The following is a 144,179-nucleotide window of genomic DNA, read 5'->3' as shown; positions in this document are numbered from 1 at the left end:
TGAGAGAACAGCAGCCATGAAATAACTGAAATGGTATGCTATAAAGTTATAATGTTCAATTTTGGCCCCAAAGAGGCAATGTGAAATGAGATGAGTTCTTTGCAGAACTGGGAAACAATGAGTATAAAATACCATGGATATTATCAAATTAATCAGTTTTCCTAAACTATTTCCACCCTTTCACCCTTTATTATTATTTTTTTTAGTGTAAGGGACAGGATTTCTGGGAAGAGGAGGGCAGAGGTATACAAGATATGTATTCAGAAATGTACATGATATGAGAACTAATGATAGTTCAAAAATTATTTTAAGAACCACCTTTGAGCCTGGAGAGACTTACATGAACTGATGCTGAGTGAAATGAGCAGGACCAGGAGGTCACTATATACTTCAACAACAATACTATATGATGATCAATTCTGATGGACCTGGCTCTATTTAACAATGAGATGAACCAAATCAGTTCCAATAGAGCAGTAATGAATTGAACCAGCTACACCCAGCGAAAGAACTCTGGGAGATGATTATGAATCACTACATAGAATTTCCAATCCCTCTATTTTGTCTGCCTGCATTTTTTATTGTCTTCACAGGCTAATTGTACACTATTTCAAAGTCCAATTCTTTTTGTACAGCAAAATAATTGTATGGACATGTATACATATATTGTATTTAACTTATACTTTAACATATTTAACATGTATTGGTCAACCTGCCATCTGAGGGAGGGGGTAAGAGGAAGGGGGGAAAAACTGGAACAAAAGGTTTTGCAATTGTCAATGCTGAAAAATTATCCATGCATATATCTTGTAAATAAAAATTTATAAAAAAAAACCCCACCTTTGAGTTTTTGATTATATATTCTGGTAAATGGTCAAAAATTCATCAATGTCTATATCAGTTAACAGAAAATTCTTACTACTATTGAACTGTTTCAGAAATAAATGCAAAAGTTATTTTCACATAACCAAGTTCAATAAGGTATCAATGACATTTTAAAGCATTAAAATTCTAAGATTATTATGATGATGCTAATTTAGTAACAACAGTAAGGCAATCTTGTATTTTATTCTTTTGAACATAAATATTACTTAGAAAGTTAATGTTAACTAGAATTTAAACTTTAGTTCCAGCATATTATAATATAAATCTGACTTGACAGTAACTGAAATTACATAACTGGGGTCTTTCTAGAAAGACAATGTCCTTTTAGAGATAAGATCATTTGGGGACTATGATTTTTCTGTTGTAAAATAAAATGAAACATTTAAATTGGCCACTTTGATCAGATGACCCTCTTTAGAGATGAATAGCCTGTGTCAGTTTCATAAAAATATAGTCAATTTAGAGATATTGCTAGATTTACAGGTTTCTTGCTTAACAAGTCTTCAAAGAAGGCATTCTGATAAAAAAAAAAAGGGTGGGGGGAGGGTTCAGGATGAAGAGAGATGAGAGACCATAAAGATGCTCAAAAGAGGCAAACGGATTTGACTTCCCCAGATTCTGGTTTGAATGGCACTTTTTTTCTAGTGTCATCTTAGGGCATCTAGATAACACCTCAGTGAGTCAAATTAGGTGTGATAGCAATGTTCTGTGAGCCCATCAGTCTACTGCTGCTATTACTTTTCAGAAATAGTGTTCTGTGATGCTGGGTGAATAGGGCAGTCACACATTCATTTCAACTGGGAAGATCTTTTCATGAGAGTGCAATATTTGGCGGAAATACAAAAGTACAGTGTCAAAATCAATTATTTCCCAACCTGTCTAAACCCACTTTTATCTGAAGAATTCCATAGACCAATTACAAAGCCAAAAGTATAAACTCTTTGACTATGACTACAGGTTATGTCTGGCCTGGATTCCTGACCCTTTGTCCTTTCTGCTGGGGCCACTTAACCCCTACTTTCATTCTAGCCAAAGTAAACGGTTGGTTCTCCTTTTCATGCCCTGCTTCTGTGCCCCCAAATTCACAGTCTTCCACTTGTAGAATGCCATTGCCCTCCCCATTTCTAAATGAAGAATCCCTTGTTTCCCTGAAAGCACAGCTCAAATGACAGCTTTTATAGGGGGTCTTTCCTAATATTCCAAGTTGTTAATTCTCTCTTACCTTTAAAATTACTTTTTAGTATTTTGGACATACATTTTAACTTATTTATCTGCGTTCATATTGCATCTTCACACTAAGCTTTAAGTTCTTTTGTATTTTAAAAATTCCTCTGTTCCCCCAGCTCCTAGTATGTACATAACACCTTGCATATAATTGGCAAAAGCTTGCCAATTAAACTGAAAATTCCCAGCTCTCTGTCTATCTAGGCCTTCTCCTTGTCATCAGTATTAAATTAAGATATTTTAACTTTTAGAGTTGATGTGGGGTTGAGAAATCTTCTAGTCCAATCATCTCATTTTACAAATGATTTCTCTAGAACCACAGGATGTTCTCTCTCTCACGCTCCGGTCCTACATGCCTTTTGGATATATCCATTTAGATGTTTTCATTTCTTTTTACTTGTGAAAGTCTTGCTGATTTACTAGTTGCCCAAGTTGGTAATATTGGGGGTCATCTTTGACTTCTTATATTCACTCCATATATGCAATACATTCCAAAGACTTGTTGTTTCAACCTTCACAACATCTCCTATATATGTTCCTTTTGTCTCTAGTCACTCAGCTACCACACTAATGTAGGAACTTATTAGATCATTAGAAGTAGCAATATGGCACAGTGGATAGAGAACTGGATCTATATATAGTCAGGTAACCTGAGTTCAAATCAAGCTTCCTAATTTTCTGTACAATTCAACTCAAAGTTTACCTATTACAGGTTCTAGTCTCTCCATTCTCTTCCCTACTGTAAATATCTTATCTCTAAGATTATCTTATATGTACATGGTTATTTGAAACTTATTATTCCCATTAGAATGTGAGCATCTTGAGGGAGAGTCTATATTTGTGTCATTTTTTTTTTATATTTCTAGTATTTTAAAACAATGTTTGGCATATAGAAAGCACTTAACTGGGGCAAAAAAGGAAAAGTAACTTGCCTAGCATCATGCAGCTAGTATATGTGTGATGCAGTACTTGCACTCAGGTCTTCTTGACTACAGGCCCAGGACTCTGAGCACTGTGTGAGTTATCAAACTAGATTAAATACATCTTTACATGTTTCTTCTTAATATATTCCAATACTTCTCTGGATAATCTGCTCTGCTATCTGGATCTAAAATTAATAGGTAAAAGTTGCAGAGACAGACAGGTCTGATGAGAAGAAAATCCCCTTCGAATTAGAAGTGGTACAAGCTGCCTCAGCAGGCACTGGTCCCTCCTCCCACAGGCTGATGAGTACTTGTTGATGACTTGTAAAGGGAATTCTTGATCAGATAACAGTTTGGATGAGAAGGCCTTGGAACTTCTCATTTAGCCTCATGCCGGGTCATTGGCAGAAGACTTCACACTCTCTGAAGATCTGCCTCACACTTCTTTGGTCTGACTCATCCAGCTACCTACATAGCCATATACTTTATAATAGCCAAATGCATTTTTTTAAAAGAGGGAAATGGTTGAAACAGTGAATTGGTTGAGACTTAAAATTTTCTGCTTTGCCTCTAACATAGTCTATCAGCTGCCTATGTCTTTTACCTAAACTGGTTTGTCAGTTCTCTGACTTAGGCCCCATGCTTTGCCACTTGATTGACAGCTAGGGCAATACAAACAAATGCAAATGCTTTATAAACCTCACTAGGGGAACTCTCTGTAAATGGGATGGATGTTTATATAACCCAGATGTTTCAATTCCAGGGCAAATGTTAAAGAACTTTTTTAGCTTTTCTAGAACATTATGCAATCTGCAAAGGTAGGGATATGGTAGTTGAAAGTGCTGGGTTAAGCAGATGCAGACTTATAGTTCATTATGGGTAAATGATGGAGCCAGGTATAACTGAATATATATATATATATATATATATATATATATATATATATATATCCAAATTGACAAAGACAAAAACTGTAGAACAACCTTGAAGTCTGCAGCATCTGTATTTAAGTACTGATTCTGATGCATACTGGCCAGCCTAAGTGACCTCAGGAAAGTTATTTAACTACTCAATACCCCAGAAAATAATCTTAGATTTAAGGTTCTAGTGCAATTATAGATTTGCATTAGCAAAAGGAGTGTCCTTGCAGGGAGTTTCCAAGACCATTGAAATCACAGATTGGGTCTCATATATATTAACATTTGAGTATCTACATTTAAATCTTCATTTATCTATAGGTATATATTTCTATTTCTATCTCTATAATCTTATTAGAATGAACACATATCCTTTAAAAAACTCAAAATTCCTTTCAGAGTATTCTGTGGCACCATCCATATTCAAATATGAAATTAGTTCAATCATAGTGCATATCTTTTTAAACTTTTTATTTGTTATGAATGAAAATACTTCTTTTTCTTTTTTTTTTATTCTACTGAATGAAAAACAAGGGAAAAAAAGAATAGAAAAAGAAAGACAGAAAAGGAAAATAAACAAAATACTGTCAAGCACACAGCATAACATCAGGAAAGATTCAAAAATATATAGCAATAAATTTTCATTTCAAGAGAATACATATAATAACAAAATAATAAAGATTATATTCATGAATGCCCATCCTTTTTTTTTTTTTTTTGCTTCCTTGTAGGTTATTCCTTTATTGTCTGCCATGCACTTTCCATTTTATTTTTTTTCCCTTTCATCCCCACCACTTCCCCCAAGCAGGCTACAGTTAATTACAGAATATACACACATATGTACATACATACATACATATATATAGATATATGTAAATCCCTACCATACATGTAGATACATATACTGATACATACCTATATATATTCAGATACACATATATAAATCACACTTTATTTCTTCTTCTTAACTTGCCTTGTTATTGCTTAACCTTCCAAATTCCCTCTCTTATCTTCTCTCCCCACTCTTTCCTTCCCTCTTGATCCCATTCCCATTAAGCTACAAAACCTTATCCCATTGACAGAAATCTACACATCCTTCTTTGCCCCACCTTATTTTATTACTTCCCCACTTATTTCTTTATAGATTTTCGAGGATACTATATCCTTTATGGTAAATGTATAGTGTCACCTTTTAAAATTCATTCCTGATGTGAGTAGGTTTTTAGATTTATGAGCCCTCCTCCCCCAACTAATGCTTTTGTGTCTATTTTTTTCTCTGAACGTCATTTGTATAATATGATTACTGTTTTTACCTTTTTTAAAATGTGGTTTTGCTTTTTTAGAGTCAGATCACACTCAATTCTATCTCAGTATTTCTTTTGAGCTACCCAATTATTGATGTCAATCATAAACATATGGTATACATTTCCATATAAAACATAAACAATTTGTCCATGTTAATCTTTGATATTGGCTCTTATATGTTAAATTTTTTATTTAGTTCATGTTAGTGGAGACAAAGTCCTGAAAATCTACAAGTTCATTGAATGTCCATTTTTAAAATTCAATTTATATAGATAATTTTATTAGATATGATTTTTTGGCCACAGACAGTTTTTTTGATTACTGATTTATGTGATTCCAGAACCTGCTATCTTTCCTTGTAGCTACATATGAGTCCTGTATAATTCTAATTGTAGCTCCAGCAGATTTGAATTTTTTTTTTCGTTTCTTGCAAAATTTCTCTTTCATTTGGAGTTTTTGGAATTTGGCAATGATATTCCCTATGTGTTTGCCATAAAGAATCTCTTTGAGATAGTGATAGGTGGATTTTTTTTTTCTATTTCTATTTTCCCCTTGTGTTTTATCACTCCAGGAAAATTTTATTGGATTATTTCTTGTATTATTGTGTCAAGATTCTTTTTTTTTGGTCACAGCTTTCTGGTAGTACAATTATTCTTGCATTTTCTCTTCTTGATCTGTTTTCCAGATCTTTTCTTTTTCTTATAAGCTGTTTCACAATCTGTTTTTTTTTCATTCTTTATATTTTATTTTGTTATTTCTTAGTCTCTTATAGTTTCACTGGCTTCCCCTTGAATAATTTTAATTTTTCAAAAATTTACTTTTTTTCCTTATTACTCTCTATATATTAGTTCTTCAATATCTCTCATTTGATTTTTAAATTCTTTTTTGAGTTCTTCTATAAATTCTCTCTAGGCAGGGAACCATTTAATGTTACTCTTTGGGTAAATGTAGTGTTTTTCTTCTTTAAAAATAATATAATGCTTCTCTCTGGGAGCGAGTTTCTTGGGGAGGTTTTCTGGAGGCAGCCTTAGTTTCAGTTAAGAGTAATAATCACCCAAAATGCAGCCAGCTGGTAAAACATTTATTTTCTCCTTCCAAAATAGCCCGGTTAGTTGAGGCCTATCTCTCTACTTAGTTCTAAGAGCTCTTGTAGCTTTTTCCTTTGCTTCTGCCTCTGCCTTCTCCAGCCTCCAGCCAGCCAAGTGGAAAATGGAATGAATCTCTCTTGTTTTTGAGAGAGGGCTTCTGGCTCTCAATTTCCCGGAGTGCTCTGTGTCTATCCCAGCATGCTCCTCTCCAATCTAATTCAGCTGAACTCTCTTGTGTGGTGATCTTCTTCTTTTAAAATAAGTAGAATAGTTCTCTCTGGGGGAGGGAGCAGGTTTCTCCGGGGAGGTTTTCTTGGAGGCAGTCTTAGTTGCAGTTAAAAGTAATAATCACCCAAAACACAGCCAGGTGATAAAAGTTCAGATCTTTTATTGTCTTTAATATAACCTGGTTAGCTTAGAGCCCTCCGAACGTCTCCAAATCCAAAGGTTTTGTCCTTCAGTCTCTGCCTCTGCTTTCTTCAGCCTCCAGCCAGCACAAAGATGGAATGAATCTCTTGTCTCCTTCACTTGGGGCTCAGCTAGCTTTCTGGTGAGTCTTTCAGACCAGCTTGGTCTCAGTGGGGGAAGTGCAGGAGCCCAGCCACCAACCACAGTGGTGTGAGATGAAGATAAATCTGGTTGTGCCTCTGAGAGAGCCTTCTCAATCTTCCGCTGAACTCTTGATTCGTAGCTTCTTCCTCTGAAAACTCTTTTTCTGTCACCAGCCAGCCAAGTGGAAAATATTCTGGACTGAATCACTCCAGTGAAGCCAATTTCACTGGCTTATATATAACTCTTCTGAGAGAATGGGATTATGGGTTTTCTCCCATAGTGCTCTCTGGCCCTAAGAGCTTCAAGGGAGGTGTGAATTCAGATATCTCATACTAAACCCTGAAATTTCCCAAATGTGTGAACTCCAATGAGTAAAGGTGCAAACACAAGCATTATATCAATTAGTTCTACTTAGTACCTTGTTTCAGGTTCTGGCTCAAAACATCTTCTTGTAAGATCAGATCAATAATCTATCAACTCTAATGAGTTAGCAGTTTGTAAAGATTCCAACATCTTGACTGGGCTCACTGAAGCTCTATTTATGCTCCTTCTTTGAGAGAGGGATTGTGGGATGCAACAGAGTGAGATTATGGGTTTTCTCCCAGAGTGCTCTCTGGCCTAAGAGCTTCAAGGGAGGTGTGAATTCACAAAGTTACAAAGTTTACTTTGTGAATCTCCCATACTTGTGAACTCCAATGAGTACTTAAATACTTCTTTCTTATATGAGCTCTCTAAAGCTCTGGCTTTCACAGTGTCCTGTCCAACTTTTAATGTAGTTGTGGGATTGAAGACATTTCTATAATTTCTCACTGGATAACTTGATCCTTATTCAATCTAGTGCAAATGTGAGGTTTTTGCTAGAGGGTTCCTTCAGCCATCTTGGCAAGACATCTTTAATTACGCTAAAAGAACTTCAGTAAGATTCATTACAAATAAACCTAGGGGAAGATGGCTATAAGAGTAAGAAAGAAAATATGACATTCTTATGGAGTCATGATTTTGGTTAGAAAATGGTTTGGCAATATCCAAAATAAATATGGAGAATGGAGGTATGAGCACAAGCATTGTATCAATCAGTTCTACTTAGCACCTTGTTTCAAGTTCTGGCCCAAAACATCTCCTTGTAAGATCAAATCAGTGATACTGAACCATGCTAAATTAGATAATCATGGTCTCTATCAACTCTAATGACTTAACAATTTGTAAAGATTCCAACAGGTAAAAGAGTTGTTGTTGTTGTTGTTGTTGTTGTTGTTTTTTTAACTTCACTGTCCTTTTCTATTCCCATCATACATTTCTATTTTGGGATTTTTTTCGTCTTTGCTGATTCATTTTTTAAAAATAAGAAGTACTAGTATAAGCACCTCTAATCAAGGAATGGGGGATTGCACTTTTAGTTTCTCTTCAGCTTTCCCCTCTGATTTAGAACTTCAAACCAAAAACTCTACCCTCTTGCAAATGTCCTGCAGCCCAAAATGTCCCTGCCTCACTGCTTCTGCACTCACCAGGTGTGCTGGTTTCTTTTCACCCAGGTCTGTGTCTCTGCAGCACAGATGAGCCTGACATTCCTAATCAGCTGAATTTCATTCAGTTTTCCTGGACTCAGACCCCCAACTTCTTACCTTGTCAGGGAGGTGAAGGTTTCTGTGATTCCTGCTGAGGCTCCAAGCAAACCCAGCTAGCCTCAGGGTTCCCTACAGGCTGTTTCTGTAGCTAACCTGGAGGTATTTGTACTTCATACTGGTTAATCTCCATCCTTGGTCTTTCTTTGGGTCTTCTCTGGTTGTCTCAGGAGGACTTCTGTTCTGCTGCAATCTTCTTTGTTTTTTACCAGTCTATGTTCACCCTGAGGTGCAATTTTTTTTCTGTTTAGGGGGGGAAATCATTTCCCACTAAAATAATTTTTTGAATGAAAAAAGATCTATTTATAATGTTGTTGGACTATGGTACTAACAAAACAAACCCATATTCCAGGTTTTATGATATAAGGAGGAAGAAAATGATAATGAAGAGAAAAAGGGAGAACATAATTTCTTCTTCCTTTACAAAGATGAGGCCAGGTCTAAAAAAAATCTGAAACTATATAGTCTGTCATTGGTATTACCAATTATGTCTATTTTTAAAACATCTCCTACATGGGTTTTATACCTTCCTCAGCCTGAAGAGGTCATATATTATTTGCCTAACAGAAAGGCATAGACCCAAATTATGCTTCAAAATTATTAATTCTTCAACCTCAAAAAATATCAAAATCACTCTGAATAGCTATTTTCATTTTGACATTCAGAATAATGTAGGGAGGATAAACTAATTCACACTAAATTATGAATGGCAGATAGCTAAATAACTGTACTAAATGCATTAACATATAAACAAGCAACAAGTAATTATTAAGTACCTACTCTATGCCAAGTACTGTTCCAGGCTCTTGAGACACAAGTGCAAAGAATGAAATCACCCTACTTAATGTACATTGAATAAAGGGAGATAATGAGTACATATAAAAATATATAATATGATTACAAAGTGAATAATTACATATGTAAATAATGTGTATTAAATAATATATATAATATATAACATATCTAATTATTCAAAATGAGCTCAAGAAGGAAATGACAACACCTCTAGTATCTTTGCCAAAAAAACCCAAATAGAATCACAAAGAATTGGACACAACTGACATGAGGGAATAACAAATAACTACAGCAACAAAAATAAGTATATATGCACAAAGTGCTTAAATGCAAGATAGTTTGGGAGAAAGGACATTAATGCTTGCAAGCGTCAGGGAAAATTTCAAGTAGAAGATGATGTCTGATTTCTGTCTAAAAGAAGTTAAGGTCTCACAAATAGGGGAAGAGCAAGTTGCCAGTATAGACTGATTTCAGAATGCATAGGGGAGTAATGTTGAATGAGGCTGAAAAGATAGGTTGGATAAAGGTCATGAAGAGTTTTAAAAACTATTTCCTGGGACCCATGGGGAATCAAAGTAGGCTAAATAAAGGAATCAATCACATGATCCTATGTGCATTTAAGGGAAAAAAATCTTTGTTAGCAGCATGTTATTGTTGTATGTACTTTCTTTTTGAAGAGGATCATGACATCAGGGAGGTGATGTCATGACATGCAAGTGAATTGGATTTGAGTGAGGGATGGCTGGGCAAGGTTATTAGCTTTATTTTTTCTTCTAGAGCCATTTAGCTCTAATGCCAGATACAGATCAGGACAAGTAGGGATGACCTTGGATGCAAGGGAAGACCCTGACCTTTTCAAGCTAAGGTCTTTAACAGGTTTCAGTTTGACTGGAGCAATTACTCATTCAGTGAAAGAAATGAGGCAAAGAATACCTTTTTTGACATAGTCAAAAAAGGGAAAATTTGGGAGGGGAAGATCTTCCCAACCAAAAAGAACCAGAGTGATTTGGGTTTAAGTAACAGTTCTTAAGAAAGAAATCAAGCCCATGAAATCTCTCTTCCTTTCTTTTTTTCTCTTCCTTTTCTCCCTCCTTCTCTTCCTTCTTTTCTTCCTCCTTCCCTTTATTCTTCCCTTTCTCCCTTCCTTCCTTCCTCTCTCACTTCCTTTCTCTCTCCCTCTCTTCCTTCCTTTTCTCCCTCACTCCTACTCCCTCTCAATCCCTCCCTTTCTTCCTCCTCTCCTCTCCTCTCCTCTCCTCTCCTCTCTTTTCCTTCCTTCCTTCCTTCCTTCCTTCCTTCCTTCCTTTCCTTCCTTCCTTCTTCCTTCCTTCTTCCTTCCTTCCTCCTTCCTTCCTTCCTTCCTTCCTTCCTTCCTTCCTTCCTTCCTTCCTTCCTTCCTTCCTTCCTTCCTTCCTTCCTTCCTTCCTTCCTTCCTTCCTTCCTTCCTTCCTTCCTTCCTTCTTCCTTCCTTTCCTTCCTTCCTTCCTTCCTTTCCTTCCTTCCTTCCTTCCTTCCTTCCTTCCTTCTTCCTTCCTTCCTTCCTTCCTCCTTCCTTCCTTCCTTCCTTCCTTCCTTCCTTCCTTCCTTCCTTCCTTCCTTCCTTCCTTCCTTCCTTCCTTCCTTCCTTCCTTCCTTCCTTTCCTTCCTTCCTTCCTTCCTTCCTTCCTTCCTTCCTTCCTTCCTTCCTTCCTTCCTTCCTTCCTTCCTTCCTTCCTTCCTTTCCTTCCTTCTTCCTTCCTTCCTTCTTCCTTCCTTCCTTCCTTCCTTCCTTCCTTCCTTCCTTCCTTCCTTCCTTCCTTCCTTCCTTCCTTCCTTCTTCCTTCCTTCCTTCCTTCCTTCCTTCCTTCCTTCCTTCCTTCCTTCCTTCCTTCCTTCCTTCCTTCCTTCCTTCCTTCCTTCCTTCCTTCCTTCCTTCCTTCCTTCCTTCCTTCCTTCTTCCTTCCTTCCTTCCTTCCTTCCTTCCTTCCTTCCTTCTTTCCCTCTCTTTTCAACATGTAAGATTGCATGTAAGATTTAGGCAGTAAGACCAATTAGGACGCCTTTACAATAATATAGATAAGAGGTGATTCAAAACTGGCCATAACTATATGACTGAATAAAAGGGATCTAATGTGAGAGATGTTATGAAAGTTAAAATGACAAAAATGAATTAGACTTAAGGGGTTGGAGAGAGTAGGATGGTGCTAGGATAGATGATTTTTGATAAGGATGGTTACACAAAAATTCTTCAGTTTCTAGAATTCTAAGTTATCTTGTTAAAAATTGAAGTTAATAATTTAATATAGTATATGAGAGAACTTTTGGAGATGTCAAGGTGACAATTGTGATCACACCATAAGCAAGCCAACCTAGCCAAGGAATCAGTCCCCCAGACTCAGCTGAGCTCAATTCTCTGCTCTTTGACTTTACATAGTTTCATCTACTATGAATGTTACAAAAGCCCCATTCTTCTTTTTTTTAATCTCCATACATCGTGAAAAAGATAATGGTATTATTTCCCCCAATTTACAAATGAGGAAAGTGAAGGTTATTGAGCTAGAATGACTGTCCAGTAATCGCATATCCTCTTCCTTTCCACATTGCCTTCTCAGTAGCTTATTATCTACTTACAACCATTGATTTAGGATATAACACATACTTGCTAACCAGCATATGCTAATACCACGTTTTACTCACTTTCAAGAGCCAATTCTTAAATGTTCAGAATGACTATTTATACATCAGAAATAAGCAACTGATATAAATCAGTTCTTGACTTACTGTTCTGTTATCTAGATGTAAGAAAGTGGTCGAGAAAATGTTAATAATGCAGATTAACTTAAAAATATGTCATAGATACATTTTCTATCCCAGAGAGCTGATTGTTAAACATACACTGATATACTCTATCATACCTATTCCTATATGGCTTCATTTCCTATTGCTTGGAAAAGAATAGACTTAGAAGAACAGCAAGAGTGTTTTCAATTATTTGAAGCATTTAAAGAAAGAATAGACTTATTTTCTTGACTCTAGAAAACAGAACTAGCATCAACAGGGAAAAATTACAAGGAGATAGATTTTCTAAAATGTTAGAAAAATAGAAAGGAGATTAGCATTTATTAGGCTTCCTCCTATATACCAGACATTGTTCTAAGAATTTTATGAATATTTTCTGATTCACCCTCACAATAATCTTGAATTGTAGATACAATTATTATTTACATTTTACTGTTAAGGAAACTGAGGCAGACACAGGTGAAATGACTTGTCCAAAATAGCATAGCTCAATGTCTCAGACTGCATTCTAATTCAGGTTTCCTGACTGTAGATCTAATATTTCTTCAAATATGCTATCTAGATGCCTCTAATAATTCAAAGGTGGAATAAATTATCTTGAGCATTAGTAGGAAATCTTAAAACATGAGCCTGGATGATCACTTTCCAAGGATTTTACATTTCAGATTTATGGTTTAGATGGAATTTGAAAGCAATGACCATTATTATTCAACCTTCCACTAGATATTTCTATTACAGCACTCACAAGTTTCCACAGTAGAGAACAAGTTAAAACAGAAACTCAACATTTTTTTTTCATAGACCGCTTTGGAAGTTCTTTAAGGCCATGTGCCCTTTGTCAAAGTAATGCTTTGAATGAATAAATGAGATATATAAGTTTACAAAAGAAATCTATTACATTAAAATATTTTAAAAACATATTCATGGACTCTGACTTAAGAACTCCTGAGTTAAAATGAAAAACAAAACTCCGGGTCAATTATATCTTGCCATTAACTTACCTGTTCTCTAAATAGAACTATTCCTTACATCATCTAGCTTTGTCCTCCTTTATGATTTTTGGCCTCTTCTATATAAACTGAGACTTATGGACAATTTTAAATTCAAGTTATAATTACCAACATAGTACTTCCTTTACTATTGAACATTAAATGTTCCTGAACCAAACCATTTTTGTTGCTGCCTAAAATTACAAGATTTTGATTTCTTCACCCTCCACAAAGTTCTTCTGAACTTCCTTTTTAAAAGACCCACAGAATTTGATTTGCCTGACCTAATAAAAAGGTATTGGGGCATTTGTTTGAGAAATTTTACTTATTTATTTTTTACATTTGTTCAATGGGGGCAAAGGAGAATTGAAAGTGATACATTAAGTTTAAAAGTACTTGTATTGAAAAATGAGAATGGGATGAGTGGAGGGAAAAGGACCCACACCATCATCATTAAGGATAGCATCTACCCTAAAGTTTTCCTAATTTGCCCCCAGGAGATATAGTAAACTTCATTTTAACAACTTCAGAAGCCAGGGATATAATAGAAATCTATTATAGTCACAGAAATGTCCATTGGCATCTCTCCTCTATCCCCTACAAAAAAGAAAGGTTCCTTTCATACAGACTCCAAAAGATGCTTCTTACCAAAGTCTATTAGTAAATCCAGCATGCAGCCTTAGATTGTAAACTCTTATAGTATATAGAGATTGAAACAATGTAACTTATTTGGTGCAGGGCCTAACAAATAGATGCTTAGCATATAACTTTGATGATAATTAACTTGGAGGCATCATCACAGCTTTAATGAGTATGTAAGATCTAGTTTTTCCTTTTCCTCTGTGTGTGCATTGTGACTGCATCCCATTCATCTTTAGCTTGAGCACCAGCTTTTAGATGCTGAGTACAGAACAAAGTTTCTGTGAAAGTTATAAGTAATTGAAAATAGGGCACTTCCCCCCTCACCACTCCTGGCCCATTTTATTTAATTTATTCCAGGGTACATATTTCCCCAAAGCAGACAGTTACTTTTTTGGAAATAGAATGAAAATTAATCTGCCATTCATACTTGTAGTTTGTTTTGTTTTTTTTTCTCCTTTCTTATCCTACTCAATGCTGATTTCAAATTTTCCCTTCAGGTTTACATTAGCATTATACATCAATAAGAGTAAAACTTGCCTTCAACTACACACTTTTATGCTAAATACTGGTCACAATAATTCCTAAAAGTATGTAAATGACTACACTATTTGCATCACCATATGATTCACAGTTTACTCCAGTTGATTAAACTTTCTGCACATATTTTCAGGATCTATATGGTTAGATATAGGTTAAGAAAAATCAATTTGTTGTAAGAAAAATCGATAATTATTTATTATACATTTTTCCAAGTGATTTTCTGAATTTCATATTTTCCAGTGAGGTAAATAAGGTAGAATGTTGGGAAAAATCACTTAACCTTTCTGAGTCATGAAAACCCATAATTAACTGGAAAGAATAATACCTGATGTCCTTAAACTAAATATTAGAAAAAATGGCCTTTTATGATCATGTAAAAACATTATCATTCTTTATCATAAAAATAAATTCATGATTTGATATTTAAATAATTATGTTTTATTGAGTGTCATGGTTGTTTTTTGTTTGTTTTGTAATAATAGTAACTTGAATTTTCAAATGAATTGTACTATTGCTCTTACAAAGCATATGCTATTTAAATTCAGGAAAATTAAAGGCATTCCATACTTTTTATTTTTTTGGAGAGGCAATTGGGTTTAAGTGACAGCTAGGAAATGTTAAATGTCTAAGGCTGGTTTTGACATTCCATAATTTTAAAATGGTCCTGGGATTTTTGCTTGCATATGGAAAACCCAGAAGAGACAATAAACTTCCCAGTCTATCTCAGTCACTTGAATTATATAAAACTCATAAAGGAATCAGATGGGGTAACTGGATAGTCACTGTAAGTTAGGTTTAAGTCCTTTATTAAGAAAAAGAAAATGAAACATGCAGCCATTATTTAAAGGTATTTGAAGCTGTTTGGGGGAGAGATTGACTGAATTCCTGTTTTTACTATGCCATCTTGGCTCGGCTTCTCCATATTTAACATATAAAAGTAGTATTCCTTTGTCACTCCCTGCCTGAATGTTACAAAATTCAATCTAGGTTAGATCACAGAGTGGATTTAGTAGCAGGCTTGGTGTCAGGAAGAATCATCTTCCTCAGTTCAAATCTGACCTCAGACTTTTATTAGCTGTGTGAATGTGGGTAAGTTATTTAACTCTGTTTGCCTTAGGTTCTTATCTATAAAATGAACTAAAAAAGACTAAGAGAAACCATTTCAATATCTTAGCAAAAATAAAACAAAAACAAGCAAACAACAATAACAACAAAATCCCCAAATGGGGTTAGATAAAGAGTCAAACATGACTGAAATGATTGAACAACAAAAACAGCAACCACAACTGGACTTGAAGGAACAGAACCAAAGAAGATTATTTCTAGGAAAACAAAGTCTTTCTGTACTCTCTCAGTGAACACAATTATACTCCATTTGCAAAGAAAACTGGAATATCCCAGCTTCAAAAACACAGTAATACCAAGCTGAACCTAAGTTTGGAGGTGGTGGAGATTTAGGTTTCCCATTTAAGAGGAAGCTCAGGAAGTCATTGGTTTGACCCATCCAGTAAAAATATAGGACCTAATACAGTATTTGAATGATTAGCCCATCCCAGGCAGCTATTGTGCTTCTCTGTGAAGAACAAGCTCAGCTCATCAGGAAAGAAACTAATCCATCACCAACAGCCCATAGTGAACTATTTGAAAACCCTTTGCTTTTTCAAAGTTATATATTGTACTGGCAATGTGTTTCCTTCACATGTACCTCACTGCCCTTATATTTTGTGATTACTCTCTCACTCTTGGACTCTTTGTGTATAGTTGGGGAAATATCCCCATTGGGGGATAGGTTAGATAGGAATGTTTTTCAATTATGGTTCTTGCTGTTTGAGTAACTGTCTTTAATAAGAGGTATTAGAGTCTTCTATTTGTTAATGGGAAGCACAAAGGTAAGAATTTGTGAGTTAAAGTTAGTAATAGCTAAAGACAAGTTCCCTAGAACCCAAAGTGTCATTCATCTCTCAGCTGAATGCATATTGAAATAATGGCTCTTGAGAGGGTGCTATATAATCTGTTTAAATTATGAGTGAGATTCTAGATTAAGATATGACTCCTTATTTAATAGATTTTTATTGACATTTTTTTATTTATCTTAATTGCTCCAAATCTTGAAACCCTAATTCTTAAGCAAGCTAGGTGTTCATATAAGCTACCAAAGACCCCAAATATGTCAGAACAGTTGGTTCAAAACTCTAATATAATAACCAGTCTTTCCATATTCCTACTTTCTTCATTACTGTCTTTCTCTTTTCTTTAGTTTATCTCATTGCAAAGAAACACTATCTAGTGTAATCTTAGAGTTATTCATACATCAGATGACTACCCAATGTGATCCCACCTAGCAGCTTACTCATCTCTCTTGATGTCTCCACTATACTTAATACTATTGACCACTATTTCTTCTTGAATATTCTCTCCTCTTTTGGGTTTCATTAAATTATTCTTTCTCTTGGTTTTCTTCCTATTTTTCTTGACTATATTTTATTAGTCTCATCATAATCCATGACTTGTATCCACGAGTTGCTGGTAAATGTTTAACAACTGCAAAAAAGTACCAATGGCATACGTTTAAGTTTGTTCTTCCTTTTAAATGTTTTCTCCATCACTTTCTTAAGTCTATATCAGGGTCAGTAATTCTTAATTTATAATCTTTTACTAATAATCAATAGGTTGGATTTGGTTGATTAATCTGGTTTCAACATATCTTTGTATACTAATTTGGGATATACTCTAAGTCTTTTGGCTAGATATTGTAAGGGTCCCTGGATCAGTCTATACTGAGAGCATACAAGTATACAAGCATATAAGCATACAAGTAAGGATTCAAGGCTCCTCAAAGATCCCAGAAGAAAAGGTACATCATACCTAAGGATAAAATCTTGAGGATTTTAGGAAAAATACTTTCGGGAGTTGTATAACTACTTTGTTGCCATGAGCTTTCTAAACTTGAGCCCATTGTATTATTATCGACTTGAGGGAAGAACATGTTTTATAGTTATGATTATTCTCTATACGATAACTATGTTTGCTTGGCCAAACAACAACAAACCCATAAGGATGTCATGAAGCATATCAGTTCAGGTTTCTGAACTATATCACCAGAAAAGACATCCCAATCCCTCAGGACTATTTCTACATTCGGTTCTTTGGGGGTCCAACTTATGAGTGTGAGTAGGGGTTAGGATAGTAGCATCAGAGAATGAGTTTCACTTTTATACATTTCACATTTATTTACTTTATAATGGAGACTTAATTTATTTAAATGAAAATTTACTGACTCTATAACTTATTTACTCTCAATTGGAAAAATTTTGAATGCTGTGGATAAGTTCACTTACCTTGAAAGTATATTATCAAGGGCTGTATACATAGATGATGAAGTTGGCAAATACATTGCCAAAGCTAACTCATTGTTTGGGAGGCTCTGAAGGAAAATGTGGGAGAAAGGAGATACTAGACTACCTACCAAATTGAAGATCCACAGAATTGTTGTTTTGACCTCATTGTTATATACTCATGAAATCTGGACAGTGTACTAGTGCCATGTCAGGAAACTGAGAAGCTTCCATTTGAATTGTCCTAGGAAAATTCTGAAGATCATATGCCAAGCTAAGATGCTGATGTGCTTTCTTGAACTGAACTGCTCTATTGCAAAGAATACAACACCAATGGACTGCAACACTGTTCAACTGTCAAATTTATATTTGCCTAAAAGGAAATTCTCTAGAGAACTTACAAAAGCAAAAAGAAGAAGCAATACAATGATATTTTCAAGGTTTCTCTGAAGAACTTTGGAATTGATTGTGAAAGATGGGAGACATTGACAGAACACTACCCAGCGTACCATGCCCACATCACAGAAGGCATTATGCTCTATGAACAAAGCAGAATTTCAGTAGCTCAAGGGAAACAGAAGATGGACAAATGAAGAAATGTTTCCATTTCAAATGCTGAAATAGACTATTTTGTATCCAATCTGTAGCAGAGTATTCTGAGCTTATACTGGTCTGATCAGTCACAGTTAGACACACTGTATCTTGACTCCTGATGTCATTTTGTCTCTCTTCAGGTACAAACAGCAACAACCAACCAACCAACTTATACCCATGTACATATACACATGCTTGCACACACATGTAAATGCACACATGTATATGTATACTACACATGCATGTGCATAGCCCCAAGTATGTGTGTATTCATGTGTATGTGTATATATATATATGCATATATTGTTGTGCACATGCGTATGTGTTTATTCATTTTGTTGGGAGGGAGTAGGTCTTTCTGAACATAAAAAAGATTGATAATAATACTGTCCCACTATAACTAAAATAGGACCTGTTTCTAATTCCAGCATTTTCCCCTAATTCACTCAGTGCAGTGAATGATTATAATGCTATATGATTTATTTTTCAATTATTTTTATTTTGTCAAATATTTCCCAATTACATGTAAAAAAGTGTCATTTAAAAAAATGAGTTCCAAATTTTCTCCTTCGCGCTTGTTCTTCTCCACATCTTGAGAATGCAATTTCATATCAATTATATATATGAAGTCATCCAAAACATATTTCTGTATTGCTCATGTTGTGAAAAACAAAAACAGAAAGTAGAAAAAATGCTTTACTCTGCATTTAGACTTTATCACTTCTCTCTTTGGATAGCATCTTTCATAACAGGCCTTTTGGAATTAACTTGAGTCATTGTCTTAATCAAAGTAGTTAAATTTTTCTATTGGTCTTCCTTACAATATTGCTGCTACCATGTATAATATACTCCTGATTCTGCTCATTTCACTTTGAGTTCATATGTGTCTTCCCAGGTTTTACTGAAATTATCATGTTCATTTTTTTATATTACATTGATATTCCACCACAATCATATACACAGGTTTTTTTTTTTTAACTACTCCTGAATTGATGGGCATCCTTGAGTTTTTTTTTTTTTGCCACCACAAAAAAACAAAACAAAACAAAACAAAACAAAACAAAACAAAACAACCACAACAACAACAACAACAACAAAAAAAAAAACCCTGTATAAATAGTTTTGTACAAATAGTTCCTTTTCCCTTTTTTTTTTTTTTTTTTTTTTTTGGAATCTCTTTTGAAAATGAATGGTCTTCTAGGTCAAAGGACATGTGTTATATGATTTCTAAAATTCATTTGAAATTGGTAGTGGTGGGGGTAGTACTCCATAATGTCACAGCCCAAAAGAAAAGCAAATATATTTGAGACAGTAAAGGGAAATACACACACACACACACACACACACGTGTATATATGTGCATATATTGTTGTGTATATATACAAATATATATGTACATGTGTATGTATGTCTATTAAGTCCCCAAGACAGATGATTTTCATCTCTCAAGCTTAAATGCTTCATATAAAATTCATCCAGTGTCTCTACATTGTGGATTTCTAATAAAGATTGTCATTAAATCAAGATCAGAACAATTAAGAGGGATTCATAATGATGTTCTACTGGTATCACTGTGTCAATCTAGTTTTCTATTTTTTTAGACTTAAGCTTTTATAACTAATGAGTTCATAGTCCCTTTCTAAAATATATAGAAGAGTAACTAAAGAACTTTAAGTTTTCCTGTGTATCTAGTAGAATATTAGATACTAAAACTCTTTTTATAAGTTTTTATTATTATTATTATTATAGCTTTTTTATTGAAAAAATATGCATGGGTAATTTTTCAACATTGACCTTTGCAAAAACTTCTGTTCCAACTTTTCCCTTCCTTCCCTCTATCTCCTGCCCTAGATGGCAGGTAGTCCCATACATGTTAAATATGTTAAAGTATATTTTAAATACAATATATAATACTAAAACTCTTAAATTTGATAGCCACAGCTTCTAACCTGAACTCAGAGTAGCAGATTAAAGATTGAACCCTTGGTATTTATTTTGGCCTGAAGTGTTGGGTTTATTTATTGTTGTTGTTTGTGTTTGTTTTTAATCAATTTTATGCTAATTCCTATGGTACAAAGAGGGAAGACCAAAACATTAACCAAGGATTAAAGTTCAGAAAACTATAAATGTACCATAACAAGCAAAAAGGAAGTTTGGGGATTTTTGTTCTCTTTAAACATTCTAACAGGAAAAGAAAAGCATTGCAGGAGGAATATGCATGATTAATGCTGCTATGTTCCCAGATGAAAAGCCAAAACTAAAGTATCCAAGCATTTGTTAGCAAAGGCCTATTCTCTTCCTTTACAGTGAGCCTCAAAAATGGAAGAATCACAATAATTAAGAAAGGACTTGTTTCTTGCCTGACATGTTCATTATTGATTTATAATCCTTGTGTAGGTTAATCCAAATGTAAATTCAGTGACAACTTTTCACCTGCCATATCAACAGACCAATTCATACTGAGTGTAGTCAAAGTCATATATTGTCTAGGTTGCTTTTTACACATCAGATATTCTTAGAGAGCAAACCTACAGGAAGAAAAAAGAATTAAAGAAAAATAGTGCAAAATCGAAAGGAAGTCAAAATTCTTGTATGGATTCAAAGGTCAGTATGTTGTATATTAGTGGGATATAAAAAGAGTACTTAAAACATTTTAATTACATTTATCTTTCAAGTGAGATCATTTTCGTGATCTTCCAGAATAGTCACTGAGGTTGTTTGGGGGAATCTTACTGTCTGATTTTAGGCAAATTTGTTGAATGTAGAGTCTATCATATTAGTAAAGTCAGCCACTACCTGATTGGTATAATTTCAGGAATGCTGGCAAGGAACTACTCAAAAGTATTTCTTTTGCCTACATTTTTATAACTGAAACTTCATTACCAGGTAATGAAACTTTTTATTTTAGATAAGGCTTAAGTTACTACTAATACCTTTGAATATTATAGGTAATTACACTGATACATTCACACTGATGTGTAAATGACTTATATCTGATTCCCACCCCTATCCCCAGTTAGTAGTCAGCAAAGCCAGAGAATGCATTTGTCTACAGTCAGATAGTGGAAAATGTCAACTCTTCTTTTTTTGAAACTCTAATAACTAAATCTTGATTAACCACACACAAAAGCAAAACAAATAAAAACAAACTTAGATGCTAGGGAAAAGAGAATTTTCTGGTATATAAAATATATTTACTCAATTAATAATCTAGCAATAAGCATTCTTAGGAACCTATTACATACCAGACACTCTAGGAAGATTCTGGACATACAGAATAAAAATAAAAGCACCTCTGCCCTCAAAGAGCTTCCATACTATGAAGGACAACACATGTATAAATAGGTACCCTATGCATATAACTGATTAAAGTAGCAACACAAATGGGCATAATTTTAACTCTCTGCCTCCATTGCCTTGAATTCCAAATAATTGCCAAGCATGGTTTTGGAGAAGAGAGAAAGTGAGGAAGAGGAGATTGGGAAGATTAAAGATTTGTGAGAAGTATTGAAGGTTCCAAAAAAAGATAGGATACTGGGCTTGTCCTAGATAAACTTTGCCTACTTCAAGTTTTTCCTGAGAAACAGATCTTTTTATCATTTTCTCTCCTCTATTACAATAAGAAGTCTTACCAGAAGAAGATCTAAAAGTTATAGGGTACAAAATATATGCTAGTAACATTTTAACAATTGATTCTAATATATACATATATCTATCTATATGTATGTATGTATAAATTTTTTTTAAAAATCTGAATTGTTAACATTTCCCCACCATTTTCTTATGTCCAGACAATGAACAAAATAATAAACCAAGATTTGATTTATATTGTTTCTAATTTCTGAGGTGTAAATGCTCACACTAAAATTTAACGTTTGCCTCTAACCTTATCTTGGATGTCAAAAGGCATGCATTATTAAATGTTAATTTGTTTTGATCAATTTTACTTTGTTGAAAGGACCAGTCCTCCTGTCATCAAACATTTTCCTTTCTCACATGGAGATTTTAATTTTGCATATCTTTTCTATAACCTTGCTTTCCTTTCCCTCAATTTCAGTCCTGGCATTTAAAGACTCACTGTAATCCAGAATCACTTTAATTCAAATACATTCTACACATGCTAAGCCATCTTCTCTATACTAAGTACTAGAGATGTAGACAAAATAGTTTCTCTCTTTATAGAGTTCTTCTTCTGGGTTTCTCTCCAGACACAAGTAGATTAGGATGGACTATGGCCAATAATAGGTGATGATAAGGTTGTGAATGGGATAAAAAAAGAAAATTTAGCAATGGTCACTAATTAGGATACCTAGAAGGATGAATTATCTTCTAGGTACCTTCTTGTGTAAAGTAATATGAGGATCCTAAAAAGGATGCTAATTAATAAATTAATGCTCAATTTTACTACTGTGCAAATTCAGATTTACATATATCAGAGGGGTTAAAGTGAAGTATCCTATGTACTGTCACAATGATGCATTATGTCAGGAAAGATGCATTTTGTGCACCTTATACAAGTAAAGAAAGCTTCTTCACCATGTACTCCCTCAATAGATGAAATTACATATCTAGTCCTTATTTCCATCTGTTAGACAAAACATTTTGTGATTACTCCTATAGAGATTTATCAGTTCTAATATAGTAATTAGTGGAAAAGTTTAGGAGAGAATCTGGCCCTTTACAATACAATGAAATATGACTTTTAATAAAGAGTATTCTATCTCTGTGTTCAATGAAAAGAAACAATTTATTCTATGACTTCCAACTGTAGAAATTACATGATATTGAATGGGGGAACTGACCTTGGTACTTGTCACTTCCCTTTCAAGTTTGTAATCCAAATGGAAGCATCTGTGATTACTACAAGATGGGTTCTTAAGGTACTGTATATTTTAGGCTTCTCAGGGCTTCATCACAGTCCAAGCCCACATGTAAAATTGATCTATGAGCTTGCTTTCTTTGCTTTATTAGGGGCAGGGAGTGGGACGCTTCTGAGTAGACACATAAATATTTTCATTTGGAGCAATTTGAACCAGCCAATTAGAATAGGCATGTTTTGGCATTTTTTGAAATATTACTTTAGAAGCAACAAGATGTAGTTGTAAGTACATTAGATGACAAATTGTGTTGGTTTAATGTCCTGGTTATTTCACAAACTTGGGCACCTAGGTAGTGCAAAAAGAGTTAGGAAGACTTATTTTTATGAGATCAAATATGACCTCAGACCTTTACTAGCTATGTAACCGTAGGCAAAACACTTAACCCTTATTTGCCTCAGTTTTCTCATCTGCAAAATGAGCTGGAGAAGGAAATATCAAATCATTCCAATATCTTTGCCACAACAAATCCAAAGGGAGTCATGAAAAGTTGGACATGACTGAAAATGACTGACTAACTACATTTCATGAACTAGACTCAATTAGTTTCTCAACCTCTAGAAATCCTAGTTTTCTCTTTAAAAACTGAAGGAATTAGACCAGATAATCTCCATCACAATAAGTCTTAATTTCTTCTTCTATAGAGTTAATCAGACTAGATGAATTTTAAAGTCACTTGAGCACAAACAATTAATGATAAGACTTTGCACTACTTGGAAACATTAAGGATAATCATAGAGCAGAAGGAACTAACAAATATAGATTTATACAATAGATGTCTTATTGTATTATCTTGTTTATTTTCTGCTAGCCTTTTTCGTCTTACCTCCTTTCTATGTGCACATTTTCTATAATATAGTGTTGATTAAAACATATTCCTTTATTCTTATAGGCTATTATAAAGAATGTTTTAAGTCTTTCTTCTTTCTGTCATCTCTGTTCTCCCAGATTCTGTTTTATACAACTTTGCTTTTTTGCCCATTTTTCATAGTCATTTTATGAAGTAGATTTTGAATCCCCCTTCTTTGTTTTTCACTTTTTCTATACACTGTAAATTCATTTTTTGAATCTCTCTCCCGACCTGTTCTCTTGTTTTTCACACTCTCTGATAATAAGGGGTTCTGAATCGTTACACCTGCTCCTCCATTTCCTGATCTCTGTTTCCCTTCCCAGCCCCTTCATCATAATGGTGTTGAGCAGTTCAGAAGGCAATTACATGGGCTTAAGATCTCATGAGACAGCACTTCTCACATTTTCCCAACACTCCAGAAACAGATACAGTTCTATTTTCATATCTATATACTTTAACAAAGAAGTTATGTTTTGCTAGCTGTGGATGGAACTTGAAGGGGAAAGGATTTTGAAAGAACATTTTTAAAAGTAACCTTTCATTCCTGGTGTTTTTATCTTTGATTCTACCTCCTCTACAAGCTGTATTCTGCTGACTTTTTAGTTAGATTTTATAACAGTTACATTTTCACATTCATTCAATAACCAGTTATTATGGGCAATGTACTATGCTCAGTCCCTCTATGTATTCATATGGAATATGAACCTAAAATGATGATGATGATGATAGCTAATATTGAAACAGTGCTTTAAGGTTTATTAACATTTTTACAAACATCTCATTTTATCTTTATAACAATCCAGGTAAGTACCTTTATTTTCTCCATTTTACAAACGAGGAAGCTGCAGCAAATAGAGATTAAGTGACTTGCTGAGAGATACACAGTTAGTGTTTGAGGTTCTATTAGAACTCAGATCTTCTTGATATCAGATCCAGCACAGTACTAGCCATTGCATTACCTAGCCACCTCAGTGTTTCTGGTGCACTGAAAATGACAACTTTGATACTTTGCTTTTAATTATCTGTTCTGTAAGGATTATTAATAGAAGAAAACCTATTCTACTCCAAAACAAGATCTTCTACTTCTCTATGTGGGTGATATTATTTATTTATTTGCTTCAGTTTTATAACTGTGTGAAACTGTTTTGAAGAGGAAAGGGTAATTAGATAAATATTTTGTTTGACACTTTCACTATAATAAACAATAATTGAAATCATATCTTTTTTTGAAAATGGGTAATATCAAGTAAGAAGCAAGGAGTGATGGCTTCTGTATCTAGCAGGTAGTATTGTCAAAAGTGCTGATAACTAGCAGAATGCTAGAGTGCAGGTTAATGATATTATGTACTGTGGCATATTGTGTCTTTAAAATCTTATGGTGCTGAATATCAATGCTTTACATTTGTTCCAACTTCCCTATTTTGGATGATCATTGACCACATCTATCATTATTTAAAGTTTTTTCCTCAATATAACTAAGAAGATTTTTTTAAAACTATAGATAATCCTAGAGAAAAGCAATGTTCTTTAGTTTCTTGCTAGTTTAAAGTTCAATTCTTTCTAGATTAGTAGGATCGTTATACATTGGACTGTGAGTGTGTGTTAGAGTGTGTGTGTGTGTGTGTGTGTGTGTGTGTGTTAGAGTGTGTGTGTGTCCCTTTATATGATAAAAATGTGTGTGGACAAAATCAAATTGTACTTCTTTTACAAATACTGGAGAACAGATAAATTTCTCCAAGTTGAAAAAGGAATAATTGTCTACATTAAAAGAGAGAATTTTAGGACAATGTTATTTTTTACCTAATGTATGAAATCACACTTTTTACTTCCTAAGAGCAAAGGGAATGAGATTCCTTAGCAACAATGTAAATGCAAGATGAATGTAATAAAATGATATTATGTGCATACCAACATTAAAATAATAGCTTTATCATTAAGAACCAGTCTCCTCTAATTGTATTAATAGCTAGATTGCTAGAAGACTCATTTGATAAGTTCTTAATTGGCTTAAATGGAAGAGTCAGCACAAAAACAATCCAGTTTGTATTCAATTGGAAAATGGCTAGCAACAAAGACATAACAGACAAAACATAACCACATCACTTGGTAAATGTGGACAACTTCAAGGTTTCAAGCATGTATTAAGAAAATATTTTCTCTTGAAGTTGTGTTAGGCATGGGAGATACAAAGACAAAAATGAAATAACCCCCATCCTACAGGAATTTCCATTCCATCAAGTGACATGGCATGTACACATATACACTATATATAAAATAAATACAAGCTAATTTGGAAGTGAAGCAATGTCATCAATAGCAATCAACCTATATGTATTAAGCATATTCTATGTGCCAAACATGAGAAAATAGGAGTGAGATAGCTAACTTTAGAACCAGGAAAATGATTTCAGGTCTTCCTTATGATAAATGTTGGCAGTGTGAGTATGGAAAGTTACTCAGTCTCTCAGCTGTAGGGAATTCTCTCAGACCAGGTGTTTTAGAGAAGGTGCTAACCTATATTGGTACAGGAAGTTACTCATTTAAGAATTTTCTAAGCACTAGACAAAGTTCTGGGGATATAAAAATACAAATAAAATAGTCCTTGTCCTTAAAGCGTTTACTTTCTAATGGAAGGAATATTAAGTACATATATAAGGATATGCCTATATGCAGAAAGCAGAAACAAGATAACTTTCAGATGGGAAAAATTTTAGAGGTGAGACCAGAAAGAAGCTCCTGATTTAAGTAACTTGGATTCAGTTTTGAAGGAAGCAAGAAAGTAAAAGAAAGAGAACTCAGTAGGGACAGCATTTTCTGCATGAGGAACAGTCTATGCAAGGAATAACATGAAAGATGAAGTGTCATGTGAAGAAAAGCCTGTTGGTCAATGTGCTAGACTATAGCACACTGAGAAGAGGAATGTGTAAGGATAATTGAGAGTTAGGAAAGATCCAAGGAGTAAAGAACTTCTAACAGAGGAATTTTTATTTGATCCTGGAGGTAATAAGGAGACATTGGAGTTCTTTGTACAGAAGGGTGACATCGACAGAGATAACTTTAAAAAATCATTTTGTTGCCTTTGAGGAAGATGGACTCTAGTGGTATGTAGAAGTGGAGATAATGATTAGGAAACTTCAGCAATAGTACAGGTCTCATCTACAGAGATGACTGTGTGAGTTGTCTGGAATCTATTTGTTAAAGGCATTGTGAAGAAAGAAAGATGTGACAAGAATTGGCAATTGAGTGGATATATGAGGTGAATGAGAATAAAGAAGTAATGATGACACTTGTTGCATTTGAACTTTAGTGAATGGAAGGATGGTGTTACACTTCACAGTAAAAGGGAAATACAACTGTAGGTTTGGAGAAAAGGTGCTAAGAAGCTATGAAAGAACTTGTGATGGAAATAGCTCTTGAATTTATCCTTAAAAGAAGTTAGAATTTCCAAGATATAAAAGCATGAAAGTATACATTTAAGGCTTGGAAAATTTAGGGAAATGGGGAAAGGGACTATTGTCACCTATGAGAAGAAACAGAGAAACATAAAGAGTACACTGCATTCTTTGATGACATGGCATGTAGAAGGGAGAATACTCAGCAAAACTGGAAAGGTAGGTTCACACAAGATTGCCAGAGTAGTCTGCATTTTATGTTGAGCTGCTGGAAGAAGTAAAACTGGTTGATAGTGCCAAAGTATAATCTTAGGCATACAACAAATGCTAATTAAATATGTGAAGAATTAAATTCAAGTCAGACTCACTTTCATTGCATGGCACTTTATTGTACATCTCTCATGTGTGTCTTGGAGGAGTAAATGGAAAGGCATTTCCAGGATCTTTGCTAAAAATACATACATACATACATACATACATATATATATATATATTATATATATATATATACACATACATACATATATACATATATTTACAAAGAGCCTAATACAACTGAAAAAATGACTGAATAACAGCAACAATACCATGTGTGTTTATAAATGGTTACAACAAAGGCACACAATCATAAATTTAGGCTTGAAAGAGATCTCATTTTAGAGATAAGGAAACTGAGACCCAATGACTCATTTAGGGGATCTGTATCATGTCATGCAGCTAATGGCAGTGTTTACCACCTTATTGCAAGAGAGAGTAGAAATGAAGTCTTACTACAACTTCTTACTTAGATCCACTATTCTAGTAAAAAAAAAAAAGGAGGGGGGAGTTGATAGCTAAAGAGTCATCTATGAGCTCTATTAATAAATGATTCAGTCTACACTTGCTCATGCTTTAAGGAATGAAGAAAGAAATTAAGGGAGTTGAATCCCCTTTATAGCTAGTGTTATAGTTACACAGACAGAGTGTGCACCATTGCTCAGAGAAATATGGAACATATGTTATAGTAGCCAACACTCTTTTGGCTTTTCCATGGATAAATAGAGGAGAGAAATTAGCCCTGTTCATCTTTCAACAATACTTAAAATCTCTAGCTAGGAAAAAAATGAGTGCAGTCTACTAATAATAGCAAAGGATAGCAATGATCTCTGAGGTGCTTTCTAGCTCTAAATCCTGGGATTCCATGATTTTTTCAGTCACCTCACAAGATCTTGTCAATGATATTGAAACAGGCTAATGTTTATGTTGGCTAATCCCATGGGTATATCAGGAACAACAGACAAACACACTTTTTAGTTTGGTTCATGATATGGTCTAAGCCCATTTAAATTAAGTTAGAATTCTGGTTTTTGTAAAGAGCAATGTTTAAAGCAGCTCTCTTGAGCATGATAAATTGAAAGCATGCTTCTTTTAATCCATCCATTTTAAATGTACAGTTTTTATATGTGGAATTGTTAATGATTTTAGGAGCTACTTCTCTGAGAAATAACAAATGTCATTAGAGCCTACTGCTCAACTTGACTGCTTCAAAACACAGCAAGCCAGACTAGGAAGTATATATTGTTTTTCTTATTCAGTAAACCAGGATCCAAGTTTCAGTGAAAGTTATAGTTGACTGTTTCAGATTTTTTTTTGCCTTGTTCTCCTACCTTTTTATTCTTCTTTCTATCCCCTGTGCCAAAACTTTGTAATTAAGAAATCATTCATTTTGATCCCTGTGAGATCAGTTTCCAATCTGAATTATGGGTGTTTCTGAGGTGATGAGGTAGGAGGTCCTTCATAGCACTCTTAAACCAATTTTTTTTTTCTCACCTGGAAGAATTATGCCACATCACCAACTTCACAGGATTCTGGGCAGTATTATTCTAAGAATTCTAAGAATAATACTGCAATTTATAAACTAAATCACATTTTACTCTGTGTGTGTGTGTGTGTGTGTGTGTGTGTGTGTGTGTGTTTAGCCACCTCCCTCCTCTTCTAAACCTCAGCCAAATGAGAATTATTCCCTAGACTCAGAAATGAGGCTACCTCTGAAAAAGAAATGTGGTCATCTCTAAAGTAATTGCTAAGCAACATTTTTCAGCAGTTCAGCACAGGAAATAATATTGTATTGTATTCTTTCAGTGCCTTCTCCAGGTTACTTTACTAATATCTAATTCATCCTCAAGACATGCCTAAAAGACTGGAAGGAGGAGAGGGTGTGGAAGATAGTTTATATTTGTATTTTATAGAGGAGATAAGAACAGAGAGAGATTCAATGAGTTGCCCAGAGGCAGCTTGTGGAAAAAGAGGGGATAGACCCTGCAGCCTTCATTTCAGTTCAGTTGTCTGTCCACCAGACCATATCACACTTTGAAAGAACACACTTCTCAATCTGTGGAACAACAAATTTTATTGAGCACCCTGTCTACAGAGCACAGTTTTGGACTCCATTAAAAACAACATCCTGAAAAGACCAAGGACATTTGCCCTAAGTGGGTTATATAACCTCAAATTTCATTTTGATCATATTAGAACAGTCAAACTTTTTTGTTTGCCAGTAGAGTGGTATGTGTAGTTATGATTTTTTTGTATTTATTTATCATCACTAAAATCATCATCATGCTATTTTCTTTGAATATTTACTATGTTTTGGTCATTATGTTAAGCATGAACATAAATGAATATGAAAAAAGATATCTATGCCTCAAAAGTTATGAATCTAATCAGGACAGAATATATACATGGGAAGAAAACCACAACTCTAGAGTAGCATATGCACAGGGTTGAAGTAGAAGGGTAGCATCTCATAAAGAAGTAGTAGGTCATAGTGGATATAATGATTAATTTGGACAGAGAAGATATCAATTCAAATATTACCTCTGACACTTGATAACTACATAATATTGGGCATGCCATTTATTCTTTCTGTAACTCATCAGTTTTATCATCTGTAAAACTGGGATAAAATCTACTTCACAAGGTTGTTGTAAGATTCAAATGGGATAATGTATGTAAAGATTTTGAAAGGATATATAACTGTCAATTGTAGTAATGACAGTGATCATGAAGATGACAAGTGCAAAAGTCAAAGTGATATGAAGAAATGGCCTTAAAAGCAAGACATTGGTTGAAGTCCTGCTCCTGGCATCTACTGGTTATATACTACATCGCAAGTCACTTGACCTCTTAGTATCCTAGAAAAATTCTTTAACTGTAAAGATAATTATTGATCTGCAATAATAAAAGGACTTTCTTCATTAAGTTATTCTTACCAATAATGTCAAAAGACTGCTTCTAACATTCCCCACTTATCATTTCCCCTTCCTATCCCTCCCACAAAGAAAGTAGCAAATAAATGGTTTAGGTAATAAGACTAATACGAGTTCAAAAGAGAGAATGACTGTTTGATTTTAGGGAAGTTGAGCAAAGTTTCATGGAGGGGAAGGTCAAAAATGTTTACTCAAGATAGAGTATAAGAGAATTTCAAACTTCCCTCATAAAACTAAACTGACTTGTATCTCAGGTAATTAAAAAACTTTAAATATATAACTGATAAAACACCAGCACTGATACTTGAAAGTTCTGAAAACAGGTCTGTTATGCAGAACTGGAGACAGGCACATGTCCTATAATTCAAAAATATAGATAAGATCCTCCCTCTTTCCCTTCCCTCTTCCCTCCCTTCTTCCCTTCCTCCCTCCTTTCTTCCCTCCCTTCCCCTTCCTTTCCCTTCTTCCCTCCTTCCCTCCTTCCTACTCTCTCTTCCTTCCTTCCTTCCTTCCTTCCTTCCTTCCTTCCTTCCTTCCTTCCTTCCTTCCTTCCTTCCTTCCTTCCTTCCTTCCTTCCTTCCTTCCTTCCTTCCTTCCTTCCTTCTTTCTCCAGGTACAATTTCTTTATTTACCTTGAGTTTCAACTCTCTGTTAGCCATAACAAAAAGTTATCTTCCTTGTTAGAGAAAGCAGAAGCTGAAATAAATTATAAGCATTTCTGTTTCTTTTGTGTTGTGTAGTATCATTAGACTCAAGTCTCCTGAACTTTTTTGGATCTTTACCATGTTGTGGTTTTTAGTATCTATCATTTCTCTCAGTTTATTTTCACATTTCATGTCCATGTAGCTATTTGTACAGGACTGTGTCTTTTGCCATTGTTCTCGTTATTTGCTTTTTTTTCCCATATGTCTTTTTCTTTTTAAAAAATTAATTTATTTTTTCAAATATTTTTTACAATACATGCAAAGATAGTTTCCAACATTCATTTTTGTAAGACTGTGTGTTCTACATTTTTCTCCTTCCTTTCCTTACTCTCCCTCACCAAAACAGCAAGCAATCTGATATAGGTTAAATATGTGCAATCCTTTTAAACATATTTCCATATTTGTTATGTTTGCCAGAAAAAAATCAAAACAAAAGGAAAAAAAAACTATGAGAGACAAAAAAAAAAACCTACAATAACAAAAAGGCAAAAATAATATGCTTCAATTCACCTTCCACCTTTATAATTCTCTCTCTGGCATTTTCCTTCCCATGTCTATTGGAATAGCTTTGAATGACCTCATTGTTGAGGAGAGCCAAGTCCATCACAGTTGATTATCACACAATCTTCTTGTAACTGTGAACACTGTTTTCCTGGTTCTGTTCACCAGTTCATGTAAGTCTTTCCAGGCTTTTCTGAAATCAGACTGCTCTTTATTTCTTATAGAACAATAATATTCCAATACTTTCACATACCACCATTTATTCAGACATTCCCCAGCTCTTGGGCATCCACTATTTTCCAGTTTCTTGACATTCCAAAAAGAGCTGCTAAGAACATTTTTTCACATGAAAGTCCTTTTCCCTTTTTTTATAATCTCTTTGGGATACAAACTCAGTATTGACAATACTGGATAAAAAGATATGCACAGTTTTATAGCCCTTTGGTCATAGTTCCAAGTTGCTTTCCAAAATGGTCAGATGATTTCACAATTTCACTAATAATGCATTATTGTCTTTTCTTGTCATTTTAGCTGATCTGAGAGCTGTGAAATAGGTACCTCAGAATTGCTTTAATTTGCATTTCTCTAATTAATAATGATTTAGAACATTTTTTTCATATGATTAGAAATGGTTTTAAATTCTTCATCTGAAGCTTATTCATATCCTTTGATCATTTATCAATTTAGGAATGACTGATTCTTATAAATTTAAATCAATTCTCTCTATATTTTAGAAATGAGGCCTTTATCAGAAGAACATTGTTTGTAAAAATAATAATAATAATAATAATCCCCCACAGTTTTCTGCTTCCCTTCTAATATTGGCTGCATTGGCTTTGTTTGTGCAAAAACTTTTTAAATTTAATGTAATCACAATTATCCATTTTGAATTTCATAAAGTTCTTTAGTTCTATTTTGGCCTTGAATTCATCCTTTCTCCACAAATCTGACAGGTAGACTATCCATTGCTCTCTTAATTTGCTTATAGTATCACCCTTTATGTCTAAATCATGAACCCATTTTGATCTTACCTTGGCATAAGGTGTTAGATTTTGTTTAGTGTGTAGTTTCTGTCATACTTGTTTCCAGTTTTCTCAGCATTTTTTGTCAAATAATGAGTTCTTATCTCAGAAGCTGGAATCTTTGAGTTTATCAAACACTAAATTACTCTAGTCATTGACTATTGTGCACCTAATCTTTTGCACTGATCCACTACTCAGTTTCTTAATCAGTATTAAATAAATGGTTTTGATGAGCATAGATTTATAATATGTTTAGGTCTGACAACTTCCTTTGCTTTTTTTTATTATTTCCCTTGAAAGCCTTGATTTCGTGTTTTTTGTTTGTTTGTTTGTTTGTTGTTGTTGTTGTTGTCGTTGTTATTGCTGTTGTTGTTTTTCTATTCATCTATCTTTTCTACAGAAACATAGGAACTAGTTAGGCATCTAGTTCCTTCTGAATGAATACTGATATCTTTAAAGTCTTCTTCCTCAGCTGACAGTTGGCAGGCAACTCAGTAGATAATTTTGGGCCTGGAGTCAAGAAGACCTAAATTTAATCCAGCCTCATTTAACCTGTGTCTGCCTCAATTTCCTCAAATGTAAATGGAGAATAATAATAGCACCTAGAGTTCAAAGCTATTACACAGCAAGTGAGATTCTATTTGTAAAGTGATTTGCAAAATAGTTGGCACATAGTATATGCTTACTAAATTGTGATAACTATGTATTTAAAATCAGCCAGAGTCAGGAATTCAGGTTAAGGAAAAAAATTTTCAATCTTTATTGAAGTGAAGAGGTGAAGAAGGACTTCAATAGCAATATGGGCAAGAAGGATTGCGATAGCAATATGGGCAGCTGCGACAGGAAGCCAGCTGCAGAGGGGGATTGGAGGTGAAGGATGGTCGCAATAGCAATGCAAGCAGCTATGTCAAGATGCCAGCCAGCAGTCTCTTTCTGCTTCCCTTTCCACTCCCTTGCCTCCACCCACCAAAATCGTCATTTCTTATACAACACATCAGGACTTGCAGAAAGAATGGGCGAGGGCCATTCTTTCTCCAAGTTTATATATTAATAGAGTATGATCCAATTACTATTTAGTCTCATGTGCTTGGGACCTCAGTGTGTCAACTCAAGCCTCAGCCCATTACAATAAATGTTTGTTTTTTCTCTTCCTAAAGAAAATCAGTTTTGTTAGCATCTTCAGAATTTCATTCTTGAGCACTTCCCATAATTCTGACTCTTCCTAAAGAATTTTAGAACATTGAATACTTTTAATACTTGAAATTCAGTGGTTCAACAAGATCTTATTAAGCACATATATTACTTTATATCTGAAGAAACAATGGTAAAACCTTAACACTTTGGGGGTGACCAAGGATTCTACTTTCTACTAGAAGGCTACAAAATGCACAAAGATAAATAAATATAAAATAATTTTAGTAGGGTTCAGTGCTGTTTGGGAGAGCACACACTTTAAGGAGGGAAAAGTGATTAGGATAGCTCTTAAAATAATTCTGACCCCTAAATCAAACAAGGAAGTCTAGAGATTCTGTCAGGCAGAAATAAGAAGAAATTTTACTCTGGACATGAGGGACTCCCTGTACAAAAGCAATGTAAGAACTATTACAAGTTCAGAGAGTTGGTCACTGATAAGTTTGACTGGAACCAAGTCATGAAGGGAAGTAATATGAAATAAGCCTGAAAAGGTAGATGGATGCCAGATGGTGACAAACTTTTAGAATTAGGTTGGAGACTATTATAGCAGAAGCAATGAAGAATCACTGGTAATTTTTTAACAGAGAAGTGAAATGGTTAAATGCACTTTTTAAAATTTAAGAGGATAGATTGGGAAAGGGAAACTTTGCAATTTTGAAATGAAGGAGACCAATTAAGGATGCTGTAATAGCTCATGAAGAATATGTAGAAACAGGGGACATGTGAATGAAGAGGAGGGGGCTGAGAGAAATGTTGTGGAAGTAGAATCAGTAAGATTCAAAAAACTAGTATATTTATGAATGGGGAAGGAGGAAGAGTACAAGATGAAATCACAAATCTGTGATACAAAGCCAGAACATGAGAGAGAGACAAAGTAACTAAGTGGTGCCAGGGAGAGTACTAATAAAGAACTGGAGAAAATCAGGAAATTCCTTATTTTTGAGTTGGCACAAAATGAACCTTGAAATAATCTCGGGGTTTTAAGAGGTACATGTTCAGAAATGAAGCATTCTAGGCATAGAGGAGCTAATTTGTATTATTCTCTTTCCAGCCTTCTAAATCCTTTATTAGTGGATGTGTCGTTTGATCTTAAAGACATCCCTAGAATTCAAGGATGTTGGAATATGGGTAATTAGGATGAGAATGGGGCAAGATAATTGATCTAATCTTTTTATGTGAGATGCCAATGGGATTTGCAGGTTTTATAGAACTTGGAATTAGGAATATGTGAGTTCAGATCTTAATTGTAACAATCTTGGACAATTCATTTATTCTTTCTGTGACTCACTTGATTTTCTCATCTACCTAAGAAATCTACCTATATCTAGAAAGCAAGTGAAAGTGTGGAAATAGAGTTCAGAAGAGATTTTAAGTTTAGATATATGGATATATGTACAGATACTGTTATAGTAATATACATACACATAAATACAGATATTTTCCTTCCTTCTTTCCTTCTTTCTTTCGTTCTTCCTTCCTTTTTTCTTTTTATGCCATTTTCCTTCTGCCCTTTATCTCTCTCTGCCTCCTTACCTCCTTCTATCCTTCTCTTCCTCCCTTCTTTCCCTCCTTTTTTCCTTCCTCTTCTTACTCTTTCACTATCTCTTTTTTCCCCATCTATATTTTAAAGGGTAAGAAACATGTTGTTTTCTCAGAAAAGGGATAAGATGAAGATATTTACTTGTTTAAGGAAAATACCCCAAAACAAAATTCAGTTCTTCCTTACCAAATAAGTAATATTGCCTAATTAGATACTCCATCAGTGTAGAAGTCCTAATGTATTTATATCCAGCACAACTGTTGTGTCTACTCATTTCCTTGTACTTGTTATCTTTCTTGATGTGGTTTTCTAACAGCTAAAATATAAGAAATTAAATTTAACTTTAACATATTTAGCATGTATGGTAATAGCTGCCATCTAAGGAAGTGGTGGAGGGAAGGAGGGGAAAATTTGGAACAGAAGTCTTTTGCAAGGGTCAATGTTGAAAAATTACCCATGCACATGTTTTGCCAATAAAAAGCTACAATAAAAAAAGAGAGAAAAAAGAAATTAAATTTTAAAGTTTCATATTTGAAGTTGGAGTGAGAAACTCAGGTGAAAAGGTCTATCAGTCAATAAGGAACAAAATTCAGGGAAAAGAGCTAAACCAGTAGATGTGATTCAACAGATATAACTAGAAGAGCTAATGGGCTAACTAATCTAACCTCCTCATTTAACAAAGGAAGAAGCTGGCAGCATATAGGTGAGTAGTAAATAGATTTCTGGACTTAGAATCAGAAAGATTTGTATTTAAATCTCATCTCAAATACATTTCCTGTGTGATCCTGGGCAAAACAAATTTCAGAGAAAAGGACTAAAACAATATATCTGAAATTTGGGTGAGAGTTGCTGACGTAGGATTAGATGAAATCTGCAAGAAAATACAGAGAAAAAAAGCAAAGAATTAAATTACCATTTTCTAGCTACACTAACATTCAGGAGAAAGGGTACATCATGGCATAACAAACTTTTTAAAATTATATTAGTTGAATTGAAGAGTAGTCAGTGAAAGGAATAAAAAAGGAGTATCCTGAGAGGTAAGGGGATCATCAGAACTGCTAACTAAAATATGGGCACCTCATAAAAACCCATTAGCTCTTCTAGTTGTAAATTTATGTCTATTGAATTCCACTTTGCTAATGCTTTGAATATATCTCTAAGAATTACTTGCTCATATCTTAGATTTTCTGTTCTAGTCATTTAAAAGTTTACTGTTTTTTAGGCATTCTGCTAGAACTGAAGATTAAAAAAAAAAAAAAAAAACAAGCTGTCCTTCCTGACCTCATTGAGCTTATGTTATAGAGGGGAAAATTACATATACATGGATAAGTAAAGAAAAGGAGGGCACAGAGAAACAGAGACAGAGACAAAGAGACAGAGAGAAGCAGAAACAAAGACATAGAGACAGAGACACAGAGAAAGAGAGAAAAATAAAAGCAGACAGGAAAAAAGAGAGAGAGAGGAACAAAAAGAGACTGAGACAAATTAAGTGGATTTATGAGAATACTAACAAAAATTGGCATAAATCAGGAAATCCTTTTACAGGAGGTGGCACCAACTGAGTCTTTAAACAAAAATGGGATTTCAAAAGGTAGAGATTCAGAGGTAAAGCATTCTGGGCATAGAGGTAACCAGTTCTTATTATTGTCTTTACCTTCTTCTACTGAACTCTTTCTTAGTAGATGTATTTTTCATCTTAAAGGCATCCCTAGAATTTCCATTACTTTGCCCTGGGGTGCTCATCTTCCACTTTGGATAAACAAAAGCTAATTTATAGCATCCTCTGCAGGTCCTCAAAAAAAATCTTTGGGTGCTATATTTATAAGATGTTTGCTAAAAGATTGGGAAATGATATTACTTATAAATATTATCGCATCTACAAAAAAAGTGTTGGTGGCATCCTTAGTTGATAGTGAAGTGAAGTCCCATAGGTTTGGATTTCTTGAAGTAGTGATCAATGAGAGGAAAGAAAAACTAGAAAATATAACAACTGGCTTTCCTGCATTGTGTCAATATCAAGGAGAAGATAAAAAAGTCACTTATCAACAATTCAGGGATTTTTTTTTCTTTGCCATAAGCAAAAACACTTTTTCTATGTCATAGAAAAAGGGGAGCTGAGGATAAAAGGCCACTGTGCACATAGTGCACATTTTCCAAGTCTAAATTTTTCCACACCTGATAAGTCAAGTGTCAGTCAAGATAGAAAGAACTAGAGATAAAGGAGGTTGTCAGAAGTCTGGCAATACTCATTCTTTTTCACCAAAGTCCCCATCTACCCCCCTCTTTTAACTAACTTGCTTTCTTTTCTCTTTTTTAAGAAAAAGAAAACGAATTGTGTTTACATGTGCTGTCAAAAAAAGAAGACAGTATGAGGGGAGAACTTTGAGACTATTGATGGTGAGAAAAGGCTATAAGATGCTTTCATGAGGAAAGAGATATCAGAGAAAGCAGCTTGATGGACACAGGACAGGAATAAAGACAGGCACATTGGGCTCTAATTTTGCTCCTGTGCTGAATGATGGGGTCATATAGGGCAAACCATGGAGCAGCCACTTACTTTAATTATAAGTAAAGGAGACAACACTTAATTCCAGTTATGATTGTATCATGAAAGTTTGCAGAAGAGGCCAGGTTACCCACATGTACCCCAGAAATAACTTGAAGAAATGCTTGATTGAAAAATAACAAAGAAATTTAAAGAAAAGCATCAGTTAGCTTTTTATCCAGCCCAAGACCATATGAAGAAGGCAGAGAGAAGATGAAAGTACATTGTCCTGTTAAAAAAGCCAGAATAAGATCAAATGAAAAAACTGGAAATCCTGCATGATCATCTGGACTAGTGGCTCCATGAAGTATAGGAACCCACAATAGGGTTCCTTGGGACTTTGGTGATACAGCAGTGGGAAGAACAGCAGTAGAAAGAGAGGTAAAGTTGGGAAGGGAATAGTTAAAGACAAAGCAAACTCTTACTTAAGAGAGTGGATCACGAGCAGGAATTTCGAGAGAAAAAAAATTCAAGACCAGGATCGTGTAAAGGAGGATAGAAAAGGAATAGTTAGTAGAAAAACATTCCTTCCATTACAAATCATTAGTCTTGATCAAATTAATTCTGTTTGGATACTGGCTTATTTTTTGTAAAGGGAAAAAAGAGCAAAGAAAGAAAAAAAAAATAAGATGACATGATGTAGAAAAATTCACACTTCACAGTCATAACTGTGAGTAGGAATGGGATGGACTCATTAATAAGATGTAAGAGGAAAGGAAGCTCCAACAGCACATTTTAAAATAGAAATATATGAAGCAGAAAGATTCACAAAAAAGGCAAAAAAAAAAAGAAATCTGGGGCAGAATTTAATAGTTTCAAACGAACTAGGAAACAAAAAAGCAGGGATAGTAACCATGATCTTATGTAGGACAACAGTAGAGATGGATATAATCAAAAGAGATTTAACACAGAAAAAATATTATATTTAAAGGTACCATGGACAAACTATATTATCAATAATAAACATATATTCACCACATGATATAGAATCTAAGTATTTAAAGAAAAGTTTGAATGACTCCTATAGAGAAATAGTGGGTGTGTGTGGGGAAATTGTATAGTTGAACAATTCAAAAAATAAGGAAGAAGGGGAGAATTTTTATAGAAATTCTAAAAACTTAGATATGAGAAATCTCTGTGGGTTACTGAATGGAAATAGAAAATGACATGTGTATGTGCATGTATCCTTTATTCCTTTATGCATAAAGGTAATTAGTCAATAACACAGCAAAAATTTTAAGCAATATAAGATAGTTAGGGAGAAAAAGAATTCATACACAAAAGGATACTAAATAACTTAATCCTAATAAACTGTTTATAAATGAAGAAATTATAGAAAAAATAGTAATTTTATTAAAAGAAAATTAAAACAGTAAAACATTATATTAAATTTTGGGGATATAGTGATGGTGGTCCTTAGAAGGGAAAACATTATCTATTTGTTTTCACCTGCAAAAGAAGGAAAGAAAAATTAGTGAAGTCAGCATGCAATTGAAAAGAAGAAAAGCAATAAATCAAATAACCCTAATAAATATTTAGAAAATCAAAGAAGAGATTAAGAAAATTGAAAGCAAACAAAGCAGCAAAAACCATTGAATTAGTAAATAAAAATAAAAGTGTTACAAAAAAAAAAAAAACAAACTTGGGAACTATAGTTGGCCAAATTCTTAAAATAGAAAGTAAAACAAAAATAGAATTTGCAACAAATTAAGACAAAGTAAAGTATTAGAAAGCATTTTGCTCAATTGTACAATAAAAATAATACTTCAGTTGAAATAGATTGTTTACAGCAAAATAACTGTTTGGACATGTATACTTATATTATATTTAATTTATATTTTAACATATTTAACATGTATTGGTCAACCTGCCATCTGGGAGAGGGGATGGGGGGAAGGAGGGGAAAAATTGGAACAAAAGGTTTGGCAATTGTCTATGCTGTAAAATTACCCATGCATATAACTTGTAAATAAAAAGCTATTAAAAAAAAAGAAATAGATTGCTTACAAAAGATAAAATAACAAGATTAACAGAGCAAGAAATGGAGTATTAAAAAAATACCAGAAAAAAATCTGCACAATGTATAAATGGACTCCCAAAGAAAAAGGCCCTGCATCAGATGGATTAATAATTCACTCAAATATTCAAAGAAAAATTAAATCCAACATTACATAAACTATAACAATAAAAAAGAAAAGGTTTTAGGAAATTATTTCAATGATATACATATGGCATTAATAATTAAACCATGGAAGAACAAAGAAGAGAAAGAAATCCAACCTATATCTCAAATGAATATGTTAAAAATATTTAATAAAATATCAATAACAAGGCCATAGCAACACATTTAAAAGATTATATACTGTGACCATATGGGATTTATGTCACAATGCAGTGTATGTTTAATATTAGAATAGTATAGATATGTTAAATAATATTAATAACAAAATAATATTCACAATTATAATAATAGATGCAGACAGTATTATAAAATATACTCCAATTTCTTAAGATTGTTATGAAGCATTAATAAACCTGTTTCTTTTCTTAAGGGTGATAAATAGTATCATCAGTCTCATATAAATGCTTCTTTCTTTCTATCTACCTATCTATCTACCTATTCACCTCTCTATACCTATTAGATAAAGGTCATTAAATTTTGATTGCTCTCCTAACAACCTTTAGCTCAAACACAAAAAAAATAAAAATAAAAATAAAGTTGCAGTTTTACTTTATCAAAGTGAAGTTTTATTCCAAACATAAAATTAATTCTTATTATTATCATCATTCTCTTCTTCCTCCTTCCCTTCCTCCCTCCCTTCTTTCTTCCTTTCTTTCTTCCCTTTGTTCCTTCTTTCCTTCTTCTCTTCCTCTCTTCCCCTTTTATCCCTCCCTCCCTCTCTGCATTCCTTCCTTTCTTCTCCTTCTAGTCTTTTCAGTTAGGAGTACAAAAGAGAATGACACTTTTTCTTAGAGAATGGATCGCAAAATCCTAAATATAAGGGCCTTTAAAGGCCATCTATTCCAAGCTCTATTACATAAGTTTAGAGAGGAGAAAATTGAGAAAAGGGAAGTCAAGTGACTTCCCAAGTTTACCCATATAGCAAGACTTAGGAACTGAACTCTTTACAGTACAATATGCCGTGTTTAACTCTAAGTCTTTGTCTTTCTTTTCCTTCTCCATCCTCTACTTTCTTCTCTTTTTCCTCTCTTTACTACTCCTCTCAAAAAAATAGACTAAAATTCCTAATATATAATGTTTTTCAGGAATTAGAGGTTCAGGTGGACAAATCTGTCTATTTTATTTTGTTCATTCTAAACTTGGCAAATAGCAACAAAAGTGAACTTTTTCATGTTGAATAACATAAAAAGAGAATTATATGAAACCATGAATCTCATCATGTATAACGTATTTCCATGCTCACTTTTATTCCCCATATTTAAATTTATCATTGTTAATTTCTTCTTTTCTTCCTCCTCTTCCTTCTCCTCTCCTTTTTATTCCTCTTCCTTCTCCTTTTTCTCCTTTTTCTCCATCTTTCCTCCCTTCTCCTCCTTCTTCTCACAACATGCCTCTTCTGCCAAATTTTCCCTTACTATACCAAATCCTCTCTTGTAAAAAGTAAAACTAGTTTTACTTATCAGATCTTTGAAGAAGGGAGGAATTTATGACTAAAAAAAACCTAGAGAATATTATGAAAGGCAAAATGGGCAACTTTGATTACATTAAATTTTTTAAAATGCTCAAACAAAATCATCAGAAACTAGATCAAAATGGAAATACAAAGCTGAGAAAAAAATCAGCCAATGTTTCTGCTAAAGGTATCATTTCTAAAACATAAATAACTGTTTCAAAATTATAAGAATACAAGTCATTCCCCAATTGATAAGTGGTAAAAAAAAAAAAAGATACGAACAGATAATTTTCAGATGACATAATTAAAGCAACATATAGTTATATGAAGAAATACTCTAAATCACTATTGATTAGAGAAATGCAAGTTAAAACAACTCTGAGGTACTGCCTCACATCTCTTAGATTGTATAAGATGACAGACAAATTTCATGACAAATGTTGGAGGAGATGTGGGAAAACTGGGACACCAATGCATTGTTGGTAGGGTTGTGAAATGATCCAACCATTCTGAAAAGCAAGTTGGAACTGTCCCCAAAAGGCTATAAAACTGCATACCCTTTCATTCAGCAGTGCCATTACTGGGTCTGTATCCCAAGGAAATCATAAAGAAGGGAAAAGGACCCACATGTGCAAAAATGTTTATAGCAGCTCTTTTTGTGGTAGCAAAGAATTGGAAAATGAGTAGATGCCCATCAATTGGGAAATGGTTAAACAAGTTGTGGTACATGAAGGTACATGAAGGTAATGGAATATTATTGTTCTATAAAAAATGGTGAACAAACTGATTTTAGAAAGGCCTGCAAACATCTACAGGAAATATCTGATGCTGAGCAAAACAAGAAGAACTAGAAATACATTGTACACAATAACAAGAATGTCCTATGAGTAACTATGAAACTCTTGGTTCTTCTCAGTGGTTTAGTGATCCAAAGCAATCCCAATAGACTTTGGATAGAAATACCATCTGCAGCCAGAAAAAGAAATAAGGAAACAATGTGAATTAGCATAGGCTATGTTCACTTCATTTTTTCTGTGTTTTTTTTTTTTTTTAATCTCTCCTCTGGTTTTTTCCCTATTGCTCTGATTTTTCTCTCGCAATATGATTCATAAAACAATGTGTATTTAAAATATTTTTAAAAACCTAGTTATGCAAAACAAATTCAAATTGTTCATGTTTGAAAATATGTATTTTTCTTCATCTCTAGTCCTTACCTCTCCATGAAGAGAAGAGAAGGATGATTCAGAGACTCTAGAATGCTGCCATGAAAAATCTTCTTTATATGTTTCCTTTGCCTCTTTCTTTGATCTCTTTGGGAAGAATTGCTTAAGAAAGCTATTAACTGGCTCAAATGGTTGGCAGAGATTGTGACCATTTGAGTAGTTATAAATTATTTTCTAAAATAGTTGGACCAATATCACAGTTTTATCACCTATGTGTTATTATGCCTATATACCCAAATTCCTCTAACAATCTTTTTTCTTAAATCAATTTTTTGAAAAATGATGACTGCAAAGTGGAACATCATTTTAAAAATTAGATTGTTTCTTATTATTAGTGGCATTTTCCTATGTGGCTGTTTTTCTACACTTTACTATTTCCTTTTAATTTTAACCTCATTGATTTTTGTGCAAAATCTTTTCAATTTTATGTAATCAAAAATGTCTATTATCACCTGTGATACTTTTGATTCCTTCTTTTGTCAATTACTTTGTACCTATCCACCATTGTAGATGATAACTCCTTTCTTTTTCCTCTAATTTGTTTGTGACATAATCTTTTATATTTAGGACATGTATTCATTTGTTGTTTATTGAGATTTTTGCATAGTGGTTAACTGAAACTTAATTTCTACCAAATTGCTTTCTCATTCAACAAATTTTTGTTAAATAGTGAATCTATATCCCAGTAGCTGAGCTCCTTAGTCTTATCAAGCACTGGGCTACTATATTTATTGGGCTATGGCTATTGTGTTCCTAATTTATACATCTAATTAATTTTTCTGTTGTTTTAATCAGTGCCAAATAATCTGATGATTACTGTTTTGTAAGAGAGTTGAGATTTGATGATTAGCCTCTTTCTTTCCTACTTTGGTTCATTGTTTCCCTTCAGATTCTTTACCTTTTGTTGCTTCAGGTAAATTTTGTTATTAGTAATGCGTATCTATTTCCAATTCTATCCATGTATCTATCTCTGACATTTTACTATATTGGAAAACTTAATATTGAGCCAGAAATAAATCTTGTTTTTTCTATAAAATGTTTTGCACTTATGTTCAGGCAATTGCTGTATAAGTCTTAATAAGTGGACTCCAGATACTTTTTATATGCTGTAGTTATGTTGAATATTTTATTTTCTCTTGCCTCTTCCTGCTATGTTTATATTCTAATTGGAGATAAGACAGTGCACATAAAACAATTGAAAAGTGGGAGGGAAGTGAAAATGGATATGTGGTGCTATAGGCTGATCGTGGTTTGAAGGGAATTTGACAACTCATGTGAGTTTCTCAAGTGGAGGTTTGGAAGGAACTCATCAGCTGGAAATAAAGGATATAGTAATGAAGGTATTGCCAGAGGGATTAGCAGGCTGTTGGAGCAGAGGTAAAGGTTATCTGAAACATTATGGATAGGACCGGGTTTGAAGAGAGATCTAGATTTTTTCCTGACATCATGTACTGGCCACAGAGTCTTGTCATATGTCTTGCACATCTTGCTTCAAAGAGCCCAGAGTATTGTTTTGTTGGTGACAGTGAAAACAGGCCAAGAATAAGGAATCTTACAGCATGATAGTGCTTTAGTTCTATAAAACTACCCTGGGCAAACCCCAACCCCAAAACACTGCAGCATACACAAATAAAAGAACTAAAAAACAACAAAACACTAACATTGTACCAGAGTGTCCTCTGGCAAACATAACATCTGTCCTTCTCATGCTTCCCAGTCACATTCCTATTCCAGGAGGCAATGTGATTTATAAATGGAAGAGTTAAGGAAACCAAATTCAAATCTAAAAAAAGAAGTATTTACTTTTTGTTTGTTTGATTTTGTGAAGCTAATGGGATTAAGTGACTTGCCCAGGATCACACAGCTAGTAAGTGTTAAGTGTCTAAGGCTGAATTTGAGCTCAGGTTCCCAGGGCTAGTACTGTATCCATTGCACCATCTAGCTGCTCCAATGTATCCACTTTTTAACAGATTTTTTTTTCCTTTGGTCTATCATATAAAAGTATGAGGAAAAAAGCATAAAAAAATTTTTTTAAAAAGTAAAAGTATTAAAAAAAAGTTAAAAGTATCATGTGAAATTAGGTAAATGTCACTATAAATTCCTTATAATCTGGTTTTTCATCCAACATTCTACAGAAAATATCCTCTCCATGATCATTAATGACACTTTAATAATGACATCTAGTTACCTCATTCTCTTGAGAACAGAGAATCTGATGTTTAGCACATATATGATCTTAGCAAAATCGCTTCCTCTTTCTGGACCTCAGCTTTCTCATCTATAAAGTGAACTGGTTATATTAGATGACCTTGTCTTTCTCTAAGTCTATGATTCTATAAATCAGAAAAAATATTATTTTCTAGGTCACTTCTATATTATTATACCAGTATATGTAGAAGTATGAGATGATTCCATCTAATAAGTTTGGCTATCCAAAGAGGAATTTCTGTTTCCTTCCCTTTTACATCCATGATTACTTGTCAGGAAGTGTATCTATAATAACTGAAATTCACATTTACCATAATGTTTTAAGTTTCACAAAGCTCTATACTCATTACAAACCAGTTAAGACAGAAAACATGTGTTATTATACCCATTCTACTGACTGGAGTCTGAGAATTAAAATTATTGTCTGTGATCATATGTATCTTAAGTGTCAACAGTGGTATTCAAATCTTGATTCTAAATCCCATGCTTGATCCACTCTGCCATACTATTTCTTTCCAAAAAGTTAATCTCAAATGAACACGAATGAATTGCTGCTTACAATTGTAGTAAGGATTGCTCCATCACTGGCAAGACCATTCTATATCAGTCCATCTGTATTGTAGACTTTATTTGGCAGTCCTCAAAACTCAATCCCAGTGGTTTTAACTCATCTATCCAGCACAACTCCTAGAAAAGACCCAACTCTAGTGGTTATATCATGAGTGGAGTAAGAACCAAAATGAAAAAAGCAATGAAACTATGTGAATGCTTGCCTTATGAGGATAGAGAGGATAGACACAAATTTAGTCATTATGAATTCAACAAGAAAACAAGGTAGAAACGAGTTTGGTTAATAGTAATACAAAAAGGAAACAATTTGCAATAAGGAAAAAAGTATAAGAAAAGTAAAAATGTTTTAAAAGAAGAAAAAAGTGTTGTGAGTGTGAGGTAAATCTTGATCACTTTCACTACAAATTCCTTACAATCTGGCTTCCTCTCCTAACATTCTATAGAAAATATCTCTCCATGATCACTAATGACACTATCTTCATATCCAGTAGCCTCATTCTCTCTAAGAGAATTATGTTAAATAAAACACAGTAAGCTGGGTGATGAAACATTTGATAAGTTCTGTTGGCCTATGTTCTTCAATAATCTTCCTTAGGCCATCTGTATTAATCTAGAGTATACTTTGAGCCTGACAATCCATTCACTGGGTGTTGAGAAATGATGACAGTTTTGATAAGGAACCTATTTGAAAATCTCTTGTCATCATAGACAAGTGAAGAGCCATTATTTATCCCATCAAAAAGTGATGTAGGAGGGTCTTTGTATTTAAAATAACTAGCTTAGAGATGTGATTTTTGCAACAAAAGTCTGGAATCAGACTAATACCACTTCAAACATTCTGAGAAATACACTTCAGAAAAGTTTTTCCCTTAAACTAGTTCTTCAAAATCAATATTTTTCTTGACGAGGATTTCCTGGTCAAATTTCATAGAGCCATTGGCCAGTGATGCCAAATAGTCTAATAGATGTTATAGTTATTTGTAGTCTGTCAAATATCACGATCAGTTCTAAGCTATCAGACAATTCTTAGAATCATTTTGTTGAAGTGAATTACTGTAATCTCAATTACAATAGGTATATTGTATCTAATATTATGGTCAAGATAATGTGATTAATGCCTTATAGAAAATTATGAGATTTCTCTCCTATTTTATGCTTAGATAACTCATAATGACGTTTTCTTAAAGACTTCTATGACATTCTACTGTTCATACCCACTACACCTAAAGATCCAAACCAACCTGATTTCTTAAGCTATTAATCATGTTTGATTTATGTTAAGAAGGATATCAGAAAGATGCCTTACATCAAACTGGCAAAACATAATAAGGCAGATAGTAAAGGACTAAACATTTATGGGTTCATTTTTAAGATTATAGGCAAATTGTGAAAAAGTCCTGGTCATAAGATCAATAGAAGATACATTTGGGGAAAGACTTAATAATATCTTCATTTTTTAGGTTGAGTAGGTGACTGAATGATAAAAGAGAAATGTGCAATCAGAATTTTTAATGGATAGTAAAGTCCTTTAACTTGTTAGGAAATTCCGTAATAGAAATTTCATATTGTTGATGTTAATTTCAGAATAATCCTCAAGGAGTGATAACTTTTTTTTAATATTAGCAGTAGTATAACCAGCAATTAGCAGCTGAAAAGCTCAGACAAATTTAAATTTCATAAATATCTTGTTTTCAATAAGAACAACTAGCCATTGACTGTCTACTGGCTTTGGATATAAGTATTATTCCTCCTATCAACTACTTCACCAATCTGGACCTGTGATTCCATGCCCCATTAACGGACAATACTTCTATTAAATTATATCAATATTTTACTCTTAGAGTACTCTTAAAGAGTTGCCTTTGGCACTGAGTGGTTAAATGACCTTAGCCCATCTCACATAGCTAGTATATGTCAAAGCAGGATTTAAATTTAGGTTTTCTGGAGGATTCAAGGATCCTTTGCTGTGCTGCCTCCCTGGGTACTATGTGACTTATTAATGTTGTTCATTTAAAAAGCCTCATCTTATCTTTAGGATTTAACTGGTATGCCACATGTATGTTTGGGTCAGCACTTTTCCACTCAGACCTCACAGTAGCCTCATCTGCAGTTTTCTAAAAACAATTATCATATGATACTGTGTGGTCTGTTTTGAAGTCTTATTTCCCTTTCAGTTTGAGAGGTATTTCAAGTAACAATCATGTCTAATCTAAACTTTATACCTAGAACAATGCTCTGTTCTGTTATTGTTGTTATTGTTAAATGAATTATATTTAAGGATATTTTTTCAATGAGTACATAAGCTTATCTTTATCTCTTCTAGCCTCAAGATTATATTTTTAATTAAGGTGTTATAATCACTGAGTCCAAATGAAATGATATTACGTCTCCCTTCTAATATTCTAAGTCCTTGACAATAATCTGGAAAATGTGTCACTAATCTGTAAAAGAACTCTAAATGCCAATTCTGAGTTAGTCAATAGATAACAGTAGAGATTATATGTAGGGATCCCTAGTGGAGGCCAAGTGGTTAGCACTGTCAGAGGCTCTGCTATAAAGAACAGGTTTTATATTACTGTATATCTCCTGCCCTCTATGTCATCACTCTTCTTCCACAACTATAGAGACTAAACTTTTGAATCCTCATTAAAACAGTGTTTGTGAGAGTACATACTCCAGCTTGTATATCCTTTCAGTGGTTAGCCCCTTTTTAGTTGCCATCAAGTACTCAGTGTCCATTCAAAATCCTTGCCACAGCTTCCTGAATAGCCTCAATATTGAATACTATGTGGTTCTCTCTGACTTTTATTAGGCATGTCCTTCAATATCACACTTAGTAGTATTATTATTAATATATGAGGTTTTTTCTTGTTTTATTTATAAATAATTATAATATTGTTAGTTTATGAAAATTTGATTTCATTTAATGATAATGATAATTATTGTTTTTCTCTAATTTATCTAATTTTATCATTGAGATAATTTCATTCTGCTATGCCTTCTACTAAGGTGTAGAAAGGTCACAATTTCCATTGGTAAAGGGATTCTTCTACAGATTCTTGAAGTAGACGCATGTAATCAAAACAATTTTTAAAATATTTTCCAGATGCAGTTTTCCATTTGAAAATTTACTATTTCTTTTCTTTATCCTTTTTTTTTTTCCAAAATAGGGAAGTATTAATGGGTAATTTTGATAATTAAATCTTAAAAATAGAATTTTAAATCTTAAAAACAACTTAATAAACAAAACAATGGAACATCTATTTTCTCCCAAGTGTTGCAATCTTTAATTTGTTCAACATGAAATTATGATTATTTCATAGGTTTATTTTAATAAAAATTATTGCATGCTACAAGGAATGGCTCCCAAAATCTTGTTGCCTAGAAGGCATCAAGGACTTTAATCTTCACAGTTAATAGTATTAATGCATTGGACATTGACTCCTAGTGGAGTAAGTTAGTGCCTTCCTAAGATACTTTTGCAATACCCCCATGAAATAAGAAAGGGAAATTTCTCCCAGAAGGGTGTTATTACACACTTGAAACAGAACTTTATGTAATCTTAATGACTTTGGAAGTTCAGCAAAGAGAATTCAGCAATCATCTTGTTCTCAGAGCCTCATTAGGAAAGTGCATCAGTATACAACTATGCAATTGTCCTTACAAATTGCCTACAAGGCAAAGCAGAAGTCAACTCTTGTTGTAATATAGCAATGACTCTCAAAGATGGTTATCTCTTTCTAAAAAGATCCACTTATTAGATGGGAACTTACTTCTAGGGCAGTTTTAATTTTTCATTAGGATGGATATTGTTTTAATTTTAAAATTTATGTTAATTCTTTTTAATTTTTATTTTTGGTTCCAAATTCTCTCCTTTTCTCATTACTCTCTGACCCATTGATAAATCTAGCAATACAATGTCCATATGCATGAGAAGTCATGCAAAACATATTTTCATATTAGCTATATTATATGTTTTTTAAGTGAAAGAATATGTTTCAATTTTCACTTAAAGTTCATCTGTTCTCCATCTGGAGATGGATAGCATTTTTTCATTATGAGTCCTTTGTGCTTGTCATGAATTATTTTATTGATCTGAATAGCTAACTCTTTCACAGTTGATCATCATTACAATATCGCTATTACTGTATACAATGTTTTCCTAGTTCTGCTGCCTTCATTTTGCATCAGCTTATATCAAATTGCCCATATTTTTTCTAAAGTATCTCCCTCATCATTTATTACAGTACAATAATATTCTATCTCATTCATAGAGATCAACATAAATGCCAAATTGGGTTCATTCAAGAAATGCCATTCATCTCATCAAAAGAGAAATAAGATTCAATGTAGATTAAATCATAATATTTTCACCATTTTCGTTGTTATTGTTTACATGTTTTTTCTCATGTTTTTCCCCTTTTGAATCTGATTTTTCTTGCGCAGCATGACAAACATGGAAAAATGTTTAAATGTTTACACATGTTTAACCTAAATTGGGTTGCTTGTTTTGAGGAGGGTGATGAGAAGAGAGAGAGAGAGAGAGAGAGAGAGAGAAAGAGAGAGAAAGAATGTAAAACAAGGTTTTGCAAAGGTGAATGTCAAAAACTTGGCTTTTTTCAATAGTGTGGTGATTCAAGACACTGTCAATAGACTTGTGATAAAAAATACCATCTACATCCAGAGAGAGAACTATGGAGACATAATATGGATCAAAGTATTTTCAACTTTTGGTTGTTGTTGCTGTTTGCTTGTTTTATTTTTCTTTTTCATGTTTTTCCCTCCTTTGATCTGATTTTTCTTGCTTAGCATGACAAATATAGAAATATGATTAGAAAAATTGCACATGTTTAACCTATATCAGATTGCTGGCTATCTTAGGGGGGAGAGTAACAAAAATTTGGAACAAAAGGCATTGCAAAGGTGAATGTTGAAAACTACTTTTGCTTTTATTCGGAAAAACAAAATACTATTAAGAAAAAAAAAGTGTCATTGATGGGCTTTATCATGAAGCCCATACCCTTATCCATAGTGATCTTTCAATATACCATCTATGGACAGTTCTCAAATCACAATTTCAAGGGAAAATAGTTAATTTAAAAATCATCAACAATATTCTCAATAGATTGTTGTTTTGATACGTGCCATTATGAGGAGGAGAAATATGATCTTTGACATCAATAAATAATCAGAAACAGAAAGGTAAACATCCAAGACAACATTTCTCCATTCTTCTAAACTTCACTGGACAAATCTCACCCTAATTACACTGCCCTCGTATGCTCTAAAATTCAAAAAGGCATTTATTCACAATATCCCCAACAAATAAAACATCCTAGCCCAGAGGGAAATAGGACTGACAGAATTAAGAAAAACATATCACAGTTATCATCATGGTATGGTAGGAACAATACTACAATGAGAGGAAACAGATTTAGGGTCTAATATTGGCTCTATCATTTAACAACTGTGCAACTATGATCATTTTACCTCTGTGCATTTAGATTTCTCATCAAGGCAACTAGGCCATGAAGTGAGTGGATTGCTAGGCTTGGAGTCAGGAAGACCTGCATTCCAATCTGTCCTCAAATATTTCCTAGTTCTGTTATCCTAAGCAAATCACTTAACCTCTATTTTCTTCAGTTGTAAAATTATTGTGAGGACCAAATGAGATAATACTTATTAAGATGCTTAAGAATGCCTGGCATATAGCAGTAACTTATTAAATTCTTATTCTTAATATTGATAAAAAATGCTTATTCTTTCCCCTCCTTTTATAGGTAAAACAATTCTGAAAATATAAAGGATGCCTGTAGGTGGGTACACAGCTGAAAAAATTGTCATATATGACTATAAGGATCATAATTATACTGCAAGAAATGGAGCTTGAAAAATTCAGAGAGATTTAGGAAAATTTACACAAACTGAAACAGCAAAATAAGCAGAACCAATAGAACAATTCACAAAATAAGCATGAAAATATAAAAGAAAACTCCATTGGAAGATATCACATTGATCCAGGTAATTACTCATCTTAATTATGGAACATTAAAGATGAATTATACTCCCTTCTTTAGAGGAGACATACATCATGAGGTTTAAGATGTAACTATTATTGTCCTTTAATAGTCTTCTTTCTTTCAAGGACTAAGGCTGGGAAGATTGGGGTATGTAATGTAAAATATTTTAAAGCACAATTAAATAAACACAAAAGATATCAATTTAAAAAAAAAGAAAGAAAGCTAAGACTAAGAGTCTGGATCATTGAGTAAAATATATATTTTTATGCTTCTTAGGTATATGGCCACCATCAAGAAAGTTAACCTATCTGAGCCTCAATAAGTTATCAATGAGTAGGGATAATAATGACTTTGTAAATCTTAAAGTGTTCATAAATTATAAATTATTTCTATGAGTACATAGTGCTCTCTGTCAGTTTCTGGTGTTTGCTCTACAAATGGTTAATGATTGGTGAACTCTGTCCTTCCGGTAGTACCCTGTTTAAGATATTAGAATGACAGAAGCTGCTCACACTACAAAAACCTCTTCCAAATAATCAATCAACAATTGACATGTGTTTACTGAGTGCCTACTATTTGCTCAACACTGAGCTATATGCAGGGGGAGGATTTAAAAGAAGGATAAGATCCTCACCCTAAGTGGAAGAGAGAGAATTAACCTACATGTAACAATGAAAGAACAGTTAAATACTAAACCATGTAATACTAATGGACAACTAAGTGTTATCACAGCTCAGAGGACAATCAGTTGGACTGGAATGATCCAGGAAACTTTCTTGGAAGAAGTGGGGATTACTCTAGTCTTAAAATATGAGTATGGTTTAGATTTGATTCAGCAATTCATCTAAAATATATTAAGCACCTCCTAGGTGCTTTCTTTTCATATAAAAATTAGTTGAAGTAAACAAAGAAAATTTAGAGAAAAGAAAACTTGAGAAGTGGTAATAACAAATATCTGTAAGTATTTGAAGGCCTGTCCAATGGAAGAAGGATTAGATTTGTTCTTTGTGGCTTTGTAGACTAGAAAAAGGAGAAAAGTTCTTATGTTCTCCAAAAAAGAAATCTTTGAAAAGTACTGATTGTTGATACTACAGTATGTTGCCCTTCATAGTAGATTTTTCTGTGGCCACCTATTGTGAATAATTCAAATATTACAAAGGAAAAAACCTCAATTACTCCCTGCTTGGCTAGCCCAATGCATATTTCTAAATTAAGAGAATCTAGTAAAAGGTATAATCATATCACCAAGCAGAAATTAGTATGGCAGAAATTAGGCATGGACCCACACTTAACACCATATACTAAGATAAGATCAAAATGGGTCCATGATTTAGGGCATAAAGAATGAGATTATAAATAAATTAGAGGAACATAGGATAGTTTATCTCTCAGACTTGTGGAGGAGGAAGAAATTTGTGACCAAAGATGAACTAGAGACCATTATTGATCACAAAATAGAAAATTTTGATTACATCAAATTAAAAAGCCTTTGTGCAAACAAAACTACTACAAACAAGATTAGAAGGGAAGCAACAAACTGGGAAAACATCTTCACAGTTAAAGGTTCTGATAAAGGCCTCATTTCCAAAATATATAGAGAATTGACTCTAATTTATAAGAAATCAAGCCATTCTCCAATTGATAAATGGTCAAAGGATATGAACAGACAATTTTCAGATGATGAAATTGAAACTATTTCCACTCATATGAAAGAGTGTTCCAAATCACTATTGATCAGAGAAATGCAAATTAAGACAACTCTGAGATACCACTACACACCTGTCAGATTGGCTAAGATGACAGGAAGTGACGAATGCTGGAGGGGATGCGGGAAAATTGGGACACTGATGCATTGTTGGTGGAATTGTGAACAAATCCAACCATTCAGAGAGCAATCTGGAATTATGCCCCCAAAGTTATCGAACTGTGCATACTCTTTGATCCAGCAGTGCTACTACTGGGCTTACATCCCAAAGAGATACTAAAGAAGGGAAAAGGACCTGTATGTGCCAAAATGTTTGTGGCAGCCCTGTTTGTAGTGGCCAGAAAGTGGAAATTGAATGGATGCCCATCAATTGGAGTATGGCTGGGTAAATTGTGGTATATGAATGTTATGGAATATTATTGTTCTGTAAGAAATGACCAGCAGGATGAGTACAGAGAGGCTTGGAGAGACTTACATGAATTGATGCTAAGTGAAATGAGCAGAACCAGGAGATCATTATATACCTCAACAACGACACTGTATGAGGATGTATTCTGATGGAAGTGGATTTCTTTGACAAAGAGGCCTAACTCAGTTTCAATTGATCAATGATGGACAGAAGCAGCTACACTCAAAGAAAGAACACTGGGAAATGAATGTAAACTGTTTGCATTTTTTGTTTTTCTTCACAGGCTATTTCTACCTTCTGTATCTAAGATATACTGTGACATATTTAACATGTATAGGATTGCTTGCCATCTGGGGGAGGGGATGGAGGGAGGGAGGGGAAAAATCGGAATAGAAGTGAGTGCAAGGGCTAATGTTGTAAAAAATTACCCTAGCATGGGTTCTGTCAATAAAAAGTTATTTAAAAAAGGTCATATCACCAAGCAATTATGCTCCTATTATGTGCCAGGCATTATGTTAAGTGCTAGAGATACAAAGAAAGTAAAAACAGTTTTTGTCTTTAGGGAGTTCAAATTCTAATGGAGGAGACAACATGCAATCAACTATATACAAACAAAATAGTATTGATAATAATCTCAGAGGGAAGGCACTAGTGTTAAGGGAGATCAGGAGACTTCTTGTGGAAGGTGAGAGTAAACAATGTTCTATTGCCTTGAAAAAGGCCATAGGTTTCTCCTATATCTCTAGAATAGTTTAGATATTCATGATCTATCTCAGTTCCCACCTTCCATTTTTAATGACCAGCAGAAAAAAGGCATTATATAGAGTCCATACAAATATCAAGATGTGATAATTCATTATCCCCATTGCCCACAATAGCTATTTACTAATTGGCTTTTATAGAACATCTACCAGCTGAAGAACCCTATACTAGGTACTGAGGATATAAAATGGTGTAAAATACTCTGTGCCATTTGGAAGCATATGATCTAGCTAAGGAAAAGAATATGGATTGAAAAGAAAGTGCCAATCTATAGACCAAATAGTTGTTTCCTTATACACTATAATTTGAAGAGTGCTTAAAGATACACTTTCCCACTATAACATTTCCTTCCCTTTCTACATACCTGAAATTGCCATCATAAGGAATAAGCCTTCTCCTTCACTCTCTGACTTCTTTTCCTTGAGTACTCCTATGATTCAAAAGATCCAATCTATGAAAATGACTCTTAGATCTATATTTCTCTTTGGACTCATATCTGTGCTCTAGTTCTCCATGTTCAAAATGTTTCCTGTGCATTTCTCACTAGCACCTCAAACTCACTAGACAAAAGACATCATCTTCTGGGATGGATGGAAAAACAGAAAAACCTAACTTTAAATACTACCTTTTAGGCTTCCCACTTTGTCAGCTTGGGCAAAGCACTTAATTTTTTAGCCTTAGTTTCCATGTCCATAAAATGGAAGTAACAATAATAGCATCCACCCACAAGGTGAAGAGTAAACTAGATAGTATTTGGAAAAATGTTTTCCAAACTTTGAAATATCACATGTTATCTGTAATAGCGAATAACTTTTATCAATGGTCACATTTTCAAAAAAAAAATATTGTGAATCTAATCATTTAGATTTGAAAACTCAAAGTTACCTTTAACTCTTTTCTCTCCCTTACCTCTCAAATTCAGTCACATAATTGCTGCCAAATTCTGTTGATTCAACCTTACTGTTTATTACACCTATTCCTTCCTCTTCACTTAACCATATGCCACTCTGTTTTAGACTCTCATTATTTCTCATCTAGGTAGAGATAGTAAATAATAATGAGATTAGTAATTTTTATTATCATTTTAAGGTTTGTAGAGAACATTACAAATATTGGTCTAATTCTTTTATTCCCTCATAATACCCCTAGGAAATAGGCTATTGTTATCTTTATTTTACAGATGAGGAAACTAAAGATGGAGCTTAAATGACTTGCCCATGATCATATAGCTAGTAAGTGTTTAAATCTAGATTAGAACTCAGATCTTCCTGACTCAGGTGCATCACTTTATCCTTCTGAATTATTGTAATAGCTTTCTACCAGCTTTTCTTTTCTTCCATTTCACCCCAGTTAGAACCAATCCAAACTTTGTGGTCTGGATCTGTGATTTCATTAGTGTATACAACACCCAGTGAGGAAATTCCTGCTATCAATTCAGATTAGTAACTGTTCTTAAATTTGCCATAAGAGTTGCCTTAGGAATCAAACAGTTAAATGACTTGCTTAGGGTCCCATAAACAGTATGTGTCTGAAGAATGATTTTAATAAAAGTGGTACTGATTCTGACACAGGATCTCTACCTGTCCATTACACTGCCTTACACATAGGAATTATTTAATAAATGTTAATCTAGTTGAAGAAGACTTCTCCCCACAAAAAGTCACAATTAAAATGTGCTTGTTACTTTGGAAAGTAAAAATCCCTGTTAGTCTTCTGATATTTGCACAGGATTCCCAACTTACTTTAGTTATCATATATTCTAATTCATCCCTTAGAAAGGGAATAGGATAGAGCTTGGCTCTAAGAAAAAGAATTGTAGGACAGATAATTTTTAGTGGCAGAAGAGAAGCAGATAGAAGGAAATGAAAGGCACAGTCATAGATAACAACAACAATAATGATGATAACAACAACTAGCATTTATATAGCACTTATTTCATAACAACCTTGGGAAAGGAGTGCTATTATTATCACCATTTTATGGATGAGGAAACAAAAGTAAACCTGATTTGAGTGGCTTTACCAGTTGCATAGTTAATTAATATCCAAGGCCTGATTTGAACTCAGCTTTTCCTAACTCCAGACCAGAACCTAACAGTTACCCTTAGATGGTTGGGAAGCAAAATGAAATGTCTACTCATCCTAGATGACTATTCTATGTATCTAGAACATTTAATTTTACTCTTCATTTTTCCCACTCTACCAACTAGAACCATTGTACTTACTTTTTCATAGCAGGGGAAAAAATGAAAACCTTCTTTGGGAATCATCAGTCTCTTCAGTTACATCCCCTTGCCTTCTCTTTCTTTACAGCTAGGAAGAGAGAAGGGTGGTATAAAATTACTTAAGAGTAGTATTCATATCCTATGTGATCTATGAAGACTTCTATCTACCTGTGCAAAGCCATCATCTCAGACCTTTCCAGAGGATCATTCTGCAACTTCTTAGAGACTTCACTGTAGTTAATGGCCTCAAATTGAAAATCAAAACTCTAGATTTAAAAAGGATATAAGAAGTGGATAAGAACTATAGACAAACTACAGCCATCTTTTCTACTCTGCTTTGGGCCATTATTTTCACACAAAAAAAATGAAAATACTGAATGCTTTCTTGAGCTTGGTTAACAGGTAAGGACACTTCCTAAACACACCATGGTGAACTAAGCATCTCAGCCATTCTTCAAACCCTGTCTCTCTGGCAAAAGCCATCCTACATTTTGCCAAGTACAGCTTTCATTAAATTCTAAGCATGGATTTTTGAGGAAGTTTAAGTCATATGTTTATGATTCATGGACAATGAACTCATCCCCAAATTTTGGAACATCTTTTTTTTTTTTTTGATGTCTTAGGAACAGCCTTCTGAATGTTTGCCATTTTAATTCCCAATGGTTTAAAATTACAAGTGTGTGGGCTTCATGTTGATTTCTAACCTAGAAAACATGTTATCATTTCTAGCCATTTCTCAAATATATGGAATTAATAAAATACACTGCCCTATATGACAGTCACTATTTCCATGATGCTATAGAATGCAAATCAAATTGATGATCCTCAATTATATTGGATTGTTTACTTTCCCTCACAAAACAGAATGGAGGAAAGACTAATGGGCATTTCCTATTGTTGGACCTTTAAAAAAATTCTATTTGATGATGTTAAATAACCAATAATTGATGGTTCTTGAATCACTGATAATTACTGCCATAAAGGACTTTAATTCAACTCTCATCTGCCCTTTGTAGAAGGTATGTGGGGATTTCCCTGGTACTTTTTGTTCATTAAATCATATTTTATCTGCTATTAAAGCAGATTTGAAAGTAGATAATGATAACATATCCACCTGCAACTTCACCTGCCCACCTGCTTTTGTACTAAAAATTGGGGCAGGTCTATTTTTGTTAACTGGTTTGACTTCCTCTCCCAATCCAATTCATCCCTAGTCTTAGTTTTCACTATTTTCACTCTGCCTGCTTCGTTTTTTGTTTGTTATAGAGAAATGGTTCTCATTGTGTGTATGTCTGTATGTATGTTTGTGTGTCCCTTAATGAAAATTTTACAATCCTTAGTCCTAAAAATGAAACAAAACAGATAAATTAGATTTTTTAAAAGGATATTCTGACCACAACTACATTATGAGTGATTAAAGCCCTAGTCTAGATAATTATTTTAGAATCTACTTTCTTTCTTTTACTCTCCATTTGTCCTTCTGTACCAACATGAACCATTGCAATTATTAATTTATAGCATGGGAAAAAGTGAGAGCCTTCTTTGAGAATTTTTAGCTTCTCTAGTTATATTCAGTTGGCCTCCTCTCTCTTTACAGTTAGGAAGAGGAGAGGGTGATATAAAAGGACTAAGAATAGAGCTCACATCCTATGTGATCCATGAAGACCTCTAACTACCTGTGTAAAACTATCTCCTCAGACCTTTCCAGAGGGTCATTCTATGATCTCTTGGAGACCTTATAGTAGTCTATAACCTCAAACTGGGGATCAGAGTTCTAGATTTTAAAGGAAAATAAACTCTGGGGTATTGTCTTTCTTTTAAATTAAAGGATGTAGAAGATATCAAAGACTTAAGATCAAGAAGGGAACTGGCATCAGACTCTGGGTATTTTTTTCTTCACTGTTAATATATATCCTTTTTAAAAAAAATTTAACTTGACAAAACAGCTCCTAATCACTGATTGTATATTTCTTGGCATAGACACTTACATTTAGTTATTGGCCTTAAATTGCAAAGGATTTTCTTAAGTATTTTGATGAAAGTACAGAGATTAATTGGAGTGCCAAAATGTTTGTGGCAGCCCTGTTTGTAGTGGCTAGAAACTGGAAAATGAATGGATGCCCATCAATTGGAGAATGGCTGGGTAAATTGTGGTATATGAATGTTATGGAATATTATTGCTCTGTAAGGAATGACCAGAAGGATGAATACAGAGAGGCTTGGAGAGACCTACATGGACTGATGCTAAGTGAGATGAGCAGAACCAGGAGATCATTATACACTTCGACAACGATATTGTATGAGGATGTATTCTGATGGAAGTGGATTTCTATGACAAAGAGACTTAACTGAGTTTCATTGGATAAATGATGGACAGAAACAGCTACACCCAAAGAAGGAATACTGGGAAATGAATGTGAACTATTTGATTTTTGATTTTCTTCCTGAGTTATTTTTACCTTCTGAATCCAATTCTCCCTGTGCAGCGGGAGAACTGTTCGGTTCTGCAAATATGTATTGTATCTAGGATATACTGCAACATATTTAACATATATAGGACTGCTTGCCATCTTGGGTGGGGGAGGAGGGAGGGAGGGGAAAAAATGAAACATAAGTGATTGCAAGGGATAATGTTGTGTAAAAATTATCCTGGCATGGATTTTGTCAATACAAAGTTATTATTAAATAAAATTAAATTAAAAAAAAAGAGATTAATTGGAGTATTTAAGCTGCAGAACAGGTCAGAAACTTTGGTAGTCACAGCCAAGTTCCTTGGTGCTATTGATGTAGTCAGAAACTGTTAAATGGACGGCCTTCTCTAACAACATGACACCGGGCCAATTCTTTGGAGTAGAGGGAGCAGGGAAAGTCTCCTGAGGAATGTAATGTTGGTTCTGAGTCCTGAAGGAAGCCAGGGTTTGATGCTTGTTAAAATGAATGTAGGAATCTGAGAAAAGAAATATTTTGGATTATTTGGGATGCTTATTTTGAAAGTAACTCTTTTTGAAGTTTTGTGTGAATCATGGCCTGGATTATAGGTGTATCTGTCCCAGCACTTTTGTAGGAGTTAAGTCTTCTGTAAAGTCACTTGAGATCACCCCTGTCCTATTGATTTGATGGTGTGATTTTTCAGTTGTCAGCCCTTTCAGAGTTGGTCTTGAAGTGACTATGTGTTCTAGCATCATAAAAGTCCTAATCTTGTTTTGTTGATGTGGGTAAGCAGACAAAGGCTATTCCATCCTGTGAACACTTCAGGGTAAGGACAAACCAACTGTAACTTTTAGTCTGTACTATTAAGAATTAAATGAAATACCTTCAATGCTAATTTAGGCACATACATTCCCAAACAGATCTTCATGTGCTTTTAAACTTTAGGACAGTCCAGTTTCCAAGAGATTCCTAAATCTAACCTTACTGATCAGATTAAATATATATATTCCTGAGGTTTGCCTGAGGGAAAATTTCAATCTTCACTGTAATACATTTTATTCTTCTCTAAACCCTTGCCTCTGTTACTATAAACATGGGTATGAATTGTAGCATTTCCCTCTTGGAGTCTGGCACTATTTGAAAGAGGGCTCAAATTGTTCACAACCCCAAAGCACTAGTGAGAGAATATTTCATTTTCCCTACTCAGATTTGCTTGTTGAATGTGACTAGGAAACCTTCTCCTAGCTTGTATAGAATTCTGCATTAATTAAAACTGGTGGTCTTTGATCTTTTGGTGCCAATGGCAGGCAAAGAAGGCCATGCCTTGTGTTTCTTGACATCTTGCAGTTATTTTTCCACCAACTTTTTAGGCAAGAGAGACTTCTAAACACATTTTGCCAAACACTTCTATTCATTTGTCAAATCATGTGTGATTTTTTAGGAAATTTACTCCATATGTTTCTGTTTCATTTGCACTAGAATCATCAAAATAAGAAAGCCAATTCACCGTGGGGGGTTAGGCAAGGAGGACCAGACTAGTATAAACATATGCTGGCCTGGGAGATGTTTGTAGAAGCCAGGGTGAGAGAAATTTTTCCCCCCCACACAGGTGCTACAGCTGTCCCTGTGGCAGGAGTGCTTGGATACCGTTTCTAGAAATAGCTCATTTCAATTCAATTCAATAAATATTAATGTTGTGGCCTCCTCCATGCCCATCATTGTAACAGGAAACTATGGTGAAAGAAAAAAAATAGTTTAAGGCTCCCCTCAAGAAGCTTGGGAATGGTCATGAAAAATATCTGTGCCCTCATGAGACTCCATCTAGCTTCCTGTACCCCACTGCAGAATTACATTTATGACAACAGCCTGATTTGGAAAGATTCAAATATCATGCAAATGCAAATTGAAGATGAGGTGCAGGCCCTTCTGTCTCCCGAGGACAGTCAGCCGTTTTTCATATTCATGTGAATATTGGAATCTTGAAGGAGATAATAGAAGAATGTGCTGTGAACTGACCTGGCCCTAGCATAGGCAGATGACAAAGTCATCTATGTTTACAAAGACCATATGTCCCTCATTTTCTGCAACAGTCTTGATGTCAAGAAGAGAAAATGTACTTTTAATAAGGCTTTGCCAGAAGCTTATTCTTTTGTTAGACCATGAGTCCTAATGGTATGACTAGAAAATAAGGTCACTCTATCTAGTGTGGACAGTCTCAAGTCTCCTACAAAGCTGTAGAGGCTTCAAAAGATCATTATTAGTCTTTTGTAATGCTACTCTTCCCATTTTATGGTTTAAATCCTTCCCATGATCATCAATAGCTTTTTTGGATTAGACAGAAAAGGACCAAGACTTTCCAAGTCTCTGTTAGAGACTTTATGTTAAGAAAGCAACTTTGAAAATATAAACTATTTAGAAAAAGGAGGAAGGAGTTAAGAAGAAAAATATTTTTATTCACAGTTTATTAGTACAATACCCTAGACTAGTATATGAAATAGGTAAAATGATCACTGGAAAAGACTGAACTTATCCCTGAGGGAATAAAAAAATAGGACTGGTAAGTGTTAGCAGAAATGTGGAGTAATAATGAAGGCATATGCTTTCATTACATAGCAATGGCAAACACCAGAGGAAGCCAGGTCACTTACCTGGGAGAAGCTACCCATCCCAATATGGGAGTCTTAGGTACCTGGAAATAGCATCAGATCATTGGTTCATAGTAAGTGGACCCCTGACAATGGAGTAGTGGGAGTGAAAATAAAGAAGATGAAAAAGGATTACTGATGAAAAAACAGTACTTTATAACTTTCTTAGCTAGGTGTAGCAGCAGATGGTGTGTTGGACTTCAAATCAGATGACTTTAGTTGGAATCCTGTTTCAAACTCTAAAAGTGATGCATTTAATATCCTTCACCCTTGATAGTCTCTTTTATAAAATGGGGACAACAACTGGCCCTGCCTCACAGACAGGGTTGTTGTGACAATTAAATTAAATAATATATATAAATATTCTGTCGTGCTACATAAAAGTTAGCTCTTGTTATTGTTATTGTTGTTGTTATTTCCTTGAATTAACCTAGGCATGCTAGACATAGTCATTTCAAGGTGAAGGGAAAAACAAAAAGTACACATTCTTGTAGTTAAGATGAACCATCCTTCTAAAACTTTCAAATTTTCCTTTTTCTATAAACATATATTACTGTTTTCCTAGAAATTTCTCGATATAGTCATTTCAAAACTAAAGGATTTTAGATAGTTTAATACATTCTCAAACTTTAAGTGGATTAAAAATTTGGCAAAACACACTTATTTTAGAAGAAATCTATTTTATTGTATTTTATTCATTGTTCTTTTCTGATCATCAGATTTGTGAAGCAAAGTGACCAGAATCATGATTTCCTTGTTAAAATTATTTTTCTAATTCATCAATCTCTCAATTGTTTGTAATAAGCATGTCTACTTATTTTGGGTTAGATAATGATGGGATTTTCATCAAAATTCATTAGGAGCTACTTCTGAAAGGACATGCTTTTTAAAATATTCAGATTTACACTTAATGTTTTATTAACTGTGTTTAGCCTATAATTATTTTTATAATGAAAAATTATCTGAACTGCACCAGCTGATGTTTTGAGGCTAGCAGTTCAAACAAAATCCAAAGAGATATTATGCAGGAAGGAATGTTTTTCAATCATCTAGGCGACAGAGTTGATATTTCACATGATTAATCGGTCAGTACCTTCACTAGATAAACTTCATATAAGCCACACTTCCATTTTATATCAATGCATGCTTTCTTTTGGTAGGGATTAAAGAATAAAATGTTCCAGAAGTTTAGAAGAACCAATATGGATATATAATTGAAATACTGATGAGCTGTGTTTGTTCAAAAATAAATACACAATAAATCACTCCTGATGTCCATCAAGTGGCAGCTTTAATAGTTCAAAATAAGTTTGTTTCTTTTTAGTGATTAGCTCTGATATAATTAGTGTTTGCCAGAAAACTCTTTTGGTTGAATCTTATAAAATGGCCAGTTGAATTTACAGTTTGATTTATTTTCTCCCCAAAACACTTTCCTCGAGGAAAATATTTTATAGACAAAAGATGCATATTTGTTCTGTAAAACTTAAATAATTCATCAAGTGGTTATTAAGTGCCTACTACATTCAAAGCACTTGAGTATTGACCCATAAAATAGAAAATTAAAACTATCTCTGGAGAAGCCTCTCATTTCACTGAAAGGGGAAATCTCTTTTAACCTATACAGGGAGGAATTAACCAGGAGGTCTTATACATTCATTTGCTCTGTGCAATTCAAATGGTGGCCAGCCTGAAAGGAGGAAAAAATGGAGAAAAAGTGAAGGAAGCAGAGCAGAAAAAGTCTGGAAGAAAGGCTGTTGAGAGTACAAAAGCTATAATTCTCCCATCTTGGAAGAAGGATATAATTTCCTATCTAATAGAAAGCTAGATTTCCCTCTTTGACTACCACTACTCAGGAGTCTGCTTTTAGATTCTATTATTTTCTTCTTGGAATTAAGATTAGATTAAAGTAACGGTCAGATTCAACAGAAGGAGAGAAGGAGAGATGTAGGTCCCCTCAAGATCCCAGTATATTCCATATAAAAACCAGTGTACTGTGGATGAAAGGAGAATTAGATTGAGCAAGGATTATTCAATAATTAACTATTTCTAGGTAGGATATAATTGTGGCTGAGTAATTCTCCAGGTAAACTTAGACATAAACTTAGCTTCCTCTCCTTCTTTCTCTTCCCATCCCCAATCAAGGAAGAATCAAAGAGAATGTTTGTACTCGCACCTTCAAATAATGTGGATATTGTAACTTGATAGGATATTTTGTGATAGGAGAATTGCACATGATATCCCTTAATATCCCATGAAGGAAATTCTTTTTTTCATTTTTACAATATTACTAGTACATTTGACATTTGCCCTCAATTATATATGAATAAGATATATTTATCAAGTAAAGTTTTCTTGGCAACTTCCTTTATCACTATGTTTTTTTTTCTTAAATTCAATTCTTGTCATTTGTCTTTCTTCTCTATGTGTTTATGCATGATTCCATGTTTAAAAGTAGCATAAAAATATACAAGCATGCCAGAAGTAGCAGCTAAAAGGTTCAATGACTAACAAATTTGTTCTAAAGTCTGCATTTCAAGAAAAACATTAAACAATGAAAGTATCTGAAGCATAAAGTTTGTCTTGCTGGAACTCACAGTATATCCCGTGAAGTATAGGGATTCAGCATTCAGATTGTATTTAGGCTGATCCATTCTTTTCTCATGAATAGTAAGAAAAGTTCCACATTACCCTAAAAGTACACTAACCACGGAACCCTGACTCTATATCTGTATGGTAAGTGGTCAAATGATTCCAAGATGGTTTATGAGCATAAATAATCAAAAACTAGAAGAAATAGGTTTTTTAATCTTTCTAGATTATAATTTTAAGTCAAATTAATGATGGAATTATTGACATGAAAGAGTTTTCAGTGATTGCTATTTTTATGTCTCTAACCCAGAGATTTATAACCTGATACCCATAAAAAATTTTAAATATATTTTGATAACTTTTTTTTAATATAATTGCTAACCTTTGTAATCTTTTTTATGTTTTTGAAAACATTCAAAGAAGCACTCCACAGACTTCACTGAACAATCAAAGGGGCTCATATCAAAAATGTTAAGAGTCTTCCAGTCCAAGCCAGTAACCCAATACTCTTCATGAGATCAAAGGGAGTTCCTTCTAATGCTATGGATAACTCATCCATACGCATACTATGTCACTTTTGCCCATGTTGCTCATAAATGTGCCTCAGAACATCTATCCAGAAAGCTGGAGGTCTTCCTCATGTGCTTTTTACATTGGATGGTTACCAGTGGAATATGTGACCTATTCAGTAGTTATATCTTATTTTGGGTGTATGCTTCTTCTTCCCCTAGTAATTCATTCTTCCAATTACAAGCTTACATTACTATTCCTGCATATTTCCTTGTTCATTCTCTTTATACTGGTCATAGTCTTCTTGATTCAACTTTGAAGATTTCTTTATTCAAATTCTTCAGAAGAATTTGACATCTTAAAGTAATATAATATTAATAAATGGATACTGATTTTAAAAAGATGGGCCTTGGTGGGTTTTTTGTTTGTTTGTTGTTGTTTATTTGTTTTAAGAACCTTGACTATAAACTGCACTGATTAGTTTGACAGACTATAGTCATAAACCATCTTGGAACAATTGACCACTTTTCATACAGATACAGAGTCAGGGTTCAGGTTTTAGTGTACTTTTAGAGTAATGTGGATCTTTCTTCACTATTCATGAGAAGAGAATGGAACAACCTAAATACAATCTGAATAAAGCTTCCATACACTTCATATGATGTACTGTGAACTCCAGCAAGACAAAATGTTTCATCAAATTAGGCATGCATTAACACAAGGATTGAATCTTAAAGGGAAACTAATTTCTTAGAAGGGCTAGGAAAAACCAGGTAATGAAAATTCTTCTTATTTGTCTCTCATTCTATCTGTGTTACCAAGAAAGTTTACCAAAATATTTCCATATAAGTAGAATTCAAAGGTGGTGATAGTTAAATACATCAGTCATTCAGGCTCATGAATTCCTAGATAAAGAATTTACACTTGAATTTTTTGTATAAAAGTTTTCTCATCTCTTTACTAAGCTGTTATAATGGCTTTCATGAAAGGCAGAACTAAATTTGTTATGCACTGTATTTAGTTCACTTCTTTTCATCAGTAATAGAATCAATGAACTGAAAAGGTATGACCTGATTAGGGTCTTTATATTATGATTTATAATATACATAACTTTAAAATTCTACAAAATGTTTGAGAAAGAATAATAATATAGCAGTCTATTTTAAAAATTCAATATCTGAACAATCAGCATATTTTCAAAAATGCTGTACTTCATATAATTCTGGAACTGTTATAAGAGCAAACTTTTTGAGAAAGCTATGGATTGTTTATGTGTTCTAGAAATTACCTGGAGGGGAAAAAATTGCTAATTTTTGGTGAACTTCCACTCTAACAAAGTTAACTTTTTAGGAAAGAAAAATAGCAAAAAGGTAAATATAACTTCAGAAAGGAAAAAAGCCAGGTGCTCTATGTGTCATTCACTAGCTCAAATGTCATTTTCTCTCTGCCACAGAATTTAGAATAGGAGGAATCTTGGGAATTATATAAATCAGTAATGTTCAATTCAAAGAGAAACTGGACACTGTTATACATAATAAGCCATAAGTCTTTGTAGTGGTGGGAGTGGAGGAAAAATAGTATATATGGGAATAGAATTCTAGAAAACTATATATTAGCCATTATCTATATTTTATTTTTTTTATTTGTTTTGTTCAATACTCTTTAATTACATTTTATTCTGATTCTGACTACAATGGGAAGTTGCAGTGTCTGACATCTCTCATGGAGATAATTTTGCAGATTAAGGAATCCAGATTTAGGAGTGAAGGAATAGTCCTAGGATCTCATGACTAATAAGTAGCAAAACCAGGAAAGAAGCCCAGATTTTCTAATGTCAAATCACATTCTTGTTCTATTGTCTGAATATCATGATTCTGACATTTACAAGCTATTTGACCATGGTCCAATCAAATTTTTTGAGTGTCAGCTTCCTGTAAAGTAGGAATAACAATCCTTTTATAACTTACCTTCTCACAATTTTGTGAAATTGTTTATAAAAATGTTAAAATACCATGCAGAGATGTGAGTTATTATTACCAGCAACATCATCTTCACTCTAGCTTGAAATGACCCTGGACTTCCCTGAACTCACAGCACAGTTTATATGTGCTATACAATTGGAAACTTATTACAAACTTTACTTACTTATAGTCTCAGGTAGCTATTGGCACAAATATATCTACCTAAAATGTGAATTCCTCATGGGCAGGGACCAATAATACAGCTAAGTCTGTCTCTAAGGTGTCTTAGAAATGCTTTGCATATATTAGGTGCTTAGGAAATAATTGTTAAATGAATGAAAAAGAAAGAAGTCAGAAAAAATAATGAATCAGAAAATTTCGGAGTTGGAAGAGATTTCAGAAACCTTGTCTAATAACCCATACTCAAATAAGAATTTGCTCTATCAAACACTAGGCAATTCATCAACCAGCTTTGTCTTGAAAATTTTCATTGATAAGAGAAAACAACATAGGAGAAACAACCCTGCTTTGGAATTCTCCTTCAGATGGATGAACTTGGACAAGATGGACCAATCATTTATTCCTTCTGAATGTTATCTGTAAAGTAGGATTCCAATAACACTTGTATTATTTACCTTGTAGAATTGTGACAATTGAGATAATTTATGTAAAATACTTTGCAAACCTTCAAGTAATACAAAAATCTCAGATAGTATTAGTTTATGAGGCAACCCACTGCATTTTTGGATAGCTTTGATCATTGGGATGCTTTCCCTTTAATAGAATCTAAATATGAGTCTTTATGACTTAATTCACTGTTCTTAACTTTGCCCAATGAAGTGAAGATGAACAAGAATAATTCCTGTTTTGTATGATAGCCCTCCAATTGTAGAAGTCAGCAACCCTAAGTCTTCTCTTCTACAGGTTAACCATCCCCATTTTCTATCTTCTAAATAAACTGCTACATGGTCTGCCACTGAATTTCATCATTATTCAGAGGAAGGGTGTTCTGGAAATACTAGCACTTTTGTTGTGAGGACTACTGAACCCTTTTCAGGACGCACATATATCTATACAGGTGTCTACCTAACACTAACCTATGGCTCCAAGATGCTCCAGTCTCTTCAGTAGCCACCACACCTCAGTAAAACCATCTTGGCAGATTAAGCTAACCCTGTTGAGTATAATCAACAAGCTGGAAATCCACTGGTGAGTTAGAGGGATGTACAATTTAAATATGTGAAGACTTCTCCAAGTAGAACAGGCAGATGAGAACAATTTGTTCCAATGGCCACGAAGGCAGAAGAAGCAGGTGCTATGGAAAGCTTAAAGTTTGGTCGGTCATCAAAGACACCAAGGTCATTCATTTCATCTTAGGCCAGTGCTGAAAGTTCTGGCTTTTGTTTCACCACTGGACTTTAAGGATTTGAAGAAAGAGTGAGACTGACAACTTTGTGCAACTCTGATTTATTTAAATCTAATTCTCACGTGAGTCAAGACATCTTTGGTACTTTTTGAAACAAAGGACAAGCAGCAACCTTTCTTAAAAGGAAGAACTAAATATAGTCATTCTGTCTATAAAACAGCCTAACACTTATTTTTGGGTACTTTGTATGACTTGAAGCCTAAGAGACAATTAGTTTTGGGTTTTTTTTTTTTGACCAACTGTATTTTAAAATCACTTGTCATTTTTCAAAGACACTTTATATATACTATCTCACTTGCTTGTCAGATACAGAGAGAGGTTAAGTGACTTTGTTCAATAGCCTATAGTTAGTGATAAAATCAAAAGTAGAATTCATTGATATAATCTAGTGATTGGCGTTAGAGAATAGAGAAAAGTAGGGAATAGGAGAAATCATAGATTGAGCTAAGAGGGAAAATTGAAGTCAGTCACTGAGTCCAACTTTGTCCTATTATAGTTGAGAAGACAGTGGCCTACACATGTAAAATAACGGCCCACGGTTGTTTAAGTCAGACAGCTAATTTTGCACCCAGTTTTCTGACAAATTGATTTGATCTCAGTTCTTAATCTCAATCCCAAACTCTTGCCAAAATCATGATGCTTCTAGGAATAAGAAATAACCTCCTATCTTCTTTAGTTCAAATTCTGGTCAAGGGTTATATATACATTGAACCTCAAAAGAGAGACTAATTTCAAGTTCTTTTGCAATTTTGTGATGCCTAAGTTATTTTAAATTTTAGGCTGGGGTTCACATATTAGTTCTTTCCCACGGTAAGGAGGGAGACACACATGACAAATCACAGTCATGGAATTTATAATAAATACAGATGTTTTACCTTCTTATGCACAAACTCATCTAATTCCATTAGGCAATTTATTATGCATACTTATAATAGTCATGAAATAATGTGACTACTCCAACTAAATTTGATCTCTTTTTTTAATCTGGATATTTTCAAAATAATGCAATCTTTTGTAGGGTTGTTTTTTATTATGCTAACAAATGCTCCAAACCTTAAAAAAAATAATGTGAATCCATATGGCCATTAGCCCATTCTTCACAAGGAAAATTAATAGCAAACATGCCTATGTACAAAGATTGTGCAATGTTTGAGAAATTGTTTCACATGGAGGCATAGTTTAAGTTTTCAGTGAAAGAAAGGAATTTATTTAAAATCCTGCCATAAAATCCTCTTTAAAATAATGTCAAAGACTATTGCTCTCATTTAAAATGAATTTTCTCTAACTAGAAAATGTCAGTATGTTCAAATACAGCAGTGTGTGAGGAAAAAGACACCCGTGGCCAATATATTGGCAGTCTTTTTTTTCTTTTGAAAACACAAGTAAAATAAGATTCTAAATGTAAGACCCATGAGAAAACCTATGTTGGTTCCCTGAAAAAATCAATAACTTTTTGGGGAGGATTAAGTCATATCATGAGCCTATATATGACTGGTTGTTATGATATAAAAGCATGTCAGGAGTAGCAGGATCTGGGCGAGGGAAGCAGAATCTATTAGGAAAGCCATTCATTTCTTTTCATTATTGGCATAACTTCCATAACAAAAGATGCAAAATTGTCAAATTAGTTTGTTTCCCTCACAAATTTGCTGAAAGTTGGTTCTTGCCCAAGAAGCCTGGTAATGTCCCACCTGTAGAGCATTAATACAGTGTACAGAGTGGCAGATTTATGACTTGTTCCAAAGACAAGCATGAAACGATATATTTTCCTTTTACTGAGAAGGCCTCTGCATGAGATGAACTAATACATTATTGTAGCCCAACATACTTGTTAGCTACTTTCCTTTCCTGAATTAAAAAATTGAATTATATACTCAGCCTAGTTACTGAACCTGTAAAGTTTATTAAAGTTTATCGACCATGTGTACACACTTCAGGATTTAGGTTCAATTGCTTCTCGCAAGCTGGAACATTGAATTAAGATGCAGTGCCTTGCTGTGGCTCTCATGGACTCCAACTGAGCTACAGGTAGCAAAAGTCTCCTTCAATTAGACGTAATCATCACTCACAGTCAATAATTGTGCTAAAGGCTGCTTTCAAATCTGTGAGGGATTCGCATTTAATGTACTGATTCAGCTTGTCTGAGCCAAATTCACTGTGTACTGAAACCAAAGCAATTTAGTTCTTGCCTACGGCCCTTTTGGCAGTTCATCTAGTACTGAGCACTGTAAGGACTGTGAGATACAATTTAATCTGAGACATCTGTGCACAGACAGGACCTTTTCCTTAACAGAGAAAGACTAAGTAATGGCTAAGCTGTAGTTTTATGTGAAGAACCAGGCCTTATCTCTCCCCTGAAAAATAAAGTATTTAAGATATAGTAAAAAGCCAAACCAAAAAAAAATTCCTTGGGTTTATGAAATGCACACTGAGGCTACTAACAGCTTTCCTGGCTCCAAACCACATAAAGTACTTGAGCCATGATCCTTGGATTAACCATTTAAAGATATTATACTTATCACCAGCTGCAGCTGACGGTGGAGATCTTTATTAAATATGAAAGGGAAATGTCCTGTGCTTTGTGATTTTGCAGAAATATCAAAATTTCTTTTATACAGGCTTCCTGCCTTGTGATTTGACTGGGAAAGTGCTGTAATGTGTATCTGCTATCTCTTTATAGATTCCAAAAAGGCCTTCCTTCTATGGGATATGAAAGACTTGAAATTCTTATACTTATCACATAATGCTCCCAGAGATGTCTTGAATCTGTCTGAGCAAAAGTAGAATTTATAAGACCATCTGCCAATTGTTAAAGTGACAGGCCTATTGGTGACTGAGTCACCTGACTAAATCTATAACTATTTAAAAGTGTCTCTATTGTCCCTTCTGGTGCTGACACAATAGAATTTTCTTTTTGTTGGGTAAAAAGATATGATGTACTTAAAATAAAACATTTACAAACAGCAACTCAATGTTCTGATCTGGAAGCAATGGCATTATTTTCTATAAAAGAATATGAGGATAGGTTTGCAAGGGAAGAGGGAAGATGTGGCATTTATTCCTAAAATTGAGAATATGGATAACCCAAAAAATAGTAGTTCTACTCTGATACTAATCATAAATAATATAGTCTAAATAGCAATTGTATAGGTAATATTTATACAGTGACTTATAGTGCTCTTAGGAATGCCCAATCATAGAAGAACACATCACTGTTTTAGACATTCACTGCCAATTAAGATGTGGACTTTGGCAAGAATAATCTTAATGGCTGCCAGAAATAGATCCAGGGAGAGAGAAAGAAAAAAAAAAATCCTAGAACAGATTATTAGGCTTACCCAAAGTTGGAGCTACATAATGCACTGAAGGAAAGATTTGGTGATTGTCTACTTAATAGGAACAATATAGATGGTTAAACTGGATGATTAAGATCCCAAAAGGAATTTGTTTAAGTTCAAATTATTCCAGGTTGGGGCAATTATTAATTAAATTGCTCAAGCTTGACAGTTCAACCTAACCAATTTAGGCTTTGAAAATCTACTTTAGGAACTGAATCATCTATTTTTGTTGTCTATATTCATCAAGGTTATCAGGTAATTGGCAAATCTCCACTTTATTGTATACTACAAAGACTGTTGACATCTGTATTAGGTTTTAAATTTGGCCTATTTAGAAAGTAACAGGATTTACAGAAATAATTGTATTATCCAAATAATACCCCTAACTGTATATTGCAGCTACAACAAAAAGTCTTGGAATGTGCTCAAGAAATAGAGTTGGGAAAGAGATTCCTCAACTTTTTGATTCTCCCAAGTAGGAAAGGGGCATCTTGGGGAGTAGTTTTTGTTTTTATTAACAAGCTGTTAATAAAATAACGGTTAACTATAAATCAATGAAGAAGCAATGGTATAACAGAAAAAGTACTGGGTTTAAAAATAGAAATTTGCAATTAAGTTCAGGCTTTCTCATCTACGAGCTGTCTGATTTAGACAAGTTTTTCATTTTCCTCATATGTAAAATGGGGCTCGCTACTTAGAATACACAGGGCCTCTGGGCAGATCAAATGTGAAAAATGTATATAATGTCTTCATCTTCTTCACCTAAGTGTGCAAGTCATTCTTAAAGCATGCATTTCATGGTAGCTTATAAAAACTTTCTAGCAAAACTAAATAGGGGTGTGAGAATATGGGTTATCCATATTCTCAATTTTAGGAATAAATGCCCATCTTCCCTCTTAATTGGACAAAGTAAAACAAGTGATCAAACCACAATTTTTTTTAAATCATCAGAGAATCTAGAGAATGATCCTTTATATTTTGGGCAGATTTCCTGTGAAAAAATTATGGAAGAACAAGAATAATTGTTGCATAGGATGTGAAAATATGTGTAATTGTAATTTGTAATTTGAACCTGTGTATGAGCAAATGTTCTCACTGATGTTACTGCAGATACGTTGAAATATGTCTTTTAATTCCATTCATATCCTAGTATTCCTCCTTCAGATAAACAAGTTTATCAGTGCTGTTCTTTAAATGTGGCACTAAGTATGGGGAATAATACATGGGATTTCATTGCATCATATCAGAGTACATCAGAATTGTCATCTTCCCACGTCTGGAGATTACACTTCTTCTAATGCAGCCTTAAGTTTCATTGTTGTTGTTATTATAGTATTGTTGCTATTATTTACTGATAAACCATTGACTTGAAGTCCACTAAAGCTCTCATTTTTTTTTTAACACAAATCATTGACCAGCTTCATTTCTCCTACCTTATACTTGGTGATATTTTTTGCAAGGCATGAGGGTAAAGTAACTTTCTCAGGGACCCACAGCTAGTGAGTATTAAGTGTCTGAAACCAGATTTGAACTCAGGTCCTCCTTACTCCAGGGCTGGTGCTTTATCCACTGCTTTATCTAGTTGCCCTCCATCCCCTTATATTTGGGAAGCTAATTTTTGGTACTCAAATATAAGACTTCATATGTATTCCTATTTTATTTTTATTAGTCATTTTTATTTTATTTTATTAGTCATTTCATTTCTCCAACCTAATGAGATCTTTTAATATTCTGATTCTCATCCAAGGCTTTAATAATCTCAATTTGCCTAACTAGAACATTGAATTTAATAAGAACAGAATTCACAGTTTTTTCCAAGACAATGATAATAATGATAATTATTATATCTATCTATATATCACATAAATAGAATGGAGGACAGATTCCTAAAGAGCTCCTTAGAGATCTCCCTTTCAAGAGTACTATGTATATATTTGTTCAAGTTGACGTCATTAATTTCATTAATTGCTAATATTAAAGTTCATTTATTCTACTAATCAAATTAACCTTATAGTATTGTTACCTATACTATTTCACTGATGAAATTAACAAGAAAGATTCCATTCTATCTCCCTTTTCCTTACCTTCACAAAACCTGTCCTCCATGACTAGAATGCTCTCCCTCCTTATGCCTTTTAGAAGACTATTTTTCTCTTTTCAAGATTCAGAGAGATTAATCTAATCAAGCTTTTCTTGATTCATTGCTTACTCTCTCCCAAATTCTTATTGCTCTCCTCCTCCCACTATCACATTAATTTTTTTGTAGATGTTGTATATACACCAAATAGAATGCAAGTTCATTTTGGACACAGACTCTTTTTTTTAATATATATATTTGTCTTTTCATCCTAGCACCTAAAAGAATGCTATGTATATGTTTGTTCTTGTTCAGTAGATTCAGTCATATAAATGTGACTCTTCATGATCACATTTTGGGTTTTCTTGGCAAAGATACCATAATTTTTTTAAAATTTCTTTCTCCAATTCATTTTGCAGATATAAAAAAATTGAGGCAAAGAAGGTTAAATAATTTGGTCAGGGTCTCACAGCTAGGGAGTATCTGAGACCAGATTTGATCTCATGAAGATCAGTTCCTGATTCCAGGCTTGGCACCCTGTGTACTATGGTGCCGCCTAGCTGCCCCAAATGCTCAATAAATGTTTACTGAATTTAATCTGGGTTTACTTTGTCCATAGCATGGTCCTGACCTATCAACTTACTAAGCCTGTCAAATAAAATGGAAGTGTTTATTTGGGAAGACTTGTTGTCTGCCCATTCTAAATCCTCAAAAATTATACATTTAAAAATGCATTCAAAAACCACCTCCCAACACATGTGTCCAAAGGATATAGAGAGCAAGGGGGAATGTTAACAAGAATTTCATGGTATTAACAAGTGCATACAAGGATTATCAAAACCATTAAAAAATAAGATGAATTATAAATTTGAGGTTTCACTTCTTACCTTAAACAGAATAGCATTACAAAAAGAAAATTATATTAAAAAGATTATTTAATGAAAGGCTCACTAAGATTATTTTGATTGAGCTATGAATTGATCTCCCCATTCAAGAAAAAAATTGAAATTACATAAAAACCATGATTAAAATTTTCATACTCTGATCCAATGCTAAGTATTTCTTTTCAGTTCTATGGCTCAATGGGTAAAGGTAATGGTCTGGAATTTTTAAAAAGGTCCAAGTTCAAATCTAACCATAGACATATAATAGGTATATGACTCTGAGCAAGTCACTAAACCTGTTTACTTCAGTTTCTTCAACTGGCAACCACAATGATAGTAATGTGTCCCAGGGTTGTTGTGAGGATAAAATGAGAATATTTTTTTCAGTGCTTTAACACAATGCCTGACACATAATAGATATTATGTAAAAATATTATTATTATAAACCTGAGAGGTTAATGACACACAAAAAATAACATACATAAATTGAAATATTTATGGCATCACTTTTTGTAATGTCAAAGAAATAGAAACAAAGTAAATGCCCATCAAGTAAAGAACAACTAATCAAATATGATACATGGATATAATGGAAATGACTTAAGAGATAAATCCAGGAATACATGGGAGAATTGTTGTTATAAGCTAACATGAAGCAAAGAAAGTACAACCCCCCCAAAAAAAAAAATTATACACAATGACCATGGCAAGGAAAATGGAAATTTCAGTAGAACAACAGAAGAATTGAAATTAAATGCTACATAATCAACATAATTGCAATTACCAAATTTGGTCACAAAGAAGAGAAATAAGAATGTACCCATTCAGCTTCTTTGCTGACAGTGAAATCTATGGAGATCTATGGTAAAACGTTTGTATAATATCAAAATTTTAAAATATGTTGTTTAGCTGAAATGTTTTTCCCTTATTTTATTCTTTTATTGTTTAAGATCCTTGGTAGGGGGCAGGGGTCTACACTGGGAAATATTGGTAATTTTAAAAGAGAAGATATAAATAAAATTATGCTCTAAAAATGAATGCAATATTTTATCCAAAAATAAAATATATCTATTTCTTCTATTAAAAACATATTTTACTTTATTGTTTTTTTGCGAAGAACAAGGTATGTGATATACATATGCAAGTTTTCAAGGGGAAGAAAAAGGAAATATTATACAGTCTGCCTCACAGTTGAGCTTAGGACATTGGGAGCCTTGTTTCTTCACAGACTCTTGGTAGGAGTCTGGGTCTAAGTCTACCAAAAAGGATGTAGATACATAAAAACAAATTTTATCTAATTTATTTTGTTTAGAACAAAATGAGGGAATAATGCTCTCACGTAAGGGTTAAATTACAAAACAGATCCACAACTAAATTTTGGCAAAGAAATCCCTTCTAGCTCATCACTATCAGAAGCATCTGTGGCATAAAACACATATAAATAAAATATTTAAATTACCTTTAAACTAATGTATAGGAAGCTAGGTGATGTCACAGATAAAGTTTTGGGCCTGGAGTCTGAAAGATTCAAATTCCTAAGTTCAAGACTTCAAATATTAACTAATGATATAACCCTGAGAAAATCACTAAACCCTGTTTGCCTCAGTTTCCTTATTTGTAAAATGAGTTGGAAAAAATGGCAAACCTCTACAGTATCTGTGCCAAGAAAATACCACATAGGTTCATGAAGAGTCAGACACTACTGAGAAAATGATAAAAACGAACAACAAATGCTATTGTAGTATGTGCGTGCGCACACACACACACACACACACACACACACACACACACAAATCCTGTATTATACTAAAAAAGTGGATTTTTAAAAATTCTGCCCAAATTAATAATTTGTTAAGATTAAGATTTGTATTTATCAAATTCTAATACACACTTTTTTTTTTTTTGAGTGAACAAATGAAGGATCAGTAGGGAAAAGCAGGCAAAATCCGATATGCTTGACATTTTCTTATAACTTTCCCTCTTGGAATCTCTATAATTTGCTTGCTACCTCCTCAATGAAGCCCTTCTTAGTCCCCCTGGTAGTTAATGTCTCCTCCTACCCCCTGCAATTATTTTATTGTTTTTAATTGGCAAAGGTTGAGACTGAATCTATAGTTTCATGAGCACAAGGAACTAACAAATGAAGAAATTATTTCTGCCATGGTAGATCAGCACCAGAGTTGCCTAGAGAGATCCATGGCCTTGCCAAGAAGTCACATAGATAATATGTATTAGAAAATGGATTTGAACTCAAATCTACCATCCCTATATTAGCTTCATCTTGGCCAGTTAAAGTAATAATTCTCACTGACCTCTTAAATTTTCTATTCTCCTTATGAATGAAATTGCTGTATGAATTTCTGACACGAGATCCTAGATACTGTATTCAAGCATTATTTCTTTTGTAAAGCAAACCTTCAATGACATCTATTTTTGTGATAATTTTTGTATTTCTTTTATATGACGAATTTTTGCTGTTGTACAGATGTGTCTAACTCTTTGTGGTTTCCTTTGGCATTTTCTTGGTAAAGATACTGAAGTAGTTTGTCATTTCCCGCTCTAACTCATTTTACAGATGAAAAAACTGAGGCAAAGTGACTTTCCTATGCTCACACAGCTAGTAAAAATCAGAGCCCAGATTTGAGTTCAGGAAGAGAATCAAGACTTTACTATACCACTGGGCTATTACAAGTAATTTAGCACTCCCTTTAATTATGCTTCCCTTTTTATCTGCCTGGAAGGACAATTCATATTAAGTCTATGATAGGCCATCCTTTATTTTTTTAATGGCAGAGCCTCTATTTAATTTATATGTGTGTCTTTCTTAGCACCTACCAGTATTTTATACATAGGTATTCATTAACACTATTATCATTAAGACAAGATTTCAAAGATATTCATGAATATCTTTGAAATCTTGTCTTAATGATATTAGTGTTTAGTCATTTTTCAGTTGTGTCTGATTTATTGTGATCCCATTTGATGTTTGCTTGGCAAAAATGATAGAATGGCTTTCTATTTCTTTTTCCAGCTCATTTTCCAGATGAGGAAACTGAGGTAAATAGGATTGATTGTCTTATAGCTAGTGAGGCCAGATTTAAACTCACAGAGATGAATCTTCTTGATTCTAGTCCCTGCATTTAGCTGTTTGACTTTATGGTACATTTGAAAGAGCACTGAACTCTAAATCAGAAGACTTGGGTCTGCCACTTTCCAATTCTATACTCTTAGACAAAAATAGCACACATTGATATAGAAGTGCTTCAAGTTTTGCAAAGTGCTTTACAAATGTTAGAGCAGCTGTGTGATGCAGTCAATACCAGAACTGGTGTCATGAAGAATCATCTCTGTAAGTTCAAATCTTGTCTTAGACACTTCGTAGCTGTGTGACCCTGGAAGCCCCTAAACCCTATTTGGTTCAGTTTTCTCATCTGAAAAAGGAAATGGTAAACCTCTCTAGCACATCTCATAAAGACTCTAAGTGGGATTACAGTGCTGGACATGATTAAAAACAACTGAACAGCAAATTACAAATATTATGTCATATTACATAATTGACATGTAATTATCCTGAGAAATTATCCTTGAAAAATTCTACACAAGTCAACTGTGGAAGATAGAGTGGAAGTAACTTTCCCAGAATCACATTGTTAGTGTCTAAAGCTCGACTTGAGTTCAAGTCTTCCTAACTCTGGGCAGCTGGGTGGTACAGTAGATAGAGTACTGGGTCTGGAGTCAGGAAAATCTGAGTGCTTTAGACACTTACTAGCAATGTGATTCTGGGAGAGTCATTTGACTTCTAGTGGCCTCAGTTCCTCAACTCTAAAATGGGGACACTCTGAGGAAGAAATGGCAAATCTTCCTCCAATATCTTTGCCAACAAAACCTTAAGGACAAAGTCTAAGAGTTAGATATGGCTGAACAATATTTACTACTTCCTAACACCAGTTTCTATACTTTATTCAATAGCCTTGGACTAGATGAACTCAAAAGCCCCTTCCAAATCCAAGTTTATGCTCCTATATTGACCTCATCTTAACTGCACATTTCATTTGGTTCCACTTCCATCCCTGTTCCACTTACCCTCCAAATCATTTCCTCTTGCACTGAGTTATTATGAGGAGAATTGGGAGTCATACTAGGTAACTGGAAAAATTAAAATTCCAAGAAAATGTGATTTACTCCCAGCAAATTACTACTATATCACTTAAGAGTTTTCTGGCCTACTAATTTTTATTGCAGGGCTCATTTTGGTCTTTAGCTTTCATTTTAAGAGCTGGTGACAGTTGGTTGTGAGGTACTGCATGGAAAAAGATAACTTGAACTGCATTATCAACTTCATTTCTCTTAATATGGATTTTATTAATCTAGCAATAATGTATGACCTTTAGATAATTTACTGGGCTGTTAATGACAAGCTGGAGAAGTTTGAGTCCCTGATGTAAAGCTACTGGCCCTTAGAACTTCATCCAATCAAAAATCTTAAAGGAACCATTCATTAAACTCTATTCTCAAGACATGTACTGGAAGGTTATGGTCTTTTCACAAGTTTCTTTCTGAGAAATAATAAGTAGCATAAAGACATGAAAGAAACAACAGACAATATTTAAAGAGTTGACTGTTTTGAGTGAGCACAGAGTGCTTAGTAGGGCAGTAGGCAAATTTTCTTCTTTGGAATTCAAGAAAATGATTAAAATGTATAGACAAAATAAAAAAAAAAGAAATTGATTTGAAAAAGTGAGCATTTTTCAAATAAAACTCCATAAAATAGATTAGTATATTTATTGTCTGGAATTGCTTTCAAAATTTTCAAAATTGAAATTAATCTGCCTTTTAGAATGAGCTACACTTGAATCAGCAATTAGTTAGCATAGGGTAGAGCATTGGGCTTGAAGTCAGGAGGATTCATCTTCCTGAATTCAAATCTAGTCTCAGACACTAGCTGTGTAACTCTGGACAAGTCACTTAATCCTATTTGCCTCAGTTTCCTCAACTATAAAATGTGTTAGAGAAGGAAATGGCAAACTGCTCCAGTATCTTTGCCAAGAAAACCCAGATGAGGTCACAGGGGGTCAGACATGACTAAAAAATGAATGAACAAATAGACTGAGTCACTGCAAGAACTTGAGGGCAAATTTCAGAGAGCCTTTCATAGATTTTATGTTGACAAAGGGGTTAAAAAGACCTTGATAATGAGCTTGGGAGGTGGAGAACAGGCTTTGACTTCCTAAAATGTTTATGGAATACAAAATTTGTTACCATCCCTTCCCACTGTTGTAAGGAAAGTACATTGAGAAAAAATTAGCCATCAGTGGCCCAAGGCTGTACAGAAGAACTAAAAATATGTCACAGTAATTTTTTTTGAGGGGGAGGAGGAATCAATTTCTGTTTTCTTTGGTATTAGGAAATTTTAGTTGGGAACTCTCTACCAATATAGATTAACAACTGTTCTGCAATTTATGATCTTACAAAGTTAGTGGGAGCATTGAAAGCTTGTGACTTCTCCGGGGTCACATAGATAAGATATCTCACAGGTGTCCCAAACCCAGGTCTTCCTGACTGTTGAATTCGGCTCTATTCCACTCTGTATCTTAGTCATATCATATGTAATTTTTTTTTATCCTTTTACTAGCTGACAGCATATCTTCTATTAGGCTTTGGGCCTCTGGGCATAGCTGATTTATAAAGATAACTCACAATAACCTCAGGAAAAGATTAATAGAATTATTCACACTTTTATAATAAAGCACAGACACTTGAATATAGCTCACTCAACAAAGTAGTCATTGTATTGGTCTATACAATACTTTAAACAAGCAAGCCAGTTATTGCTATCTTGTCATCTAAACTCAGTTTCTGGGTTGTTGTTGTTTGTTTATTTTAATGCCTTCAGTTAAACCTGATTTCAGATATAGAAAACAAAATTAAAATTCATTTCTGCTGAAACTTAGATGATTCAGCAATTATTTAATTTCCTGGTGGAGAAATACCAGTTTTGAAATTCTCTTGACCCTTGCATCAGATATTCCAGGAAACTTGGGTACATAGAGAAGTACCTGGATACAGTGTCCCTGAGAAACACTTTTGCCCTTCTGGGCATCATTGGCAAGGCTACCTCTGCCTCATAAATGTTTTACCATTATTACATCTGTTCCATAGCCCAATTTGCCATACTTGGGAAAGTTTGGGTGATTTTATGAGATATATCTGATTCATCCCCATTGAAGAGAGAAAGGGAAAAAAAGACAAAGATAAATCAAAATAAAGAACTTTTCTTGCTAGAGATAAGACCATCTATTTTAACTTATAATTTAAAATATCTAAAATGCTTTAATTTAATTCCCCGAGACTTTCCCTTTTCCAAAATGTCTAGGCCAGGATTGTACAAATATCCCTGCAAACTGCAGTTACTAATCCTCTTGCCTCTTGACTTCTTTTTCCCTTTTCATTTTAACAACTTCTTCCTCCTGGGCCTACCCCTATGTCATTTCTTCTATTTTGCTTCTCTTCTACACTATGAAGATGTTACTCTTCTCTTTTTTAATCTTTCAGATGCATTTAATAATTTTATAACTAAAATTTTTGTTGTTTAATTGTGTGTCCATATCCTTAACAGTGTGTGGCACATAGTAAGAACTTAAGAAATGCTTATTTCCCTATTTAATTCCATCCTCTTCTTGATTGTAAGGTGCCTGAAGACAGTTACTGTGTCATTTCTTATGACAGAGTTCACATTGTCCACAATAGTGTCTTGCACGTAGTGGTACTTGCATCAATTTATATGTCAAATGTGTCAATATGTCAAATGATATCTACATACACAAACTTGTCTGATGGCATTCAGTTTTTCAGAAATGTTTAAATTGAATAAAGAGACATTTATGGGTCTATGTGATGACAAATAACCAGTTTTATTAAATTTTTCACTGGGTTGTTTTGGGATCATGTAGATAAAGCCAGAAGATATTGGACCCATGATAAAAGCCAAGCTCTATTTTAGTTTAATTTTCATTCGTTTTGCATCAACCTCCTGTTTTTATGATTAATTTCTTCATTAACAGTTCATTTTTCATGTGGGAGCCCTCCTGTGGCCAAAATAATACCTGTAACATTCCATGAATATGAACCAAATATCTGAGGCCTGCTACCCTGAATATCTATTTTTAGAAGTGGTGGGTTTAAATAATACCTTTATTTAAATTCTTCGGGACACTTCCCTGTCAGTATCATGACAAGGATAACATTTTACTACAGTTCCTTATCAGCTTTAAAATTACCCTGCTAATAGAAATATTTTAAATAAATGTGCAGTAGAAGCAATGAATCACATTCCATATTGCTTCTTATTTCAATGATATGTGGCATAGACATAGAACTCCTCATGAAATAAGGGCACATCTGATTTGACATTTTTTCTCCCCACAGGTACAAGGGATGCTGTTTATTGAGTGAAGCCAAGATCTAAAACATGGCATTGTTGTTCAACTCCTAGGATTCATTTGGTGCAAGGAACTGAGTACTAAACTTTGCGTCAGGAAAATAAAGGTTCATACATTACCTCAGATTCTTATTATCTAAGTGATCATGTACAATCCCTTAATTTCTGTCTCAGTTTTCACATATTTAAAATGGGGATAATAAAAGTTATATTGCCTACTTCACAGAGTCGTAAGACTCAATAAAGAATATATATTGTCTGCACTTTGCAAACTTAAAGGACTGTCAGTATAATAATTTTTAAAATGATTTTAAAACTATTATGTGATCTTACATAAAGTAGAAATTACTTGAAACTGTTGTTTTCTCTTTAGAGGAGATAAATGATCATCGATATTAGTCTTCTATCTGAATATTTTTCAAAGTTATCAGTTATTGTTTGTGTTACAGCTATCAAAGACATCTAAATTTTTTTACAAGCTGTGCAATCTGTGCACATACACATATCATATTGGTCTAAGTATGGAAATGTATTTTGTAATTAACCCAAATAATTATTGTAAATAGTAGTATCCATAGTAAAAATGTTAATTTATTTTTAAAAAAATTAAAAGAAAATGAAACTCTGTATGAAGGTTGTCTTAATGAGGTCCTTTATTTCAAATTATAGCTACTTAACTTAGTGAGGTGTGAGAGGATTGACAGTATAGATATCCAACAACTCACCTACTGATTCTAAACCCTATGGATTTCCTCAGAATTTAAAGAATTGACTGAGTAGTAATAGTATACCTTAGAATTAGCATTGGAGGAGACCTTAGAGGTCATGTAACTCAAACCTCTCATTATACAGATGAGAAAAGGAGGTCAGATAGGTTTGGTCATTGCTGAAAGTCACAAGTAAGTGACTGGAGCTGAGACTGAGAAAGCCAGTGAATAAATAAAGATAAAAGAAATAAGACCCTAGGAGAATTTTTAAAAATCTTAGGTACAGAATAAGAAGTAATTAGAAGGCTGAAAATCTCTCTTTGTCTGTCTCTCTCTCTCTCTCTCTCTCTCTCTCTCTCTCTCTCTCTCTCTCTCTCTCTCTCTCACACACACACACACACAAATTGCTTCTAGAAAAATGATTTAATTAATACAACACATATGAATATTTTATTTAAACTCTCTAATTACTACAAAGCATTAGGAAAATACTGTCCAAATGAATAATTTGTTAAGAATGGTAGCACGTATTCATATTTATGAAGTATTAAAATATCTTTTTCATAACTGGAATAGGTAAATAGAGGGTCAAGGGATATTGAGGGAAGAAAGAAAAGAAAGCAAAGAAACATAGTTCAGGGCCATAGTTGAGAAGTGGTGAAATAATCAGACTAAGAGGTCAGAAATAGTAGTTTGAAAATATTAAGCCTATCATGCTGAGGTCCAGCTGTATCATTAGCGGTGCCATTATTGCACATTTAATTTCCATGATACCACCTATCAGTAACAATACCATTACTAGGCTTAGAGAGTTGGGAACATCTGACCTTTAGGTTAACTATAATTGGAGCATCCTTTAATTAGGGAAAGAATCAGCTGATTATAATGTGCAGTAAGATCATTATCATTTAGGTCAGCTCTCACTAATTGATGTTTGTGTAGCAAAGGTTTGGGGATTACAATTCACAAAGTTAAGTGAACCTTTGTCCCACTACAAAACAAATGAGGCCAAGGTGAGCCTGATTGTTCTGGGGCAACTGAATTGCACCGAGGGGCATTGCTCAATGTATACACTGTCATTGCTTGGTGATGGCAAAATTATTTCTATGCTGATGGCTGAGATTTGTTCAATTCACCTGATACTTCCCATCAAGAAATGCCAGACATAAAGAAAAAAATAAATTGATCTGAAGTTCTGTAAAATCCTAACCAGCTTAAACATAGTTTTTCCAGAAATTATTCAGAGATCATAAGTAACTAAGATGTATTTTAAAGTATTTTTTTTTGTAAAAGAACAATAGCTGCTTCACACTTATTTCACATTGTGATTTTATTGGAGAAGACTACTCACTGTACTTGCGATGTTTGGTTCAAATTTAAAGGCTTTTTACTTACCATCATTTCATATCTAACTGAATGCTTCTCTGCTATTGGATTCAATATGGAAATGTGTTGAGTTTTTCCTAGTATGGTGAGGAAAATAGTGATTGACACAAGGATCGAGTAATTCTATTACATCGGGGAGGTCCAAGGGAAAAAAAGCAATTATTGAATGGGAAGTGCCCAAATTAGCATGGGATATGGAAACCTTCATCTTTAAATTGTTAATTTGAACCTCGTCCAAGTGTATCTACCAGTGTCTTGGCTGTATGTTAGCAGCTGTCAGAGAAGCTAGAATTCTCACTTCAGGTCTCATTGAAGGTCTTCAAATCACTTTGGTGATTTCTACACTGAAACTATCTATGTATCTACACAGAACCATTTTATTTGCCAAATCCTGAAGATGTATGCTTCTAGAGTAGGAGGTTGAAATGCTTTGTTAAAAAATAAAACAAAACAAAACCCTGATAAACAGAAATGTGAAGCTATAAGAAGAAGGATTTAGCTCTTGTGAAAATCAAACTCACTCCCTATGAAAATCCATTTCTTCAACACTATTATTTTTTCATCAGTAATGTTAAAAAGGTTGCTATCTGGCTGCAAATTATTGAATATCACAATCTCTAAGAATGATAGTATGGGACAGCTAGATGGTGCAGAGATCATTGGCCTTGGAGTCAAGAGGAACCGAGTTCAAATCCAGCCTCAGGTACTTACTAGCTGTGTAACTCTGATCAAGTGTCTTAATCCTAATTGCTTTTAAAAGGATAGTAACTCAGAACAAAATAAAGAAACTGGGGCAAATTCAATTAGGTTATAATACCCAACCATGATGAATCTGGTGTACAAGAAGTGGCATAAATGATAGAACTAAGTGCACATATGACTAGAAGAGGTCATGAAAGAGTAGCAGTTAAACATAGTGGAAGTAAGGAATGGCAAAGTTACTGCTATTTATGAAATCTTAAAAGATAACAGAAAGATTAAGTATGTATTATTGATACAGAAGTATATGAATCAAATTACACAAGATTCCAATGGCATGGAATATTTATGAAACATAACAATGCATGGCCCTTATCCTCAAAAGAGTTTATAATCTAAGAGGGGAAAGAGTAAGACAAATACATAGATAAATACATTACATTAAGTGCATAAGAGAGACATAAATGGAAAAGTATGAGAAATTTGAAAGGGAAAAGATTACTTTTGTTGGAGGACATCAAAAAAGGCTTCATAGAGAAGGTAGTCCCTGATCTAAGTCCTTAAAGGAAGGATAGGATTTCAGTAGATGGTGCCTTGGAAGAAAAACAATACAGATAAAATACCTAAATAATAGGGCAATAATCATTATCAGTGCTTTTAGGAATTGTAACACAATTTTTAAAAAATTGTTTGAGCTACTTAAAAGGAAATACTTATTCATTATGTGAATAAGATATCAGTGAAATTTCATCATTAAGTGATAATATCAAAATAGATAATGGTTTTATAATATCAAAAGAAATAGTTCATAACTATCTCTGTCTATCTAGACACATATACATATATATATACATATATTTAGAGAGAGATAGCTATATGTGTGTATACATATATAGATATGGATAAATGTGTGTATGATTTTTGGCTAACCTCTTGAAATAAAATACTAAAATTAAAAAAAAAAGCATACTCATACTAGTGATAGCTTACCCTTTAAGAATGTTTTAAAATTTTCAAGGTTCTTTCATAGGTTATCCTATTTGAGAGTCAAAACAGGCTTTGAGCCAGGAGAGAGCACTTCTAGCTAGGTTCATAAGTGACCCCAGATCTAGGCATTGAGGAAAGGGAAGTATTTCAGTACATGGAGATAAGGGAAGAAGCCAATATTAATTATTAATAATATCTCATATTTGTGCACTATTGAAAGATTTTGAAAGTACTTTATATTCATTTTCTTATTTGAATTTCATATTCAGAAGGAATAATAATAATAATAACTAGCATTTATGTAAAACTTTAAAGTTTGCAAAGAGCTTTTCAAATATTATTTCATTTTATCTTTGGAACAACTCAGGAATGTGGTGCTAATATCCCCATTTGACAGATGAGAATCCAGCCTCAGAGAGATTAAGAGACTCTTAAGGCCAGGGTCACACAATTGAGTGTCTAAGAGGAAACTGAACCAAGTTCTTGACCTGTCAAGTACTCTATCCCCCATGTTATGTTGCCTTTTAAATTATCACAGAAGCAGCAAGGTATAACAGAATTAGCAGTGAATCAGTTATCACAAGTTATCACAAGACTTATTTTTACCAATGACTAATTGGTGTGGCCACCAAGTCTTTTAACTTCTTTGATTCTTAGTTGTCTCTTTTGTAAAATAGGTACAATAATCATGTCAAGAGTTGATTATCTCATAGGATCAAATGAGATAATGTGTATGAAAATTCTTTGTAGATGATAAGCATTTTTTCTACTTAATGTATCATTATCCTCTGAGGCATAATATGCATTTAATGGTACTGCTGTCTTTGTCTAGCTAGAATTCTGGTCTATCATTCCTCTCTCTGCGGCAATGAGATCATGTTTGATGATCAAGTATCATATATGTAGTTCTGAAATTTTGATGTGAACTTCTCTCCAAAATATCTCCTGGAAAAAGCATAGCACTAGTAGAAGGAACAATTGTATTTCTAGTCCTGAGTCAAGCAATTTCAAGTAATCTTTTTTTCCTGTGGGTTTTGATTTCCTCATCCACCAAATAGGAATGAATTAGTTTTTCCTAAAATCCTATTCAATGCCTCTTGATGGTGTGAAGATTACCCTTTATTAACATATTTACAGACTTTGACAGGCAGCTCTTGACAATCTGGAAAGAGAGGTTTCAAGTAAATATTTAGTGAGGGTAATGTGTGTTCCACAAGAGATTTCAGTCCAATGAGATTCATCATCATAAGGATCGTAATCAGATTTTTTTTTGTCCTACTGTCTATCAATCTATCTATCTATCCATTCATTGATTTTTGCCCTAGCAATCAGTTATCACTAATATGGCATGTAAAGTTTTGGAACTGTATCTATGGGAAGAATATTCAAAATAATGAAATCATGGATCTTTTTGTTATGGAAGTCCAAATCTGCATGTTATTTCATCAGTATTAGGAGTTCCTGATGGTAACAGTGTTATAAATTATCTTCCTATGAACATCAAATGTATATTTTGAACAGACTTAATAAAGCATTAATCTATAATTCTAGAGCTTGATATGATTACTAAAATATAATTTTTATGGCAGTCATCTGAAGAAACTACAAGGAATATAGAATATTCCTCTTTGACTCAAAGATGGACCTCTTCCATGATTATGGAGAGTATCTTTAGAATTATATATATATTTTCCTAATGCATGCCTTTCTTGATATTGTTATTATAGTTACCATTATTTTATCCTTATCATTATTATTCAGGGAATAGTTAAGCTAATTCATTTCTGTTATTAGAGCTCTCAAGAAATCTTCCATATTTAACACCTCTTCTGGGATGTTCTTCTAACTTATAGAAACAAGTTTGCAGGTTAAGTCCTTCGGAAGGGAGGTTTTTTGATCAGATTTAGATTCTAGGGTTCCCTGACTATGGCTAATTCTAAAACTATGGAAGATGACACTCACTGGTGGATTTTCCATTATTTATCAGTGGGTATAATTAGCTCTTATAATAAAATAAAAACAGTAGCTATGGAACATACTATTATAAACCTATAGTTCACTATCTTAGTAATATAAATAATATTCTTGGGAAGAATGGACATAAACTTAGAGTAAAATGCTATCTTGGTATACATGTAGGAAATACATGTGAAGCTTAGTCAGTAATATAGAACTACAAGGCCTGAAATTATATATATATATATATATATATATATATATATATATATATATATATATATATATATGCCTGTTCTGTCAACTAATTCTCTCTGTCTTGATTTCTGCCTCTTTCTTTCTTGTGGATTTCAGTTTCAGTGAAAATTCCTCTTGGAAGGAAAAGTTTTTCCTTCTCTCTCCTCCTTTCCCCCCCATTTTTATTAACCATGTCATTGGAAGAAGGACACACAGAATATACATCCAACCTAGAGCAGAGAGAGAGAAACCAAGGACAAGCATAAACACAAATGGATACAGAAAGATGGATACACAAGAGAGAAAGCAGCTTCAAGGTGTATGTCCCAGAAAAAAAAAAAAACTGCTAATAATAAGCTAAAGAAATTACTTCCAGTAAGCAGAAGTTGTGAATTTATACTTTAGCAACATGTTAACTCTGTTCTTTACTTGGGTTCTGGTTTATTTGTAGGAAAATATGTTTGGCTTTCTTTTTCTTTATTTTTGGGGGGGAGGTGGGAGAGTGTGAGAGAATATGTGATTAAAGGTAGAGGAAATATTTTGTTCCAGATGTTCTTAATATAATTCCATAAGAAATATCCTTTTCTAAATGTTAATTGAGGCTACTGATTGTTAGTAAAGACTCCTGAGCCATAATATCAGACAAATAATAACCTCTCAAGGAATACTCAAACTTGCAGTGCTAGTTGGAGTTGGGGAAGTAGGCTTAGATTATACTTTTTTGTGATTTTCCATAACATTATATTTAAGAAAACCACACTTTCCTACAAGATTTGTAAACTAGCTGTATTCTACATCAGCAATATCTTTCTTTGTTCAAGATTTCCATTTACAATCAATTTCAAAACACTTATAAAGTAACAGCATATTTACATGCCAAACTTGCATTACACACTGGAGATACAAAAACAAAAATAAAATCTTTCAAGAATTTGTTAAGGAGATTTTTAGACTGGGCCTTCTTATTAAAGGAATGATTTTTATATGAATTAAATTTTTATATGAAATGGTAATAATTGATGTTGATGTCTTTCCATCATCCATTACAATTTCTGATCTATTTAAACAAAGAAATCAGGTTGTTTTAATTGAATACCATATCATTTCCCATTTTATTTTTTCTTTGAGTTTTATATTAATTTTAATCTTTTCTCTAACAAAGATCATAGTTTTATATAATAATCCTATTAAATAAGAGAGGGAAACATTTATCCTTGAAAATAAAATGAGATTTTAAATTGTCATAAGAGACCACAGTGAAATAGGAGTTCATATTATTGAAGAAAAATTTGACAGTACAGTGATAATAATAGTGGTAATAATTATATGATCTATCTGTAGAGATGAAATATCAAATTTGTCATTTCAATTCATACTTTTTTGAATATGTTGAGTGCAAGTTTTCTTATGTAATATATTGCTCTATTATCATGTCCTTTGGGGCAAGTTTGAAGAAATTATGTTTCAGTGAAAAAGAATGTTAAATTTAAAGATGGGACTTGGGTTTGAATCCCAGCATTGCCATTTGCTACTTCTGTGACACTAGGTACAGCATTTAACATAACTGCAACTTGGTTCCCTTTTCTTTAAAATGAAAAATTAGACTAGATAACCTCTTTTTTATTTTATTTTTATCTATAGTTATTATCAAACTCTACTATTTTCATTAGGAGAAATGAAACACTAATTTCATTAAACACTAAAAGTAAAAATAAAACTCTTATAATATACAATCATAATCCATTAAAACAAAGTCTCACATTATCTATATTTGAAAATATATGTTGCATTCTGCATTCAAGTCCATCAACTTTCTGGCACGAAATAGATAACATATTTCATTTTCAATTCTCTGAAACTCTGTTTTACTGTTGAATTGATCAAAGTTCTTATTTCATTAAAATATTCATTATTAATTTTTTTTAACTTTGATTTGACTCTCTTGGTTTCTACACCATGACTTAGCATCCTTCTCTCTGGAAGATCATTCCCATCAAATAGCTTTCTTTACTCTTAGAAATTACTGCGCTCCCCTATGATCTTTTCCTTTGAATGATCTATTCTTCCAGAACCTTCATTTTAAGGTAGATGCCCAGGTTAGCCATCTTTATTCTTCCACTGATTTCTGGACTCTGTTCTTGACTCTTGCAACTTCTTTTTCCACCATTAATCCATAGTTGTCGTCGTGGTGGTCTTCTTCTTCTTCTTCTTCTTCTTCTTCTTCTTCCTTCTTCTTCTTCTTCCTCTTCTTTTTTGAAAATCACTCCTCTCTGGAAACCTTCTTACCTTGGCAGATCCATTACCTCGGCAACTTGCTCCCTTGTACCCCCTTCCTCTGATCAGTTCCTCCCAGAGAATCTATTTTACTTGCCTGAGGTGGTAATGATTACATTTTCCTTCCTCTGTGGTCTCAACTTCTGCCTCTGGACTTTTTTCTTCAACTTGATTTTCAGGTGCTTTTTAATGGTCCCAAATAGCAATTGTTCCACCAGAAATCCTGAGGGTTTTCCCCTCCTGGATTTAATTTTTTTAGTTAGGTAAACAGATCATTTTTTGACTCATTTCTTAGCTTGCCTTAATTGGTGAATGAGTATTGATTGCCTCAGGCAAAGTGAGCATTAGAAAACTCAACTTAAAAAGGCCAAGGTCTTCTACTGCATCTGGGGCCATGTTCAGTTGTCCCAATCTGTGTCTTGCCCCTGCACCCTTATGGTTCTGGAGGAGAGAGTAAGGTTGTTTACTTTGTACAGCTCTGCTTCACTTAAATCCAACTCATATCCAACTTAAGACATCATCATTGTTCATCTTTGAGAAAGAAGGACATAGAACAAACAATAATTTGATGGCAGGAATTGTCTTTTTGCTTCTACTTGTATTACCAGCACTTGAAACATAATAAGTGCTTACTAAATATTTTTTGACTTCACTATAATATTTTTATTATTGTATAATTTTTCTAGTTCTGTTTATACTGTATATCAGTTCCTAATTTCCACTGAAACTAGCCATTTTGATATTTCTTATATCTCAAGTAAAATATCATTATATCCATAACCATACATTTTCTATCCATTCCTTAATAGATGATTACCTTTTTAGTTTCTAAGTTAGGGCTATTATCAAATAGGCTTCTAAAAATATTTTTGTATATATGGTTCTTGTTTCTTTTTCTTTGATCTCTTTGAAGTTTAGGCTTAGTGGTGATAATGGTGGGTCAGTTTAGTGACTTTTTCCAGAAAGCCTGGACAAACTCATAGCATACAGTGCATTACTGCTTCTATATTCGCTATATTTCTCTGACATTTATCACTTTTTGGAGTAGATGACCTCTAATGTCCATTCCAGTTCTAAACTTAGGCTCTAGCTAAATGATTAAATCCAATTAAACATTTTTCTTTATAAAGAAAAATGAGTTGGATGTCATGCCTTCTCACATCCCACTCCAACAACTTCATAAAACATCTTATAGAAGGTAGGAATGGAGAGAAAGGGAGAAAGAAAAGCCACATGAGTTTCTGAGAGCTAATGTACACATTTTCTTTAACCCTCTCCCATTTCATTCCCTACTCACACCATAGGACAAAAGAATACCATAAAGGCAAAAACAAAGCAAGCCTCTACATGTTCAGAACCCTTAGGGAAAAGGCAGAAACTTGTCAAAACAGTAAAACAAGGAGTGGGGAATTTTTAGTGGTCCTGTATTTTGGCTGACCTATTCACTTTACCAAAGATGCCAAACTGCTGGTCAGAGTTGTTTTAAGCATGTGCCTCTATAACAGAAAAGCTAAATACTTTCTAAATCCCACCATCGGTTTTCCCCTTCTTCAAGTGAATCTTTTGTATCAGCTTAGATCATTTCACTTTACCACAAAAATATCAAGATTTCTTACTGTCCTCTGAGTAAAGCCCGTACATACACCTTATCTTGGAACTCTAAGTGCTTCACAAACTAGGTCCTGTTTATTCTATTGTCCCTTCTCACACTTCTTAATCCTGTTCTATAATCAGTATTGTACAGAATATATGGGCAACATAGCAAAGGTCTACTTGCTGTTATTTGAACTTTTCCACTTTCACACCAATGCTCTACCTAGAATGTCATTTCTTTACATCTCTCCAGAGTCAGTTCAAATATATACTCTCCATGAAGTGTTCCCAGATTCTACCCAACAGTAATCATATTTCCTTCATCTGAATTTGATGCTCTTTTATTTTGTTTTTATGCATGTCTTGAATCTAGAATCTGAATTTTAATTACTTATGTACATAGGCATACAAATATATTCATCTATTGTACTATTATAAGCTTGAAGAAAAGATTGAAAAGAGCATTTTATTTATACACAGGACATAGGTTTGAATTCCAGCAACATAATTTGCTACTTCTGGGATCCCAGGGATGATTTCTAGTATAATTGGGACTTAATTTATTCTTTATTGTAAACTTCTTGACTTCATAAATGTTATATTATTTCTTTTTGCATCTTTCTCCCAAAACCCAGCACAATACATTATATAGTAATAAATGTGTTATATATGTTTGTTAAAAAGTAATTGAATATTCTCATCAGCATAGTTTGCTATGAAATTGAACTTATCAGCCATAACATAGGCCTCAATTATCCAAGTATTTCTTGGATTTAATGGGATTTATCCTTATTCTATTATTTCTGGTAACCTCCTATGCTATGATAAAAGATGTAATATATGGATGATATTTATTCTAGGATATTCTAGGTATATTCTAGATATTCTAGGATAGCCAAGAAAATACAATAGCTGCCAATCAAGGAACATTTATTGGGAATAAGACAAAGCAATCAATTTTCCACTCTTCATAGTTCAATTTACTCCAGATACACACACACACACACACACACACACACACACACACCATATATCACAAAGAGTTACAGGTTACAATTGAATGTTTTCTTAAAGATTTAGAGAAGTATTCTTTCCCTCCCAAGAACACAGGCAAATCTTACTTTTCATCATTATTTTATAATTTTTGATGCCAAGTCTCACTTGTAAAAAGATGACTCAAGGATATTCAATTGGCTCTTTCAGTCTAGTATTTCTGATTTAAGTAAAAAGTACCTGACTTTGTCCATGCAGTCCTTCCTGAAAAGAGCAAATTAAGTAGCCTACTGTTTAGGAAAACTGATATTCAAGTGGAATACATGAATATGTGAAAAATAATGTGTTCTTGACTACTTTGCTGTTATGTATATGTATATCTGATTGAAGATTCATACAGAGACAATAATTTGTGGTTTGATTTTGATTTGGATATGGGAAAGGACTGAATGAGATTCCACATAAAGAATGATTTAGATGAGGAGAGAGCATGCTCATTAAATGATACTAAATTGGAAGGGGTGCCTATTACTCTCAAACATAGCACTATAATTCAACATGGCCTTGACAAATTGAACTAGGATGTTGGTCTAGAAGTGCAGCATAGTACATTTAGTGAAGCTAAAAATAATATTCACACAATACAAAGCTAGAATAGTTATTCCCAAACACAGCTATAAAGATCTGTGGCCCATATAGAAGTATATTAAAGATATGTGTATATACATATGTATATACACATTTAATAATAACACTTATTATTACAACTATATGCAATTGTAACTATACAAGTATTATTATTACTTTGCAATTAACATTTAAACAGCATTTAGTATGTGTCAGGCACTCTGCTGTGAACTTTACAATTATCCTATTTGATCTTCACGACTGAGAGATAGGTGCTATCATCATCATCCTCATCATCCTCATCCTCATTACCATGTAAATCTTGATAAATGGTACTACAAACAATGAAGTATAATGATATTAAATGTATATGCTCCAAGTGGTAGATCATGGAAATTTCTAAATATATTAAGCTAGTTACAGGAAGAAATAGATAGTAAAACTAAATTAGTAGAGGATCTTAATCTTCCCCTCTCAGAATCAAAAAAAAAAAAAAACCAAAAACAAAAACAAACAAACAAACAAACAAAAAAAAAAAACCAAAAAAATAAACGAACAACAACAACAACAACAACAACAAAAAAACTAACCACAAAATAAACAAGGGAAAAAAAAACTAGGAAAGTTAATAGGCTACTAGAAAATCAAGATATTGATAGATCTCTGGAGAAAATTGAATAGAGACAAAGAAAGAAATATATCTTTTTCACAACAGTACTTGACATCTACACAAAAATTGACCATATATTAGGGCATAAAAACGTCACAATTAAACGCAGAAGAGCTGAAATAGTAAATGCTTACTTTTCAGAGCACAGTGCAATAAAAATTATATTCAACAATGGGCTAGGGAAAGGTATACTAAAAATCAAATGGAAATTAAATAACCTAATTCTAAAAAATAAGTGGGTCAAACAACAATTCATAGAACCATTGCTTAATTTCATCCAAGAGAATGATAATAATGAGGCAACATACCAAAACCTAAGGGACACAGCCAAGAAGTTTGTAGAAGAAATTTTATATCTCTAAATAGATACATGAAAAAAATAGAGAAAGAAGAGCTCAATGGATTGGGCATGCTCCTAAAAATGCTACAAAAAGAACAAATTAAAAACTCCCACTTAAATACAAATTTAAAATTCTGAAACTCCAAGGAGAGATTAATAAAACTGAAACTAAGAATACTATTGAACTAATTAATAAAGATAAGAGTTGGTTATATAAAAAACTTCTACAAAATAGATAAACCTTTGTTTTATTTGATTAGGAAAAAAGGAAAGAAAAAAATTACCATCATCAAAAATTAAAACGGTGGATTTACTACCAATGAAAAAGAAATTGAAACAATTATTAGAATTTATTCTGCTCAACTGTATGGCTGCAAATTTGACAATCTAACCAAAATAAATGAATATTTATAAAAAAATATAAGTTGCCCTTATTAATAGAAGAGGAAATCTTAAGTAGTCTAATTTTAGAAAAAGAAATAGAACAATCCATTAATGAACTCCTAAAGAAAAAATTTCTAGGCCAGGATTCACAAGTAAATTCTACCAAACATTTAAAGAATAATCAATTCCAATACTATGTAATTATTTGGGAAAATAGGTAAAGAAGGAGTCCTGCCAAATCCCATCTATGAGACAAATATGGGATTGATACCTAAACCAGAAAGAACCAAAACAGAGAAAGAAAATTACAGACCAATCTCCCTAATGAATATTGAAGAAAAAAAATTGAATAAAATATTAGCAAAGATATTGCAGCAACTTATCAGCAGAATAATATACTATGACCAAATGAGATTTATACCAGGAATGCCAGACTGGTTCAATATCAGGAAAACTATTACAATAATCAACCATATCAATAACAAAACAAACAAAAATCATATGATAATCTAAATACATGCAGAAAAGGCTTTTAACAAAATACATTAAAAAACTAGAGAGCATAGGGATAAAGGGAGTTTTCTTTAAAATAATAAGCAGGATCTATTTAAAACCAACAGTAAGCATTATTTGTAATGGAGAGAAACTGTAAGCATCCCCAATACAAACAGGGGTGGAAAAGGATTCCTATTATCATTACTATTATTCAACATTGTACTAGAATGTAGTAGGGGGAAAAAAACTAGTCTTTAGCAATAAGAAAAGAAAAAGAAATTAAAGGAATTAGAATAGGCAATAAGGAAATAAAACTATCACTCTTTGCAGATGGTACGATGATATATACTTAGAGAATCCTAGAAAATCATCCAAAAACCTACTAGAAACAACTCATAGAAGTTGCAGGATATAAAATCTAACTGCAGAAATCATTAGCATTTCTATATATTACTGACAAAACCCAAGTGCAAGAGATAGAGAAATACCATTTAAAATTGCTAACAAAAAAAATAAAATAAAATAAAAATAAATAAAAATAAAAAAATAAAATTGCTATCAATAAAATAAAATACTTGGGTGTCTACCTGCCAAGACAAATTCAAATATTATATGAACAAAATTATAAAATACTTCCCACACAAATAAAGTCAGATATAAACAATTAGAAAAATATAAATGGCTCATGCGTAGGCAGAGTTAATAAAATAAATGACAATGCTGCCTTAATTGATCTACTTGTTCAGTGACATACCCAACTACCAAAAATCATTTTATAGAACTAGAAAAAATATAACAAAATTTATCTAGAAAAACAAAAGGTCAAGAATATCAAGGGAAATAATAAAAGAAAGGCAAAAGATGATGGCTTAACAGTGCTAAACCTAAAACTATATTATGAAACAGCAGTCATGAAAATTATTTGGTACTGGCTAAACAATAGAATGGAGATCAGTGGAATAGATTATACACACATAACAATAATCAAGGGCTATATTAATCTAATATTAGATGAAGCCTCAAATTCTATCTTCTGGAATAAGAATTCACTATTTTTTTTAATTGCTGAGAAAAATTGGAAAAAATATGTCAAAAACTCAACATAGACCTCCATCTCACATCCAATACCAAAATATGGTCAAATGGGTACAAGATTTGGGCATAAAGGATATAATAAACCAATAAAGACAGCAAGGGATAATTTATCTATCAGATCTTTAGAGAAGGGAGGAATTTATGACTAATAAAGAACTAGAGAACATTATGAAAGGCAAAATGGGCAATTTGGATTACATTAAATTTAAAAGATTTTGCACAAGGTATTAATGAACTCTCTAAGGAAAAATCTTCATGATCAGATGAATTTACAAGTGAATTCTACAAAACATTTAAAGAACAATTAATTCCAATACAATACAAAATATTGGGAAAATAGGGAAAGAAAAAGTCCTACCAAATTCTTTTTGTCACACAGATATTGTGCTGATACTAGACCAGAAAGGATCAAAACAGAGAAAGAAAATTATAGATCAATTTCCCTAATGAAAATCAATGCAACAGTCTTAAATAAAATAGTAGCAAAGAAATTACAGCAGCTTATCACCAGGATAATACAGTATACCAAATAAGATGCAGATTGGTTTGATATCAGGAAAACTATTTGCATAATTGACTATATCAATAACCAAACTAACAGAAATCATATGATTATATTGAGATGCCAAAAATCCTCTGACATAGTACATCAATTACAACACTAGAGAGCATTGGAATAAATGGAGTTTTCCCTAAAATATAAGTAGCATCTATCTAAAACCATCACAAAGCAACTTGTATAATGAGGATAAACTAGAAGCATTCCCAATAAAATCTGGGTGAAACAATGTTTCCCACTATCACCATTACTATTCAATATTATATTAGCAATTTTAGCTTTAGCAATAAGAGAAGAAAAAGAAATTGAAGAAATTAGAGTAGGTAATGAGGAGACAAAATTATCAGTTTTTGCAGATGATACAATGGTACACTTAGAGAATGCTAGAGAATCAACTAAAAAATTCCTAGAAACAATCAACAACTTTAGCAAAGTTGCAGGATATAAAATAAATCAACAACTTTATCAGTGTGTTTCTATATGTTATCAACAAAATCTAGTAGTTAGAGATAGAAAGAGAAATTCCATTTAAAATAAGTGTAGCTCATATACAATATATATCTCACAAGACAAAACCACAAGCTATATGAACACAATTACAAAATGCTTTTCATACAAATAATGTTAGATCTAAGCAACTGGAAGAATATCGTGCTTATGAATAGGTTCAACTAATATGATAAAAAATGACAACTCTATCTAAATTAATCTATGTATTCAATGTCATACCAATTCAATTACCAAGAAATTACAAGAAATTAGAGCTAGAAAAATAATACAAGAAATTAGAGCTAGAAAAATAATTTTAAAAAATCACATGGCAGAGTAAAGGGTTAAGAATTTCAAGGAATTAATGAAAAATGCAAAGGAAAATGGCCTAGCTGTACCAGACCTAAAATTATTTTAGAAAGCAGTGATCATCAAAACTATTTGGCACTGCCTAAAAAAAATAGTAGTGGATCAGTAGAATAGGTTAGATTCATAAGACACAATAGTCAATAATTATAGTGATTCAGTGTTTGATAAACCCAAAGATTCTAGCTTGGGATAAGAACTCATTATTTGGCAAAATTTGCTGGAAAAATAGGAAAATAGTAAGGCAGAAACTAGGCATTGACCAACGCCTAACAAGTCATTCCCCAATTGATAAATGGTCAAAGGATGTGAATAGACAATTTGCAGATGAAGAAATTATAGCCATTTCTAGTTATATAAAAATACTCTAAATCACTATTGATTAGAGAAATACAAATTTAGACAACTTTGTTGTGCCACTTCACACCTTTCATATCGACTAAGATGACAAGAAAAGATAATGACAAATGTTGGAGGGGATGTGGGAAAATTGGGATATTAAAAATTGTTGGTGGAGTTGTGAACAGTTTGGAGCAATTTAGAATTCTTCCCCAAAGTCTATAAAATTGTATGTGATCTTTGATCTGAAAATGTCTCTACTGGATCAGTATGCCAAAGAGATCATAAGAAAGGGAAAAGGGCTCACATATACAAAAATGTTTGTAGCACCCCTTTTTGTTGTGGCAAGGAACTACAAACTGAGTGGATGCCCATTACTTGGGAAATAGTTGAGTAAGTTATGGTATATGAATGTAATAGAATATTATTGTTCTATCAGAAATTGTGAGCAGAATAATTTCAAAAAAGGCTTGGAGAGACATGAACTGATGCTAAGGGAATTGAACAGAACCAAGACAACATAGATACAACAATAAAAAGATTATGTGATGATTAACTCTTGTGGACTTGGCTCTTTTCAACAATGAAGTAATCCAGGCCAATTCCAATAGATTTGTGATGTAGAGAGCCATCTGAATCTAGAAAGAGGATTATGGTGACTGAATGTGGATCCCAACATAGATTTTTATCTTTGTTGTTGTTGTTTGCTTGCTTTTTTTTTTTTTCTTTCTTTTTTCCCCTCTTTCAATCTGATTTCTCTTGTGCAACATAATAAAATGCGGAAATATGTTTAGAAGAATTGCACATTAAATTGCACATTTAGAAGAATTGCATATATTGCATTATTTGCTATCTAAGGGAGGAAGGAAAGAGAAGAGACTATTTTTGCATATATTTTGAAAAAAATTGAAAAAAAAACCTTATTATTTAAAAATAAACATATCAGCAGATAGGTAACTGATGAGCCTCAAACCTAGTGATAAATTAGCAGGTTTCTACCCCAAACATGTGAAGACTTCTCCAGGAGATATGGATGGATGAAAACAACTTGTTCCAATAGTCATGAAGGCAGTTTTGAGGATGGAATGCTTAGAACTTAGTCAGATATTAAAGTCATCAAAGTCATACTTCCGGGTCCATCTCCAATCATCTTGACTTCTACCTTGCTACTAGACTTTGATGACTAGAAGAAAGAGTGAGGCTGATGACCTTGTACTGGCTACTCTGCCTCACTTATATCTAATTTATTCAGAAGTAAAAACATCACCCATAATGTTTTTGATCCTCTTCAAAACTGAAGAATAAAGAACAAGAAACAAAATGACAGCCAAAAAGAACCAAGAAACTGAAACAATCTAATATCAATTCATTAGGAAGGCACGATCCTCCTTTTTCCATTATGGGAAAATTTGGAATCAGAAGGTTGTGAGAAATCTGTAATATTCTATATTATCATCCACAAATTGTTATACAGACTCTGCTTGACAGAAAACTCATGCCCTTTTGAAAGCTCATTCCATTTTTGAAACATCATTTTCTTTCTTATTATGAGCAGAATTCTATCTTCCTGGACTTTATTGGGCCTAATTCTGTCTTCTAGAGACAAAGGAAAGAAGTTCAGTGATTATGTCATTTAAACGCTCTACCCTTTTTTATTGTCTCTTATTTTTTTAATTATCATTTTTTTATTTTAAATCTTTTTCTTTAAATTTAACAAACTGAATCATTTCTGTATAGAAACAAGAATAGAAAAAACTATTTCCTATGAAACTATGAATCTCTAATAAGTATACATTTTAAAAGTAGCCATTGAATGTAACACAATCATACAAACCCTGCTCTGTTTATCAGTCTCCTTCTATACTTTGTTCTTCCTTTACTCATTTTAATGTTTCATTGATGATGTTTTTTGTATCATTATTCTGTCTATTGCTTTCCCCCCTCCCTATAATTCTCTATGCAAAAATAAAGCTTTCTCTTATTCTTAAAAATAAGGAGAGTAAGCAAAAGAAATTCTCCCATTGGCTATGACTGGAAATGAATACCTCATTAACACCTCTGGTCTGTCACCCCTCTACAATGGAGTGAAGCTGGCTTTGTAATCCTGCGTAGATGCTGCAATGAACAGAGAAAGAATCTAGAAAAATATGACTTTGTGCTTACAATTATGGTGGACCTAATCTAATCATATTTGGAAATCTCCATTTTAAATTTAAGGATGAAAATCCAAATGGGGAAAAAAAGGATAAATTTAAATGTTTTAAAGGCAAGAGGATACGTGAAGAAAAAGTAAAGGGAGTTAACTTTAGAAGAAAAGACTTAAGAGAAAACAACGCCAACAATGGTCTTTGAACAAATAAAACAATTTGAAAAAAGAAAATGAAATTACTATTGGTTATCCATAGATTTTTTAAAAATTAAATACATTACAGTGCAGAAACTAGCATTTATGTAAGGCACAAGGAATGGTTTGATCGCACAAGCAGTTAAACATTAGAATGATTTAGTTTGTTATTGTTTACACCCCATTTGAGTTCTTCTTGGCAAAGATACTGGAATGGTTTGCCATTTCCTTCTCCAGCTCATTTTACTGATGAGGAAACTGAGACTGACAGTTAAGTGACTTGTCCATGGTTGCATAGCTACTAAATGTCTGAGGTTAGATTTGAACTTAGGAAGATAAGTTTTCCTGTTTCTAGACATGACACTACCCACTGTGCCAACTAGATGCCCAATAATTCAATTAGAAAGTTTAAATTTTCTCTATTAGCTATTTTTTAAAAAAATACAAATAAAAACATAAATAAATACATACACACACACATAGACACATGAGAAAATTGTGCCAATTAGGTGCTATAAATTATATGAATATTTAAAATTTTTTCTAGTCTCATGATTCTGAAACTTCCAGCTTCTTTTGAAGTCTCAAACAAATATTAATGTTCAATTTTTTTTCTCTTTTCAAAAGCATATGATAGTCTGCTAAGTCTGAACTGAAATGCTATAAAAATAAAGCCCTATAATATAGCAATATAGAAAGAACCATTTTACAAGAGGTAAGGAAGTGTCAAATATTTTTAGCTTACATGTAAACCCTTTTGCAAAATGTGTGAAATGAATATTATAATATTCATCTTTCAGTAACGAAGTGGGAAGGGAGAATTATTTCATCATTACATTGTTAGAAAATATTGCATTTTCTCTCCAAAATATGCTAGGAAACAACAATGGTACCAGGGAGGTAATCAGTTTTGTTTAGCAAGAAAGCTCCACATGCTAAAGTTCTTAGTTGTCAGCAAGTCTAACTACTCCTCAGTACAAATCATCTTCCAGGCACAGTCGAATGCAACATTACTTTCACGAGAAACTATGGGGAAAAGTAGCTATTAGGTATAAATACTCTCACTTGCTGAATTGTTGATGCTTGACCTTCATAAATCAAAACATTACCAAATCTAGGCTAAGGCTAACAGTATAAAAGACTTTATTGTTCCAGTGCCCCACTGACGACACAAGTATTAACCGGGCCTATTGTCTTCCATGCGTGGGACTCAGCAACTGTTAACACTATTGGGCTGTTTAACCATTAGCTAAATATATATTAGGCTGAATCACAGAAACCATGGAAGGAGGCCCCTAGCTATCTAGCAAGTTTGGTTAGGATCTCTGTTTGGTTCTACCCTTTATTATGATTAAACTGCTTTATTTATGACAATAATTGTTACATATGCTCTCAGGTGATTTATTGTTGTGGATGGCAAAGCAACACCCTGAAAGTCTGCCAAAGGGCGTCAACTGTTATTGATATGTACATAAAGATGATAAATGATGAACTATATCCACCAAATTGCTACCAGTTATTATTAGTTATTACTCTTGTTTTATTTTGTGAAGATTACGTGGTGCGATGACGGCCTCAGGGGCTCTAAACATTCCTGTTGGGTGAGCACAGGCACTAAAGGTGTTCTTAGACACGTACAGTAATGCCAGTCAGTAATCTGGAGACAATTTATAAAGAATCAGGCTCAGATTTCAAAGAGCCATTCAGACACCCACGCTTCAACATACTTTTCATAGTTGAGTCCTTATAGTAGACGATTCCTCATTTTGTAGCTTAATGAGTGTCTACTATTTTTAACCAGGATTTCCAACAGCCAAGCAAATAAGGCCCCAGTCTCCTCCCTTGATAGCATGCATTTCTTCAAGGTTCAGGAATTCTCTCCCTTAACCCGATGAAGCAAACATGGACTGATCAGAAATTGGGGAAACATGGCAGGGCATGAATATGGCAGGCCAGGTGTATAGGGGCTGGAGTTTCAGAACAGAGACATATTAGGCACATTCTACAGATCTGAAAAAGGAAAATCCACAGAGAATTGGCCAGAAATCATAAGGGGTTTCCTTGAACAAAGGGTCTATCAACCAAAGCTAAATCTTGGAAGTAAAGAGAAAACCTAATATAAGATTAGGGCTCCAAACTAGATTTGGTTATATTAAATTAACTATAGTTCTATTGTTAATGCTGGCATTATATCTCTGTTTTTGTTTCTATTCTTGTTTTCTATTTTTAATCTCTGTCTTTCATTTTCTTATGCTAGTATATAGGGGTGTGTGTGTGTGTGTGTGTGTGTGTGTGTATACATATGCTCTGGTGCCTTTCTTTTTCATATAAGTTGCCATAACTAAGATCCTGAATGACTCTACAAATTACTTAAAAGGAACTCTGAGTAAATCTAAGTTTTTCTTGATCAAATTGAAGTTGAACTTAATTGTTTTATTCTGAATTGACCCCAAAAGTCATGAGCCTGACTCAATACTTTTCAAATGCATGTGCACCACCCCCAAACACACACATCTTTAGAATTCCTATAAATACTTGCCTGTATAAATCTACCATTCTAGCCCAATTTTTTTTTAAATTGCCTAGTGTGATAGATCACAAACATAACCCTCTTTAATAAATTATATATACACACACACACACACACACATATGTATATGTAAGTATATGAAATACCTCTCCAAAATATTTAGCAGTAAATATTCCTGGCATATTTCTGAAAAGACCCCATCACATTCAAGATTATAAATTCTGGTGAAGTTTACCATCATATATGCTAAGAGATAATCTTACAAGCAAAACTATGACAAAAAAAAAGTCTCAAAGTAAATCTTCAAAGTTGGCCATGAGAGATATCATATCTTCCCTCCCATTAAAACCTCAATGAATCTAAAGCATAGAGTGGGAATTCCATTGGCAGAAAGAAGGGGGAGAAAAGAAATATATTCAAACATGTTGCCTCTCTCTACTGATCTTGTGCCATATGTGAGCAATAATTAATTATATCTATCTGAATAGAATAGATAGTATTAAAAAGAAAAATATGTAGAAAGCATAAAAATTAAAACAACCTACTACTAAACTAACCTAAAACAAACTACTACATAAAAATGTATGTTATATTTTATGCAGGAAATTCCAAAATTATTTGTGAAGTTTTAAATTATTAATGTTTAAGACTATGCTAAGACTTTTAACATACCTTATATGCAGTAGTTAGACTGTTGGAAATGTAAGCACTAAGATTTGTAGAGATGAGAAAAGTTTTCATTCAAAAGATGGTGCCTGAACTGGATTGTAAAGAAAGAGAAGGATTATGTAAAGCATAGATAAGAAGGGATCACTTTCTAGGCCTGGGAGAAACACCACTGCAAAGGCACAGAGATGGAAAAGTTTATTTTATGAAAAAGAATAGAAAAAGTCCAGTTTGGCTAGATTACAGATTATGGGAAGGTGAATAATGTGTGATGAGGTTGAAAGCTAAACTAGAAGGTTATGAAGATTCTTAAAAATCCAATAGAAAAAATAAAATAAAATTTACTGAGGCAGTTGATTGTTTAATAGAATCACAAATCAGAGTTGTGTTTAAGGTATATTTCATTATTAGTACTCCATGAGATAGACTAGATTATAAGACAATTAAGACCACAAGGAGACCAAGTAAGAGGTTGTTGCATTAATCTACTAGAGAGTTATATGAGGGCCTGAAATAAATGGCAGTTGTATGCATAGAGAGCAATCAAATAAAAAAAGAGACATCACGAAGGTGAAAAGAACAAGATTTGCACATGATCTGGTGAAGAAATAGGAAATGAGCACAATCCGGTGGAAAAAACTGAAACTTGGAAAGGATTATGGAACAGAGATTTATGTTTCATTGTTACTAATACCAAGCCAACTACTGAATACATATCGTTGCAGATATGACTGAAAAAATTAAATTAAAATATATGAATAATTCTAATCTTTTTACATGACTGTCCTTTGAGCATGTAAAGACTGCAATAATTTCCTATCTTTCCCCAAAGTCTTCTTGTCTCCAAATTAAATATCCCCAATTCCTTCAACAAACTTCATATGGTTATTTTGAATGGGGTATCTCCTGCCTATCTCTTCTTACAGGGCTTTGTTTGTAATAGGAATGCTGATGATTTATGTGCATTTATTTTATATCCTGCTACTTTGATAAAATTATTGTTTCAACTAACATGTTAGTTGAATGTTTGGGATTTTCCAAGTATATCATCATATTGTGTATAAAAAAAGGATAGTTTTATTACCTCATTCCCCATTCTGATTCCTTCTTTGTCTTTTCTAACCTTCTTGCTATTACTAGGATTTCCAATACAGTGTTGAATAATATTGGTGACAGTGGATATCCTTGCTTCATACCTCATCTTATTGGGAAGGATTCTAGCTTATTCCCATTACAAATAATACTCACTGATAATTTTAGGGTTTTTTTAAATCTAAGGAAAAAATCATTTATATCTGTGTTATTCAAGTGTTTTTAAATAGGAATGAGTGTTTTACTTTCTATATCTATTAGTAATATCAATTTACTGAGTGCATCTATTGATATAATCATATGATTTTTAAAATTTTTATTATGGATACAATCAATTGTGTTTGCAGTTTCCTTTATGTTTAACCATCACTGCATTACTGGTATAAATTCCAGTTAATCATAATATATGATCTTTGTAATATATTATTGCAAATTTTCAGCTAGTATTTTATTTAGGATTTTTATATCCATATTCATCAGGGGAATTGGTTTATAATTTGCTTTCTCTGATTTGTTCTTCCTGTTTTGTGTCAATATCATATTTGTTTCATAAAAGGAGTTTGGTAAGATCTCTACTCTGCCTATTATTCCCAATAATTTATTTATTATTGGAGTTATATTAAATGTTTGAAAATACACTTGAAAATGCATTTGGTCCTGGTGCTTTTTTCTTCAGAAGCTATTTTATGACCAGGTTGGCTGAAATGATCAAAGGAAAGCAACCAATGTTGGAGGGGACACTAATTCATTATCATAGAATTATGAACTAATCCAACCTTTTTGGGGAGCAATCTTGAATTGTTCCCAAAGAGCTATTAAACAGAATAAATACTTTTGACCCAACAATAACTCTATTAGGTCTATTTCTAAAAATGATAAGGCAAAAAAGGGAAAAAAGCTCTATGTTTTAACATATTTATAGCAGTAATCTTTGTAGTAGCAAAAAATTGGAAATGGTGAGGATGTCCATCAATTGGGGAATGGCTGCACAAATTTTGCTATATGACTGTGATGGAATACTACTGTGCTATAAGAAATGATGAATTCCATAATCTTAGAAAAACATGGATAGATTTGCATATCATAATGAAGAGCAAATGATCAAAACTAAGAAAACATTGTATACAGTAAAAGCAGTATAGTTTTAAGAACAATGTTTTACATCATTACACATGTATATTTTGTATCTGATTTTTACAATCAGGGGGAAAGAAAAGATAAAAGGAAAGGAGGAAGAAATAGAACTGGGGAACTAAGAATTTTTTAAAAGGTTTAAAAACATTTTAATAAGCAATCTGGAATTTTGCCCAAAGAATTATTAAATTACATATACTCTATGACCCAAAGATACCACTGCTTGCTTTATTTCTGAAGGGAATTGCAGAAAACTGAAAAGAAACTGTGTGTTCTAAAATGTTTATAGTAGTTCTGCTTGTGGTGGCAAAAAATGCCTGGAAATTGCAATGATGATCATCAACTTCTGAATGGATGAACAATGCTTGTGGTATAAGATTACGATGGAATAGTATTTTCTAAAGAAATGATGAGCTGGATGATCTCAGAAAAACATGAAAAGACTTGCATAAAATAATGTAGAGTGAAATAAGCAGAACCAAAAGAACATAATAGATTCTTGTAACAACAATAATGTTTTAAGTACAACTTTGAGTGACTAATTTACCTTATTATAAATATATCTTCATAATATGCTAACTTTATCTAGAGAAAGCACTGATACAGAATGATTTTACATATACATACAAATTACATATCTACATATAAACATACATATTTGTATTTAATTATAGCTATTTCTAGGTTAGGGGAAGGGGAAACAAATTTACATTATAATTTTATATATTTAAAAGGAATAGCAAATTGTGAACAATAGATCTGCAATTTCATGTGCAGGTTTGTATGTGGAAAAATACTAAGTTATGGGGAATAAACAAAAAACAAGACAGGACCTCAATGTCTGGTACTTCCATTTCCTTACCTATAAGATGGTATTGCTTTTTTTAAAATTTTCTTTGTATCCCCAGCTCTTAGCACAGTGCCTGACGCTTAATAATCAACACTTAATAAATGCTAGTTGAGTAACAGTTGATTAATATAATTGCTAACTTACAGGGTTACTATAAGGATCAAATAGAGGACATATCAAAGACTTGCAAAATTTAAAGCAACTTATGTATCAAATAATAATAATATATTAGGTCAACAGAAAAATAACCAATATGTTCTTAATAAAAGTCAATAAAATAAAATACCAGATTGATACACTTATAAATCTGTTTGTATTTTTGTTTAGGTCATGGAAATATAGCCCTACTGTCAGGGGTATAGTAGATTTATACTCTGAAGTCACTGAAAATTGCATGGTCTACTGTTTTTTGATAATATTACAAAAGATTGCTTCCTGGCTCATAGAAGCTTTAAAAAAGGGACAATTCTCAAAAGAAATTTTTTAAAAGCTTTCTATCTTTAATATAGTTTCAGTTTGCTTTACAAGCCTTGACTTTCCTTTCTCCTACTTGAATCAAATGAGGGGACTCACTTGGGAGTTATCTTCAGTTTAGTCTCCTCATCATTAGAACATTGGAAGCAATTAAGTCTATAAACTTCTCCCAGTTCCATATCCTCATACCTCATGATTAACAAATTTTGACCAATTGTTCTGCTATTCCCTGAGATTCAGCCTCTTATTGGCCCAGGTGACTACACCATTATAGCTGCATCTCTACCCAGTTCACCTCTCTCTACCTCAACCTACCTTTTCCCCTCCCAATCCTCCGCTGCTCTTCCCTTACATTCCTGCATCATTTATCAAATAATTATCCCTTCTCCATCATTTTTTAAAGAGAACTTTATTCTTACTAGATCGCTTCTCCACTTTGTATTTGCTGCTCTCCCTGGTTTCAGTCCCACAGAACAAGATGCCTCTCTTGGTTAAATTCATCACCTCTAAATTCACCCTCATGCTATAAACTCATGTCCTAATTAACACTATCACCCGCTATCTTCTCTCCTCTCAGTTTGGAGAACTACAGCATGCAAAACTCCTACTAATGTCTTCCTTTATTGAGGGAAGAAACTGGATGCTTATCACAGTTCCTAGTACTTGGTAGATACTTAATAAATGCTTATTGATTTGGGTTAGATTGGATTGGATTATTTTAGCACAGTAGGATAAAACAGAGGTTATTAAGTTGTTGTTAAGTGACATGTCACTTGACTTTAGTTTCCCCATCTGTAAAATCAGATGATTGCACTGGATGGCTTCTGACATCCTTTTTAGCTTTAGATTTCCTGTTCTCACATTCACTGAAACCCAATTCTTTCCAAAAACACCAAATCCTTTTATAAGAACTAATTTAAAAAATATATATTATGGGGGTGGTGATGGGGAGAGAATTCTAGGAAGATGGTGGAATAGTTCAGAAAATTCCAAGTTCTCCAGATTTTCCCCACAAACAAAACAAAATTGTGCCTCAGGGCTAACACAGATTGGTAAAAAAAAAACAAATAAGTCTTGGGGCAGAGTGGCAGCCCTGTTTTAAATGGCTAGAAGCTGGAAAATGAAAAGATGCCCATCAATTGGAGAATGGTTGAGTAAATTGTGGTATATGAATGTTATGGAATATTATTGTTCTGTAAGGAATGACCAGCAGGATGAATACAGAGAGGACTGGCGAGACTTACATGAACTGATGCTAAGTGAAATGAGCAGAACCTGGAGATCATTATATACCTCAACAACGATACTGTTTGAGGACGTATTCTGATGGAAGTGGATCTCTTCAATAAAGAGAGCTTTAATTGATCAAAGATGGACAGAAGCAGCTACACTCAGAGAAAGAACACTGGGAAACAAATGTGAACTATCTGCATTTTTGTTTTTCTTCCCGGGTTATTTATACCTTCTGAATTCAATTCTCCCTGTGCAACAAGAAAACTGTTCGGTTCTGCAAACATATATTGTATCTAGGATATAGTGCAACATATCCAACATATAAAGGACTGCTTGCCATCTAGGTGGAGGGAGGGAGGGGAAAAATCGGAACAGAAGTGAATGCAAGGGATAATGCTGTAAAAAATTACCCTGGCATGTGTTCTATCAATAAAAAGTTATTAAAAAAAAAAAAAAGTCTTGGGGCAGAACAGGGGTCTTCCTGAAACAACTTGAGAAGAATTGAAAAAAGACCCCAAGAGTGGATTTTAACAGATGGAAAGTGTAAATACTCCAGACTAGCTCAGCAGAAATAGCAATGGGAACCTTCAGGACCAGAAAGGTTCAGAGGTAACCCCTGCCACAAGCACAGGAACATTCACCTCCCAGACAGCATGGGGAGTCTGAAGGCAGAGTCCAGGAAGCCTAAGGGAACCTCTGCTGATAAGAATGTCAGGCCCATTTGTGCTGCTGAGACAAGGCCTTTGACAAAAAGGAGACATTACTCTTGGTGCATATAAAAGTAGTGGGCAGGGCCAATGCTGGCTGCAGGTACTTACAGAAGGGTGAGGCTTCTCATTTGGAGTTCTAGACCACTGAAGAGCGCTGAAGAGAAGCCAAAGGCATCATTCCCATATCACAGAATTAGAGATAGTTGCACTAATAAGTTCTCATTTTGAAAAAATGGGCAAAGGAGAAAGAATCCAAGGATAAAAACTTATTAAGAGAGTAGGGAAGATCAGGGTTTATTTTCAGAGGAGAATATTTGAAGTAAAAAAAAAAAAAGTTTCTCCTACCTCAAAGAGTAACCTTAAATGGCTACTTGCCTAGAAAGATTTTAGAGAAGAACTCAAAAAAGACTTTAAAAACCAAATGAGAGAGATTGTGGAAACACTAACAAAATAAAAATAAAAAATCATAAGAAGCAAAAAAACAAAAAAGATTATGCAAAAAGTCATCCAACTAGAAAAAGAAATGTAAAATCTTAAAGAAGAAAATAATACTTTTAAAAATAGAATTGGTCAAGGAGAAGCTAATGAAGCTATAAGAGACCAAGAAATTATAAAACAAAATAAAAAGGATGGAAAAGTAGAAGAGAATATGAAAAAAAAAAAAAGAAACACAACAGATCTAGAGAATAATCAAGAAGAAAAAAGCATAAGAATAATTGGACTACCTTAAAGCTATGACCAAAAAGAGAACCTTGACACAATAATGTAAGAAATAATTGAAGAAAATTGTTCTGAAGTGATAGAACATGAAAGGAAAATAGAAACAGAAAAAATTCACTGATTCTCACCTCAAAGAGATCCTACAAAAGAAACACATAGGAACATTTTTCCTAAATTGTGAAATCCCCAGATCAAAAACAAAATTTTACAAGAAGCAAAAAAAAAAAAAAAATCAAATATGCTTGAGTTATAATTAAAATTTTATAGATTGTACAGGATTCATCAACACCTATAACGAAAGATCGTAAATCCTGGATTATTAAATATAATCAATCAAAATAATTAAGCCTCTGGCCAAAAATATAGTATCCAGCAATACTAACCATAAAATTGAATGAGAAAAAAGGAACATTTAACAAACTCACAATTTTTCAGGATTTTGTCTCAACCAAACTTGAATTTAATAGAAAATTTAACAAGAGCCAACATGAAAGACTAATTTCAAGAGACTTAACAATGACAAACTGTTTGTTTTATATGTTGAAATATAAATGTTATGTCTAATTGACATCAATAATTAAGTAGATCAAAAGAAAGATTGGGGATAGAGCTGAATGTGACCTGACTCTAAAGTAAAATTGCCTAGGAAAAAATAAAAATAAAATAAAATAGCAGTTATGCTATGCAAATGAAGTGCAGAGGAAGAAATGATAAAGAGGTATTAGATAGAGGAGGAGGCCCTGTAGTTCTGAAAACATACTCACATTGGGAACAAGTTAAATAGGGGAAAATATATACATACATATACCCACACACAAACACACACAATGAAAGGTATAGTACCCTCCACAATTTATAAAGAAATGAGAGGAGGGAATAAGATAAGGTGGTATAAAGAAGGGTGTGTGAACTAATGGGAGTGGGATAAAATATCTAGATTAAAGGAAATAGTGTAAATGGGGAGGGGAAAAAGTAGGGGAGAAGATTAGTGAGGAATCTATGGGGAAAAGGAGGTAAAGTAATAGCAAGGTAAGGCAAGGAGTAGAACTAAAATAGAAGAGTTAGTAGGGATAGGAAAAAAGAGATATACACAAACACAATAACAAGGATCAGAAATAGAACTTAGGAAAAATATAGAGCTAGTAATCATTGATCTCAAAATCAAACTTAAAGATTCAATTAAGAGAGAAATCTATATTATATCTCAGACAAATTAATATTGTTTTAGATGCATGTCTATATGTATATGTGTATGTGTATATGTATATGTGCATGTAGATGTGAGTGTGGGTGTGGGTTTGGACAAATATGTCCAAACACAGATATAGATATGTGTATATAAATATATGCTTGTTTAACTATAGCTTGCTTAGGAAAAGTAGAGAGTATAAAAAGAATAAAGTGAAAAGTATGCAGCAAAAAACAAAAAGACAGTCTAGAAGAAAGCAAAGAAAATATGAAGTCATGAATGTAATGTCTTCTATCATTTTATATGCTGTTTTGAAATAGAAATTTATTCTTATGTATTTTGAATCTTCTCTGATGTTCTGCTGGGTAAGACAACATTTTGTTTTGTTTTTATTTTTGTTTTTGTTTTTCTCTTTTTTTTCTTATTTTGTATTTAGTTCAATAAAAGAAAATAAAATAAAAAAAACTTCCCCTACCCTCTTATATTCCCTCACTCCATTGTCCCCATTCTACTTCATTTATTTCATTCTGTCACAATTTTGGCTTTATAGTTACCTATTTCAATATGGTATTTATCTATCCTTCACCCTTGAATTTTTTATTCTTTTGACTTTCAACCATTTGTGGTTAATCCTCAATCTATTTACTTTCAAGATCCACTTTCTATGTTTCTACTTCTTAAATTATCTTAGGGAAGTCACAAAGCTATGCAGATTGGATCCACAGTAAAGAAATGTTACAGAACCTCAACTTGGTCTTCATTGCTTGTTTCATAGATTTAGAGCTAGAAAGGAGATTTAAATGTCATTGAATCCAACCCCTTCAATTTAGAGACAAGGAAACAGACCTGGGAAAATTAAATGATTTGTACATTGTCACATAAGTAATAACCATTAGATTTTGGATATAAACATATCATATGTCTATGGGCAGTGCTGGACTTGGAGTAAGGAATCTGAGTTTGAAATGAAGTTTCAGGCACTTCATTGTGCCTTCAAATATGTATCACTTAATTTTTGTAAAATAAGATAGTTGGGTTGAATTGCCTATGAGGTCCTATTATTGTTGTTCAGTTGTGTTAGACTCATCATGATGCTATGGAAAATAAGGCATGCCAGATCTTTCTATCACCCACTATCTTTGTAGTCTGTCCAAGTTCATGTTTCTTATTTCTATGACACTATCTACCAATTTCATCCTCTGCTGTCTCCTTCTGCTTTCAAAGTTTTCCAATATCAGGTTCTTTCCCAAGAAATCCTGACTTCTCAATATGTGGCAGAAGTATTTTAGTTTTAGCTTCCATGTTTGATCTAGTAAATAAACTGAATTAATTTAATTATTGACTGATTAGTTCTTTGTTATCCAGGGGACAGTTTTCTCCAACATCACAACTTAAAAGTATTGATTCTGCAATACTCAGCTTTTCTTATAGTCCAACTCTCACAGTCATATATTGCTACTGAAAAACCATGACTTTGACTAAATGGACTTTTGTCAGCCAGATGATGACTCTGCTTTATTTTTAGCATGCTGTCCACATTTACCATAGCTTTTCTTCCAAAGAGAAAGCATCTTTTAATTTCATCAAAACAATCACTATCTGCAATAATCTCTGAGCCCAAGAATATAAAATCTGACACTACTTCCATTTCTTCCTCTATTTACTAGGAAGTAATAGGAACAGTTGCTAAGACCTTAGGTTTTTTGATATTAAACTTCAAGCCAGCTTTAACACTCTTCTTCTTCACCCTTATCAAGAAGTTTCTTAATTCCTCTTTACTTTCTGTTATCAGAGTAGTATCATCTGTATATCTAAGAATGTTGATGTTTCTCCTTGCAACCTGAATTCCATTTTTTAAAAATTTATTCAGTCTAGAATTTCACATGATGTTCTCTGTATGTAAGTTAAATAAAGAAGGTGACAATAAATACCATACTTCTTTTCCAGTCTTAAACAAATCAGTTATTCCATACTTAATTTCAAATGTTGCTTCTTGTCCTGCATGTAAAGACCACAGGAAACAAATAAGATGAGGTGGTACTTCTCCCATCTCTTTGAAAACTTACCACATTTTGTTGTGATCTATACAATTTTGCAAAGTCTTTAATGTGGTCCATAAAGTAGGAGTAGAAGTTTTTCTGGAACTCCCTTACTTTTTCTACAATCCAGTGAATGTTGACAATTTGGGCTCTAGTTTTTCTGCATCTTGGAAAATCATCCTGTTCTTCTGATAATTCTTAACTCATATATTACTGAAGTTTAGCTTGGTGAGTTTTAAGCATAATCTTGCTGGAGTGTGAAGTGAGTGTAATTATGGTAATTTGAACATTATTTGGCATTTTCCTTCTTTAGAAATGGAATATAAACTGACCTTTTCCATCCCAGTGATCTGTTGAGTTCTTCAGATTTGCTGTTATGTTAAGTAATTATTTAGGATTATAAATAATCCACCTGGAATTCCATCACCTCCATTAGGCATTTTTAGCAATGCTTCCTAAGGCTCACTTACTATCATTTTGTGGGAAGTTGGGTTCTACATGAGTGACATCATCATGGTTATTAGTGATGTTAAGACTTTTTAAATATAATTCTCTTGGGTATTCTTGTCACCTCTTTTTAATCTCTCTGGTTTCTATTAAGTCCCTACTATTTTTGTCTTTCATCATGCCATGAAATGTTCCCTTGATAGCTATAGTTTTTCTTAAAGAAATTTCTTGTCTTTCCCATTCTATTCCCTTCTCTTACCTCTTTGCATTGCTCATTTAATAAAACCCTAACTCTGCTTGCAATTTCTGAAGTGCTGAATTTAATTGGGTATAATTTACCCTTTCTCTTTCCCTTTTCTCTTTCCTTCTTCCCTCAGCTATTTGTAAAGCTTCCACAGCTTTCTTGCTTTTCTTTTTCTTTGGAATTCTTTTTCAGTTGCTGTTTCCTGTACAACATTGCAAAGCTCTCCAGGCACTCTATCTGCTTGATTGAATCCTTTAAATCTATTCATTATCACCACTTCAAATTCATAAGAAAAGTTATTTAGGTCAAACCTACATGGTCTGTAGTTTTTCTCTACTTTCTTCAACTTAAGTGTGAATTTTTCAAAGATACTCATGATCTGATTCATAGTCAAATTCTGGTCTTAATTGACTGTATACATCTCCATGAAACATATATAAACAACCTGATTTTTATATTGGTCACTTGTTAATATTCATGCATACAGTCCCCTTTTGATAAGCTGAAAAGGAGTGTTTGTTATGAGCAATTACTTATTTTTACAAAATTCTACTAGTTTCTGCCCTGCTTCATTCTGTACTTCAAGGCCAAACTTTCCTGTTATTCCAATTTTTTTTTTAATTTCCTACTTTAGCATTTAATTCCCTGTGGTGAATGAGAGACATCTTTTGTTTTTCTTGGTGTTAAAGAAGATATATATATATATATATACACATACATATACATATATTATAGGTTTTCATAGAACTGATTATCTTGTGCTTCTTCAGCATCAGTGGTTGGATCATAGACTTGAATTATTATGGAGTTGAATAGTTTACTTTGGATTTAAATATATATCATTATCCTCTTTGAGATTATAAACAAGTATAGCTTTTATTGACTTTGAGGACTATTCCATTTCTTCTAAGAGATTCTTGTACACAATTGCATATGATATGACCACCTGAATTAATTCATTCATTCTCATTTAAATTCACTGACACCCAAACTTTGATATTTCATATTTCCATCTTCTTATATCCACCTTACTTTGGTTCATAGATCCTACACTCCTCCTTTCTTTCCAATATTGACTTCTTATAGCCTCAGACTTTTATTTTATAATTAGATATATCCACAGCTGAGCTTCCTCTTGGTTTTGGCCCACCACCTTCATTAGTATTGGAGCTACTTGCAGTTATTCTTTATTCTCCTCCAATAGTGTTTTGGACTCTTTCTGACCCAAGAGACTCATCTTCTGATGTTATCTCTTTTAACATTTTAATACTGTCAATGGAGTTTCCTTGGCAAAAAATAATGGAGTGTTTGCCATTTCTTTCTCTACTTCCTTTGTCAGAACTCTCCACAAAGATCTGTCCATCTTGGTTATTGCTCTGCACTAAATGTGTAACTTAAAGTTTCATTGAGCTACTTAAACCCCTCTACCATAATAAGACAGTGATTGGGGGAAAGCAGAGGATATTTCACAAGCAGAAGAATCTAAGTTTCTGAAGATAAGACCTAGACTTCCTCCTCACTGAAAAACAGGAATGTATAAATCCCTCAAATATTATCAGATATGAACTCATTGAAATGGAGAAATTGTTTGCTTGCTTGTTTTTATATATCCAATTCTTAGCAAAGTACCTAGAATATAGTAAACAATTAAAATTCTCTGTCTATCTCTCTGTCTCGGTTTCTGTAGTCTCTGCCTCTACCTCTCTCTTTCTGTCTTTCTGTCTCTATCTCTCTCCTTTCTGTCTTTCTGTCTCTGTATACTATTATATTGCCCAATAAAGTTTGTTAAATTGAATTAAATTGAACTTATTTTCTGTATGAAAAGCATGAGTCTATATTAATTTTCCTCTTTAGGAAGATTTTTCAGTGTTCATTTCTTGGAATGCTAAAACCCCACTTTTTATACTAATTTTATGAATTATTTCATACACATAAAAATGTAACAATTTAAGTTTTGTAAAATGAATGTTTTTCTTTTTTGTTTTTAAATGAAAGCTTTTCTCTTTGGCTTTTGAGGCATATTGTTATTATCCATATATGCTTAAGTTTTAAGATTTTTAGTTTCCTCATTATAGAAGATACTGAAGTGAGTAATCGTTTCCCCATAAAATGTTTTATAAAATGCAAGAAGTTGGCTTTGAAGATGTGGTATGCAGTATAATTAAAATCCAAATCTAAAAGCACAGTATGAATTTCATAGTATTAATATGTCCACAAAAGAAAAGAAAATGGGAATGAAAAAAGACAAAGGGACGGGTGAAGGTGGTAGAGGAAGAAATTACAAAAATCCTATAAGTGACTGTAATTAATTTTGTTTCTCTATATAGCTTCTCCACTAGCCCATCTACATTCCTTACCAAGCATAATACATTGTGATCCAACATGTTAAAAAAAGAAGGGAAAAATGTATGTTGATGACTCTAGTCACAATGGAACATGTAAATAATTAAAGAAACTGAATAAAATCTCAACTCCAGAACATAACGGACTCAGCATGAGTCCACAAAGAAAGATCCAGCCAGAAATCCCACCACACCCAAGTCTGAGCAAGAATTAAAAACAAAACACATACCAAAGAACTGATATAATTTTAAAAACATGCATCTTTTTTTTTCTTTCCCTCCCAGATTCAAAAAAGTCCCTCTTTGCCCTCCTGGAGTAAGAAGGCAAATAAGCAGTAAAAATTTATTTTCTTTAAAAAAAATGGCAGTGCTTAAGTTTCAAGCACATGAAAATTTGTTATAATTAATTTTATTATTGTTCTGTTAGCTAGGATTTTGAGAAATAGATTAGTCTTTTCAAAACAAAGTTATCAGAGGATTTCCTACCCCTAAAAAAGACTAACATTTACTTTTTATACTAATTTGGTTCTTCAATTTTTAGAGTGAATTTTTCTTCAATAAAGGACTCTTCCTCCCACTTAATTCATTAATTGCCTGTCAATTTAATTCAAATTTTGGAAAACTGACTATGCCTCCAACATTATGACAAGACATACCCCCTGCCCTTGAGAATCTTGTATTTGATCTTTCCCTGAGGAAGGAAAAATGTATTTATAGATTTATTATAGAATAATTCATTCAGATACTTGGGACTATTGGTATGTTTAATAGGAGTTCTTAAAGTAGGAAGATCAACTTTAACAAAAGTAGTTTAGAAAAGGCTTTTGAAAGAAATGGAATTGAATATAGACTTTGAAGAATAAGTAGTAATTTAGATAGATGAACTGAAGAGTGAAAATACTATAGGCAATATGAGCCCCAGCCGGAAAGAAGGCTCAAGAATGATCATGGCATATGTAAACAATTAGGAGAATCAAAAATGCTATTTTATTTTTTTAAAAAAAGTCTAACATTTTCTAGTTGTTTGCCTAATAAAGTTTCAACTTTTTTAGCTTTGGCATTCTAGGCCTTTCTATGGGTTTTGATTTAACTCTATCCAGTTTGATTTAGCACATTCTTGTTCACTTATTCTGTGAAGCAGCTAAAAATAAACTAGTAGCTTTCAGAATAGGTCATTCCTTTTTTGTCAAGATGATGTGCTATATCTCCAGTCCCTAGTCCTGTGCCTGGAACCTAATAAATGCTTAAATTTATTTCCTATCCCTGAATCTTGGTTCACAAATAACTTTACTGCCTGTTGATATTTTAACCCATATCAAATGCTGCCTTCTCATAAACCTTGCTGACACTTCCAGCCCAAAGAGACCTCTGTCCTGTCAAGATTCCCACATCCCTTTCATTGTACTTCTCTTCATTCAACAATCTCAATTCCATATAGATTTATTACGCACCTATTGTTTCAAAGGCCATAAGTAAAACATTTCTTCTTCTCCCAGTGCTTATATATATATGCCATTCTCTAATATAACTATGTGTTTATTAACATTATGCGTTTGTAAGTGCTGTGTGGGCAAAAGTCATGTCTTTTCATATAAATATATGTATAAAGTGTGTACACACACTATATATATATATGAAAAGACACCTAATGAGGCTTCAGGGAAGATATGAATGAGAATTGTTTGACTAAAGCTGGGAAGAAATTAAAAAAAAAAAAACATAGCATGTATTTATTAAGCATCTAGTTTGTGCCAGGTACTGAGAAAAGTGATTTATTAATATATCTCATCTGATCTCCATAACAATCCTGTAAAGTAGTTGCTATTATTATCCCAATTTTACTGATGAGAAAACTGACACAGAAAGAGATTGACTTCCCCAATGCTACACAGCTGTTAAATATCTAGGACTAAATTTGAACTCAGGTTTTCTAGATTCCAGGCCCAATGTTCTACCCATTGCACCACTTAATTGCCTCTTGACAGACAGTAGTATGAAATAAAGTTGGATCAACAGTATGTTTGGATTATGAAAGATCTCAAAAATCAGATACCAGAGGTGAGAACAATTGTTAAAAGTTTGTGAGCATGCTTTATTGCTTGAAGTACAGCTTCAGAAAATGTTCATGGAATTTTTTTTTACTTACTCCACTTCCAATCACTTTTTAAAAAAGATTACCATATAGTAAATGCTTATTTTTTTTTAAATTTTCTTTCTACCTATCTCCCTATCTATTAAATCAGCCTTCTTCAAATCAAAGACAACTCAAGAACAGCTGGCATAATTTTGAGGCTGGTCTCTGTGATGTTCTCTCCCTCATCCAATTGGACCTGTGATTTTATCAGCATAAGAAGTATCTTGTGAAGAACTTATGATCTGATGAGAATACCTATGTGAATAAGAAAAGATGGCCTAAAGAAAAATGTTGCTTTTTCAGATGCCATTTTGGTTCTACCTCAAAATGTGTATATATCTCCTTGGTGGAATGGGTTACAAAAGGAAGTGAAAATCCTGTGAATCAAGTAGTGGTACATAAATATTGGACTGCAGATTAAAACTTTTTCTGTAGTTTTTCTGGAGATACAAGGACATTGTGTCTTTTTACCTTACCCAGGAAATGTAGTTTTAAAATTGGGCCTAATCCCAATACTAATTGCATGGAAACTTTGATTTACTCTTTTTTCCAACCTGGACTGGTTGTTTGCAGCTTGGTGGCTTTATTGCTTAAATCTTGTCATTAGCAGACTTTAGCAGTTTACCTAGAGATTTTCACAAGTGGCCTGGAACCTGGAGATGGTCAAGGAAATATCTCCACACACCCACTTTGGTCACAAGACACATGAAGTACCATTCAGTTTTCAGCCAACACTCTAAGGCTTGTTGCATATCTCCATCAAATCCACAACTATGTTATCCAAGTCCAATCCATCCACTGTCCTACAGACATTAATCATACCTGCTGAGAAATGATCTCTGACACTTGCCTGTCCAGAAAGTTTGAGGATCCACCTATGGAATATCACTGAACAGAAGGATATCTAAATTGACAAGAGGTACTTCTATGCCCCTTATGGACCCATATAGACTGGTGCTATATCCTCTTCCACTAAAATGACACCCACATGCTGGACCTCTTTGGGGACAAGCTACCTTCCCCCTCTTCACTCTGGGAATTTACTTCATTTTTTTATACTTCCATCAAGGTCAAATGACTTTGTCTTCCAGCTATATCCTCTTCCACTAAAATGACACCCACATGCTGGACCTCTTTGGGGACAAGCTACCTTCCTCCTCTTCACTCTGGGAATTTACTTCATTTTTTTATACTTCCATCAAGATCAAATGACTTTGTCTTCCAGCTATATCCTCTTCCACTAAAATGACACCCACATGCTGGACCTCTTTGGGGACAAGCTACCTTCCCCCTCTTCACTCTGGGAATTTACTTCATTTTTTTTATACTTCCATCAAGGTCAAATGACTTTGTCTTCCAGCCTCTAAGCCCTTGTCTAAGCCCTTTAGGGGCATTTAATTGGGGAATGGATAAGAGGAAATGCACAGATACCTGAGAGATTCACAGGAAGAGCTTGTCAGAGACCTGAAGGAACAGATCATCAACACTGCCAAATGACTTGACACCCTAGTCAAAAGTTGAAGGTTATGGACCACTAATTGGCCCTAGACTACCTGCTTCTAGACCAAAGAAGAGTACATGCCCTTATAAACTCCTGAGGCATGTGGATAAAGCCCTCCCACAAAGTCCGTGAAATCACTTCAACAGGTGATGTCAATAATCTCAGAACCCAGATCCATTTCACCTTCCCAGACCCATAGAACAGCCTGTTCTCTTATCCCCTCCCCATAGATTGAGGAGTTTGGACTGGAGATCCCCAATTGCCTTTGGGTTTTTGATTCTTCTCATGTTGTGTGTGGTAGGGATAAACATAGTGTGGTACCACCACTACTACAAGGACCTTCAAGACCACTGCATGACTCATTAAATTAGCAGAAATTAGGTTAAAACTTTCGCTTTATCCCCCATGCACCACTGCCTTTATAAGGTCTACTTACTGAAAGAGACTGTTCCATGGGTGGTCTCAGAGGCGAAGAAATGGATTACTATAAGATTAGGCCTGGTGGTCTTGAGACCACCATGACAGATTTCCTTAAGGGAGGCTGTAGATTATTGAATCTAGGCATGTAAAAATGCTGACAATAATTTTTTTAAGGTTAGTACAGCTGTGTGCCCAAAATAATATCTTTCCAAGTTAATTTATTTCTCTCTTTGCACCTGTGTACCCCCAAAATCCCCCATGTGCCCTGAACTCTGATATGCAAAGTAGCAGCTTCAGGCAGTCATCAAAATCAGGGAATAAGCCATCCACCCTCGCAAGGGCCTTTTGGAACACTCCTATTCTAGTTGATTGAACCTTTGTTTCTGTGTTCTTCAATGCAACACTACTTTTAGATGACTTTGGTCCTCATGTCTGACTTTTATGAATATTTCTATTATTCACCAAAGGAAAACTGAGCTCTCCATTTCAAATATGCCTAGAGGTCCGTTTTTGCTGATATCATAGAATCACATGATTCTATTTCCCCCATATTCTCCCCAACCTTTATTTATTTGGGTACATGTCATATTCCCCCACTCTCTACTTGATAGAAAGCTACTTGAGGGCAAATATTGTGTCACTTTTCATCTTTATAGCTTTAATTTTGAAACCATTGCCTTCCACATAGTAGGTGCTTTATAAGTTTGTTGCATTGAATTAGTTCTTACAAGAGAATCAACATGTTTCCAGAATAGGAATCTTTCTGACACTGAGGACCTATAGGACTCATCATCACTAACTAAGCAGTGAATTGTAATTCTTGGCTACATGAATCCCCATCCTTCAGGAGTACCTATTTCCAGGGATTAAAAAATCTTCTCTCTTCCCCTTTATGACTGAAGAAACTTGGCCGCTAGCTCCATTTCTACCTACATCACCAGCCAGATGTCTGTTGCACTCATAGACTGTGACCAGCTGCCACTGGAGCCAGAGGTGCCAGGGGAGTGTTTGGATGAATTTAAATTTACTGGAAACGGAGACCTCTCCAGTGAATACTTAAGGGCGCTATTCAGTGGAACAATGTGTGCGTGATGAGCACAGAATAGAGCCCAGCATTAGTTCTGTTTTATAGATTGTTAAATTAAGGTACAGAATGGTAACTTTCACAAGGCAATGTAGTGAGCCAGGGGTAGAATTGAAAAGAGGAGCCAAGATTTCCAGTGCAGTGTTGCTCAAAACCCAAGAGAAAGAAAATGTAGCTCTCCTCAGCATGCATTATCTCTCACCGAGCTCGCAAACTGACAAGTACCACTGGTGCACATCACAGAAGCAACAGTGCCTTCTCTCATGACATACATCAGTGAGTGAGGCTCCAGGCACATGTCAATAAGGTGTCACTACACCTGACTCTGACTCAGGATCACTGAAAGGCATTCTGTGTAATTATTGGGTGCCCCCCAAGGGCTGCTGAGCATCTTACAATTCATATCAATGACCATATTCTGGAGAGATATAAGACAATTCTTGGGGGAGGTATATAACTTCAGAGGGTCATGAACTGGCTTTAGTACATCCCACTCATAACCCTATGGCTAGAGGGTTTTGAGAATCACCAAGGCCTGCCTGATGGGAAGTGGCACTTGGTGTCACCATAATTATTCTCTATTATTTAGGAGAAAGTGGAATCTGTACAGAACTGACTACAGAAGATATTCAATTATGCTCATTTGTCAAATGGTGCCATCTTAAAGTCATTCAAAGATTTCATCTGACCTAAAGTTTTCTTGATAGCTGACTTTGGGATGTGTAATAACTCATTGTGGATCATCATAATTCTATATAATTCTTTCTTATAGAATAACTTGTCTAATAAAATACCAGTATAATGGGCATATTCTGTGCCCTTTAAAATCCAGTGGTTGGGAGGGGAGCTCAATTTTAACCAAGAACACTGAATTCATAACCAAGAGATATGGGTTTGAACATTGACTCTTTTATGTAATCTTGGGCAGGACATTTGACAAGTTCTTCATCTACAGAATTAGGGTATTAGACTAGGTGATCTCTAAGGTTCATTATTGGTTCTAAATCATATTCTGTGATCCTATGTGACCTTCTACCTATGACTTTTTTTTTTAATGATTTTTTTTTTGAAGTACAGTTCCAGATACCTAAGATTGTTCTTCCTATGTAAAGTTCAAGAAAGTCAAGATTTTCAGAGTCCATCCCTTGGGCCCTGACCTAATAGAAGTATGGAGGAACAAGAGTATTGTTTTCAATGATTATTTCCCCTATAATTAAAAGATAAATGTCAAACAAGAGACAGAGTGATAACAATGGTTTCTTTTGGTTAGTCAAAAGAAGTGTATGGAGACAACAACCCTTCCTCTGTCATGCATTGCTTGTATTCTGTAGGAAAAAAGCAAATGGAGAGTGTTCATTCCCAAAATTCCCTATGCCTTCCTATAAACACAGGGAGTCTGATGGAGTATCAAGAGTACTTAACAGTTCTGTTTTTGTTCATGTACTTCTATGAGTGTGCATCTTATATGGTTTTTGTGGAGGGCAAAATAAAGTGTGTCTCATGATTACTGATATCGTGCATTGAATGATTATGATGACTTATTGACTATGTAATCACTTCTGGGAAATCTAAAAAAAAGCAGCAACTGCATTTTTTTTTTAGCTATTTTAGATATTTCAGCAATCTGTTGGAGAATCAGTCAAAAAGAGAAACTGATCTTTTTTCATTCAGCCCTGAAAATCAGACTTGAGCCAACTTCTGTGGGGAATTCTGGGCTAAATTCTATTTCATTTTATTCCCAAATAGTAAAGCTTTAAAAAAGTTCCAATTGGATTTATTGAAATATAATTAAAACAAATTATTTTATTCTGAACCACCTTACATTTGGAAAATGTAAGCTGAATGAAGGCAGGAACTTTTTCTTGTAGTTTTGTGTTTGTATCCCCAGAACCTAATACACTGGCATGTACATAGTAGGTGTTTGCTAAATGATTGACTTGACTTTTAACAACTGAATTACATGTGTGCATAAGAAAAAGCAGTCAAGGTTCAATCAATTTTTCTCCCTTAAGCCCCTATTAATTAATATGCCTTTCTCCAGTTCTATCACAAAGGAAAATCATGACAAAAGTTATTTTAAATCAAGTCAGCTTCTCTTACAGAAAGAAATAAAAATAAAACCAAAAATATTTTTCAACAATTCTGAAGGTAACAGTGTATCTGAGGGTAGCATCACTATCTATACTTACTCAGAAATTACTTATTCAAAGAGGGGATGAGTTATAGTTGCTGTGTGGACCTTAACTCTGAATATCCTGATAGTATATGATTAAAAAGCCCCTCTGGTCTATTGCCATATGACTACATGGCACCAGCTGGTGGGAGAAGATAAGAATAAAGATTTATCTCCATGTGTGGGTAAAAGCATACCCATTGGGTACTTGTTCAGTGTGTTTAGATACTACAGAGATAGAACCTTTGGAAAAAAGATTGCTATCTCGGTGATTGCACTGTATTAACATTGGGCTATTGTCGGAGATTGTTTACATTTGTTCTCTAGGCATTACAAAAGATCAATTGAACTTGTATTCTACTACATGCCATTCAGATTTAGAATTGGGAGGTGGGTGCAGCAATGTAACAAGTGTTGTCAAGGTCAGCTTTGCATTCTACGTGGAGTCACCAGATTAATCTTCTGAAATCATGACTTTCATTATATCAGCTTCAAAAGCTAAAAAACTCAAGATCATTCAGGGACTGTCCACTGCCTTAGGGAACGTAGCCCAGATGTGTCAGAATGACTTTCAAGGCCCTATATTATCCAAACTTGCCCTGTCTCTATCCAATGTTATCTTTGACTACTCACTATGGTGCAGTCAGGCTGATCTCCTCTATGCATTTTGAATATGATATGCTTATTCCAATCTCTTTACCTTTTCTTTTGCTATCACTCATATCTAGAATATCCTTGACATTTTTGAAGTTCTAACATAAGCTTCATTTTGTTCATAGAGCATTCTCTAACTACTAAATCTTATAATAGTTAGTCCCTTCTCCAAAACCCTTTAGCATTCACTACCCATACCATTTATTTTGACTCTTAAGCACACATCATCTGGTATTATTATTTATTTTCTTTGTTTAATTTGCTTATGTCTTATAAAGCAAACCTAAATGGAAAGGTCCTAGCAAGCAAGGCTCATATTTTAGAATCTCTCTAGGTTATACCTCTTATTTATTACAACACTGGGTTCATAGTAAGTGCTTAATAAATATTTTTTGAATGACGTTAAGTTAGACTATTTCTAAAATTCAACTGAGTGTTTGCCACCCCTACAACTCATCCCATCAAACCAAACCATGAAGAAGAGAAGAGGGCTTTGGGGATCTCCCCCAGTTTCTTAGGTTAGAATTGGGGCAGTCCTTCGAGGCCTGAAAATCATGGCACATTTAAAAAAAGTTCAGATGTGTCCCCAGATGAGTAGACCTCCACATTTAGGTCAAAGACTGGCATTCATTATACATTAATTCTATCAAAAATATGGACTCTTATGCCCGAGATAATAAAAAAGTCATTAGTGTTAAAAATAATTTCCATGTAATTTTAAGTTTTAAACTTCTCTGTTGTTTTCTTTATCTTCTGTCTCATTCTAGATTGTTTCTATATACATACACACACATGTGAAGATACAAATGCATGTGATTGTTTGTATGTGTGTATATATATGTATATAAAATCTCTATACATACACATGTAAAATTTCCATACACTGAGAGATAATGGACAAGTTTCCATAAGATTTTCATATCCCTAAATACAACAGAACTAAAAGGATAGCATTGGTCTAATGGGAACAATGTCTATAATTTTAAGTAAATTGTTCCTTTCTATAATACATGTGACTCCAAAAAATTAACTGAGAGCTTAACAACAATGTGTGTCAGACATTCAAAGTTAGTCAGCACAGATAGTTGTAAGATGTTAATTTTTTTTTTTTTTTTTTTTTTTTTTTTTTTGGAGAAGGGGATGTGGGGAGGTGTGGCTGTAATTTCATCATTATAAGAAATCCCTAGGAAACTGGAAGGCACCTTAATGCATAGAGTCCTGAGCCTGAAGACAGAAGATTCATCTTCCTGAGTTCAAATCTGGCTTCAGAGACAGAAAGCTATCTGACCTTGGGTAAGTTCATTAACACTGTCTCAGTTTGCTCACCTGTAAAATGAGCTGGAGAAGGAAATGTCAAACCACTCCAGTGTCTCTATCAAGAAAACCCCAAATGGGTCACAAAGAGTTGGACACAGCTGAACAACAACAGTAAAAAGGATCCTTGAGAAACTCTTTCTTTTTATTAATTGTGTCCTCAGTGCTTAGCCTGGTACCTGGAATATAATAAACATTCAATAAATGTTTATTGGATTGAATTGAATTGGAAAATTTGAGTTTTGCTTGCTTTGTTGACAATCTTGAGGAAAAAAAATCAGAAAATCTCTCTTAAGAAGATAGTTTAGGGATCTGTGATTTGGGTTGTTCTTGTGTCCAACATTTTTTAAGTGATATGATAGAAGCTCATTTTTAGAGACTTTATTATGGTACTGCCTTGTAACTGAGAACATCTTATAGAATTTTTATCTCAAAGGGACCTTATCTCAATATGTCAACCTCATTTTAAAAGTGAAGAAATATTCGAAGCTCAGAGATGATTTGCTATAGTCCACTCAGAGTATTTTTTTAAAATCATATTTCAGTGAGTAGACTTCTTTGGCACCATTAGATTACAAACTTTTTAAGTATAGGGATTGTATCTTCTTTATTTTCAAATTTCCTCTAGCACTTAGCACATTGCATTGAATGTAGTAGGTATTTTATATATGTTTATAAATATTTAAGTAAATGAAAACTTCAATAAATAATGAATACAATTGGATGAAAGCCAAATCTTCCTGGAGTCTTCCTGATTCCAGGCCTATTTCTCTATCTCATGTACTACCTAGCTTGAAAGTAGAAGGAATGTGACCTTCATAGTCATCTAATATTATTTTCTTTTTAAAAAATTATTATTTTCTAAGTAAAAAAACAAAACAAAACAAAACAAAGGCAAACTGGAACCTAGATAAGTAAATTAATTCCTCCTAGATCTAATGTTTAGTTTATGCACTAATAATTGAGAAGGAAAGAGATATGATATACAAGCATCTAGCTTGTACATTTTTATGTACAAGATGCTTCTTTATTAATCTGACACAATATATATCTGTGATGTATGATTTTTTTTTTTTTTTTTTGCATTAAGGCTTTCAGAAAGACATTGTCTATGTTCTTCTACAGCCAAGAGCCTGTGAATCTAGGATTCCTTTTGGCAAAGAAATGAAACTCCACTCAATAAAAATAACGTTGTAGAGAGAGATACAGAAACAGGGAGAAACACACACACACAAAGAGAGAGAGAGAGATTGAGAGACAGAGATAGAGAGAAACATATAAAAAAGTTTTGCTTTTTTTTTTTTTTTTTTTTTTTTTTGGTATTTTGAAAATTACTGAGCTTATAAATAGTTAGAGAAATATCTAGTCAGTGGCAAACATATAAATCTACCAAGATGTCCTCTATAAATTGAGACTATACTCCCTAATAATTACTTTAAAGATATAAGATACATGGTTTAGGTGCATGCAGCCATTTAAGGGGAACAGATGAGCCAAAGAGTATTTCTTTTTCCCACCAATAAGAAAAGAGAAGAGATCAAGACCCTTAATGGTGTATTCTTAAGTTTTGGTTGTTCCTGCTTTTTAGTTAAATAAGAGGATGCTAGTCGTGTTCCTTCTTTTTATGCCTCCTCCATTGCAATAATTTACTCTTGTGGGTTGGAGGCAGTATTATTAATTTTTTCCATTCCATGTCCTAAGGGCTAATGGAGATAGTGTTCCTTCTTTTTAAAGAAGCAATTCAATTTTGAATCAAGAAGGTCTTGCCCTATTAAACAATAGAAAGTGACTAATATTATCAATCCATTTATCATATTTATCATGATTTACTGACTGTGTGTGTGTGTGTGTGTGTGTATGCATGTATACAAACAGGGATGTAGGGGGAGTGAGGGGAATAAACAAGTCCAGCTAAGCAAACAGGTTATTGACAATGGAATCATAGAATCGTAGGAATTTGAGGGCATATTTAATTCAAATTTCTCCCTGAGTCCCTTGCCTTTGTGGCAGTTATGAAAAAAAGTTTTCCCCACCCCTGAAGCCTGAAATGGTTCACCTATGGTCCACTTCTGTCAATTACTTTATCTGCAATTTGAAGTCTTATTTAAGCTTAATACCATGTTTGTTTGTTTTTCTCCTGCTGTCCTTTTCTTCTCTATACTCTTTATACTGATTTGATATGGATTTTTTTGGTTTTCAACCCACTACCAGACTGTTGAAATCTTTTTCCTTTTCTATTTTCTTTTCTATATAGTTTTCCCCCTCCCCCCTTCAGAAACTCAGATTTTATCTTACTGTTTCTGGATATGCCATCTTGGACTGATCTATTCACTATTGCTTTTATATCTAAATCTATCCTAGATAACTAGCCAAAGCCAGATTTTGATATAGGTGTTGGAATTTCAAGTCCAGTTCTCTTTCTGTTATATCACCTTGCTTCTCTGCCTTTTCCTCTAAAGTGTCTATTCTCTTTATCTTGTATGCTTTGATTTATGTATGTGTTATCTCTCCAACTAAAAAGTAAGTTTCTTGAGGGCAGAGGCCGCTTTTGTTCTTCTTCAGTGTTCTTCACAGTACCATATCAGAGTATCACCTTAAATGCTAAACAGATGTTTGTTAATGTGTTGACTGATTCTTCTAGATTTCACTTTAATCCCTGATCCCCACTCTCTTCTCTGAGCAGCTCTTTGTTTTCCTATTTCTTGAAGTCCCATTTATTTGAAGGGTCTGTCCTCAGGTATGAAGCTAATCATAGACTTTGCACAAAAAGGGAAATCCTGTTTCTGATAACTGTAATCTATAGTTCTGGTGTGTTCTATCTGTGTACACCTCACCTACATAATAAGAAACTGCTTTTTCAAAAGAAAGTGGATGTTTCTTTGTTCAGATATATGCCCAATGTCAGACAAGAGTTCAGGTATTACACAAGTGATATCCAGACCAGGGACAAATCTTAGGCAAAATGTTCTGAAATAGGCAAAAGCTTAAGCCTTCCTACTCATTCTAGTAGCCCACACCCAAGCAGTCACCCTAGGGCCCCATCTCCCTGAAGATGAGCTCCTGGTCTGTTATCTTCATGTCTCAACCCTAACTCTTTTAGTTTATTTTTAACATTGCATATATTTTAAGGCCTACTGGAGTTACTCTGCCCTCTAACTCAGTACTAGACTTTCAGCATAACAAAATATATTTAGATAGTCTGAAAATTAAAAACATGATTATATTAAAAGTCTAGAAGAGGCAACTTAAACCTTATCTCTTTTCTCAGGTAACATGCATTTTTAAAGGGACTTTCTGAGAATAAGGATTCTAATTTTGTTATTTAGTATAGGGGAAGGGAAGTCATATATATTCTAATAATAGGAATTCCAGGTTGGTTAAAAGGGGAAATATTGTCATTTTATTTTTCTGTAAAAAAATATGTTTTGGGAGCAGCTAGGTGGCACAGTGGATAGAGCAGCAGCCCTGAAGTCAGGAGGACCTGAGTTCAAATCTGATCTCAGACACTTAACATTTCCTAGCTGTGTGACCCTGGGCAAATCACTTAACCCTAATTGCCTCAGAAGAAAAAAAAAAGTTTTGTTAGCCAAGGCTTTGTAGCACCCTTAAATTATATTGAATGTGAGGTGGCCTTTTTCAACTATATGAGGCATAGTATATAAATGAATGAATGAGAAAAAAGTATTTATCAAAGGCTTACTATATGTCAAGAACTATGCTAAGCACTAAAATGGGGGGAAAAAAAGGTTAGACAATTCCTGTTCCCAAGTAGCTCATATTCTAATTGGGGAAAGGGAACAAGATTCTATTAAACACCTCCTGGCAATGCTTTACAAATCTTACTTTATTTGATCACACAACCACTGTAGGAGAGAGCTATTATTATTATCATCCCCATTTTACAGTGGAGAAAAGTGAGATAGATGGCAGCTAAGTGACTTTCCCAGTGTTTACACAGCTAATAAGTATATGAAGCTGAATTTGAACTCAGGTCTTCTTGATTTCAAGTTTAATACTTTGTATTGTGCCAATGCAATTCAGTTGTAGGCCAGATGTCCCTCAGGCTATGTCACTGGGTCAGATGACAGTGTTAGCATCTTTACGGATCATAGAAGGACAGATGGTAAGATTTGGAGAATCTTAAAATGAAGTTGTAGGATAGATGATAAAACCTGGTGGTCTTCTGTTATACCAAAAGGAATACAATTGATTTTCCCATGATTTTAAGTCATATGAATAGTCAAACATCCTGAGAAGGTTCTAGGATGCACATTCAGGGTTTAGTAAGGAGAGAAGAAAATAAAGAGTGATTATATTCCTAATGATAGAATGTCTTCCCAAAGCCTGACCATCCTAGATGGGTTCTGGAACAGACTGGAATAAAAACATCCAACTGAGCAAATGGCTGTTGTGATATTACTTCTGGTTGACATACACTATTCAAGCAGGGGCTTAATCTTTGTAATAATAAAGATAATTAGCATTTGCATAGGGCTTTAAGATTTTAAAGTGTTTTATATACATTATTTCATTTGATCCTCACAACAACCCTGTGATATAGGTACTGTTATATTATCCCCATTTTCCAGATAAAGAGATAGAGTCTCATTGTGATTAAATGACTTTTTCAGAATCACAAACATAGTCAATATAAGAAGTGAAGTTTGATCCTGAGTCCCCATGATTCTAGGTACAATGTACTTTCCACTATAAAACACTGCCTCTGTTAACACTTTTTGATCTAAGAATTGGACAGTTCCTAAAATAGCATGATATGCTTAGACCCACATCCCTAGGGTAGGCTCAGTTGAATTAGGGAAATAACCACTCTGGCATCTTTAGAAATATTGCATTTGTTGAGAACACAAAACCTGAAATGTTAATTTTTTTAACATTCCATTTCTCTCTTTTCTCATTCTATAATCTTGCTCCTTCAGTGATCATATCTACTCTTATGTTTTCAACTTTCATATGTCCTGGATGACTCCCAAAATTGAACAACTTTAGCCCCAATCAATTCTCCTTAAATCCTACTCTCTTATTGGCAACAGTCTTCTGTCCAGATCTTTCAGGATCCATCCTCCTACAATTCAAACTAGTATTTAAAAAAAAAGAATTAATTCAAAAAGGAGATAAGTCTTCAAGGAGACAAAAGAGATAGAGGAAGAAGAGGAAGAGTTGGATAAGGAGGAAGAGAAAGAGAAGGAGGAATAGGAGGAAAGGAAGGAAAAGAAGAGAACTAAAAGGAAGAGGGAAAGAAGGACAAAAAGGAAAAGGGAAAAAAGGAAAAATGAGGAAGAAAAAGGAAAAAGAAAGAGGAGGAGAAGGATGATAAAAAGGCTATGAAGAGATACATGGTAATTCTGTCATATGTCAAGAGAGTGGGAGAATGTGACATACAGAAAGAAGGAAAGAAGGAACAATGAATCCCTTTTACCCCAAGCTGGAATAGTATTATTATGATAGGCTTGTCTGAAGAAATTCAGGAATTAGAAAATGAAGATATGAAGGAGAACATACGGTGATGAACAATGGAGGATTAAAAAGAAGCAGCACTGTAATGGACACATGGAAGCATTTGAAACAACCTGGATAGAAAGAGAAAAAAGCTGACAAACTTTGTAAACATGACACAATATATATACAGAGAGAGAGAGAGAGAGAGAGAGAGAGAGTAATGATGGGGAGAGTAATCTACCATTATCTAGGGATGATGGAATTCTTTCTCTTCCAAAGGCAAAGGATTGAACAAACTCTTTACTTGCTTTAATGATCTATTTATACTTCAAAAGTTTCAGGCAATAATCAAAGAACTCATTCTTTTTAATATGACTCTCAGCAGAAGAAAACCTTGGATGCTAAGATAAAAGGTAATATGGGCAATATAAAGATATGATTGCTACAACTGTACATGTATAATCCATATAGTATTGCTTGGTATCTTGAAGAAATGAGAAGGCAGGGAGGGTGAAAAATTTGGAACTCAAAATCTTATAAAAGTAAATGTTCAAAATTATCTTCATATAAAATTATAATATATATGAATATATATGTATGTGTATACACACACACACACTATTACTTGGTGAAAACTTTTTTAAAAAGCAAATTTTGGAAAAATTGAGTGCCTCTTCTCAGAGTAAGTGATAAAATTGGGGAGAAGAGTCATACATAGATTACCATGTATCATAGACATGGGAGGAAAAGTATTTGGAAGGGTTCTGAAATAGTGTAGATAGGATAACATGAACCAAATTTCTGCAAGTGATGTCAAGTCAAAAGTCACTCATGAATGAAATAGTGAATACAAAAGGAGGAAAAATATTGATGACAGAGGTAGAATTGTAAAAGGATGAAAGGAGAGAAAAGAAGAATTGCATAAAGTGAAAGAATAAATTCATAGGAAACTCTTTGCCCAACCTCAATGAAGAAAAATGAAAGTGAATACAAGACAGTGGAAATTAGGTTATGGAGGAATACTACACATTTACCCAATCCTGAAAGAGTACCATCAGGGGTATAAATAAATACTCAATAAAACTCAGGGGAACAGAGATTGAAAATGAATGCCAAGAACTTAGTGAGTCTAGAGAGAAGAGGTAAATATGCAGAGAAAAAGAGCTATCATCTATTAAACCACAGATGTCTCCAGTAAGCATCAAAGAGGGAAAATTGTAAGATCCCTTTTATACATTCCTATCCAGCTTGCTCATGATTGGTATGTTCAAAAGTGCTTAGCATTGATAAAAATTTTGGTGGACATATTTGTACTGAGCTCCAATACCCTTTAGTTACTCCTGAGTGTAAAACAAACTAAATTTTGATGTCCAGGGACCACTCCAACTAGTTTATATTCATGGCAAAGCTGGTCAACATTGGGTTGACAATGACCTGATATCCAGAATCAGGACAGAAAAGATCCAAATTGTCTCTCTCACAGAACAGTGAATATACTTACTGTATCATATATTTTGAGACAAATTAGCTATAGCAAAGTAAGTTTTCTACAAGTGCGATATGTGTTTCCCTTCATTATAGCTAGAAAGGAGTCAAATAGATATATTGGGGGAAAGAAGAAGGATAATACTACTGCTTAATTACTAGACTGGTAGATCAGGGGACTGCTGTGAAAATTGTACATGTACATTTTTGTAAGATATTTGAAAAGATTTCATAACATCCTTGCTAACAACAGGCATAAATGTGGAATGAATAAATGATTAGATAAGTATTTAAGCATCATTCTGAGGGTTAGAAATAATACAAAAGTAAAGATAGTCAGTTTCTTCAAGAACCATGCATTCTAATGAAAGAAATTGTAGTGCACTTTCTAGAGCCACCATGCTGGGGTGCCAAAATATACTGTCTGGACTAACCCTCTGGAGGATCTTGGGACCAGCCCTAATCCTTGGTCTTAGTGGAAGAATGAAGGAGGCAGGAGACTCATGAGGATGGTCAAAGGTGGAGTCTCTTTATTTCAAGTCCTCTCAGCCCTTAAATACCTTAATAGAATTACATCACTACAGCACAATGCACATGTTGCCAGTTGTAGAACCATTATATCACTATATCACCACAGCACACTGCGCATTTGTTAACTATAACACCCTGCTATTAATATGTACATTTTTCTTACTGTAAGTATCTCTTGATTCAAGTAGAACATAGGTGGTCACACCCTGCCTGACTTCTCAGGAAGGGAGGTAGGCATCAAAGGGAAATGGGGAGCCAAACCAGACATTGTCAGGAGGTTCCCTCTAGGTTGAAGGATCTTATACCTTACCCAGAGTTCCCCAACTATCTGCAGCCAACTACAAGAAATATTAGAGGAATAATGGCCAGTGAGGGGGAACCTTTATTGGAAAGTTAAAGTGATAGTGATTGGGTCCAAAAGAAATAGATCGACCATCAGTTTTTAAGAGTTAGAACAGAGTTGATTTGATCATAGTTCATGGCCACATAATTGTGTGAAGAGAGAGGGAAGAGTAGGAAAAGCTTGACACTGAGATAGGTGGCAAAGATGCTTAAGGAGTTATGATTAGGGAAAGTGGAGAGTGGAGAGACATCAAGTATGACTGGGGCTTTCCAGAAATAGTATTTGGGGAGAGAGAGTTACTTGTATGGGCAGCTAGGTGATTAGGAAGATAGCTTCAAAGGAGAAGAAAAAATTGACAATAGAACAAGTAGTTGGATTCAGAACTGGATTCAGAAGTATCACTATTTAACATTTTCATAAATGTCTTGGATAAGAAAAGATTCAACAAATTTATTAAGTCTGTCCACAATATTTCCTGACAAACTGTATTTCAGACTTTCTCTACAATATCTCAGAAAAATTCTTCATCCTGAAGACCACTCCTTAGAATTCACAAATTGGAAGTATCCTCTGCTTCACATGCTTTATCCCCCAAGTTTCTTCCTCTGATCAGATAACTCAGATCCCTCCATTTAAGAAGCTCACTCTTTCTAGCCACATTTCATTCTCCTCCAAAATCCACTCCTGGATTTTCTCTACCTTGGACTTTCTTTACTATGATCCTTCATCTTTACCCTCATTCTTTCCCTCTCTCCTTTCACCTTTCTTTTATGTGGCTAACTTCTCCTACTATTAGAATATAAGCTTCTTGGGGTCAAAGACTGTTTTGTTCTATTTGTATTTGTTTTCCTAGCTCTTTATTTAGTGCCTGTCACATAGAAAATACTTATGCTTGTTGATTAACTGACTGACCTATAATATCAAGTCAGCCCACTGGATGACACAAGTCAAGTTGGGGAGAGACTTGCCTAATTAACATTCTACCTGGGTAAAAAAGAGACTTGGAAGAAGAGTTTAAATGGATCACAAACTCAATAGGAGCCAATAAAATTATATCAGCCAAAAATGCTGATGTAATCTTAGACTGTATTAATAGGCATACATTTCCAAATCTGGGAGAAGTGATACTATCAATGGACACTTCCTTGATCAGACAATAAGTGTAGTATTGCACTCAGTTCATTTGAGGGAAGGGACTGATCATCTGGAAAATAATCAGAAAAAAAAAAAAAAACTAAACTAAACAAAGCTATTTAGATGAAGGACCTTAAAAGAATGGAAAATTGGTTTCAGCTTTAAGAACTGCACTGCCCCCTCCCAAAGAATGTATGCCCTTGAGAGTTGTTTTTAATTTTGTCTTTGTATCCATGATTACTGAGACATTAGAAGCCTTTTGAATTGCATTGCAGAGTAATTCTTGAGGGTAGAGGGGACCATGATGAGTTAAGTTCTTTTTGAGACTAGTTCCAATTTACGCTGTATATTTCTTGTATCTTTATAGTTGTTTGCATGTTGTCTCTCCTCTTACAATGTGAGGTCAGAGACCATGTTTTTGTCTTTCTTTGAATCTCAGCATGTTGCAGTCTCTGATCCATGGAAAACAATAATAATAGTAATATTAGCTAACATTTATGAAGTGTCACTTTACAATTAGTATCTTATTTTATTCTCTCAACAGCCCTGAGAAATAGATTGTTATTATTTCTCCCATTTTACAGATTATGAAACTGAGACAAAAAAAAAAGTTAATTGACTTGGCCACGGTTACAGAATTAGAAAGTATCTGAGACTGAATCTAAAGGATCCCTGATTCCAGGACCAGAACTCTATCTACTATTTTAACCAAGTATTTGATTGACTAATTCAAGCATTTTAAGAATTGTCATGTGAAAGTGGGATTCAATTTGTTTTGAGGCTGAATATAAGGAAATATTTTTTTAAAAGGATTAGTTATCTCAAAATGGAATGGGCTTTCTTTGAAGGGTTCCTATCACTAGAAATCTTCTAATAAAACCTGAAAAACCACAAATTGTAAAAAAAACATTGTAGAGAAAATTCTTGTCTAGGAAAAGGTTATACTAGATATTCACTAACATGACTTCCTACCTTTAGATTCTAGGGATGTTGAATGAATTTTAAATCAATCAAATGTATTAATAATAGAGATCTTTGTCTTGTGAGATGACCATCATGGAGGTGAACACAGAGTAAGAAATCTGCATGTAAAAATATACATAACACTTCAAAACCAATTTAATGAATTAGAAACATAAAATCCCTATTTATATAAAAATAAAAGAATGCCATTGCATAGTCACCATTTTAGAATGTTAACTCCCTGCAATTTAAAAATATCATCTCCTAGATGACTTTCCACTGCCGACATCCTTGTCACCCTCATGATGATTCATATCACTTGCCCTGGACAGAACACAAAAACCCTACCGTTTCTACCCACTAGCTTTACAATCTAGAATGGAAAAAAATTAAAAAGCAATCATACACTCCAGGAAAGATAAGACATAAAAACAACTGAAGTTGGTCCAGGATTATATTATTGGTCCTTTCATTGTGGTATCCTTTCTCTGACATTGGTCTAACCCCAATGCAAAAACACATAAAGGCACCAGACCAAGGAAATGATGTTCTGATCTGGAGGGGGGGAGAGAGAGCAGGGTGCAGTAGTAAGACACCTTGCACCAATTTAATAGCATTCTTTACTGCTATCCAAGTATCAAACATAATGTTAATACTTCATTCACAAACAACAATACAAAATGTAGCACACTGTCGATTGTAAACTTTCAAAAAAAATCTTGAAGCACAAATTCAAGAGCTTATCAGTTGCCTAAATGACCTTATTAATTAAATCAGGCCTTTCAGCTCCAGAATCCACTTAATGGCTATTATTAGAAAGCACAAGAAAATGAAATAATTGGAGACTTTTCTGGTAGGACATGTATGGTATAACTGAAGAATGATAGAAGGGTATAGTAATCAGACTTTCCAACTTTTTATGAATTTTCTCAATTATAATGCATTATAGTTTGTTTGTTTTCTTGCAGAGTAGTTCAATATCTGAATCAGACCAGCACTTCCCTTTAGCATGTGCCACCATTCAGGAAGTAGAGTCCTTTTTTGATTTTTAATCATGTTGGTTTCATAGATGAGATCAAGGTTTTGTTCTTTTCTTTGTAAATTTGTTTTTACAATTATTACCTCCCAGGGTTTGAAATATTTCTTAGAAAGAGAGTGCTGCAGACTTTAGCGTCAAAATTAGCATCCAATGATCAATTTTAGCATCAAAGCCTGAAGATCTGCCTGATTTCAAAAGTGCCAAGTTCATGCCAGGAAAAGCTACTTTGAGGTAGAAGTTAGCATTGGTTGACTCTGCCTCTGGTCAGATCCTTGAAGTATAAAATGAAAATATATTCCTTTATTCTCTTTTATTCCATCTCTCTCCTTGATTCAGAGGGAGAGTATTTTTGTCATCTACCAATCTCAAAAAGACAAATTTATGAAGTTATTTCCTATCATTTATGCAGAAGAGGGCACCACATACTAATTTGAGCTATAAATCAAATCAGAAAGAAGGAAGTTGTTTTATTTTTAAAGAGTCTCACTGGTTGTTGGGCCTAGATTTTGCTTCTGTCCTTTTTACATTGCCAATATTTGTCTGAAAAAGGGGTACACAACTCCAATGTCCTTGGCTTCTAAGAAAAATGCAAAAGAGGTTGGAAAGAGATATTTTAAAATGTTTTATTCAATTTCCCACAGATAACTTCTTTATTTAGGTTCATATGTTCAGGATTCCCCTAGGCTAGAAATCAGCATCAAGAATGTGTGAAGAAGTCAGATTAAAATGGTCCCTATAGTGACCAATCTATCCAAAGATTTATAATCCTTTAGTAAGCTTGTTACCAGTGAGTAGCACTGTCACTTTGGATATTAAAAATGCCCTTAATTCTCGGGGGAGGGGAAGGGATACCCATTGTTAATCTTGTAAAAAAAAAATGATACTTCATTAAAGTGTGAGCATGACCACCTTCAAATTTGACTTTGGGATATAAGTCATCAAACATTAGATCATCAAATAAGTCCTGTGCACAGTTAGCCCAAGTGACCAAATATGATTCAAAATTTATTTTTGTTCTTCTTAAGTCATTTTTCAGTCATCTCTGATTCTCTATGACCCCACTTGGTATTTTCTTACCAAAGATAGTAGAGTAGTTTGCTATTTCCTTCTCCAGCTCATTTTATATGCAAGGAACTGAGGCAAACAGTGACTTGTCTAGGGTCATGCAGCTAGGTAGTATCTGAGGACAGCTTTGAACTCTGGAAGATAAGTCCAGTCCCATCATTCTCTGGGGAGAATTCCCTGCACTCAGGTTGGAAGTCTTCATAAAGCTCATGGAGAATATGTTACAGAATCTAGGAGTTAAAAAAAGACCTCATAATCCATCTATTCTTTCTCCATCCTATGGCAAAAAAAAATATTCTCAGCTCTTAAACCCCTTTTCCCTGTGATTCAATTGCCCTATGTTGGCAAAAATCTCTCTTCCCTGCTCTCTGCATTTCAGTCCTTACTTTTCTCTGCCCTCTCACACCTTTGTCTTCTAGGACTCCTGTTCCATTTCTAGCCAATGATTCCTCATCCTATATTTCTCAACCTCATATTCCTCGGGCTCTGACAGAAACTTGACTACACGTTGTTCAGTACTTAGTGATCTTTTTCTTCTACCCCACCCATAATACACTGAGCTTGGCTTAAAAGTTGGCAATTTCATTGTTCCTCACCACCACTCAGACCATGCTTTTGCCACATTTACTCAATGATCTTTTCTCCTTCGGATTTCATTCTATCTTCCAGTGTAAATGCTTAGCATAGTAATCACCAATCTTTGGCTCATTCTTCCTTCCTTCTCAAGGAGTTCTTTCTATATCTAGCTAACTTACAGTTTTTCTCTCAAACCCAATTCCTGCTTTTATATTTGGGAAATTAAAAATATACATTTGATGGCCCCTTCAACTCCTTGAGCCTCCCTTTTCTACGTCTTTCTCAGTGCTGATAACTTGTGTCTTCCTTCCACCTCTCCTGGCCAAAGGAACAGTCACATTTTAGGCTTGAATATCAGCCCTAACTGAAGCAACTAAGCAGTGCAATGGATATAGAGTACTAGGACTAGAGTCAGAAAAACCTAAGATAGAATATGAGGTTGGATACTTCCTAACTGTGTGTCACTAAGTTGCTTAACCCTGTTTGCCTTAGTTTTCTCAAAGGTAAAATGAGCTGGAAAAGGAAATGGCAAACCATTCCAGTATCTTTGCCAAGAAAATGACAAATGAGGTCACAAAGGTCAGGCACAATTGAAAAATGTCTAAACAATAAAAGTCACCCATAAGTACATTCTTTTCATGATCTTGAATATTGAAATGTCTCTCTGATCATAGTTTTCTAGCCTTCCATCTCTTCCTTGATTTGTTCCTTTAAAATAAAATTTTCTTCCTCATCATGACTCCAAGTGGCCTCTTTTCATTTTTTGGCCTCAATTTAAGCTTTTGGGCCTCATTTCAACCTTTTTTAACTCCTTCCCTGAGCTTCCTTTATTCATTATTCCTGCATTTATTCCTCCATTCCCTGTGGTAAGAGTTCAACTGTACTTTATTTTTTTATTCCCCAATACTCCCTGTCTTGTTGCTGCTTATATATGCGAAAGCTTTATATTTCTGAATCTTACTTTCCACTTTCTCTATTCCTACCAGAATATTGCTGAACTTTTCTGAAGAAATTCAGCAAAATTATGTTGACCAAATTTACTTTGCATTGTTGTCAACATCACCCTCACTGCTTGTGGTAATTCTTTTTTTTCATGTTTGTTTGACTCTTTATCATATCTACTCTATGCCCATTTCAGAGCTTTTTTCCCTCAAAAAAAAATCTGTTCATTTTATTTATTTATTTTCAATATACATTGCTTTATGGATCATGTTAGAAGAGAAAAATTGGAGCAGAAAGAAAAAACCATGTGAGTGAAAATAAAACAGAAAAAAGAAGTGAACATAGGATGTATTGATTTATACATTTAATCTCCATAGTTCTTTTTCTGGACATAGATGGCATTTTCTATCCAAAGTCTATTGGGATTGCTTTTGATCATTGAACTACTGAGAAGAACAAAGTTTTTCATAGCTGATCACTGCACATTCTCGCTATTGTTGTATACAATGTATTCCTAGTTCTGCTTGTTTCGCTCAGCATCACTTCATATAAATCTTTCCAGGCCTTTCTAAAATCAGCTTGTTCATTATTTTTTGTAGAACAATAATATTCCATAACCTTCATATACTACAGCTTATTTAACCATTCTCTGATTGATGGATATTTACTCATTTTCCAATTCTTTGCTACCAGGAAAATAGCTGCTACAAACATTTTTGCCTATGTGGGTCTTTTCTCCTCCTTTATGATTTCCTGGGGTTATAGATCCAATGATGACTCTGTCTGGTCAAAGGATATGCAGTTTTATGGTTCCAAATTGCTCTCCAGAATGGTTGGATCATTTCACAATCTACCAACAATGTATTAGTTTGCCAGTTTTCCCACATCCCCTCCAATATTTATCATTACCTTTTCCTGTCACCTTAACCAATCTGAGAGATGTGAGATGGTATTTCAGAATTGTTTTAATTTGTATTTCTCTAATCAACTTTTTAATTTGACTAGAAATGGCTTTAATTTCTTCACCTGAAAATTGTTCATTTCCTTTAATCATTTATCAATTGGGGAATGACTTGTATTCTTATAAATTTGCCACAATTCTTTACATATTTTAGAATGAGACCTTTACCAGAAACACTGACTATAAAAAAAAAAAAAAAAAAAAGTATTTTTTCTTTTCTATCTCCTCATCCCTATGGTCTCTCAATAGAATTTGTATACTGCCCCCTGTCTGCTATCAAAGCCTTCTAAGAAAAGATCTTATATAAGTCATTATACTAAGTGAGGAGGTTTAAGTCAACATGTATGATTTCCAGGGAAATTTGAATTTTAAGCTTTATTTCTAGTTATATAAAGGAAAGAATTACTATTTATTAAATGAATACATTTAAGACCCTCTCCCCCATTCTTGAGCATTTGGGGTAAGTCTATGTGGGCCAGCATATGCAATTTTACAGTGATTTTAAGGTGATCTTGTATAATATAGTAAGAGATGAAAAATGTTTCTCAAATTAAATGAACTTCTTGCCATATGGGTATCATTTGAAGGAACAGGGAATGTATTTCTTGGAGAGGAGAAGACTTTAGGAATAAAGGATAACTCTCTTCAAGTATATAAAAGATTGTCATGTGAAAGAGGCATTATATTTTCTAAAACTCAGAGCTGATTTAACATATATCAGGTTGATTCAGGAGATAGTGTATTAATTATCATTGTAGTTATCTAAATAAAGGCTCAGAGACTACTTTTCAAAAATGTATTCAGACACAAGTTTCAGTGTCTACAGTTTCTTAGGTGACTTCCAACCCTGATTCTATGATTTACTGAATTAAACTGTATCATATGCTTTCTCCTGACTTCTTAGACCAACCCTGGTCACAGGGGAGGTCTATAGTGGGTGGTAGTGGATGCATATTACTTATGACCAATTCCTAGAATAACACTGGTGACTCACAGAAACAATGGATCCAATATTTCATGCTGACAATTGCTATTATTGTCTAAGGATGTTACAAGCTATATAATTTTATGGAGAAAAATGTTTGTTTAATTTCTATTCCTTTTTTTTTTTTTTAATTTTCTCAGCTTGGGTCAAACTTTTCAGTTTTTTTTTTTTTTTTTTTTTTTTACCACCCATGGACAATTAAAAAAAGAAAAAAAGGCAACTGACTTAATTAAAGAAGAGAGCAAGTCCCCTTGGTTAACTATTGCCTAACAAAGAAGATAAAGTATTTAACATTTGCCCTACAACATGAAATAGTGTTAACACACTCAGATTTATGCTACACAGCCATTAATGAGGAATGGAAAGCCGTGTGGGTATTCTGTAGTATCTCACTGTGTCTGATTCCTGTCTTATGATTTATTTTTCCTAGATTCCTGTGTCACTGATTTCAGCTACACCCTCCCTAATTCAGCAATGGCATTAAAGATAGGGAGGGCATCTGCAGTTTCCTTTCGGCAGCCTCAGGTCAGGTAGAGTGTTAGAAGGGCAGCCTGAGGTCAGAATAATACAGTAGGAGTACAGGGGGTGCAGTTAGGTTAGCATATTGTTCTGGGCCTGAGAGCCTTTCTTAAACCCTGATCCATCTTCATTCTTGTAATTAGACTACCCTTACTTTCAAAGAAAGTGTTGCTATGAAACACATTGGCAAATCAAGGCAAATTTGAGGCCTTGTCATTTAAGTGGTAGGTCTATTGTTCTTGGTGGTGTAATTGGTGATCAAGGAGGCCATAAAACGGCATGGCCATTAACTGGGCTGGGTGGAAATTGAAAAGGGAGCATTTATACAGTGCGGGCTCATGTGTGGAGGCTGTAACTTTCACCCTCACATGAACCAGAGTTTATGGAATGTCCTGATGACATGGCTCTTGTTTAACCTCCAGGAGGAGGGGAGAAAAGAAGGGGGGAAAAATCAAAACTAAATAGAATTAATGAGCCTTCACATATTGTCCTGTTTCTTTTGTTGTGGGGGGGAAAAAAAAAGCCGGGTGAAAACCAAGGAGGAGGAGAGAGGCTGGAAAAGAAACACCATTAATATCAGGTTGTAAATTCTACAAAACATTAACTTCATTACATGGCAATTACTGTCTGTAATTGGCAGAACGGAAGATTCTCCTTTCTCATCACTTACTCGCTGTGTAGGAATCAGCACTTTTTGCTCCTGGTAAAGGTCATACCACTGATAAAGGGACCGAGCTAATACGAAATAAGAATACAGCGGCTTTCTTTGCAAACATACAAGAGTGTAATAATTAATTGCCACCAACCCTCTTTCTGTGCTTCTCGAAAGCAAACGTGTTCAGAGCATACAGGAAGTATGGGTGAAAGAAAACAACAACAAAACCCATCAACAACAGCACTTTTCTTAAAGGACTATTTGAGCCATTTGCATTTTTCTGAAGTCATTCCGTGGAAATAAAGCCAAAGGAAGAATCTTGTAAAAACACACAGGTGGACACAACTTTTATGACACCTATTTAAAATTAAAATTTTACTGCAGGAAATTTGAAGGGGAACCGAATTGTGGAGAAAGGCTTCATCTCATTTTCTGAGACCAATTCTTTTATTGTGGTTGTGAGGCATTTGAATCTCTTGTTTTAGCCATTCTCAGAATTTAGCATTCAATTCCTCTCAGTACAATTTACTCTTTTTCTGTGCTTGGGAAGCATAACAATAGGTAGGGATATGGCTTCAGAGACAGGATAATCGGGATTCAAATCTCATATTTGCTGGCCTTGGGTACCTGAACAAATCATTTAAACTTTTAATGTTTTAAGCAACTCTAAGAAGACTATTTTTCAGAGAAGATATTGATAGAGGAAGTTCCCTTACTCAGGAGCTTCCTGTACCAGAAAAATGCTTAGGACTATTTGTTCCATCTAAAGATATAAAACATATACATATATGTTTTATACATATATACATATATATACATATAAAAATGTATATTTATTCTAAAGAATAAATCTGAAGTTTCACTTGCACATAGGATCATAAATTTAGAGAAAGAAGAAACATTATAACTTTGATAGTTACCTTCTCCTAAACCTCCTTTAGCAGGTCCGTCACCTCAGTCCTAGAGAAAGCTCAGTTCTGGAGCTTCAATGACTGTTGTTCAAGGATATGTAGGAAATAACTGACAAGAGCCAGAATTTGAATCCATATCCTTTCCAAATACAACATTATTTCAACTATGTCATACTGCCTTGGGGGAACTAGGTAATACAGTAGATAGAATGTTCAGTCTTCAATCTGGGAGGTAAAATTTTACTTTCCATATTACTAGCTGTATGACCTTGGGCAAGTCAGTTAATCCTATTTGCCCCAGTTTCTTCATCTGTAAAATAAGATAGAGAAGAAAATAGCAAATCATTCCAGTATATTTGCCAAGAACACCCCAATTAGGGCTATAAAGAGTCCTATAGGACTGAAACAACTGATAACTTTAAGTGTTATATAAAGGCAACCTCTTTGCTCTTGAAACTGAAACTGATCTGGAAAATCAAGATTATAAGGTCAACATATTCATAGTATATAATAACATAGTAGTAGTAATAACAACAAATATCAGGGTACAAAGCACGATGGTCCTGCAAAGGGCTCAAATCAGTGGATATTCCAAGAAGGATGCTTTCCCATCTATGGGAATGGCAGCTCACTGCCCTTTCGAAAGGAAGCTGGTAGTGAAGAGGTGGATGACTTGCACATTTTTCTAGGGTTATGTTTCCCAAACTGCAAAATCATTCAGCTGAATGGGCAACCCCAGTAATTAGTCAAGCAATTTTTTCACCTTAATTATGAGTTGGTTCCATAACATGTCCATACCAACATCTTAAAACTGCATATGATTAGCGCTTTGTGAATTTAAATTAAAAAAAAAAAACTTTATCAGTGATCAGAAATTGAATGCCACACAGTTATAACATTATGCTATTAAAAATTATAGTGAGTGCATTTCCCAACCCAAAAGCCAGGGCACATGAATTGACAAAGAATATTTCTTTTGGCAACTTTCTGTGAAATGTGCACTGTCT

At 33.8% G+C, this 144,179-nt stretch overlaps 2 long non-coding RNA genes across 3 annotated transcripts; one reads left to right on the top strand and one right to left on the bottom strand.

The window, feature by feature from the left end:
• Window positions 1-38,855: 38,855 nt before the first annotated feature.
• Window positions 38,856-119,998, bottom strand: LOC127543600 (uncharacterized). 2 transcript variants are annotated; one of them, XR_007949261.1, is made up of 4 exons: window positions 119,892-119,998; window positions 56,819-56,906; window positions 54,959-55,024; window positions 38,856-39,511 (listed from the first exon to the last, which is right to left on the bottom strand). It is a non-coding gene; the product is annotated as an uncharacterized LOC127543600 (long non-coding RNA). The 2 variants fall into 2 exon arrangements; XR_007949262.1 differs by lacking the exon at window positions 119,892-119,998 and adding an exon at window positions 56,987-57,069.
• Window positions 67,848-82,235, top strand: LOC127543601 (uncharacterized). The gene is made up of 2 exons (XR_007949263.1): window positions 67,848-68,162; window positions 82,104-82,235. It is a non-coding gene; the product is annotated as an uncharacterized LOC127543601 (long non-coding RNA).
• Window positions 119,999-144,179: the final 24,181 nt, after the last annotated feature.

Source organism: Antechinus flavipes, chromosome 1 (assembly GCF_016432865.1).
Source record: "Antechinus flavipes isolate AdamAnt ecotype Samford, QLD, Australia chromosome 1, AdamAnt_v2, whole genome shotgun sequence".
In the NCBI taxonomy this organism is placed as follows: Eukaryota; Metazoa; Chordata; class Mammalia; order Dasyuromorphia; family Dasyuridae; genus Antechinus; species Antechinus flavipes.
Note: the sequence above shows the minus strand (reverse complement) of the source record. Positions and strands in the feature narration are given on the sequence as shown.